The sequence below is a fragment of the Phyllobates terribilis genome, unplaced genomic scaffold, assembly GCF_046119375.1.
Source record: "Phyllobates terribilis strain yellow unplaced genomic scaffold, ASM4611937v1 Scaffold_3__8_contigs__length_932513732, whole genome shotgun sequence".
Classification (NCBI taxonomy): domain Eukaryota; kingdom Metazoa; phylum Chordata; class Amphibia; order Anura; family Dendrobatidae; genus Phyllobates; species Phyllobates terribilis.
In genome coordinates, this window is record NW_027362763.1 from 190,319,697 (window position 1) to 190,441,592 (window position 121,896).

Genomic DNA, 121,896 nt, shown 5'->3' on the forward strand with positions numbered 1-121,896 from the left:
CCACACACTCTAAATAAAGTACTGACACACACACTCTCAATAAAGTATTGACACACACGCACCACATACATAACAAACAATGTCCTGCTCATCCCAAACTCAGTATTCAGCGGAGGAGGCATACGCTATTCTTGCCTCCGACACTGACAGTGAGGGTGAGGATCCCACATTTCTTTATTTTTCCGACTCCTCGTCGTCTTCCTCCTTCTCTTCTTCCTCCTCTTCCTCAGGTTCTGCTGGCCCGCCCCGCCGTCGTCGCAGGAGAGATGTTCCAGCGCCCCCCACTACTGAGCCTATATGGACTTCGCCCCCCGAAAATTATGAGCCGCTGATTCCTGATTTCGTAGCGGAATCAGGAATCAAGTTTGACACCACCGGCCTCACAGAAATAGACTTTTTCAAAGTCTTTTTCTCTGAGGATTTTCTAAACCTCCTGGTGGGCCAAACTAATTTGTATGCTCATCAATTTTTAGAACAAAACCCCTCTTCATCATTTTCTAACTGGTCTCCTGTAGACGCAGTAGAAATGATGAAGTTTTGGGGCCTGGTCCTTCTTATGGGGATCTTGAAGAAGCCCGAGCTTCGGCAATACTGGAGTGTTGACGTTTTGTATAACACTCCAGTGTTCCGAATGGTCATGCCCCGGACACGCTTTCAGGCCATCTACAAGTTCTTGCATTACCAAGATAATGCAAGGTGTCCTGCACGCGATGACCCGAACTTTGATCGTCTTTTCAAAGTTCGGCCTGTCATCGAACACTTCAACAACAAGTTTGGTGAAGTGTACGTGCCCCAAAGGGACATCTGTGTGGATGAGTCCTTAATTTCTTTTAAGGGGCGGCTTGGATTCCGGCAGTACCTGCCCAGTAACAGGGCAAGGTACGGGATCAAGCTGTATAAACTTTGTGAGAGTACCTCAGGTTACACTCACAAGTTTAGAGTTTATGAAGGGAAGGACTCCTGGATTGAACCCCCTGAATGCCCCCCTGTTCTGGGAGTGAGTGGGAAAATTGTGTGGGACTTGGTGCACCCACTGCTTGATAAAGGTTATCACCTCTACGTGGATAACTTTTATACAAGTATCGCGCTCTTCCAGTCCATCTCTGCGTGACGTACCGCAGCCTGCGGTACTGTCCGCAAAATTCAGAAAGGCCTCCCAAAGACGCTAATTGGGCAGCTGCTCAGAAGGGGTGAGAGCAGAGCCCAATGTAGCGACCACCTGTTGATGGTCAAGTACAAGGACAAAAGGGATGTCCTTTTCTTGACCACCATACATGGTGATGGCAGCACACTCAGCACTGTACGAGGTTCCACTACACAGGTCGTCAAACCAGACTGTGTAGTGGGGTACAACAAGTACATGGGGGGAGTTGATCTCTCTGATCAAGTCCTCCAGCCATACAGTGCTTTGAGAAAGTCCAGAGTGTGGTACAAGAAGCTGGCCGTGCACATTGTACAGATGGCAATGCACATCATGGTGTCCGCTAACAATTTGAGCCGATTTTCCATTCAATATGTTAGCGGACACCTTGTTGCCTTTGGAGAGTCCCTGTGTGCCCAAACATTGGAGCTCCCCCACAAGTGACCCCATTTTGGAAACTAGACCCCCCAAGGCACCTATCTAGATGCATAGTGAGCACTTGGAACCCCCAGGTGCTTCACAAATTGATTCATAAAAATGAAAAAGTGTTTTTTTTTTCACTTTTTCATTGTTACGAATCAATTTGTGAAGCACCTGGGGGTTCCAAGTGCTCACTATGCATCTAGATAGGTGCCTTGGGGGGTCTAGTTTCCAAAATGGGGTCACTTGTGGGGGAGCTCCAATGTTTGGGCACACAGGGACTCTCCAAAGGCAACAAGGTGTCCGCTAACATATTGAATGGAAAATCGGCTCAAATTGTTAGCGGACACCATGTTGCATTTGGAGAGCCCCTGTGTGCCCAAACCTTGGAGCTCCCCCACAAGTGACCCCATTTTGGAAACTAGACCCCCCATGGTACCTATCTAGATGCATAGTGAGCACTTGGAACCCCCAGGTGCTTCACAAATTGATTCATAAAAATGAAAAAGTGTTTTTTTTTTCACTTTTTCATTGTTACGAATCAATTTGTGAAGCTCCTGGGGGATCCAAGTGCTCACTATACATCTAGATAGGTGCCTTGGGAGGTCTAGTTTCCAAAATGGGGTCACTTGTGGGGGAGCTCCAATGTTTGGGCACACAGAGGCTCTCCAAAGGCAACATGGTGTCCGCTAACAATTTGAGCCGATTTTCCATTCAATTTGCTAGCGGACACCATGTTGCATTTGGAGAGTCCCTGTGTGCCCAAACATTGGAGCTCCCCCACAAGTGACCCCATTTTGGAAACTAGACCTCCCAAGGCACCTATCTAGATGCATAGTGAGCACTTGGAACCCCCAAGTGCTTCACAAATTGATTCGTAAAAATGAAAAAGTGTTTTTTTTTTCACTTTTTCATTTTTACGAATCAATTTGTGAAGCACCTGGGGGTTCCAAGTGCTCACTATGCATCTAGATGGGTGCCTTGGGAGGTCTAGTTTCCAAAATGGGGTCACTTGGGGAGTTCCAATGTTTGGGCACACAGAGGCTCTCCAAACGCAACATGGTGTCCGCTAACAATTTGAGCCGATTTTCCATTCAATTTGTTAGCGGACACCATGTTGCAAGTGGTTTTTTTTTTCACTTTTTCATTTTTACGAATCAATTTGTGAAGCACCTGGGGGTTCCAAGTGCTCACTATGCATCTAGATAGGTACCATGGGGGGTCTAGTTTCCAAAATGGGGTCACTTGTGGAGGAGCTCCAAGGTTTGGGCACACAGGGGCTCTCCAAACGCAACATGGTGTCCGCTAACAATTTGAGCCGATTTTCCATTCAATATGTTAGCGGACACCTTGTTGCCTTTGGAGAGTCCCTGTGTGCCCAAACATTGGAGCTCCCCCACAAGTGACCCCATTTTGGAAACTAGACCCCCCAAGGCACCTATCTAGATGCATAGTGAGCACTTGGAACCCCCAGGTGCTTCACAAATTGATTCGTAACAATGAAAAAGTGAAAAAAAAAACACTTTTTCATTTTTATGAATCAATTTGTGAAGCACCTGGGGGTTCCAAGTGCTCACTATGCAGCTAGATAGGTGCCTTGGGGGGTCTAGTTTCCAAAATGGGGTCACTTGTGGGGGAGCTCCAATGTTTGGGCACACAGGGACTCTCCAAATGCAACATGGTGTCCGCTAACAAATTGAATGGAAAATCGGCTCAAATTGTTAGCGGACACCATGTTGCGTTTGGAGAGCCCCTGGGTGCCCAAACCTTGGAGCTCCCCCACAAGTGACCCAATTTTGGAAACTAAGCCCCAAAAGCAACAAATCTAGATGCATAGTGAGCACTTGGAACCCCCAGGTGCTTCACAAATTGATTCGTAAAAATGAAAAAGTGTTTTTTTTTTCACTTTTTCATTTTTACGAATCAATTTGTGAAGCACTTGGGGGTTCCAAGTGCTCACTATGCATCTAGATAGGTGCCTTGGGAGGTCTAGTTTCCAAAATGGGGTCACTTGTGGGGGAGCTCCAATGTTTGGGCACACAGGGGCTCTCCAAACGCAACATGGTGTCCGCTAACAATTTGAGACGATTTTCCATTCAATTTGTTAGCGGACACCATGTTGCATTTGGAGAGTCCCTGTGAGCCCAAACATTGGAGCTCCCCCACAAGTGACCCCATTTTGGAAATTAGACCCCCCAAGGCACCTATCTAGATTCATAGTGAGCACTTGGAACCCCCAGGTGCTTCACAAATTGATTCGTAAAAATGAAAAAGTTTTTTTTTCTTCACTTTTTCATTGTTACGAATCAATTTGTGAAGCACCTGGGGGTTCCACGTGCTCACTATGCATCTAGATAGGTGCCTTGGGGGGTCTAGTTTCCAAAATGGGGTCACTTGTGGGGGAGCTCCAGTGTTTGGGCACACAGGGACTCTCCAAATGCAACATGGTGTCCGCTAACAAATTGAATGGAAAATCGGCTCAAATTGTTAGCGGACACCATGTTGCGTTTGGAGAGCCTATGTGTGCCCAAACATTGGAGCTCCCCCACAAGTGACTCCATTTTGGAAACTAGACCCCCCAAGGCACCTATCTAGATGCATAGTGAGCACTTGGAACCCCCAGGTGCTTCACAAATTGATTCAGAAAAATGAAAAAGTGTTTTTTTTTCACTTTTTCATTGTTACGAATCAATTTGTGAAGCACCTGGGGGTTCCAAGTGCTCACTATGCATCTAGATAGGTGCCTTGGGGGGGTCTAGTTTCCAAAATGGGGTCACTTGTGGGGGAGCTCCAATGTTTGGGCACACAGGGGCTCTCCAAACTCAACATGGTGTCCGCTAATTATTCAAGCAAATTTTACAATCAAAAAGTCAAACGGCGCTCCTTCCCTTCCGAGCCCTGCCGTGCGCCCAAACAGTGTTTTTTCCCCACATATGGGGTATCTGCGTGCCCAGGGGAAATTGCACAACAAATTTTGGGGTCCATTTTTTCTTGTTACCCCTGTGAAAATAAAAAAAATTGGGTCTAAAGAAACATTTTTGTGAAAAAAGTTAAATGTTCATTTTTTTCTTCCACATTCCAAAAATTCCTGTGAAGCACCTGAAGGGTTAATAAAGTTCTTGAATGTGGTTTTGAGCACCTTGAGGGGTGCAGTTTTTAGAATGGTGTCACTTTTGGGTATTTTCTGTCATAAACACCTCTCAAAGTGACTTCAAATGTGATGTGGTCCCTAAAAAAATGGTTTTGTAAATTTTGTTGGAAAAATGAGAAATCGCTGGTCAACTTTTAACCCTTATAGCTCCCTAACAAAAAAAAATTTTGGTTCCAAAATTGTGCTGATGTAAAGTAGACATGTGGGAAATGTTATCTATTAACTATTTTGTGTGACATATCTCTCTGATTTAAGGGCATAAAAATTCAAAGTTTGAAAATTGCAAAATTTTCAAAATTTTCACCAAATTTCCATTTTTTTCACAAATAAACGCAAGTGATATCGAAGAAATTTTACCACAATCATGAAGTACAATATGTCACGAAAAAACAATCTCAGAATCAGGGGTATCCGTTGAAGCGTTCCAGAGTAATTACCTCATAAAGTGACAGTGGTCAGAATTGTAAAAATTGGCCTGGTCATTAACGTGCAAACCACCCTCGGGGCTTAAGGGGTTAAAGATTAAAAATAATGGTCTATCTATGACGTTACTTAATTCCTGCAGTACTCGCGGGTGTATCCCATCCGGGCCCGGGGATTTGTCAACTTTAGTGATTTTTAGACACCGTCGTACTTCCTGCTGGGTTAACCAAGTGATATTTATTGGAGAATTTTTGTTATCACTAATCATGTTTTCTGTCATGAGATTTTCTTGTGTAAATACGGTTGAAAAAAAAATCATTTAGCATATTGGCTTTTTCCTCATCCTCATCCACCATTTCACCCAGACTATTTTTAAGGGGGCCAACACTATCATTTTTCAGTTTTTTACTATTTATGTAGTTAAAGAATATTTTGGGATTATTTTTACTTTCTCTGGCAATGATTCTCTCTGTCTCAATCTTTGCTGCCTTGATTTGGTTTTTACAGAATTTATTTAATTTTCTATATTTATTTAATGCCTCATCACTACCTACTAGCTTTAGTTCTCTAAATGCTGTCTTTTTGTCACTTATTGCGCCCCTTACAGCTCTATTTAGCTATAGTGGTTTCCTCCTATTTCTAGCATGTTTATTCCCATAGGGTATATATTGTGCACAGGTCCTATTCAGGATGCTAATAAATGTCTCCCATTTGATTTGTGTAGCTTTATGTCTCAGGATATCGTCCGAGTTTATTGCACTAAGATCATCTCTCAACCGTTGGAAATTAGCCTTCCTGAAGTTTAGTGTCCTTGTAACCCCTCTACTACACATCTTATTAAAGGTTGCATGAAAACTTATTTTGTGATCACTATTACCCAAGTGACCCCCAACTCGTTTATTTGATATGCGGTCTGGCCTATGGGTTAATATTAGGTCTAGCAGTACCCCCCTTCTTGTTGGGTCCTGAACCAGTTGTGAAAGGTAATGCTCTCTCATAGTTGTCAAAAACCTATTACCTTTGCTTGAACTACAGGTTTCTGTCCCCCAATGTATTTCAGGGTAGTTGAAGTCCCCCATAATAATGACTTCTCCTTGAGTCGCTGCTTCATCTATTTGCTTTACGAGGATATTCTCCGCTGCTTCCATTATTTTTGGAGACTTATAACAAACCCTTATCAGTAATTTATTATTTTTTCCCCCTCCCCTTATCTCCACCCACAGGGACTCTACATTTTCATTAGTTTCACATATATTCTCACACAGTGTGGGTTTTAAGAATGATTTTACATAAAAACACCCCCCCCCCCTCGCTTGTTTGTACGGTCATTTCTGAACAGACTATAGCCCTGTAAATTAACTGCCCAGTCATGGCTCTCGTCCAGCCATGTCTCAGATATCCCCACCATGTTATAGTTATTTTCCAACAAAATTAATTCTGATTCCTCCATTTTGTTGTTGAGGCTTCTGACATTAGTGTACATGCATTTTATGTATCTCTCTGTACCTCTATTCCTTCTTACTTTATTGACTGTTCTAACCCCACCCCCAATTTCTTTATTTGTGCCCAGGTCACTATCTGCACTATCTTCCCCACCTATAAAATGAATACCCCCCCCCCCAATCCCTAGTTTAAATACTCCTCCAACCTTCTAGCCATTTTCTCCCCCAGCACAGCTGCACCCTTCCCATTGAGGTGCAGCTGGTCCCTAGCGTAGAGTCTGTAGCCAACTGAGAAGTCGTCGGCCCAGTTCTCCAGGAACCCAAATCCCTCCTTCCTACACCAGTTCTTGAGCCACTTATTTATCTCTCTAATCTCCCATTGCATCTCTGGCGTGGCACGTGGTACAGGTAGTATTTCAGAGAATACCACCTTGGAGGTCCTTGCAGCCTAATTCCCTGAAATCATCTTTAAGGACCTTCCACCTACCTCTAACTTTGCACCATGACCACTGAGTCCTCACCAGCCCCTCCCAGTAATCTGTCAACCCGATCAGCGATGTGCTAGACTCGAGCGCCAGGTAGGCAGCACACTGTTCGACGATCCCTGTCTTTGTGACAGATTGCCCTATCTGTTCCCCTAATAATTGAGTCCCCCACTACCAGCACCTGCCTGGCCTGCCCTGCTCTCCTATTTCCCTCCTTACTGGAGCTGACACTCCTCCGGCTTTCAGGGGACATGCCTTGCTGCAGCAGTGCTACCCCTGTACCGTCACCCCCCTCATCTGCCAACTTTGCAAACTTAGTGGGGTGTGCCAGAGCAGGACTAGCCTCCCTGGCACTCTTCCCTCTACCCCCCCTTCTAACTGTCACCCAGCTAGCAGCCTCACTGTCCTGCAGCTCCCTACTACCACCCTCCCCCACATCTACCCCAGTGAGCAGCTGCTCAGTGAGCAGCAGACTTCTTTCCATATTGTCAATGGATCTCAGTGTTGCCAGCTGCACATTTAGATCCAGTACCTGGGCTTCCAAACGCACAACGTGCATACATCTCGTGCAGCAGTATGCAACCCCGACCTGCTGTTCAAGGATTGCATACATGTGGCAAGATGTACACTGGATAGCATTGCCAATAATGGAGCTCATTTCCTAATGGGGATTGCACTAGACAGAAATGTTAGGTAAAAAGAAATGTAAAGAATTAATAAAATACAGACAGCAATTCAGTCCAAATTCCTCCCTTCCAAACTCCCTGAATCCAAGTCACTGAAAAACAAGTCACACACTTACTTTGCAGTTATGCTCCGGTCACACTCAGCTCGTTCACACTCGCTAAGGAAGAAGATTTAAAGAGTTTTTTTTTCTTTTTCCCTCTTGCAGCATTGCACCCTACAGCTCAATGCACTTCCAAAGGGTGGGGGAAGATATGGCAAGGCAATGGGGGAGGTGGGGGGAGATATGACAGGATGAGGGATATATGGCATGGTGATGGAGGAGGTAGGGGGAGATATGCATGGCAAGGTGATGGAGGAGGTGGGAGGAGATATGGCAATGGTGACGGAGCAGGTGGGGGGAGATATGGCAATGATGACGGAGCAGGTGGGGGGAGATATGTCAATGATGGAGGTGGTGGGGAGAGATATGGCAATGATGATGGAAGTGGTGGGGGGAGATATGGCAATGATAGAGGAGATATGGCAATGATGGTGGTGGGGAGAGATATGGCAATGATGATGGAGGAGGTGGGGGAGATATGACAATGATGGAGAAGGTGGGGGAGATATGACAATGTTGGAGAAGGTGGGGGAGAGCAATGATGGGGATGGGAGGGAACAATGATGGAGGAGGTGGGGGGAGAGCAATGATGGGGATGGGGGAGAGCAATTGCAATTATGGAGGTGGGGGAGAGAAATGATGGGGAATTATTTGGATGCTATATGCTGTTAATATCTGGTCTGGTCATGGTGTGGTGGTATTTCTCCCTTCTATGTGGTATCATTCAGTCACTATGTGATGGTAATATGTGGTCTGGTCATGGCGTGATGGTATTTCTCCCTTGTATGTGGTCTTATTCGGTCACTATGCGGTGGCAATATGTGGTCTGGTCATACTGTGGTGGTATTTCTTCCTTGTATGTAGTATTATTCGGTCACTATGGGGTGGTAATATCTGGTCTGGTCAAGGTGTAGTGGTATTTCTCCCTTGCATGTAGTATTATTCGGTCACTATGTGGTGGTAATATGTGGTCTGGTCATGGTGTGGTGGTATTTCTCCCTTGTATGTGGTCTTATTCGGTCACTATGTGGTGGCAATATGTGGTCTGGTCATGGTGTGGTGGTATTTCTCCCTTGTATGTAGTATTATTCGGTCACTATGTGGTGGTAATATGTAGTCCAGTCATGGTGTGGCAGTATTTCTCCCTTGTATATGGTATTATTTGTGTTGGTACAGTGGATTGTGTTGTGTATGACGGTCATTTGTTCTCTCTGATATTAATTAGGAGAAGATTTTTTATTTACATTAGTGATTAAATACTTGCAACAAGATGCACTTACAGGGGTTCTCCGGGGAAAACAAGTAATCACCTCTCCACAGGATAAGTGATATATTATTGGTAGATTGGTAGAATGTGGAGCTTTTATCCCCATTAGACTGGAGCTCATGTGCAACTTGGCCACTGATCCATTCATTCTCTCAGTGGCTGCCCTTGTTTTTTTTCTGGAAGCTCAAAAGAAAATGAATGGGGATGTGATCAGACGTCCCACCTGCTGCTGCATTTTAAAATGGGGATAAGTGTCCTGTCAGTGATAAAACTTCCCCATTCTTCTGATCGGTGTGGTTTCCAATGTTGAGACCCAAACGATCAGTAAGTTATCACCTATCCTGTGGAGCCCTTGGATCGGTGATAACTTGTTTTAACCAAAGAACCCCTTACTGCAAACTACCGTAATTGTACATCCCAGTTATAGCATGTGCATAGTTGATGTGCCGGAGCCGCCTGTGATTTACAGAAGACGCTCCACTATGACGGGGATATCGGCTATCAGGTATTTGCATATAGCTGTAGGGTGGGCCCCGAGGATCAATTCCTCCTGTGGGCCCCAGACACCCCAGTCCGACACTGCCCCCTTATAATGCCCCATGCAGGATGTCACACCCCCCTCCCTTATAATGCACCATGCAGGATGTCCCTTCCCCCCCATATAATGCCGAATGCAGGATGTCACTTCCCCCCCTTTTTATTCCACATGCAGGATGTCACTTCCCCCCCTTTTTATTCCACATGCAGGATGTCACTTCCCCCCCCTTTTAATGCCTCATGCAGTATGTCACTTCCTCCCCCTTATAATGCCCCATGCAGGATGTCACTTCCCCCCCTTATAATGCCCCATGCAGGATGGCACTCCCTCCCTTTTAATGCCCCATGCAGGATGTCACCCCCCCATGTAATGCCCCATTCAGGATGTCACACCCTCTTCCCCCTCCCTTATAATGCCCCATGCCTCCATACATAAAAAAAAAAATCAAATACTTCACTCCTCACCTGCTGCCACTGCTCCGGACTCCAGCGTCACCGGCGTCTTCCCGCTCTGCGCCATGACGGCTCAGGAGAGAGCATGGTGGAAAGATGTCACCGCACCCTCTGACCTGAGATGTTACAGTCAGAGGACGCGGAAGAGAGCGCAGCTGCTGCGGAGGCACGGAGAGAGGTAAGTATTGTGCCGCCGGCTGCCAGGGCCCTGAGCAAGTGGGGGGGAGCGGGCACTGACACCGCTCTCCTCCGCTCTCCCCCCGCCTGCTCAGGGCCCCGCCACTTGCTTGAGTGTGCTGAGTGCTGACGCAGTCCCTGTTCCTTATCCCCTGGAATGCTGTGGGATGGAGAAATAAGGAGAAAAACAGAGACAAGGATCAATGCTGTAATTAAAATGCTGCTCTATACAACCTTAAAGATGTTTTCCCACGAACTAAATGTAATTTTAATCAATAGATCTTGGAATAATAATAACTTCTTCAATTGGATGTGTTCAAATAAAATGTTCTTGTGCTGAGATAATCTTGATAATCTTATAAATGTGCCGCTGCTGTGTACTGTGTAATGGCTGTGTCTCACCGTACAGGAACATGGTCTGATCATACCACAGCTCTTGGGCAGGGGAGGAAGCAAAAGAGTATACAGACATTACAGCATGGGATTGTAGCTTATTTTTTTTTGTGAGATAAAACATTTCCCTGCCTGTCTTTAAACAATGTTTTACTTCAAAGAAAGAATCAGCTTGCTTCTGCTCACCGTGCTCCAAAAACCAATAAGGGCAGTAATGCCCTGATGGCGGCCCTGGCGATTGAAGTTCTTGCAAGTTTGGGGCTGCTTTTCGGCAATTGGAGTTGCAGATTTGGTCAGATTAATGGCTTCCACAATGCAGAGAAATATAGGCAAATTCTTATCTACTGTATCATGTTATACAATTTGGGAGGTGTCTGATTAGCTTCAAATGTATTCTGGAGGACAACAACCCCAAATATACAGAAAATGTCATTAGAACTATTTTCAGAGTAAAGAAGAACAAGTCCTGGAAGTGAGTATATATCCACCACAGAGCCCTGATCTCAACATCATTAAGTCTGAGTATGATTACATAAAGAGAGAAAAGGATTTCAGCAATCCTACATCCACATAAGATTTGTGATTAGTTCTCCAAGCTGTTTGGAAAAACCTCTCTGACTGGTTCCTTCATCAACTTTGTGCAGTTGTATCTAGGAGAACTGATGCAATTTTGAAGGGAAAGGGTGGTCACACCAGATATTGATTTCATTTACATTTCTCTTTTGTTCTTTTGTTTATTCACTTGTAATGCAGCGCCTTGCTGCATTGCTAAAATGTCCAGGGGGTGTGTTCTGGCTGACCATGTACCTCCCCTCAGGTGACTGATCACATGACTGTGACATCATCACAGGTCCTGTGTGCACTGAAAGATATATAAATCCGGGTGGTTTGGAAACAGTTAGAGAGAGGCCTGGTGAGGCAAGAGGCTAGATCCCTGTGTTTGGGAGGGCAGTAGTCCTGGAAGGCACGTGGCTTGGAGACCACGGCTGGGGAGCCTTAAAGCCACAGCTGCGGCAGAACAGAGCTGAGAGAAGCAGCTAAGACCCAGCAAAGGTAAAAATGGTTCTTTATATGGACATTGATGCTGTAACTGTTATGATAGGCTACAAGCACTAAGGAAAGACAAGAGATCTGTCCCTACAATAGAACTAAGCTAGATCCCTACGATGTAACGGGGAACCTGATCCTGCGATCAGACCCGCTAAAGTCCTCAGCTAGTCTGAACGAAGACCTATAGATGTGAGGGAGGGATCCGTACAAGAACTAGGGACTGGGAGAAAGATGGACACCTCCTAGCAGAAATTGTAGCAGTAAAAAGACAAACACACAACATAAAGGTCAAAAGACCTAGCTAAACTGACTGAGAAAGGTTACAAAGCACCTGGCTAGCTTAAGAGTAGAAATTACAATGAAGTCCAGGATGGCCAGAAGGGCGAAGCAGGATTAAATAGGCAAAAAGGTCATGTGACCAGCAAAATAGAAAAAACCTAACAGGAGAGTTCTAACAGTGCCCCCTCTTCTAAGAGGATCCTCCGGATCCCCTAGGCCCAGGCTTATCAGGAAACCTCTTGTGAAACGCTCTGACAAGTCTGGAAGCAGAAACATCATCCGCCCTCACCCATGAGTTATCCTCGGGACCGAAACCCTTCCAAGCGACGAGATACTGCAAAGTCCCCCTATACCGTCTAGAATTAAGGATGTGGGAAATTTCATATTCCCCGTCCTCCACCACCGGAGGAACAGTGGCAGTGGCGTCTCTATCTGATACCTCAGCTTTTTTCAATAGAGAAACATGAAACACCAGATTAATCTTCCAGGAGGTAGGAACCTCCAACCTAACCGCAGATTGGTTAACTACCTGAAGCACCTTAAAGGGCCCTACAAACTTGGGACCCAATTTTTTAGAAGGAATCCTCAACCGCAGATTCTTAGAGGACAACCAAACCATGTCACCAACCATAAACAAAACCTCTTGACGTTTCCTGTCAAAGTACCTCTTAGATTTTTTGTTAGCCTCCTGAAGATTACCACGCACATCCGTCCAAACTCTCTCCAAATCACCGGAAAAACTCTCCTCCTCAGACACAGCCGATACCAATTTGGAGAATGACCCAAAAGACGGATGTCTCCCAGAACAACAAAAAAAAGGCGAACACCCAGCAGAAGAGGAAGTATGGTTGTTAAGAGCAAATTCAGCAAGCGGCAGAAACTCAGACCACTCCTCTTGATTGTCTGCCACAAAACAAAGCAAGAACTGCTCAACATCCTGATTCTTCCTTTCTGTCTGGCCATTAGACTCAGGATGATATCCAGATGAAAACGACAAATGAACTCCCAACCTGTCACAAAAGGCACGCCAAAAACGAGCCACGAACTGAGGTCCCCTATCAGAAACAATGTCAGTAGGAACACCATGGAGTCTGACAATTTCCTTGACAAAGGCCTTAGCGAGTGTCTTAGCGCAGGGTAGTTTGATGAAGGGAACCAAGTGACACATCTTGCTAAAACGGTCCACGACCACCCAGATGACCGTGAAACCCTCAGAGGAGGGAAGGTCAGTAATAAAGTCCATAGCCAGATGTGTCCAAGGTGCACTAGGAACCTCCAGAGGGCAAAGCAACCCCGCAGCAGGAGTATGAGAAGACTTAGATCTAGCACACACAGTACATTGACGCACCCACTTAATGACTTCCTTCTGCCATCCAGGCCACCAAAAACTGCGACCCACAAGTCTCTTGGTCTCAGAAATTCCTGGATGACCTGCCAACTGAGACTCGTGACACTCAACAAACAAATCTCTCCTAAAGGTCCTAGGCACAAACAACCTCCCATGGGGAGTGTTAGATGGGGCATTCTCCTGTGCTTTAAGAATCTCATCTTCCAAAACGGAGGCCAATGCAGCAATCACAACACCTTCTTGTAAAATGCTCTCCTTCTCCTCAGCACCGACCATGGGAGAAAAGCTGCGAGACAACGCATCAGCTTTAACATTCTTGGTACCCGGGATGTAAGTAACGGAAAAATTAAACCGCGAAAAAAAAAGTGCCCACCTAGCCTGACGGGCATTCAAGCGCTTGGCAGCATCAAGATAGATCAGATTTTTATGATCAGTGAAAACTTGAATGGGAAATTCAGCACCTTCCAAGAGATGACGCCAGTGTTCAAATGCGAGTTTAATAGCCAGCAATTCCCGATTACCAATATCGTAATTAAGTTCAGTCTCAGAAAAAATGGCACAGGGATGTACTCCATCCTTGTTTTCCTGAGACAACACCGAATCGACCCCCACAGAAGAAGCATCAACCTCAACCAAAAACGGCTTAGTCACATCAGGCTGCATAAGGATGGGGGCAGAGCTGAACCTCTCCTTTAGAAACACAAACGCTTCAATGGCCTCAGTAGTCCACTGCACCGTATTAGCACCTTTCCTGGTGAGATCGGTCAGTGGTTTAACAATAATAGAAATTTTTTATGAATTTTCTGTAATAATTGGCGAAACCCAAAAACCTCTGTATCGATTTCAAACCAATAGGCCTAGGCCATTCCTGCACAGCTTGAACTTTCACCGAGTCCATCTCAAAGCCCTCGCTGGAGATAATGTAGCCCAAGAAACTAATTCTCTGTACAGCGAACTCACATTTCTCTAGCTTAGCAAAAAGCGAATTGTCAATTAATAACTGTAATACCTCACGTACGCTCCGCCAATGAGACTCCAGATCAGGCGAATAAATCAAAATGTCATCCAAATACACAACCACATTTTTGCCGATTAAAGGTCTAAGGATGTCATTAATAAGATTCTGAAAAAATGCTGGTGCATTGGTAAGACCAAAAGGCATAACCAGATTCTCAAAATGACCCACAGGAGTGTTAAAAGCAGTCTTCCATTCATCACCCTCCTTCATGCGCAACAAATTGTATGCCCCCCGGAGATCAATCTTAGAGAACCACCTGGCCCCCACTAACTGGTTAAACAAATCAGGAATCAACGCAGTGGGTAGGGATTACGTACAGTAATTTTATTAATCTCGCGAAAGTCCAGACAAGGACGTAAACCGCCGTCCTTTTTTTTAACAAAAAAAAATCCAACAGCCACAGGTGACTTAGAGGGTCTGATATGACCGGCGGCCAAACTCGTCTGTATGTATTCCTCCAAAGCCTTTCTCTCAGGAATAGTAAGATTAAATAAACGACTTTTAGGAAGAGTCGCTCCAGGGACAAATTCAATGGTACAATCATAGTCTCTATGGGGAGGCAAAATTTGCGACTCCTCCTCAGAAAAAAACTTTCCAAAAATCCTGAATAGGTACAGGTAATTCCCCTTTATCCACAGCAGCAATGCGCCCGTTACAACACTTGTCATAACACTTAGGGCTCCAGGACTTAATTTCATTAGTAGACCAATCCAGTACAGGATTGTGCAATTTTAACCAGGGTAACCCCAAAATTAGTGGAGAAGGCAAATTATTTAATACTACCAAATCCAAATTTTCTTGGTGAATACCATTAATAGTGAGGGGAAATTCATAAACCTTGTGAGTAACACATTTCAAGGGAGAGCCATCGACAGAAACCACGGCAATAGGGGATGACAAAGGTTTGGGTTTTAATTTAAGTTTTTCCAAGAATACCCCATTAATCACATTCAGAGTAGAACTACAATCCACAAATACCCGAAATTCAATTAATTCTTCCTGAGCTGCAGTGTTTAAACAGGATATACGGGCGTAACTGACCTTTTTTTTTTCTTTGTTCATACGAAGCAAACAGTTCTTAATGAAATGGTCTGATTTTCCGCAATAAAAGCACAAACCTTCAGAAAACCTGCGGTCTTTTTCCTGAGAGCGGGGTGACATCGCCCCAATCTCCATCGGCTCTCCAATGTCAGTACAGTCCCTCTCAAGACTAGGAGCTGACATGGCAAAGGATTTACTCTCATTAACCCTTGCACGCAGTCTCCTGTCCACCCGTATAGCTAATTGCATTGCCTCCTGCAAGTTTCCAGGTGTAGGATAAGCAATAAGCAGATCCTTAACCCTTTCACCTAGCCCAGCAAGAAACAAACTTTTCAGAGCTGAATCGTTCCACCCCACCTGAGCAGACCACCGACAGAAGTGAGTACAATAATTTTCCACATTACCTGATCCCTGTCTCAAAAGTCTCAATTCCGTCTCAGCTGATGAGACACGATCAGGATCATCATACAACAACCCCAAAGCAGAAAAAAACTATCCACTGATCTAAAGCACGGATCACTAGGTTGGAGAGAAAAGGCCCATCCCTGAGGTTCTTTGCGCAAAAGTGACATTATGATTCATCACCAGAGGATCTGGGTCTCAAACGAAAATACAATAAACAAGCATTTTTAAAGGAAAAAAAATCTTGTTGTTCACCAAAAAATAAATCAGGCAATCGTACCTTTGGCTCCACAAAATGCGCTCCAGAACAGCTACTCACGTGTTGTTGGAGCTCGGCCACCTCCAGAGAGAGTCCCTGCAGGCGTTGAGCCAAATCCCGAACCGACACCATGATGGAAACTGGAGGTCTTTCCTTAGAGATATTTTTTGGCTGGACTTACTGTTATGATAGGCTACAAGCACTAAGGAAAGACAGGAGATCTGTCCCTATAATAGAACTAAGCTAGATCCCTACGATGTAACGGGGAACCTGATCCTGCGATCAGACCCGCTAAAGTCCTCAGCTAGTCTGAACGAAGACCTATAGATGTGAGGGAGGGATCCATACAAGAACTAGGGACTGGGAGAAAGATGGACACCTCCTAGCAGAAATTGTAGCAGTAAAAAGACAAACACACAACATAGAACATAAAGGTCAAAAGACCTAGCTAAACTGACTGAGAAAGGTTACAAAGCACCTGGCTAGCTTAAGAGTAGAAATTACAATGAAGTCCAGCATGGCCAGAAGGGCGGAGCAGTATTAAATAGGCAAAAAGGTCATGTGACCAGCAAAATAGAAAAAACCTAACAGGAGAGTTCTAACAGTACCTTGCTGAAGTCTGTATCTGAAGCCAAGCGGGCATACAGTGGTGGCCAAAAGTATTGGCACCCCTGCAATTCTGTCAGATAATACTCAGTTTCTTCCTGAAAATGATTGCAATCACAAATTCTTTGGTATTATTATCTTCATTTAATTTGCTTGCAAGGAAAAAACACAAAAGAGAATGAAGCAAAAATCAAATCATTGACCATTTCACACAAAACTCCAAAAATGGGCCAGACAAAAGTATTGGCACCCTCAGCCTAATACTTGGTTGCACAACCTTTAGCCAAAATAACTGCGAACAACCGCTTCCGGTAATCATCAATGAGTTTCTTACAATGCTCTGCTGGAGTTGTAGACCATTCTTCTTTGGCAAACTGCTCCAGGTCCCTGATATTTGAAGGGTGCCTTCTCCAAATTGCCATTTTGAGATCTTTCCACAGGTGTTCTATGGGATTCAGGTCTGGACTCATTGCTGGCCACCTTAGAAGTCTCCATTGCTTTCTCTCAAACCATTTTATAGTGCTTTTGGAAGTGTGTTTTGGGTCATTGTCCTGCTGGAAGACCCATGACCTCTGAGGGAGACCCAGCTTTCTCACACTGGGCCCTACATTCTGCTGCAAAATTTGTTGGTAGTCTTCAGACTTCATAATGCCATGCACACGGTCAAGCAGTCCAGTGCCAGAGGCAGCAAAGCAACCCCAAAACATCAGGGAACCTCCGCCATGTTTGACTGTAGGGACCGTGTTCTTTTCTTTGAATGCCTCTTTTTTACAGTACACTCTATGTTGATGCTTTTTCCCAAAAAGCTCTACTTTTGTCTCATCTGACCAGAGAACATTCTTCCAAAACGTTTTAGGCTTTCTCAGGTAAGCTTTGGCAAATTCCAGCCTGGCTTTTTTATGTCTCGGGGTAAGAAGTGGGGTCTTCCTGGGTATCCTACCATACAGACCCTTTTCATTCAGACGCCGACGGATAGTACGGGTTGACACTGTTGTACCCTCGGACTGCAGGGCAGCTTGAACTTGTTTGGATGTTAGTCGAGGTTCTTTATCCACCATCCGCACAATCTTGCGTTGAAATCTCTCGTCAATTTTTCTTTTCCGTCTTCATCTAGGGAGGTTAGCCACAGTGCCATGGGCTTTAAACTTCTTGATGACACTGCGCACGGAAGACACAGGAACATTCAGGTCTTTGGAGATGGACTTGTAGCCTTGAGATTACTCATGCTTCCTCACAATTTGGTTTCTCAAGTCCTCAGACAGTTCTTTGGTCTTCTTTCTTTTCTCCATGCTCAATGTGGTACACACAAGGACACAGGACAGAGGTTGAGTCAACTTTAATCCATGTTAACTGGCTGCAAGTGTGATTTAGTTATTGCCAACACCTGTTAGGTGCCACAGGTAAGTTACAGGTGCTGTTAATTACACGAATTAGAGAAGCATCACATGATTTTTCAAACAGTGCCAATACTTTTGTCCACCCCCTTTTTTAGGTTTGGTGTGGAATTATATCCAATTTGGCTTTAGGACAATTCTTTTTGTGTTTTATCATTGAAGACAAATTAAATGAAGATAATAATACCAAAGAATACTTTTGGCCACCACTGTAGCTGCCACTGCAAGGCTCTAGGACATTACAAGTGTAACATTCCTGTGAGCCACTGAGATGGACTATGTTATAAGCAGTTTATGATGTGTAATAAACTGCTGGACTTTAGTTTACTGAAAAACGTGGCTTGTGTGCTTTAATTGATCCGGTGAAGTGAGTGCCCCCCAACATGATCAATACCGCTACCTTACACACTTTACATTCTGTTAATTAATAAAAAATAAACTTTTAACACTTCTATTTTTGAAAGAATTCTTACTTTGTAGTATTTTCCACATCTGCAAAAAACTTTTGCTCAGTACTGTACTTACACTCATCAACTATGAAACTGCAATTTCATTGAAACTATATTGAAAGTCGTGCAATTGCAGCAATCATCCAATCAATCAATACAGCAATCAATCCGTAGGATAGGGCATCAATATATGATCGGCCGGGGTCCCGCACGCGGCGCCCCTGCCGATCAGCTGTTATCGGTGCCAGCGGCCGCCCGCCGGGAGTGCTTACCCGCGGTGCTTGGCTGTCCATCTGTAGTGGCCGCAGCGGTGTACTACACATCCACCTCCCATTCAATTGAATAGGAGGCGGAAGTGCAGTAACAAGCACCGGCCACTACAACTTGACGGCCAAGCACCTCGGGTAAGTACTTGCGGCCAGCGGCCGCCACGGCCAGAACTGATAACAGCTGATCAGCGGGGGTGCCAGGTGCTGGACCCCCGCCGATCATACATTGATCCACAGTGTGACAGTAGAGAACAACCCCTTTAATGATATGCAAATGATGAAAAAAATAGAAACAAAATTTTCAAAACATCTCGAATTATTCAGTATTGAGTATGAGGATGACGCACAGAAATACCCTCACTTACATGCCTTGTCTGCTATCCAGGGGGTTATTAATGATTGTCTAAGGAATATTCTGCCACGCTGAATGCACTTGGTGACGCAAATCATCAAGACCTGCTGTTGGCAGCTCCCTTTTGCAATTTCTGATCAATGACAACCCTGATGTGCTTGGAGATAAGTCCGAAGATGCTGCAGGGAATGGTAGCACATTCAGGCTGCTCACAGTAGTACGAGCAACATGAGGCCCGGCATTGTTGTGCTTAAAAATGGCTACTGGATCACTTTGAAAAATAGGTACCACCACCAATTCAATGTAATGCTAAGCTGTTAATCTACCTGGAATGAAAGCTAGAATGGTCCGGCTGCCATACATTATGCTACCCTACACCATAATCCCAATAGTAGGATTCATGTTTTATTCCCTAGTGAAGGCCTCTTCATTACGTTTCCTATGTGGTCTTCAGATGTAGGCCATAATGGAGGTCTATCTTCTTCAGCAATGAGTCAGCTTTTGTGTTGGTTGCAAACATAGCTAAAGATTGGTCTGGAGACCACATGGGCAATGCCATTAAGAAGACGTCAATATCTCAGCCATACTGAAAAATAGACTAATCATTTCCACAAATTGTGGACGTTACTGGCTCTATGTGCTCTGTGTGCTTGTATGCACTGCAGACAAGTGTTAGAGCTCCCTTTACCTTACATGCACTATTCTGGTCCATAAAACGGACCAGAATAGTGCATGCTGCATCAATCCATATGGAAAATCAGCCATATGTAAATGGGCACACTGGCTATAATAGGTCTTTGTGGTCTCTGTGTTTTGTCCATGGGGCACATGGACAGTACATAGATTGAATATAGGCTCATCTGAAACAGCCCCTAAGGAGTGGATTTTAGGATGCTCAGTTGTGAGGTGTATACACATGTTTTTACTGATTTAGGAAATGTCCAATCTCATATTTATAGCAATGTTATAATTTGTTAGATTGTTCATATAAATAGGCAACTTCTCATGCATTGGGCAAATAAATTCCAGATACCGTTGCCAGGGCAAGATAGGCACCATATTTTTAATTGACTGGTCCATAGTTCTTAATGGTGCCTGGCTGGACACATGTAGAGATGAGTCATAGAGTTAAGGACCATCCATATTGAGGTCATCTTGATGTGGTTAGATGGCTTTTTTGCTTTTTGATCAAAAAGATTGAACTAAGCTGCTCATGTTTTTAATGTGTAGCAACACTGTAATTCATGTATTCATTTATTGCAGTGTACTGACACATAGAGACAGTGACACAGTGACAATGTACTGACATAGTGGCAATCCATGTATTCATTTATTGCAGTGTACTGAAACATAGTGTGCTGAAGGAAAGCCAGGTAGGAAAGGGTTAAATCCTAACACTGCAGGTCTTAATTAGATGCACTTGGCTAGCTTTAACTAAGAACTGGTAAATGGGTTAACCCTGTGTCAGTCAGCTGGATTTTGAGAGTTGAGTGTGTTGAGTGGCCAGCCAAAATGTGATCTGTAGCTGGGAGAGAGACAAGCCAGGGTCTCTCTCTTAATGGAGACTGCATGGGTGAGCTAGGAAAGCTAAACAGTCTGTGTGTTAGAGCTGCAGAGTAACGTGTGGAAGCTGTAGCCTGTTCACAATGTATGTGAACTGTGCATGAAGTTGAACACTTCTGTTTGGCTCAGGAAGCTGCTGGAGCTCGGGCTGAGAAGGGATACAGAGAATCATAGAATGTTAGAGTTGGAAGGGACCTCCAGGGTCCTCGTGTCCAACCCCCTGCTCAATGCAGGATTCGCTAAACCATCTCAGACAGACGTCTGTCCAGCCTCTGTTTGAAGACTTCCATTGAAGGTGAACTCACCACCTCTCGTGGCAGCCTCTTCCACTTATTGATCACCCTCACTGTCAAAAAGTTTTTTCTAATATCTAATCTGTATCTTCTCCCATTGAGTTTTATTCCATTGCTTCTAGTCTTTCTTTGTGCAAATGAGGATAAGGATGATCCCTCTATACTGTAACAGCCCTTGAGATATTTGTAGACAGCTATTAAGTCTCCTCCTAGTCTTCATTTTTGCAAGCTAAACATTCCCAGATCCTCTAACCGTTCCTCATAGGACATTGTTTGCAGACCGGTCACAATCCTGGTAGTTCTTCTCTGAACTTGCTCCAGTTTCTTCATGTCTTTTTTAAAATGTGGTGCCCAGAACTGGACACAGTAATCCAGATGAGGCCTGACCAAAGAAGAGTAGAGGGGGATAATTTCTTCAATGCTTCTGTTAAAGCATTGTATTTGCCTTCTTTGCTGCTGCATCACACTGTTGACTAATGTTAAGTCTGTGATCTATTAGTATACCCAAGACTTTTTCACATGTGCTATTGCTTAGCTCTATTCCTCCTATTCTGTATATTCTTTTTTCATTTTTCTTGCCCAGATGTAGGACTTTGCATTTCTCCCTGTTAAAAACCATTCTGTTAGTTGCTGCCCACAGTTCCAGTTTGTATGGCAGGACCGTATCTCTTATTTGTGCAAAGTTTGCTCCAGGAGAGCAGACTGTACATATCACCTTATTGTATCTGGAAGGAAGAAAAGACCTTTGGAATTGGCAGTCTCAACCAGAAACTGAGAGGGAGAGGACTGTAACCTGTTCGGGTGAGCCAGTCAGGGCCGGCGTCAGCACCCGGCGCACCCGGGCAAATGCCGGGGCCCTGAGCAGGCAGAGGGGCCCACTGGCGGTCGCGCACCCCGCTGGGCTATGGGCGGAGGAGAGCGGTGTCAGCGCCTGCCCTTCTCCGCCGCTTGCTCAGGGCCCCGGCAGCCCGATACTTACCTCTCCCCGTGCCTCCGCAGATCAGCTGTCTTCCTGCTCTGCGCTCCCTGTGACGTCTCAGGTCAGAGGGCGCGGTGACGTCTTTACACCGCGCCCTCCCCTGAGCCGTCACAGGGAGCGCTGAGCGGGAAGATGCCGACAACGCTGGAGTTCGGAGCCGAGCAGCGAGCGGCGGGCAGCAGGCAGCGGGCAGCAGGTAGCAGGTGAGGAGAAGGGAGGTGAGTATTTGATTTTTTTTTTTTTTTTAATGTATGGAGGCATGGGGCATTATAAAGAGGGGAGGGATTCCTGCTTGGGGCATTATAAAGAGGGGGGATTCCTGCTTGGGGCATTATAATGAGGAGGGGTGACAGCCTGCATGGGGCATTATAAGGTGGGGACAAGCCTGCATGGGGCATTATAAGGTGGGGAACAGCCTGCACGGGGCATTATAAAGAGAGGGGGGGACATCCTGCATGGGGCATTATAAAGAGGAGGGGTGACAGCCTGCATGGGGCAGTATAAAGAGGAGGGGTGACAGCCTGCATGGGGCATTATAAAGAGGAGGGGTGACAGCCTGCATGGGGCAGTATAAAGAGGAGGGGTGACAGCCTGCATGGGGCATTATAAGGTGGGGAACAGCCTGCATGGGGCATTATAAAGAGGGGGGGATTTCTGCTTGGGGCATTATAATGAGGAGGGGTGACAGCCTGCATGGGGCATTATAAGGTGGGGACCAGCCTGCATGGGGCATTATAAGGTGGGGAACAGCCTGCACGGGGCATTATAAAGAGAGGGGGGGACATCCTGCATGGGGCATTATAAAGAGGAGGGGTGACAGCCTGCATGAGGCAGTATAAAGAGGAGGGGTGACAGCCTGCATGGAGCATTATAAAGAGGAGGGGTGACAGCCTGCATGGGGCATTATAAAGAGGGGGGGCAGCCTGTATGGGGCATTTTGTGGGGGGTAACAGCCTGCATGGAGCATTAAAAGGGGGGGGCCTGTATGGGGCATTATGTGGGGGGAACAGCCTGCATGGAGCATTATAAGGGGGGGGGCAGCCTGTATGGGGCATTATGTGGGGGGTAACAGCCTGCATGGAGCATTATAAGGGGGGGGGGGCAGCCTGTATGGGGCATTATGTGGGGGGTAACAGCCTGCATGGAGCGTTAAAAGGGGGGGCCTGTATGGGGCATTATGTGGGGGGGAACAGCCTGCATGGAGCATTATAAGGGGGGGGCAGCCTGTATGGGGCATTATGTGGGGGGTAACAGCCTGCATGGAGCATTAAAAGGGAGGGGCCTGTATGGGGCATTATGTGGGGGGGAACAGCCTGCATGGAGCATTATAAGGGGGGGACAGCCTCTATGGGGCATTATGTGGGGGGTAACAGCCTGCATGCAGCATTATATGGGGACCGGTATCCTGTATGGAGCGTTATATGGGGGCCAGTATCCTGTATGGAGCGTTATATGGGGGCCAGTATTCTGTATGGAGCCTTATATGGGGGCCAGTATTCCGTATGGAGCCTTATATGGGGGCCAGTATTCCGCATGGAGCCTTATATGGGGGTCAGTATTCCGCATGGAGCCTTATATGGGGGTCAGTATTCCGCATGGAGCCTTATATGGGGGTCAGTATTCCGCATGGAGCCTTATATGGGGGTCAGTATTCCGCATGGAGCCTTATATGGGGGTCAGTATTCCGCATGGAGCCTTATATGGGGGTCAGTATTCCGTATGGAGCCTTATATGGGGGTCAGTATTCCGTATGGGGCCTTATATGGGGGCCAGTATTCCGTATGGGGCCTTATATGGGGGCCAGTATTCCGTATGGGGTCTTATATGGGGGCCAGTATTCCGTATGGAGTCTTATATGGGGGCCAGTATTCCGTATGGGGCCTTATATGGGGGCCAGTATTCCGTATGGGGCCTTATATGGGGGCCAGTATTCCGTATGGGGTCTTATATGGGGGCCAGTATTCCGTATGGGGTCTTATATGGGGGCCAGTATTCCGTATGGGGTCTTATATGGGGGCCAGTATTCCGTATGGGGCCTTATATGGGGGCAAGTATTCCGTATGGAGCCTTATATGGGGGCCAGTATTCCGTATGAAGCGTTATATGGGGGCCAGTATTCCGTATGGGCGTTATATGGGGACCAGTATTCCGTATGGAGCCTTATATGGGGGCCACTATTCTGTGTGGAGCGATTCACCGGTTTCTGAGCTATTGTGGAATTTACAATAGATATCACTCATGAAGTGAAATCTTTGCATTGTACTATATATATATATTTCTCCGCTGTATCTGTGCATCATGAATCGTGGTATGTGTTAAAGGGGCCCACTGAGACTCTTTCGCCCGGGGCCCAGAAAAACCTGGAGCCGGCCCTGGAGCCAGTACTGACATATATGTGCCTGCTGAATGAACTGTTTTTTTGCTTTGATACCTCTGTGAGCAGAAAAGGCTGTTTTTGCTTTTGAAACACCCTTGGTGTTCTATTAAAGCAATAAAACTTCACATGTTTGGACCAAACCGCATTGCCTGTGAGGACACTACCTAATGCTACCTGAGAGCGTGAATCCCTACAATGTATACACATACACATATATTTATTTGACCACAGCGAATTTTAGCAACTGCATATTAATTTAATACTAAAGTTGTTCTGGCATCCTTTTTTTATTTTCACGGTCATAAAGAAGTCTCTGATATCACGTGAGCGCCTGCATGAGTGGAAACGTCTGTTGGAATCAGTAACCCATGGGGGTCCTGCATTGCCCTCAGATTAGTGAGTGATTCACACTGCCACCTACTGTATGCCTTTATAGTGCAGCACTGAACTGCCTAAACTACACAAGAACTTTACATCCAATAATTTCTGGTACCTGCTCTCTGTTCAAGATTGTGCTCGATCTTGGTGGAGAACTCAGTTTTTGCTTTGAGTTATATTTTCCAGAGATTTGCATCATTTGTTCAGTAAAAAGTTAAAAGCAGTCAGATGTTGCTCTCTTGAAATCCCACGTGACAGATTGAGGGCTTACCATACAACCCATTACTTTTACAAGTTGACAAATTTATCACAAATGGAAATTTGAATGCTATTTAAAAAATGAAAAGAAGGAGTCATTTGGTTGATACAAAAGTCACATAGAGGTGGTTCACATCTTGAAGATTGTTATCCATGTCTTTTTGTTTTTATGATACAATGATCCATCCCTTTTTTTAAACCCAGGAATGGAGTAATATAAGGCTATGTGCCTACGATGTAGAATTGAAGCAGAAAATTTCTGCAGCGTTTCTGCATGTTCTTGGCAGTAAAAACGCCTGTGGATTTTACACACGTTTTTACATGCGGATTTGACTTGCGTTTCTCAAGTGCATTGGGACCTCAAATCCACATGCAGAAATGCACAAATAATGGACATGCTGCAGATTTTTCCGCAAGGAAAATCCGCTGCAGAAAATTCCGCAGCATGGGCACAGAACATGCAGATTTTCATTGGGGATCATGGGGCACGGATTACCAAGCGTTTTGCAAGCGTTTACGCTGCGGAAATTCTGCAGCAAAAATGCTTGAAAAACGCATAGTGGGCACGCAGCCTAAAACATTGGCCTCTTTTTTTTTTTCACATTCGTGTGCTATTTTTCACCAACTGGTTGATAAGAGAAGCTAGAGAAACATTTTTTTTCTCATCTTAGAAAAACTAATGAAACTTGGTCTAAACTATGATGACACACTGATGAAATGCGGCCTGTTTTTTTCATATGTGAAGAAAACAGACATCTGATTGAGCGCTTACAGTTTTTTGGCATATGCAGCTGCGTTTTTTTTTTTTTAAATGGAAAAAAGTGAGAAAAGCAGTCCCGGTGTGAATTGGCAACCACATAGGACAAAGTCCAAGTAAGTATTGCTCATCTTCCCTTGTTGTGCTGAACAGGCACAACACTGCTATAGGACACAAAATAGAGGATTCTTCTGATCAGCTGCCGCATCGACCATCAGCTCCCCACTCTCACTGGGCAGGAGCTGCACTGCTGTACCGATTAAGCATACTCTTGGAGGAGGAGTATGATGGATGGCTTCCCTGATGAGCTGCTGCACCGACCATCAGCTACCGACTCTCACCGGGTAGGAGCTGCACTGCTGTACTGATTAAGCATACTCTTGGAGGAGGTGTATGATGGATGGCTTCCCTGATCAGCTGCCACATCGACCGTTAGCTTCCCATTCTCACCGGGTAGGAGCTACACCGCTGTATTGATTAAGCACACTCTTGGATGAGGTGTATGCGGGGTGGCTTCCCCGATCAGCTGCCATATCGACCATCAGCTCCCCACTCTCACTGGGCAGGAGCTGCACCACTGTACTGATTAAACACACTTTTGGAGGAGGAGTATGATGGATGGCTTCCCCCGATGAGCTGCTGCACCGACCATCAGCTACAGCAGTGGAGTACTGATTAAGCATACTCTTGGAGAAGGTGTATGATGGATGGCTTCCCCGATCAGCTGCTGCACCAACCATCAACTCCCCACTCTCACTGGGCAGGAGCTGCACTGCTGTACTGATTAAGCACACTCTTGGAGGAGGTGTATGATGGATGGCTTCCCTGATCAGCTTCCGCATCGACCATCAGCTCCCCACTCTCACTGGGCAGGAGCTGCACCACTGTACTGATTAAACACTCTCTTGGAGGAGATGTATGATGGATGGCTTCCCCGATCAGCTGCCGCACCGACCGCGGGCTCTACATCCTCCTGGGCAGGAGCTGGAGATACAATTCAGGAGTAAAAAGGAAAAAGATTGGGGCGGATATGTTCCGGGCACTGCGATGGACGAAACCAACCTATTCACAAGATAAGACATTTAATGTCACTGCGTGTTTCTGGGATGGTCCACCAGATGCATCTGATGAAGAGGACGAACCATCCCTGAAATGCGTAGTGCCATTAAACATCTCATCTTGTGAATATGCTTGTCTCCTCCATCACAGCGTCCGGAACATAGCCACCCCCATCTTTTTTCTCTTTCTTCCTGAATAGCATTTTTAAAAGAATTTTAGTTTTGCCAAAAACACTGTGTCCTGATGTTAGTTTAAACCCTTTCCACAAAATGAAGTCCAGACTGCAGGTGATTTACTGCAATATGCAGTACAGTTACATCCTGTTAATGGCATGGGCTCAACTCCTGAGTCCACATCATCAACAAAACATAATGTACAGCTGATGCCAGACTGCAATTGCTAGAGTTACAGATTACGACGATCCCAGTGTGACATGCAGAAGTAGTGCTGTTGCTTCAAAAGCATCCAGCAACTGTTACAAATAACACAAGCACATGAGACAGGAAGTGTTGTGCTTCAGAAGCATCCAGCAACTAGAGGGGTTAACACAGTCACAGGAGACAGGGAGTGTTTTAGCAGAGCCCCAGGGGGATTGTGGGGAACTTGTTATTGTAGTCTGGCTGAAGCCAAAGAAAAAGGTGGTGTGTTATCTGGATCTGACAGAAGGCAACTGAACAGGATTCAGATCAGGAGAGAAACTAATCACAGGTCAGATAAACTCCATGAACTAACAGTGCAGAGTATTATCGGGTGGGAAGATAAGGACTGGAAGGAATTGTGTCACAGGGATCATCTCCCTCATCAAACCCTCCCCCCTCCATCTCCATGCAGGATAAAGAATGCTGTGTACTATTATGTCCTTGTGAAGGAAAAGTCTGTGGTTGTATATGCATAGAAGTGTGCTGCTAAAAGATCTAATCTATGATGAAGTATGCTACTGAAGAGACTGTAATATTGTGCCTTGTGAAGAAGCTACTGTATTGTTACTGGAGCTGGTTGCTCAAGAAACTCAGACTGTACTGTAATGAAGATTGTTGCTGTAATATCCCTGAATTGCATCGGCCATGCTTCAGATTAAATTCCACTGTTAAACTGTTGAAAAGGACTCTTGTAAGATGCGTCTGGTCAGCAACTGAATCTATTGTGTGCCTGAGAGAAGCTGTAGCCTATGGTCACCCTGAGTAACGGCTCCCCCAGGATTCCAAAGAATTCATGAAACCCGTCTCACCCTATCTGAGCCTAGTTGTGTGCGTGTAACACCAGTCATTAACACCACTTACATGAAATGCTCAATAGTGGCATTTAAGTAGTTAGAAGAGGGCTTGCCCTAAAGTGTGGGCTTGCTCTGATCTCTGGTTCTTCTCTTAAGGTCTTCTAGGTACAGCGAGGGGCAGCTACTGCCTGAAAGAAGCAGACATCAGAGCAGGTAGGGGCACATTTGTATCACTTTTGGCTCTCTGAAGCAGCTCGCTCACTACATTTCTAGGTGGGGAATAGAGCTGGATTGACAGAGGCTTCAGAGCTACAAATAGTTCTTCAGCCTCATTTGCATATAAATTCAAACTCTGATTTCTCAGGAACAGGGGAATAGACTGGTCATGTAAAGGTATTGCTGGATACCATGTTGTTTGGTAGGGATTGATGTGGCTAAAGAGATGTACAACCAGTCCCTTCGTAAAATAAAATTGCTATTATGGCCCTATTGGTGTTCTTATATCTTAAGAACAAACTCAGGTTTACTACATAGATACATTTTCTTCCATATTTTAGACAGTATGGAAGTTTATTATTCCTGCTATAATCTATACAAATGAGGGACAACTATTTTATTAGCAAGACAAAGTTGTACATACAGCAATTGCATTTTTAAGGATGTGCCTCCGTTTTTTAACATAAATTCCTGTAAGGATATTATTGTCCAGGTATCTCTGTAAGGTTTGAGTGGGCAGGGAATTAAATCAATTCTACCCTGAAAAGAAAATGGTGCTCCTTCTATTTTAGACACAGCCGGGTGTCGAATAATTGTATTGGGGCCACATTGGATGTATTTCTGAATATAGAAAACCAGTGCAATCAAATTTGGGATGTGATACTCAGATTGTACAAAAAAAATATCTTAAATGTAACCTACTTGTGAAAAAAAGTGTAAACTTTAATTTTTCAAACTTTTGTTGCAATAACTTCATAAAAAATGTTGTTATCAAAGTGCTCACCAGACCATTAGACAGATACATAAGAGGGTATAATTTATAAAATAGAGTAATTTCTGGGGAGTTGCTGATCTTATGGCACCTCAGGGGCTCTATAAATGCCAAAATCTATCCCAGCCAAATTTACTCTCCAAAAGTCCTTCCATTCCAAGCATTGATGTTTGTCTGAATTGTAGTTTCTGACCACTTGTGGGGTATCACCATTTTTTGGGAGAAAATGGGTAATACATTTTGGGGTCCACTTTCTCCCGGTACCCCTTGTGCAAATGAAAAATTTGGGGCTAAATCAACATTTAGTAGAAAAAATATAATTATTCAATCTGCTTTGTGTTAATTCCTGTATAGCACCTGAAGGGTTAACAAACTACCTGACTGCAGTTTTGAATACTTTGAAGAATGCAGTTTTTAAAATTTTGGAGGGGTTTCCAATATATAGACACCTCAAAGACATTTCAAAACTGAATAGATCCCTAAAGAAAAACAAGATTTGTAAATTTTCTTTAAAAAAAACTTTTAAGCCTTTAAACATCCTAACAAAAAAAGGATCTTTAAAGAATGAAGTGACATAAAAGAGACGTATGATAAATGTTGTTTGTTGACCTTTTGTGTGGTTTCTTTTATAAGAGTATAACAATTCATAGTTTGAACATAATATTCTAAATTATCATCAAGTTTCAAAGTTTCAGATATTTATTTCCAATAAATGAAACATATCAACCTAATTTTACCCCTTTCAGAAAGTACAATGTGTCACTAAAAAGTAATCTCCAAATCATTGGGATATATAGAAACATTCTAAAGTTATTACCAAAAAAAGTGACATGTCAGATTTGAAAAATAGGTCTCAAAGGCTAAAATTTCCACAGTCACTAATGGGTTAATGAGTGTGTGTGTGTGTGTGTGTGTATACAGTACAGACCAAAAGTTTGGACACACCTTCTCATTTAAAGATATTTCTGTATTTTCAGGACTATGAAAATTGTACATTCACACTGAAGGCATCAAAACTATGAATTAACACATGTGGAATTATATACTTAACAAAAAAGTGTGAAAAAACTGAAAATATGTCTTATATTCTAGGTTCTTCAAAGTAGCCACCTTTTGCTTTGATGACTGCTTTGCACACTCTTGGCATTCTCTTGATGAGCTTCAAGAGGTAGTCACCGCAAATGGTTTTCACTTCACAGGTGTGCCCTGTCAGGTTAAATAAGTGGGATTTCTTGCCTTATAAAATGGGGTTGGGACCATCAGTTGTGTTGTGCAGAAGTCAGGTGGAGACACAGCTGAAAGTCCTACCGAATAGACTGTTAGAATTTGTATTATGGCAAGAAAAAAGCAGCTAAGTAAAGAAAAACAAGTGGCCATCATTACTTTAAGAAATGAAGGTCTGTCAGTCTGAAAAATTGGGCAAACTTTGAAAGTGTCCCCAAGTGCAGTTGCAAAAACCATCAAGCGCTACAAAGAAACTGGCTCACATGAGGACCGCCCCAGGAAAGGAAGACCAAGAGTCACCTCTGCTTCTGAGGATGTTTATCCGAGTCACCAGCCTCAGAAATCGCAGGTTAAAAGCAGCACAGATTAGAGACCAGGTCAATGCCACACAGAGTTCTAGCAGCAGACACATCTCTACAACAACTGTTAAGAGGAGACTTTGTGCAGCAGGCCTTCATGGTAAAATAGCTGCTAGGAAACCACTGCTAAGGACAGGCAACAAGCAGAAGAGACTTGTTTGGGCTCAAGAACACAAGAAATGGTAATTAGACCAGTGGAAATCTGTGCTTTGGTCTGATGAGTCCAAATTTGAGATCTTTGGTTCCAACCACCATGTCTTTGTGCGACGCAGAAAAGGTGAACGGATGGACTCTACATGCCTGGTTCCCACCGTGAAGCATGGAGGAGAAGGTGTTATGATGTGGGGGTACTTTGCTGGTGAGACTGTTGGGCATTTATTCAAAATTGAATGCATATTGAACCAGCATGGCTACCACAGCATCTTGCAGCGGCATGCTATTCCATCCGGTTTGCGTTTAGTTGGACCATCATTTATTTTTCAACAGGACAATGACCCCAAACACACCTCCAGGCTGTCTAAGGGCTATTTGACCAAGAAGGAGAGTGATGGGGTGCTACGCCAGATGACCTGGCCTCCACAGTCACCAGACCTGAACTCAATCGAGATGGTTTGGGGTGAGCTGGACCGCAGAGTGAAGGCAAAAGGGCCAGCAAGTGCTAAGCATCTCTTGGAACTCCTTAAAGATTGTTGGAAGACCATTTCCGGTGACTACCTCTTGAAGCTCATGAAGAGAATGCCAAGAGTGTGCAAAGCAGTCATCAAAGCAAAAGGTGGCTACTTTGAAGAACCTAAAATATAAGACATATTTTCAGTTGTTTCACACTTTTTTGTTAAGTATATAATTCCACATGTGTTAATTCATAGTTTTGATGCCTTCAGTGTGAATGTACAATTTTCATAGTCATGAAAATACAGAAAAATCTTTAAATGAGAAGATGTGTCCAAACTTTTGGTCTGTACTGTGTGTGTATATATATATATATATATATATATATATATATATATATATATATATATATATACAGTTGTGCTCAAAAGTTTACATGCACCGGCAGAATTTTTGCTTTCTTGGCCTTGTATCAGTTTTTTCAATTCTTTTGCTTTCCCCATGACTCATAATCCAGAAACGTCAGTGGCTGGATGAAAAACGCAAGAGTGATCCCAGAAAGTCACTCATCTTTTATTCACACACACTGATTACAAGCAAACATGTCACAGGTGAGGATGCTACCTTTAGTAGCCATTCAATCCCATTTGTGTCAAATTCTGTGCATGTTATCAGGCCAAAATCACCAGGGTATGTGAACTTTTGATCAGAGTCATTTGGATGTCTTTGGTTGTCATTAAGATTTAAAAAGTGAAAACACAGTAGTTTGACAATAAATGGCTTCACTCAACCAATAACCATGAGTGGAGAAAAAGTTTTTTTGTTATCATTCATATTCTCTGAAACAAGGCCAAGAAAGGAAAAATTCTGCCGGGGTATGTAAACTTTTGAGCACAACTGTATATATACATACTAAAACTGGCTCAAATTTATTGAAAAAGCATAGTTGCCTTTGAATATGCACAACTCCAACATTTTCTCTCTTCTTTAACCTGACACGCTGCCCCCACCCAACATTATCCAGATATGAACAAATGTCCTCTTCCGCAACTTCTTGCATTCTGCAAGGAATGGGAAACTGAACGTAACACACAATTTACAATAGAGCAGAGGGCTAAGTGTTTCCATGTAGCTCATAAAGCAATAATCGTTATGAAGATGCTGGAGACAAGTTATAAAATCTTATGAAGGTGGTATCTTGCTCTTGGTATTATACACAAACTGTACCCTGAGGTGCCAGGCAAATGTGGGGGGCGCAATGGACAATGTCACACATTTGGTGGTATTGACTGGCTATATGTACCTACTTGGAGATAGTCCATCAGATTATTTGGAGTGTCGGGCTCACTTTGTGAAGTGGACCCACTAAGCTTAGGTCCGGGTGGGTACAAAGTGCCTGGGCATCGGTGCAGCTGGAAGAATGGCACATGGGGATCTTGGATGAGGTTCACTCAGGAATCTAGGTGTGATGCTAGTCACTACCCACAGACAAGCCGTGAGATAGGATATTCAAGAGATACAGGGTCAGATACCAAGAGGGCTCGTCATAAACAAAGGGGTAAGGCAAAGGTGTAGTCAGGTCACAGTTTGAGGTAATTCCGGGAAGGTAGCAGATCAAGACAAAAAGGCAAGGCAAACTGATGGTCAAAGGCAAGCAAGGTCCAAGGACGGGCAACAAAGATGAAATACAGGAATAGGTAGAAAGCATGGACCACTTGAGTTAAGCTACAACTGGCACTAATTGAAGGCAGAGAGGCAGCTAAATAGCCAGGTAATCACACGAATAGCAGATACATGGAGGAAGCCCCGGCACACCCCAGCCCTAATTGGACGGCTGAACTGGCACTCAACACACTGACAGCTCAGCACGCCCTAGGCCTACAATTGGATGGCTGAGCTGTCCATCACCATCCTGACAGCTCAGCCCCAACTCTGCAGGAATGGTTTTCTGAAGTCACGCAGATTTAGAGTTTTTGAGGATCGGATAGCCCAAACTTGAGAGGAAAACCATAGACATAGTATCACATGGTTCCACTGTGAAACCTTAAAAATCTTCACCAATTTACCCTTGCATACTGGGATAATATAATTTTTCACTATACGCGGTATCTTCCATTTTCATGGGATCACAATTGTTCGTCATGGTTGCGCCCCAAATTTTTCCTTTTCCTTCTCTTTTTTTTCCTTTTGGTCTTGTGTCTCTTTTATGTGACTGTCTTTCCTGAATACTTTTGGTCCACTAAGTTCGTATTATGAACCAGCTTCTTTCTTCAATAGCTTCTCAAGCAAGGACATTATACATTCCCTGTTTCCCATCCTAATTATGTACTACTGTGTTCCATTATGTGATTGCTCCTTTTCTTGTTATTTTTTGCATTTCTTGGTAAAAATAATAAAACATTGAATTTGGAAAATCACAGTTGACTGCACTATTCAATACAATTGTATACCGGAAAAATATATAACACACAGAACAGGGTTTTATTTGAAGGTCAATGGCAAGTGTGTGCAGCAGTATACAGTGCTGGCCAAAAGTATTGGCACCCCTGCAATTCTGTCAGATAATACTCAGTTTCTTCCTGAAAATGATTGCAATCACAAATTCTTTGGTATTACTCTCTTCATTTAATTTGTCTTCAATGAAAAAAACACAAAAAGAATTGTCCTAAAGTCAAATTGGATATAATTCCACACCAAACCTAAAAAAGGGGGTGGACAAAAGTATTGGCACCCTTTGAAAAATCATGTGATGCTTCTCTAATTCGTGTAATTAACAGCACCTGTAACTTACCTGTGGCACCTAACAGGTGTTGGCAATAACTAAATCACACTTGCAGCCAGTTAACATGGATTAAAGTTGACTCAACCTCTGTGCTGTGTCCTTGTGTGTACCACATTGAGCATGGAGAAAAGAAAGAAGACCAAAGAACTGTCTGAGGACTTGAGAAACCAAATTGTGAGGAAGCATGAGTAATCTCAAGGCTACAAGTCCATCTCCAAAGACCTGAATGTTCCTGTGTCTTCCGTGCGCAGTGTCATCAAGAAGTTTAAAGCCCATGGCACTGTGGCTAACCTCCCTAGATGAAGACGGAAAAGAAAAATTGACGAGAGATTTCAACGCAAGATTGTGCGGATGGTGGATAAAGAACCTCGACTAACATCCAAACAAGGTCAAGCTGCCCTGCAGTCCGAGGGTACAACAGTGTCAACCCGTACTATCCATCGGCGTCTGAATGAAAAGGGACTGTATGGTAGGATACCCAGGAAGACCCCACTTCTTACCCCAAGACATAAAAAAGCCAGGCTGGAGTTTGCCAAAACTTACCTGAGAAAGCCTAAAACGTTTTGGAAGAATGTTCTCTGGTCAGATGAGACAAAAGTAGAGCTTTTTGGGAAAAAGCATCAACATAGAGTGTACAGGAAAAAAAAAGAGGCATTCAAAGAAAAGAACACGGTCCCTACAGTCAAACATGGCGGAGGTTCCCTGATGTTTTGGGGTTGTTTTGCTGCCTCTGGCACTGTACTGCTTGACCGTGTGCATGGCATTATGAAGTCTGAAGACTACCAACAAATTTTGCAGCATAATGTAGGGCCCAGTGTGAGAAAGCTGGGTCTCCCTCAGAGGTCATGGGTCTTCCAGCAGGACAATGACCCAAAACACACTTCCAAAAGCACTATAAAATGGTTTGAGAGAAAGCACTGGAGACTTCTAAGGTGGCCAGCAATGAGTCCAGACCTGAATCCCATAGAACACCTGTGGAAAGATCTCAAAATGGCAGTTTGGAGAAGGCACCCTTCAAATATCAGGGACCTGGAGCAGTTTGCCAAAGAAGAATGGTCTACAATTCCAGCAGAGCATTGTAAGAAACTCATTGATGGTTACCGGAAGCGGTTGTTCGCAGTTATTTTGGCTAAAGGTTGTGCAACCAAGTATTAGGCTGAGGGTGCCAATACTTTTGTCTGGCCGCCCTTTTTTGGAGTTTTGTGTGAAATGATCAATGATTTGATTTTTGCTTCATTCTCTTTTGTGTTTTTTCCTTGCAAGCAAATTAAATGAAGAGAATAATACCAAAGAATGTGTGATTGCAATCATTTTCAGGAAGAAACTGAGTGTTATCTGACAGAATTGCAGGGGTGCCAATACTTTTGGCCAGCACTGTATGTATATAGTTGAATATATCTAGAACATATATTAATCACACCATGCAAAATACTAGATTATAATAGTGTCTAAAGTCTGAGAGAACGCATTTCTTCCAATATCTTTAAACTTTATTGAATCCCATTCCTCTGATTATTTCATTTTCAGAAAATTTCAGAACTGATCAAGACATGCAGTTTTTACATTACACTCCTGAATTCCCCTGCAGTGTCCATGTGATCTTCGGCAATCGTTTTTAATAAATCTGAAGGGAAATTCTCTGAATGTGGGAAAAGTCTAGTTATGTTTTGATGGCTATTGCCTCAAGGCACGCATTGTTTCTGTTTTTGGTCATACCCAAATTAAAGGTAATGCAAGTTTTTTTTATGGCTCAATCACTTTGCTGTAACGACAGAATTTCTCATTTATGTTGTCGCTCCAGCATTTTATCACAATGGCTAATTTATCACGAAACAAGAATCTAAGAGTGTCTTTATTAAATAGAATTTGACAGCAGATTTTTGCTATGTAATCTGACAGCAGCATGATGTAGGGACAGAGACCCCGATTCCAGCTATGTGTTACTTATTATACTGGTGGCAGCAGTTCTGATAGAATCACAGCTTTCTCTGCTGCAGATTTAGGGTCACACACATGATTGGCAGCTTTCTGTGTACATTGTATAGTGACAGAGAGCTGCTATTCAGTGCTGGAGCTCGGTTGGACTATGAGGCACAAGGTCAGTTGTCCTGTAGTGATAATCTCCTGCTGATAAAATACTGATTGTATTGAAACAGCAAAAGACAGACCAGCAAGTGACACATCACTGAAATGAAGGTCTCTGCTACATTATACTGCTCTCAGTACAAAAACTTGGTGACAAATTCCCTTTAAAGGGGTACTCTGAAGAGAGGAGGAGCATGTTACATTGGGCTTGATGTGTCTAGCTTAGTCTGTACACTCCCCTAGAAGCTCCATGCTGCATCCCTCATGCTGAGCCACTTGTGCTGGACCCGGAGTGCTGCTAGGAGTTCCTCTGTCCTCTGCAATGACTCCTATCTTCCACAAATCTGCAATGATGCTGACAATTAAAGGACTACATATAGTTGATACTCATATAAGGTGCGCAGGGCTTTAGCCATGGACAAGGGGCTGTTGTTCTCCCACACTCTGGCAACCCACAAGTAAATAATGTCCCATCTGTCATCTGGTCTGTGTAATGTGGATAACACTCACTTTTGGTCGCGAGGACTCCGGTTGCTTCACAATTCCGGATCCATATGCAGCCGCACAGTCACCAGCAGACTCTTTGTCCTTTTTAAACAGTTCAACTTTATTCAGCAGATCAAGTTCAGTTTTAGTCATGGATACAGCACAATACGTCAAATTGGTAACGGTTTCCTCAGCCTACGCTGTCCCTCTCTTTGCTGGCACCTCTGGCCCCTGGGATGTTCTGCCTGGCTCTGCAGCTCTCCAGATTCCTGACCCAATTTCCTTTTGTGGTTTTCCGTCCAGCTTCCCCATAGGGGAAGGGAGTAAGGCAGGCTCCTCCATACCTAATTTGGGCTATAGGCCCCAGACGTCCTGGGGTGGACCACAGAAATTTGTCGCGGCCATTCTCATGCTGCTATCTTTGTCCGTATCGCCCGTGCTCTTCAGGCCCTCAGCCCTGAACTTCTGCTCCAAACAATATTATCCGAACTAATCAACACTGTCACTATCTCTGTATCTATGTACCTTAACCAGGAAATGCTTCCGCTTATATCTACTCCTATCCCTCCCAAACTGGGGCAATTCCCTAAAGGTTAACTGTTTCTGTACCAACCCTGTTTAGCTTCCTGAACTATTGTGCCCCACTGTACGTCCCAATCTTATCTATTGTAACTGTTTCCTGATCCCATTCCTATGCTCAAACCCTAACTTCCTATCTTTATGCTGTCCCTATCTTAATGCAACACCACCTTATAACATTGTCATAATACATTCAAATCATACACATATAAAATAGTCATAAAACTATACATACTATGGTATATACATTATTATTCATAAACCATTCAATACACTTAAAATACCCAAAAAGCTCCCCCGATTTAGTAAGATGGAAAGAAGAGCACACTTGTTCCAGACATAATCTTTAAGGCTACGGCCCCACTATCAGTATTTGGTCAGTATTTTTCCTCAGTATTTGTAAGCTAAAACCAGCCAAAGAGCTGCAAGTGTCTCTGTTTCTCTGATTCAGAGTATGTGCACACTTGGTGTTTTTCCTGTATTTTTTTTTTTGCTCGTTTTTGACACAGAAAAAACGCAGCATCTTAGGGCATATGCACACGTTAAGTATTTGCTACAGACATTACAGCATCATAAACGTATCTCATGCCAGAAAAAAAATGCTGCATAAAAAAATTTTTTGCGTAGATTTTTTATGCTTTTTTCCCGTTCATTAGAAAAACGTTGCAAAATGCTGAAAGAACTTACACGAAACTGCTTCAAATCTGCATGGAAAAAATAAGCCGCACATGCATGAGATTTCAGAAATCTTATTTACTTTGCTGCTAGGACAGTAAAATGCTCCATTTTTTTCACTGCAAAAACACTTGGGAAAAAAGCCGGCAAAAACACAATGTGAGAACATACCCTTACAATGAAGCAGTTTCATGTCAATTCTTTTTTCATATATTCAAATTAATAGGCGGAAAAAATGCAACAAAAACGTATGTAAAACACGCAGCACAACTGTGCCTATTTTACACAGCGTTTTTCCTGACAACACTTCAGTATTTGCAGCAGACTTTTTTTACTGCAAATTCTGAAGGTGTGCACATACCCTGACAAAGTAGAAGAGACAAAGCAAGAAATCAGGACTTCAGACAATTGGGAAAACACAGCAATGAGATGAACACAAGAAAGAAGTGAAACTATTTGATGTGTGTCTGGTTTCTGCCTTGAATGTGTTTCCCACCATCTTTAATCCCATTACTGTCCTGGAAGAGAGTGGTTGTTAAATACTTGGGTTGGTTTTACAGTAAGGCCTCATGCACACGTTTAGCATTTGGTGAGTTTTTTACCTCAGTATCTGTAAGCCAAAATCAGGAGTGGACCAATCAGAGGAAAAGTATCATAGAAACATGTCACCACATGTGCATTTTTCACCCACTCCTGTGTCACTGGTGTGTCAGATGTGACAGACAGTCGCCCTGCAGTTGGTTGCAGGAGATCTCTTTGTTTGGCATTGCAGACATCTTCCTAGATCTGTCTCTTGCTAGGACCCAGTGGCTACCTTCCTCCTGCTAATTGACTACCAGGCTTGGGTGTTTAAATACCTGCTGTTTGCTAGAGGGAGATGCTAGCGATATTCACATGATCCCTTGTGAAGGCTTGAGCAAGAGCAGTATTTCTTCCTCTGTGGTGCTAAAAGGACGTGTGCGCATCTCTCTGAAGTCGACTAAAGCTAAGCTGTTATCCCTTGTTTGTTCCCCCTTGTTGTCTTTAGTTGCTAGCGTAGATCGACTAGCGCTCATCCCCCCCTTCCCTAAGCTAGGTTCAAACGCCAAGGAAAGACAGGGCTAGGTTCCTGTGCAGCGATTGGTGCTGAACCAATATAGGGACGAGTCAGAGAGATATCAGGTCAGCCTAAGAGGTCTCCACTCCTCCCTTTCCTTAGAGTCTGGGCCCCCTTCTCTCCTTCCCTTTGTGTCACTTAGTCTTTCCTACATCTTGCGTGACATTATCCCCGGCCATGCACATTTTGTAAAGAAAAAAAAAAAACACTTTGTGTTTTTTTTTTTTTTTTGTGTGTGTTTTTTGGGCGTGGACTTTTTTTTTCTTTTCTCCCTTGGTATGGGTTCAGTTGCAGAGCTCGCAGAGCGGCTGCACAGTCTGTCTCTGGAGGTGAATGACCTCCGTTGTGAGGTTCAGCAACAGCATCAGAGGCTACAGCTTCGCTAATGTGAGGGTCTCTGCAGGTAGGCCTGTCCAGCCTGAACTCAAGGTTTTCAGGAGGTAGAGACAAGTTTTTTGTATTCAAGGAGGCCTGAAAACTGTATTTTAAACTGCATCCTTACTCCTCCGGTAATGAGGAGCAATGGGTTGGAATTGTGATCTCTCTACTGCAGGGAGATCCTCAATCGTGGGCGTTTTCTTTACCGCAGGATTCAGTTTGTCTCCAATCTGTAGAGGGTTTTTTCGGGGCTCTGGCCCTCATCTAAGAAAACCCTGATCGAGTCGCCTTGGCTGAGTCTAAGCTACGTCGCCTTCAGCGGGGGAAACGGTCAGTGGAGACGTACATTTCTGAATTCCGTAGATGGGCAACGGATTCTAAGTGGAATGACTCAACCCTTAGAAGCCAATATTGTGAGGGGCTTACTGAAAGGTTGAAAGATGCCTTGGCAGTATATGAGACCCCTCAGTCCTTGGAGGCTGCCATGTCGTTGGCCATACGGGATAGACGGGTGAGACCAACTTCTCCGGGGCCTTCTTGTCGGGGTTATGTACCTCTGCCGGGGGAGCGGTCTGGTGGTGAACCAGTGCTGGGGGAGGTGGAGGAACCCATGCAATTAGGGGATGCCTTTACATTTTACATTTCCCCGGAGATTCGCAAGAAAAAAGGTCTATGTTTTTTTTTGTGGGAAAAAGGGACATTTTATTGGGACCTGTCCTTCAATTCCTAAACAAAAGGAGACTCGATTAACTCTTGGTAGTCTGGAGTTGGATAAGCAAGGGGTGCATTTGTTGCTAACCTGCAGTTCCCGGTTTATCCTGACAGCAGAGGTGGTGCTAGAGAGCAAAACCGAGAAAATTTCTGTGTTTGTTGACAGTGGTGCTGGAGTCAGCATGATTGATGCTAAGTTTGCGAAAGCTCATGGCCTTGCTTGCTGTCCTTTAGATAACTCTATTTTCATCTTCGCCATTGACTTGGCGCCACTTGCACAGAAAGCATTTACTCAGATTGTACATAAAACTGAGGGTGAGGTCGGTTCATTGTAAAATAATCCCTTGCTATGTCCTGGACAGTCTCCCCACCCCAATTGTTTTGGGTCTCCCTTGGTTGGTAAAACATAACCCGTTGGTGGATTGGCAAGCCATGGAGATCATTGAATGGGGAGATTATTGCCATTAGAACTGTTTAGATATTTCCCTTGCTACTGTCTCACGGAAATATTACCTGCTTTTCTGGCTGGTTTTGTGGATGATTTTTCTGTGAGGGGGTGTCAGGAATTGCATCCTCATTGTGCATATGACTGTCCTATTAACCTGACCCCCAGAGCTAAACTACCGAAGTCCAGACTGTATAATCTTTCTGGCCCTGAGAGACAAGCCATGAAGGATTTCATTGCGGAAAGTCTGGAGAAGGGAAACATTAGGCCCTCATCTTCGCCTGTGGCAGCTGGGTTCTTCTTTGTGAAGAAAAAAGATGGCGGTCTACGTCCCTGTTTAGATTTCCGGGAATTAAATCAAATTACCATCCGAGACCCATACCTTCTTCCTCTGATTCCTGATTTGTTCAGCCAGGTTGTAGGAGCTAAGGTATTCTCCAAGTTGGATTTAAGGGGAGCCTACAATCTGGTTAGAATCAGAGAAGGGGACGAATGGAAAAAAGCGTTCAATACCCCTGAAGGGCATTTCGAGAGTCTGGTTATGCCTTTCAGTTTGATCAATGCACCTGTGGTATTCCAGCATTTCATTAATGACATTTTACATCATTTGATGGGGAGGAATGTGGTGGCCTATCTGTACGATATTTTGATTTACTCACCTGATTTTGAGACACATAGGGGGCATGTTAAACAAGTGCTCCCGATATTAAGGGATAACAAACTCTATGCCAAACTGGAAGAATGTGTTTTCGTCATTCAAGAGGTGCAGTTTTTGGGGTACTTGTTATCATCTTCAGGTTTTTGGATGGATCCGGAAAAGATCCGTGCAGTCCTTGATTGGGACCGTCCAGAGAACCTGAAGGTTCTACAACGTTTTTTGGGCTTTACTAATTTTTACTGAAAATCCATCCAAAATTACTCAGTAATTGTGAAACCCCTTACTAAGGGGTCTGATTTTTCTAAATGGTCGGAGGCCTCCCTCCAGGCTTTTTCTTCCTTAAATAATTATTTTGCCACTGCACCTATACTCAGTCAACCCGATGTTTCCCAACCCTTTATTGTGGAAGTTGATGCGTCAAAGGTGGGGGTTGGGGCTGTGTTGTCTCAGGGTCCGTCCCCTGGTAAATGGCGTCCATGCGCTTTCTTTTCTAAAAAATTGTCTTCAGCTGAGAGGAATTATGACATGGGTAATAGGGAACTTTTGGCGATCAAATTGGCGTTCGAGGAATGGAGACATTGGTTGGAGGAGGCTGTCCATCTTATTACTGTTATTACTGACCATAAGAATCTGTCATATCTCCAGTCAGATAAACGTCTCAACCCTAGGCAAGCTAGATGGTCTCTGTTTTTTACTAGGTTCAATTTTGTTGTCACTTTTCGTCCAGGAATCAAAAGTGTTAAGGCTTATGCTTTGTCCCGGAGCTTCGCTGGTGGAGGTGACCATGAGAACCCTGCCCCGATATAACAAGAGGGGGTAGTCATTTCGGCATTATATCCTGATCTGGAGGGTGATGTGATGGAGGCTCAGGGGGATGCCCCTGCCTCCTGCCTTCCAAGAAGGTTATTTGTACCATCCAATCTGCGCCGTCAGGTTATTAAAGAACATCATAACTCTGTGCTTGCTGGTCATCCAGGTGGTAAGGCAACCACGGACCTCCTCTCTCGTCGTTTTTGGTCGCCGGGGTTGCATCGGGATGTGATTGAACACATAGCTGCTTGTAGTATTTGCACGCGTTCTAAGGTTTTGCATACCAGTCCGTCTGGTACTCTTCTTCCACTGCCTATCCCTAGTAGGCCATGGACACACTTGTCCATGGATTTTATTACTGACCTACCGGTTTCTGCAGGCAAAATGATGGTTTTGGTGGTTATAGATAAGTTCAATAAAATGGTTCACTTCGTCACATTACCTGCACTTCCAAATGCCAAGACACTTGCTCAGGTGTTCATAAGTGAGATTGTGAAGCTTCACGGGGTTCCCTCCGATGTGGTGTCAGATCGGGGGACGCAATTTGTTTCCACATTCTGGAAGGCATTGTGTTCTTGACTGGGGGTGCAGCTGTCCTTTTCCTCTGCCTTCCACCCTCAGTCGAATGGACAGACCGAGCATGTCAATCAGAATTTGGAGACCTACTTCAGGTGTTTTGTCTCCGAAAATCAGGAGGATTGGGCATCCTACTTACCGCTGGCAGAATTTGCCATTAATAATCGACAGGAGTCGACCGGCAGGTCACCACTCTTCGGTGCATATGGTTACCACCCTCAGTTTGATACCTTTAGTGGTGAAGGAGCTTCGAGAGTTCCTGAGAAGGCTCTCCTCAGTATGGTGGGGTGTTCTGAGTAATTTAAAAATAATGGGAGACAGGTAAAAACGTATGGCTGACAGAAAACTCTTTCCAGGTCTGGACCTGAATGTGAATGACTTTGTGTGGTTGTCTACCAGGAATATAAGATTGAAAGTTCCTTCTTGGAAGCTGGGACCTAGGTTTATTGGTCCCTATAAAATAACTGCCGTCATTAACCCAGCAGCGTTTCGTTTTGAACTTCTTCAGGCCCTTAAGGTTCACAACGTTTTCCACAGGTCCTTACTCAAGAATTATGTGGAACCTCTTGAGCCCTCACCTATACCGCTGCCCCCAGTAATAGTTGATGGTAATCTGGAGCTTCAGATTTCGAGGATTTAGATTCTCGTCTCCAACGTCGTTCTCTACAATACTTGGTGCACTGGAAGGATTATGGTCCAGAGGAGAGGATGTGGTTTTCAGCATGAGATGTGAATGCTCCCAGGTTGGTTCATTCATACCACACCTCTTATCCTGAGAAACCTGGTCCTGAGTGTCTGGAGGCCAATCGTAGAGGTGGGGGGGGGGGGTACTGTCACGGGTGTGTCAGATGTGACAGTCGCCCTGCAGTTGGTTTCAGGAGATCTCTTCATTTGGCATTGCAGACATCTTCCTAGATCTGTCTCTTGATAGTACCCAGCGGCTACCTTCCTCCTGCTAATTGACTACCAGGCTTGGGTGTTTAAATACTTGCGTTTCCTAGAGGGACGTTTTCACATGACCCCTTGGGATCAGGTTAGCATATATTGATACCATCCTTGATGTTTTCTCCTCAGCTGTTTATATCTAGCATAGAAGTAACTCAACATTTCAGAAAATGAACATCATACCAACAGTAAAATATGGTGGTAATAGTGTGATGGTCCAGGGCTTTTTTGCTGCTCCAGGACCTGGAAGACTTACTGTGGTAAATGGAACCATGAATTCTGCTATCAAAAAATCCTGAAGGAGAACGTCCTGCCATTTGTTTGTGACCTCAAGCTGACGCGCACTTGGGTTATGCAGCAGAACAATGATCCAAAACACACCAGCAAGTTCATCTCTAAATGGCTTAAAAAAACAAAATTAAGACTTTGGAGTGGCGTAGTCAAAGTCCTGACCTTTTGAGATTCAGATACTGTGGCATGACCTTAAAAAGGCGGTTCATGCTCAGAAACCCTCCAATGTGTCAGAATTACAACAATTTTGCAAAAGTGAGTAGCCAAAATTCCTCTAGAGCGTTGCAAAAGACTCATTGCCAGTTATCGCAAACACTCAATTACAGTTGTTGCTGCTAAGGGTGGCTCAACCAGTTATTAGGTTTAGGGGGTATTCACTTTTTCAAACAGGGTCCTATAAGTTTGGATTTCTTTTTTCCTTAATAATACAGACCTTCATTTAAAAACTGCATTTTTTATTACTTGTGTCATCTTTGTCTAATATTTATATTTCTTTTGTGATCTGAAACATTTAAGTGTGACAAACATGCAAAAGAATAAGAAATCAGGAAGGGGGCAAACACTTTTTAACACCACTGTAAATATATCCTCTATCCTGATATATATATGTCTCCAATCATGGGCCCAACCAGGTATATATGTCCCCCATCGTAGTATATGTGCCCTCCATCCTGGTATATATGTCCCTCATTCTAGTAAATATGTCTTCTATCCTGGGCCCATCCTGGTATATACTGTATGTCCCACGTTCTGCTCTCTTCTTTAACGCATAAAAAAATAAACAATTCTACTCACCTCTTCCGCTCACATGCTTCCTCTTCTTTCTGTAGACAGCGCACAAGCCTTTAGCTGACTTCAGCATGCAAGCGGCGGGCAGCGCCTGACGTCATTGCCATGTGCAGCCAATGACTTGCAAACCGACATCAGCTGCTGGGCTCTGATTGTTCGGCAGCTTGTATTGCAGTTCTCCCGCAGGGTGTGGGAAAGACTAAGTGCAACACAAAAGGAATAGTGGGAGGAAGCCTAAACACTAGGAAAAGGGGGAGTGGAGACCCCTAGGCAGATCTAATATCACCCTGCCTATTCTACCATCCCTATATAGGTTCCAGACCTATCGCCGAGCAGGACCCTAAACCCTGTATGTCCCTAGAGCTTGGCCCTAGATAGGGAGGGGTTAGCACTGGTCAGGCCCCACTACAAGACCACAAGGTAGACAAACAAAGGTGATAAACTTAGATTGAGCAGACACCAGAGGGGAAACGCCAACTGTCCTCCAAGAGCACCAGAGAAGAAGTCAGCCAACAGCTAGTGCTCCAAGCATGCACAAAGGTACATAGAAGTATCACTGGCAGTTGCCTGGAGCAAACTGAGAGTTTTTAACTCCCATGCAAGGATGTGTCAAACAGCAGCAGGAGGGAGGCCACAGCTGGGTCTTAAAGGAAGAAGGATTAAGAAGGTGTCTGCAATGTCAAGCGCAGTGACCTTCTACAGCCAGATACAGAGCGACTGTCTATTACACCTGACACACCCGTGACAGCGGTGCAGGGATCCTGCGGGTTTCTATGCCGCAATGCTACTCAGCTGAATGTGCGTCCTCGGACACACATCCAGCTGAAATATGCGCTGGAGACGGCGGGCCTCCCCTTCCCGCCCCTGAGTCTGACCTGTGGTCTAAAACTATTTTGGGGTCTGATCTAAGTTCTGAATTACTTTGGGGGCATGCAGTATGAATTTAGGAATCTGGAGAAGATGAGAGGAGAGTCACCCCCAAATGTACACTGCAATAAGACAAAATTGATGAGCACCTCTCAGAAAAATGGATTATGCATTGTACTAACATACAATCAAACAAATAGAAGTGCACTCTGAGCCTGCAAAGGTACATGGGATCACTGAATGTAAAAATGTTAAAATGCATTACTGCTATTTAGACTATATTTAGAAAATTAAACCGTTATTCCCTTCTTTATTTATGGGTATTGTTGGATAGTGCTTGTAAATACAAGGAATTGTGCTATTTACTGCTTATTAAAAATTTCAGCTGTTCTTGGTTAACGCTTTCCTTTACCGCTTGTGGCCTTGAAAGCTGACCAACGCTACTAGACAGCAGAAGATGTGCAGTGCTAACAAGCTCTTTTCTATCTATTGTAAGCACTGTTTGGAACGTGGCCAAGATCGCTGGAGTGCGCTGTTATTTCATAATCCTGGAAAGGTTCAATATGTTGCTTACAGATTAGGGGTGGTCGATCTCCTAGGCAATGTGCTGTAAAGAAAAGAAAGATGGAACGGCTGCAAATTTCAATAAGCAGTATATTGCAAAAGTGCTTGTTTTTACAAGCCCTATCTGATTGTATCCATCTATGAAGATGGAAAAATCCTTTAAGTTACTTAGCGCACAGATCAAATTGTGTGAGCCCATATGTCAGCAACAAGACGATCTCTAGATGGGAACCAGCACAATGTTTGGACACATCTGCAATGCTTTCTTGTTCTTGTTGGAATTTGCACATTGTAAATTCAGACTAGAGGCAGCAAAACCAAGAAGGCACATATATGGAAACATGGAGTTAAGAAACGAGTGTGAAAAACAGAATATGTGTTAAACATTAGATTGATCAAAGTACCCCTTTTTTACTCTGATGATAACTTTACACACCCTTGACATTTTCCCATGCTGCTTCATCATGCTGCTACATCAGGTGGTCACCTGGAATGGCTTCACGTGACCAGGTATGCTTCATTAAGAGTTCAGTTGTGGACACACCAGACTTCAGAAAGTGTTTGTGACCATCTGGTGTGTTGGTACACAGTTCCATACAGTTCTGAGCCTCATTTCCACAACTTTTTTAGGCTAGAATATGGCAAGAACCCCTAAACTAAGTAAAGAGAAACGACAGTCCACTTACTTTAAAGGGAATCTGTCACCAGGTTTTGCCACCTAGTCTGAGAGCAGCATTATGTAGGTACAGAGACCTTGATCCCGGCGATGTATCACTTACTTGGCAGCTTAGTGTAGTTTTGAAAAAAAAAATCACTGTTTTATCAGCAGCAGATTTTCACTAGAGGACTAGTAAACCAGCTGCCAGGTAGTCAAGCATATTCATGACCCCTTTATAACCCCGCCACATCACTGATTGGCAGCTTTCTTTGTACTTTGTACATGGGCAGAAAGCTGTCACTCAGTGGTGTGGGTGGAATTACACAGAGCTTAACATTCAGAGAACTACTAGATCTGCAGCAAATAAAACTTGTGATTATATCAAAATGACAGGAAACAGCTCAGTAAGTGATACATCACTAGAATCAAGGTCTCTGTCCCTATAGTATGCTGCTTGCAGATAGGGTAACAAAGCCCAGTGACAGATTCCCTTTAAGACATGACGCTAAAATTGATAGAAACCTGATGGTATGCTTAAATGCAGTCATGAAAACCATTAATCGCTATGATGAAACTGTCTCTCATGGTGACTAGGAAAAACAAAACAAAAATTACCTCTGCTGCAGAGGATAAGTTCAGCAGAGTTACAAGCATCAGAAAATGCAAATTGACAGCACTTAAGTTAACAGCCCTCATAAATGATACACAGCCATCGAGTAGCAGATGCATCACAACTGTCCAAAGGAGACTGCGAGAAGCAAACTTTTATGGTCGAACTGCTGCAGAAAAGCCATTACTGAGGTTCACAAACAAGAAAAGACTTGTTTTGACCAATGAACGCTAGGACTGGACATTAGATCAGTGGAAATCTGTACTGCGGTTTGAGTCAAGATTTGAGATTTTTAGTTCATACAACCATTTCTGTGAGAGACGCAGTAAAAGTGAGCTGATGGCTTCTACATGTGATGGTTATTCCAAATTCAAGGCTATTCTTCAACAACGTCATCCCATCTAGTTTGCACTTAATGGGACCATCATTTGTTATGCAACAGGACAATGACCCAAAACACAACTTCAGGCTATATCAAGGCTATAGAGGTGTGAAAAAGTGTTTGCCCCCTACCTGATTTCTTATTCGTTTGCATTTTTTCACAATTAAATGTTTCAGATCACAAAACAAATTTAAATGTTAGACAAAGAAAGTACAAGTAAACACAAAATGCAGGTTTTAAATGAAGATCTTTATTATTAAGGGAAAAAGAAATCCAAACCTATAGGACCCTATGTGAAAAAGTGATAGCCACCCCCCTTAAACATAAATTAACTGTGGTTTATCACATTTTGAAGCTAAGTTCAATTTCCCTAGCCACACACAGGTCTGATTACTGCCACACCTGTTCTCAATCAAGAAATCACCTAAATAGGACTTGCCTGACAAAGTGAAGTAGACCAAAAGATCCTCAAAAGCTAGACATCATGCTGCGATCCAAAGAAATTCAGGAACAAATGAGAAACATAGTAATTGAGATCTATCAGTCTGGAAAAGGTTATAAAGCCATTTCTAAAGCTTTGGGACTCCAGCGAACCACAGTGAGAGCCATTATCCTCAAATGGCAAAATCATGGAACACTGGTCAACCTTCCCAAGAGTGGCTGGCCAACCAAAATTACACCAAGAGTACGGCGACGGCTCATCCAAGAGGTCACGAAAGACCCCACAAATGCAGGCCTCACTTGACTCAGTTAAGATTAGTGTCCATGACTCCACCATAAGAAAGAGACTGGGCAAAAATGGAATACATGGCAGAGTTCTAAGACGAAACCACTGCTGAGCAAAAAGAACATAAAGGCTTGTCTCAGTTTTGCCACAAAACATCTTGATGATTGCCAATACTTTTGGGAGAATACTCTGTGGACTGACGAGACAAAAGTTGAACTTTTTGGAAGGTGTATTTTCCATTACATCTGGCATAGAAGTAACACAGCATGTCAGAAGAGGAACATCATACCAACAGTAAAATAGGGTGGTGGTAGTGTGATGGTCTGGGGCTGTTTTGCTGCTTCAGGACCTGGAAGACTTGCTGTGGTAAATGGAACCATGAATTCTGCTGTCTACCAAAAAATCCTGAAGGAGAACGTACGGCCATCTGTTTGTGACCTCAAACTGGAGCACACTTGGGTTATGCAGCAGGATAATGACCCAAAACACATCAGCAAGTCCACCTCTGAATGGCTTTAGAAAAATAAAATTAAGACTATGGAGTGGTCAAGTCAAAGCCCCGAACTTAATCCGATTGAGATGCTGTGGCATGACCTTAGAAAGGCAGTTTATGCTCGGAAACCCTCTAATGTGGCTGAATTGCAGCAATTTTGCAAAGATGAGTGGGCCAAAATTCCTCCAGAGCGTTGTAAAAGACTCCATGCCAGTTATCGCAAACGCTGGATTGCAGTTGTTGAGGCTAAGGGGGGCCCAACCAGTTATTAGGTTTAGGGGGCAATCACTTTTTCACACAGGGCCCTGTAGGTTTGAATTTCTTTTTTCCTTAATAATAAAGACCTTCGTTTAAAAACTGCATTTTATGTTTACTTGTGTTATCTTTGCCTAATATTTAAATTTGTTTTGTGATCTGAAGCATTTAAGTGTGACAAGCATGCAAAAGAATAAGACATCACAAAGGGGGCAAACACTTTTTCACACCACTGTATGTGACTAAGAAGAAGAGGGATAGACTGCGTCTGATGACATGGCCGTCACAATCACCTCAGCTCAACCCAATTTAGATGGTTTCGGATAAGTTGGAAGCAGAGTGACGTTAAAGCAACCAAGTGATCAGTGGCTCTGGGAACAAATTCAAGATTGTTGGAAATCATTACAAGTGACTGCCTGATGAAGCAGCTTGAGAGACTGCCAAGGGTGTGAAAGGCTGTCATCAGAGTAAAAGTGGTGTACTTTCAGAAATCTAAGGTTTAACACATATTCTGGTTTGTTTCACAAGTCTTTATTTACCGTATTTTTCGGATTATAAGACACACTTTCCCCCCCAAATTTGGGGGGAAAATGGTGGTGCGTCTTATAATGCGAACTGTATAATCCAAACTACTTACCGGCGTTGATTGAGCGGGGTCCCAGGATCGCTGCTGCCGGAAGCCTCTGCCTTCTGGCAGAAGCAGGAGTCGGAAGATGGCTGCGGTCCTCATGTGGCGGGCCTCTTGCTTGCAGTAGGTGTCCGGTGGTGCGAGGGCTCCGTCGACATTTTGTAAAAGCCGGAGCACCGCACCTTCTATACTGTTCTATGAGGCGGTCTTCGGGAAAATGTACGCCGGAGGCGGCGCATGCGCAATTGAGCTCTCGAGAGCCGAAATCTCAATCTGAGCATGTGCCGCCTCAGGCAGCCATTTTCCTGTAGACCGCCGCATGTGACAGTATGGAAGATGCGGGGCTCCGGCTTTTACAAAATGTCGACGGAGCCCCCGCACCACCAGACACCTACTGCAAGCAAGGGGCCCACAGCAAGGGGAAAGCAGACATCTCCCGACTCCTGCCTCTGCCGAAAGGCAGAACCTTCCGGCAGCAGCGATCTCCCAAATCCTGCCTCGACCCAGCCACCTGGGACCCCACTCCACCAACGCCTCAGCCCCCCAGGTAAGCTGATTATAACACGCACCGGTGTATAAAAAAACCCTTTTTTTTTCCTATTCTCCTCCCCAAAATTTGGGGTGCGTCTTATAAACTGGTACATTTTATAATCCATAAAATACAGTATTTCTTGTTTCCATATTTGTTGCCTTGTGATTTTGCTGCCTTCAGTCTAAATGTACAAGGTGCACATTTTAGTGAGAGCAAGAAAAACAACTGTATTTAACAGTAATGTCCAAACTTTTGACTGGTACTATGTATATAAAAGGACGTATATTAAGAGTTTTACAGTTTGGTTTGTAGTCTTATTAGATTTTTTACTGTACAGCAAGGTGCTTTTATTGTGCTGTTCTACACTAAAATATGAAGGTTAGTCCTCTATATTTTAATGATGGTAATTTTATTAAAATTAAGTGGAAATGTGTTAAAATCAATCTGAAGGTGGAGGTCTAGTTAAACATAAAATTTTAACAAATGGATTCAGATATTACAGTTACTGGAGAAAATAAAGCGCTAAAAAATTACACTACTGATTAATCATTTTATGAGAAATGAAGACATAATAAAACAGAAGAAAATGCAGAAAACAAATGAAAAAATACAGACCAATTAAAACAGCATGTTATATTATAACTGTAATCGTCAAGACATTTTGCTATTGCCACTAAAATCCTTTGCAGTTCTCAATAGAGTACTGTCTAGTTCTGTATTTTCATAGTGGTTGTGAAGTTTTGAGAATCTTCCAGTCCCATAGTTAATAATTTTTTTGCTGTGTTGTACTCGTTGGATATGCAAATATAAAGAGGACATCCTAATTTTAGGACACCAGGTTGAGACTTGGTCACCTGCAAGTTTGTGTAAAATAAAACAGTAACAATGACTTTATAATCACCATAATGAATAAAGAGTTGCTGACTGTGAAGATCACAAGGATTCCATGATGGAATTCTTGTGTTTACCGTGTGACCTCCCGCTCATGAGGAACATTGAGGTTGTGTGCGAATCTTGGTAAAGATGAGATTTCTAGGTGACCAAATAAGAATAATAGTGCTTAGCTTCTGAAATAATCATAAGACAATGATATAAACAAAGGTAATGGTCATTGGGGCTTGATTAAATAATTTTCTAAAAAGTATCCCTTTCATTCTCAAATACAAAAATAGGTCCCCTGAATGCCCTAAGGTGCAAGTCAAATAAACTGAAAATGTTGTCAGCAATGAAACATATTTTGTGGGTATGTAAAATGTTCTGTAATCCATAAAATAGGCAATTGTACCTATACTGGAAACTTAGGGTGGTTGTAGACTGAAAAAAATTATTACCTATCCATAGGATAAGTGATAACTCGCTGATTGCTGGGACCTGCACTGATCGGCAGAATCGGGAATTTTTATACCCCACGGGGAACTTTTATCTCAGTTAAAGAATGAAGCGGCACGAGGTCAGACACTTGAATGCAGCTCCATTCATTCTCTGTGAGGCCGCTGAAAAAAGGCAAGCGCAGCGCTCACCAGCCCCATAGAGCATGAATGGAGTTGTGATTGTCCATGCAAACTCCGTTCTAACACCGTTTCCCATACTGCTGATCGATGCAGGTCGCAACGGTCAGACCCAACCAATCCACAAGGTGATAACTTGTTTTAAGACTTAAGACGTTGAAATATAAATTCTTTTACCCTTAAAGAATACTTATCATGCCAAACAAGCTGTGTGATCTGCAGGCGATATCTTATAGCGCTGGAAATGTTGAGCAGGATAATATATAGTTTTTTAGGAAAGGATTTGGTACAGGCGTGTGCAGGAGTCTTTAATGTGGCACTCTGAGTCTTGAGCCGTACGCACCTTGTGTGCTACTATATGGCCATATTTGGATATCCCTTATGAGGAATACTTTTAGGGATAGATACCTGTGTAATTCAATGTCCTACGGAATATAAAATACTTTTTTTTTTTTAGGATACATGCAGAATCTACATAAAAATACTCCCCACATGAGTTATGTGGAAGGTTATACAGAGCCGTAATATGGCAACATGGGCAGCATGATGGCTCAATGGTTAGCACTGTGGCCTCGCAGGTCCTGGATTTATATCCCACCAAGGAAAGCATCTACAGCAAGTTTATATGCTTTCCCGATGTTTGCGTGGGTTTCCTCCCACACTCCAAAGACATACTGACAGGGAATGTAGTTTGTGAACCTCAAAGGGGACAGTCTGTAAAGTGCTGTGTTGTATCAATGGCGCTATAAAAGAGAGTAAAATAAATGATAAAATACATGCATAATGTCCAACGTATGCACATGGCTATACTATGATAAGGATAAGACTTACAAGTCCAACTCAACAATTAGTGTATATACAGAGAAGGCTGTCAATCATTGAGTTGGACAACCAATAGGCTCATAAGTCTTGAGTAGCAGGGATGTCAATGAATAAAACAAGATGCATATACACATCCTCAGCAGAGCTTTGACTATTACATGGTGTACTGCTATAATTGTACTTGTAACTAATAACAAGTACATGTGCAGTGTGGAAATTAGCAGCAATCCATGTCTGCCACCAGCGGCTCAGCCATACGTGTAATTGCACCCTTACGCTAATTTTTTTCCAAAACTATATATCAATCTGCTCAGCTAATCTTGCTCTATTATATACTCCCCACAGATTGCACAGCGAGTTCAAGGCAGGTTGCCATTTAGGCAGATGAATAGTCAAGTATGGAAAACTTTGCGTGAACAGTTGACCTTTTAAAGGGAATCTGTCACCAGGTTTTTGCTACCCCATGCTGAGAGCAGCATAATGGAAGGGCAGAGACCCTGATTCCAGCGATGTGTCACTTACTGAGCTGCTCAATATTATGCTGATAAAATCATTGTTTTATCTGCTCTGTATAAGCCCACCCACACCACTGATTGGCAGCTTTATGCCTATGCACAGTGTGCACAGAAAGCTGCCAATCAATGTTTGGGGCAAGGTTACAGAGCACAGGAATATGCTTGACTACCTGGCAGCAGGTTTACTAGTCCTCTAATGATAATCTCCTGCTGATATTTTATCAAAACTACACTAAGCAGCCCAATAAGTGACCCACACCGGAATCAGCTCTTCGCCACTACGCTATGCTGCTCTCAAATTAGGTGGCAAAAACCTTGTGACAGATTTCCTTTAACATCCTCCAAGTTATTTTCTCCAAAATTGGATACGGAGTAAGACTATTTTTTCATCATCTCATATTTAGAAATAGGGAATGCCATAGATTGGGGTGGGAGAGAGAATTTGAAAGGCTAATACAAACTAACTGGAGAATCCAGTTTTACAAGTGTCACCGCAATAGCCTGAATGGCAATACTAATATACAACAGCCCGTTACATTTTAGGATTTACTAAAATGGGCAAAAGAACCCCTAGGTACATACTAAAATTAAATCTAACACAATGCAATAAAAAAAAAGAAATATCCTTTGGTTGCATAGATAAAATTATCTCCCATTCTTTCTGGTTCTTTCAGGCACAATCTTGAAAAAAAAAACTGTTGAAACATTATTAAAGAGGTGGTCCACTGTATAAAATTATCTTTACATTGGTTTCTAATATAAAGAGATACAAATGTATTTCTAAAGGCGCCTGATCTCCAGCCAGTCAGTCTGACCGATACACACACAGCACTATGGCGGGCCAGCACAGGAAACGCTCAAGCACAACCTGGAAGTATCGGGACTGCTGATAGCGGAGGACTAGGACAACTTTCGACATACCCATACATTAGTGAGCTTTATAGCTTTATATTAGGATCACAGCTAAAGAACTGTTTTTTTACAAGTGGACGACCCCTTACTGATCAATACAACACGGTAGAATGTCATAATCTAAACAACGCATCTTTTAAAGAAATGATGACAAATAGTTACTTTGTGTTAACAGTATAATTCACTATAACATATTGTGTGCGATTCCGATTTTGAAGATACACATAGTTTTTTTTTTTTTTTCTTTAGTCCTGGCTGCAGTGAGTTCTTTCCCTAAATAATACACTAAATACAATATAAAATATACTGTACAGTTTATACTAAATGTAGCATAATATATGGTATTAAAAGAAGCAGTCCACACAGAGGTACCCCATATATAACAGCACTACGAATGAGCTGAACGCTAAGGAGGAGCTGTGATATCATTGCAGGAACGTGCTGTCATTTTGTATTGGTCGTTTCTGTCCCACTAAATATCTCATAATCGTAACATATACAGGGGGAATGGAAACCCCTAATTTGGATTACAATGTAAAGGAGTAAAAGAGAATTTTTGTGGTCTTTTATGGACCCGCCACATATATACAGAAAAATCGACTGACTGCTGCTTTAATAAACGTATATTATACTGTAATCTGCACAGAAGGTGTTACATGGCAAACTGCGCTCAAAAACACACTATAAGCTGTTGTTTTCTTTTACATAGGACTGGTGCATGGATGTACAGCTCAGGAAAAATAACACATATTAACACTAAAAGTTTTGATAACTTTTGACTATTTTAACCATTTCTGCTGCAATGGGGTCTGCGGTTGTCCCGTTGCAGCAAGGGAGTTAACAAAATAGTTTGCACTGCTTCTGTTTTCCCATTTGAATCTTTTACGGGATAAATGGGGTCTCGAAACTAGTCATTGTCTTCAATTCAGTGAAAGTCTTAGTACTTTCTTTTAAAGATGAATGATCAGAGTTCATGCTTTCCTCTAAGTTGTATTGTCTTGTTTTCCAGTGCTTCCAGCCTCTGGGGGCCTCCAACAGCATGGTGCTGTTTAATCCTGTTGGTGGTGGCGCTGGAGTCATAAAATTGCTATCACTTTCTCCAATATCATTTACATTCTCCACGAGACTCGCAGCATTAACATTCTGGGGGGATACTTCGGTAACGCTGTTGTTAAAAGACAACAATGGAGCCTCGCAGTCATCGAAGGAAGGAGGAAAACTTTCAGGCACATTCAGGGAACTTCTTTCTTCAATGATATTGGACTCTTTGCTAGAACTACTGGCAATATTACTCCAGCCACCTATTTCGGCTGTAGACGGTGAAAAGTCTTTATGTTCTTTATACTTTAGACCCTTGAGATAGTGCTTCTTTTGGTGCATCCCGAGAGCTGCTGCAGTTTTGCAGACTTTAGAACAATGGAAACAAACAAACCCTTTAACACTCTGTTCTGCTAAATGTTTTTGCTCGTGGTTCTTTTTTGTACAAAGGTATAGGAATTGCTGGGAGCAAAACTGACAGTCATACGTTTTTTCTCTAGTGTGAATCCTCTCGTGCTTTTTCAGAGTTTCATGTAACATAAATGACTTGCTGCAGTACTGACACGTGAAGCTCTTTACAGTCTGATGGATGCGTTCGTGTTTGTTTAAATTCCCTGGGAAGGAGAAGCACTTTCCGCATGTCTTGCAGGGATAGGGTTTCTCCCCGGTGTGACAACGCATATGCACTTTTAAAGTTGAAGGATTCCGAAAAGATTTCTGACAAAGTTCACAAAAAAAGGGTTTGCTGTCCATTTGCCACTGTGCGGTAACCATTTCTACCTTATCTGTTTTCTCGTGGTCTAGAAAATCTTCAGTTTCCAGAGGTTTCTCCTGTTCATCTTCCTGATCTCCAGCATGCACAGTAGAACTTTTTGCGTCCGTTACGTTAACCTCATCTACGTTTTCTACATCAATAAAATCATCCTCAAGATCTCTACTTCTACTGTGTTTTTTCTTTTTCTTGAGTTTTCTAAATTTTTTAAAGTGCTTAGATTTCTTTTTAGGTTTGTAGTTATAATAGGGTCGCCAAGGTTTGTCAGACACATCCTGGTCGCTGGCGTCATCACACATTTCTTCCATTTGAATACATTCTGATTTACGAAGTCGATTGGAGCTCCTTTCTTTCTTGTCTTCATCAGATGTTTGCCGTGCTTTCTTTAGTTTAGACTCAGAATGCCTTGGTTTTCCATTTCTCCTGAAAAATAGCGATGAACCAGAGATCTGTCTTTTTACCAGAGCTTCGCTTCCAATTTTGACTGTGATCTGGCAAAGCGGAGCAATGCCACTATTTACGAGAGTTCCGGGTAATGCTGGTTTTGCTATGTATGTTTCTGTTTTATTTCCTTCCCGAATAACACTTTTGCTCTTTTTATATGAAGTGGCAGGTTGTGTAACTTCTCGTCTTTCCGAATATGACTCTCCTGCCCTGTACTTATCTGTCTGCTCTTCCTCACTGTTAGGTTTTGACTGTGTAGCTTCAACATTATTTTCCTGATAAGTATCTTCTCTTTCTGGTGATACAATGGTTCTACTGTGATTCCAACCTATTCCGTTTGTTGCTGTTCCTCCGGTCACAGCATTTCCATGCATGATCACAGAGGATACCCTACTGCTGTGCATAATCACTGAAGGTGCTGACTTGGTAGTGTTAATAACAGTGGGAAGATTTTGATTCTCAGTATAGGAAGGACAGGCTTCACTATCACATACTGTTGGAGTGGAATCCAAAACTTCATTGGGAGTGCTTGAGTTGGGAGCAGGTAAAACATTTGCATTTTTATCACACTGTATTATATTAAATGGCCAAGACTCCTTGTTTGTGGTTGTAGCATTTTGTGATGCTGGGTCTTGTGTACAAGAATAGCTTTCCTGGTTTTCCAAAGCAAACGGCTGAGAGATTATTGGATTTTGTACAACAGTAGCCATGTTAAATGAATTCTGTCCTTGGAAGTGGATTCCGGAGTGCTCTGCAGAGTCATTCCCAGATCTGTTCAAGGCCGCTCTTTTACTCTTCATCGGTAAAAGTCGATATAATTTGTAGGGATAGATACTAGATTTGAGACCTCTATTGTTTGCTTTACTCCCTACACCTAATCTTGGATCAATTCCATGAGAAGATTTTTGATGATTTTTAAGAATGTAATAAGTCATAAATGTTTCTAGGCAGAATATGCACTGATATCGCCGATCCCCTGTATGCCAAATTTCATGTTTAGTTCGATATTCTGCTAAGGCAAACACTTTGCTGCAATAATGGCAAGGATAGGATTTTCTCCAGGAGTGGACATTAGAATGACGTCGAAGACTTGAAAGGGTAACATAATTTCTCTTGCATACAATGCAAACATAAAATATTTTACCATCTACTATCTTCACAAAGTGGTCTGTTGCAGCTGAGGAACCATTGGGAAGGCCATTCTGGTCAGATGTTCCATCGGCTGAGGTAACCTGTGAAAGGCTGTTGGGTAACCTCATATCTTTTTCAGTGTGGACCACTTTAAAACAGATTTGTTCATGTCTCTGTAGGCGTTTGAAATGTGCAAACTCTTTGCTGCAATTCTTACAGCTCAATGTCTCATGATGCCTTTTAGGTAGCGGATAAAGTGCATTTTCACAGAGAGGCTGAGGGACGGGTGGGTTACTTGGAGGAAGTGGCAGTAGGAGACTTTCATTTTCCCTTTGGCTATAGAAATCCGAAGGGTTGGCCGTTTGGTCAGTTGAGCAGGTAACATTTGTCGAAGCACTACTCTGGACTACAGCTTGGGGCATAAAACACTGAGGCTCTAGCACAGGCATGTTGCCAGTTGATGACGGTTCTTGGATACTGGGAACTTTATGTGGTGTGGTATCATCACCATCCCCTAAATGACTAAGCTTATTGCTATGATCAAACACTGTGTCTCTTTTGTATGGAGCATCCCCAGGAGACACTGCATAAGAATGCTCAGCCAAGGTGTTAACTGGCTCACCATCACTACAGACACCAATATCAGAGTTACTTTTATCGTTCTCTTCTTCAGAAGGGCCGTTAGACTTCTTAAAATTTGCTCTCAAATCAAGAGGAGAAAATCCATTGACTTCCGTTTCCAAAATGGAAAATGCATTGGTTATTCTTGGTCCACTAGCAACCGCTGGGTCATCTCCCTTTTTATCTACAATTTCTGATTTCAAACCATTCTCTCCTCGATAAAATGCAGGTGGTAAAGTTCCTTCAGTTTCTGTTGAGCATGTGACAGCTGAACATTTCTTGGAAGTTTTTATATTTTCTAAAAATGTTATTCCTAGTTTTTTACCAGCATCTGCAAGATCAGTAAGGGTCTCCTTTTTCTTCACTGCAATCTTAGAGCTGTAAATAAAATTCAGTATCTCCGTAAACGTGTCAGCTTTGAAATCTGTGAGTTCCAAAACATGTCCTTGTATTAAAATACTCTGGCTCCGGAACTGATTCCTAAAATATAGACTTGAGGCTGCCAGTATATTCCTATGAGCCTTAAATTTGGTATCTTCAACCACGATGGTGACATCACACAAGAATCCTTGCATGCGCTGCTCATTCAGATTACAGAGAAGACTCTCTCCATGAAGGCAATCTGCTAGGTCTTCTGAAGTGCACATTCTGATTCAGGCATAGAAGTCTGTGAAGACAGAAACAAAATAGATTAGTTTATAGTCCACCAAACTGACTAAAGACATCTCAACCTATTTCATCTGTACCTAAGTGATATGTGAAATATTAATATGCAAAAAATTCTAAAATCACCAATCCAATTTCTTTAAATGTACAGCAGCAAAAAAAAAAGTGCTGCATATGTGTAAAAGATGTCTGTAGATAAATCTCTCATTATTATAGTTGATTTGCATCTTGATTCAAAGGGCAAAATGTTTGCAATATTGTATCATGATTTTTTTTTCCATTTCTTAGGAAAATATTGTCTATTTTCTTTTTTTTTCTTAGATACATTGAACTTTTATTGCTCCAAACTGATTATTATTTTGTTTTTCTTAGTTTTGGGGCACACTATGTTACCCATAAAACAGGATCTCTAAAGCTAGGTTCACACCTTGCATATTTGATGTGGATTTTACGCATGCAAAATCCACAGCTGTTTACTGTACCAGCAAATGGATGAGTTTTACTGTCATACAACCCATATGCTGTGTGGTTTTGTCGTGCGAAATCCATGCAGTAATTGGTTCTTGGTGTGTTTTTTAAAAACTGCAGCATGTTCATTTCTGTTGCGGAAAAAAGCTCCCTTTGGGCCATTTATTTTAATGGGGACCATGAAATCCACAGTTTAAGCTGCTGTTCTGTGCTTCTTGGTGTGGTTTGCTCAACAAAATACACATACTGAGTATTTGCAGCAGATTTTTCTGCACTAAAAACCTGAGTGTGGGTAGGAAAAATGCTGCATATTACTGCGCGTTTTTGATGTGTTTTTATGTTGATTTTTCCCCATTCTGTTGACTAGGAGAAAAATGCTACAAAAACACTGAAAGAATTGACATGCTGCAGATCTGAACAAAAAACAAACAAACAAAAAAACTATTTAATGGTTCAAATCTGCAAGGAAACAAATAAGCAGTGTGTGCACGAGAATTCAGAAATCTAATTCACTTTGCTGGTATTGTAAATTGCAGCGTCTAGAATAAAACGAGGAAAAAATGTGAAGAAGTGTGTGAAGAAGTCCTAAGTGTGGGAAACGTGCAGATTTTTGTTGCAGAAATACTGTGGATTTCTAATTAGACAGTCACACCAAATGTTCATGAAGTGAATCCAGCCTTAAGATGTAAAGTTTAATGCTGATATTTTTGGGATAAAGATAAACTATTATTTTTATTACTTTTTTTTTTAGGTATTCATTATTATTTTATACCATTGAAGGGTTGCAACTACAGATGAGCGAACCCAAACTTAAAAGTTCGGGGGTTTGTACCATACAGTTAGTGTCCGGTGCTAAACGCTGAACACGGAGTTCTCCCAGTAGTTTGTTGAACTCTTCGGAGTTCCGAGAGAGAGAGACAGTTCCAAAGTTCGGGTCCCCATTGTTTTCACAGGGATTCAGGTTCTGGTTCAAGTTCGGTTACAGTTCTGATACCTGAACCAAACTTTATACGAAAGCTCAGGTCAGCTACCAGAATCCGAACTTCCACGGGTCCGCTCATCCCTAGTTGCAACCAAATGCATAATTGCGCAGACTGAAAAATTTAATTGACATGTGAAATTAATTCTAAGCATGACAAAAGAAGATTTTTACCTAAAGAAAAGGAAAACCCACTGCACAAGTGGGAAATTCTCTGCAGTTATTGACCGGTTCAGAGTATGAAAAATGGTAGTAATTGATAAGTGTGCATTGTAATAGCAGGTATCATCAAAATAATCCAATGCATGGGGGTAGCAGCTCATAGCTGACAAATCAGTGCAATGCAATAAATGTGCAATGGCTATGGGGCTTTTGATACAAGGTACTTCCCACAGGAATAGCACTGATAGCTGTCCCATCACTGCTATAGCATTGGCTGCTATCAGAAGCTTGTGTAGTCGTCCTAGGTGTTCACTTACGAGAACTGCTTACATGTTTCTATTATCCTACAGAGAGGTGTCACTGATGTAGTAGAGCTTCGGCATGCTTTGTGAGAAGCTAGATGAAATATGACAGACAATAATAATACAAACTTCCTTCCAAGTTAGCATCAAAAACATTCTCATAACAAAACCACAAAAAAGCCCTAAAATGTATTATCATTTATTTAACTTAAAACAGCAGGAATTGCAGAATAATCTGAAATGCATAAGAACAACTTATTTTCATATGCCACGTTAGGACACATGGAGTCCTCATGTAGCACAGGGATTTTTTTGGTTGTCCAATGGAAATAGATGTTTTGTTTTACAAAATTAGCCCTTCAGTGAACGTTCGATGTAGACCCCAAAGTGTGCGGGTGGTGCCCCTAAAGATCAGCTAAGATATGTTAGGGAAATTACTATCAAGCGTTTGCATACATGATTGCAATTTGCACACATTCGGTGAAGTGCCAACTAGACATGCTAGGACTCACTCAACACAAGTAAGTTGAGCGAGGCTGAGCATGACTGGTCTGAATGTGGCTGGAAGTAAGCAAATCACATACTTGCGGTCACATGCCCGCCCGCTCTCGACAGTGACATCAGATAGTCCTGACAGCATGTGGTGCGTGAGCTGTTAGGATTCAGAAGTGTGCAGTTACAGAGTGACTGCAAACTTTCGCCATAAGACTGGACAACCCCTTTATAAAAAAGACCTGTTACCAGGTCAAAAATAGTCAGTTTTTGCTCCTATTTTATTCCTGCTGCTCTCCTTAGTATTCTTTTTTTTTTTTTGGAAGGGGGTGGTTTATGGATCATCCATATGGTTCCAGAGATATGGCCATTTTTAATTAAGGGGATATTTTAATGATCTTTAGCAAAGGAGTGTGACTCGCAGAATTCTCTTGGGTTGTGTCTTCAGGCTACGCTACATTATTACCCTGTGATCAATGCCCCTTGGGGAAAAAGTATGAACATTAGAAGTAAGTCAAAAAAGGCTCATATCTCAGAAACCGTATGGAGGATTTTAAAAAAACATATTGGGGTGCACCGGGAATCAAATGCGAGAAAAAAACTGTCCACTTTTGACCTGGGGACAGGTCTTTTAAAAAAACATTTTAAATCCCAAATGAATGACAATTAAGCCCCACCTTCAAGACCGCCTTGGAGTGGAATCATCATAGAATGGTAGAGTTGGAAGGGACCTCCTGGGTCATCTGGTCCAACCCCCTGCTCAAAGCAGGATTCACTAGATCATCTCAGACAGATGTCTGTCCAGCCTCTGTTTGAAGACGTCCATTGAAGGGGAACTCACCACCTCTCGTGGCAGCCTGTTCCACTCATTAATCACCCTAACTGTCAAAAAGTTTTTTCTAATATCTAATCTGTGTCTCCTCCCATTTAGTTTCATCCCATTGCTTCTAGTCTTTCCTTGTGCAAATGAGACTAAAGATGATCCTTCTACAATGTGACAGCCCTTGACATATTTGTAGACAGCTATTAAGTCTCCTCTCAGTCTTCTTTTTTGCAAGCTAAACATTCCCAAATCCTGCAACCGTTCCTCATAGGACATGGTTTGCAGACCAGTCACCATTCTGGTCGCTCTTCTCTGAACTTGCTCCAGTTTGTCTATGTCTTTTTTAAAATGTGGTGCCCAAAACTGTACACAGTATTCCAGATGAGGTCTGACCAAAGAGGAGTAAAGACCGATAATGACTTCACGTGATCTAGACTGTATGCTTCTGTTAATACATCCCAGAATTGTATTTGCCTTTTTTGCTGCTGCATCACACTGTTGACTCATGTTCAGTCTATGATCTATTAGTATACCTAAGTCTTTTTCACATGTACTGTTGCTTAGCTCTATTCCTCCCATTCTGTATATGCTTTTTTCATTTTTATTGCCCAGATGTAGTACTTTGCATTTTTCCCTGTTAAAAACCATTCTGTTGGTTGCTGCCCACTGCTCCAGTTTATTTAGGTCTTTTTGAATCCTCTCTCTCTCTTCTCTAGTATTAGCTATCCCTCCTAGCTTTGTGTCATCAGCAAATTTAATCAGTTTACCCTCAATTCCTTCATCTAAATCATTGATAAAGATGTTGAACAATACAGGTCCCAGGACGGAGCCCTGTGGTACCCCACTTGAGACATTCATCCAGCTGGATGTGAAGCCATTTACAACCACCCTTTGAGTCCGATCACTAAGCCAGTTATGAATCCACCTAACAGTTCCCTGGTCCATTGCATACTTGGTCATTTTTTCAATAAGGATGATGTGAGATACTTTGTCAAATGCTTTGCTGAAGTCAAGATATACTATATCTACAGCATTTCCCTGATCCACCCAGTCAGTGATTCTGTCATAGAAGGAAATTAAGTTAGTCTGACATGACTTGTTAGTTACAAACCCATGCTGACTCTGGTTAATCACTTCATTCTTATCCAGGTACTTACATACATGTTGTTTAATAATTTGTTCAAATATCTTTCCTGGTATAGAAGTCAGACTCACCGGCCTATAGTTCCCTGGGTCCACCTTCTTCCCCTTTTTGAAGATAGGAACAACATTTGCTCTTCTCCAGTCTTCTGGGACTTCTCCTGTTCTCCAAGAATTTTCAAAGATTATGGAGAGTGGTTCTAAAATTTCTTCTACAATCTCCTTCAGTACTCTGGGGTGTAATTCATCTGGACCTGGAGACTTGAACTCATTTATGTTAGCTAAATATTCCCTCACAATCTTTCTGTTTACTGATAACTTGGATTCCTCTATTCCTTTAAAAGGACAGTGAAGATCAGTTGATGTTACATTTTCTTTCTGAGAGAAAACAGATGCAAAATAGGAATTAAAAAGTTCGGCCTTCTCAACATCCTCTCTTACCATTTCTCCATTTTCATCCTGTAAAAATCCTATAGCATCTTTGACTTTTCTTTTACTTTTGACATACCCCCAAAATCCTTTTTTATTGCTTTTGACATCTCTTGCAAGCCTTAATTCATTGTCAGCTTTAGCTAACCTGATACGTGCCCTGCAGGATCTGCAGACTGCATTATAATCTTCTTTAGATATGCCTCCCTCTTTCCATTTAATAAACATTTCTTTCTTTCTTTTTAGCATGTGTTTAAGTTCTGTGTTCATCCATCCTGGTTTCCTTAAATGCTTCCCATTCTTCCTACTTTTCGGGATTGTTAACGATTGTGCTTTGAGAATCTCATTTTTAAAAATTTCCCATCCTTCCTGGACATTTTTGTCCTTAAGGACATCCAGCCATTGGATCCCTCCTATTCTCTTTCTGAGTCTCTTAAAATCTGCCTTTCTAAAATCTAACCTTGAAGTTTGAGTCTTCACATGTCTTCCTCCTCTAGTTATCCAAAATTCTATAATAGCATGATCGCTGCCTCCTAGGGTCCCAGCCACCTTTACCTCCTCAACCATTTCCTCCCTGTTTATAAGAATTAGATCCAAAGTAGCAGATCCCCTTGTTTTCTCCCCTACCTTTTGGAAGATAAAGTTGTCAGCAAGAGAGGATAAGAATTTGCTTGACCTGTTAGTTTTACTTGAGAGAGATTCCCAACAAATGTCTGGATAGTTGAAATCTCCCATGACCACTACGTCATATTTTTTGGAGAACTTGGTCATTTGATACATAAAGAGTTCATCCATATCTTCAGCTTGCCCAGGTGGCCTGTAGTAAATGCCTACAATGGTGTCCTTTCCGTTGTTCTCTCCTTGTATTCTTACCCAAACAGTTTCCACAGAACTCCCAGTCTCTGAAGCTTCAATCTCTGTGCAGATATACGCTTTTCTAACATACAATGCAACACCTCCTCCTCGTTTATCAAGTCTGTTTCTTGCAAATAAGTTGTATCCTTTTAGCCTTTTATTCCAATCATGTGTATCGTCCCACCAAGTTTCAGTGATTCCAATGACATCATATTCTTTTTCCTGCATTAGTAGTTCCAATTCTCCTTGTTTGTTGCCCATGCTTTGTGCATTTGTATAAAAACATTTTAGTTTGTGATTGGTTTCTCTTCCTCCCATATTTTTATTATTTAGATTTTTTTGTCTTTGTTCTTCTTTTCCACTTCCAGTAGCAGAGATCTCAATAGTATTTGTCAGCTGTATGGCTTTTTCTGGCCTTTTGCTTCCTTTCCCACATTGTTCTAGTTTAAAGCTCTTCTGATGAGTGTAGCAAGGCGACTTCCAAATACATGTTTTCCAGTCTTCGTAAGGTGCACCCCATCTCTAGCAAGTAGTCCATCGTATAGGTAATTCATTCCGTGATCCAGAAATCCAAATCCTTGTTGACGGCACCATCGACGTAGCCAGTTGTTCACCTGTAGAATCTTATTCCACCTCATTGTTCCATGGCCATCCACTGGGAGGATGGATGAGAAGACCACCTGCGCTCCCAATTCTTTCACTTTCTTGCCTAAGTCTTCAAAGTCACTGCAGATGGTTTCCAGGTCCTTTCTTGCGGTGTCATTTGTCCCCACATGTATTAGCAGGAATGGGTAGTGATCTGTAGGTCTGAAGAGTCTTGATATCCTGTCAGACACATCTTTAATTTTTGCTCCTGGAAGACAGCACATTTCTCTTGAGGTTATGTCTGGTCTGCAGATAGCGGCCTCTGTTCCTCTTAACAGGGAATCCCCCATGACCACCACTCTCCGTTTTTTCTTCACAACATTCTTCTTTCTCCATCCAGGAGGATTCTGAGGGCTTACAAGGTTATTCATTGCTGGCAAAGTCTTATCTTGCTGTATTTCTTCATGGTTCTCCTGTGTGAGAGCCTGGTACTGGTTCCTGAGCAGTATGGGTGCTGACTGCCTCTCGATCCTCCTGCTTCTGTGGGTCACATGCTTCCATTCCTCTGTTTCGTCAGGTGCAGTTCGAATTTCTTCTCTTTCTGAATCATGAAGAGATAATTCTGCTCTGTCTAAGAACTCTTCACCTTCCTTAATGATTTTCAAGGTAGTTAACCTCTCTTCTAGATTTCGCAACTTTTCCTCCAACAGGGACACAAGCTTGCATTTCTGGCATGTGAAGTCTGGCTTTTCCACTGGCAAGTCTGTGAACATGTAGCAGGATATGCAGCTCACCAAATGGCTCCTGGACTCTTCCATGTTCTTATTGTTAATGTTCTGAAAACAGTGAAAAAAGCTTAAAAAAAAAGCTTCAAAATGCGCGCGCCGGTAGGCGCGCGGTTTACCGATGTCCTCTTTTAAGCTCCAACAGCCAAAATCCAGTGTTCTTTGAGCTCGCGGAGACTCTTCACTTACCCCAAAATGCAGTGGGAATATGCAAATTATCTCCTCAGGACTCCTCCCCTGGTTTACCGATGTCCTCTTTTCAGCTCCAACAGCCAAAATCCAGTGTTCTTTGAGCTCGCGGAGACTCTTCACTTACCCCAAAATGCAGTGGGAATATGCAAATTATCTCCTCAGGACTCCTCCCCTGGTTTACCGATGTCCTCTTTTCAGCTCCAACAGCCAAAATCCAGTGTTCTTTGAGCTCGCGGAGACTCTTCACTTACCCCAAAATGCAGTGGGAATATGCAAATTATCTCCTCAGGACTCCTCCCCTGGTTTACCGATGTCCTCTTTTCAGCTCCAACAGCCAAAATCCAGTGTTCTTTGAGCTCGCGGAGACTCTTCACTTACCCCAAAATGCAGTGGGAATATGAAAATTATCTCCTCAGGACTCCTCCCCTGGTTTACCGATGTCCTCTTTTCAGCTCCAACAGCCAAAATCCAGTGTTCTTTGAGCTCGCGGAGACTCTTCACTTACCCCAAAATGCAGTGGGAATATGCAAATTATCTCCTCAGGACTCCTCCCCTGGTTTACCGATGTCCTCTTTTCAGCTCCAACAGCCAAAATCCAGTGTTCTTTGAGCTCGCGGAGACTCTTCACTTACCCCAAAATGCAGTGGGAATATGCAAATTATCTCCTCAGGACTCCTCCCCTGGTTTACCGATGTCCTCTTTTCAGCTCCAACAGCCAAAATCCAGTGTTCTTTGAGCTCGCGGAGACTCTTCACTTACCCCAAAATGCAGTGGGAATATGCAAATTATCTCCTCAGGACTCCTCCCCTGGTTTACCGATGTCCTCTTTTCAGCTCCAACAGCCAAAATCCAGTGTTCTTTGAGCTCGCGGAGACTCTTCACTTACCCCAAAATGCAGTGGGAATATGCAAATTATCTCCTCAGGACTCCTCCCCTGGTTTACCGATGTCCTCTTTTCAGCTCCAACAGCCAAAATCCAGTGTTCTTTGAGCTCGCGGAGACTCTTCACTTACCCCAAAATGCAGTGGGAATATGAAAATTATCTCCTCAGGACTCCTCCCCTGGTTTACCGATGTCCTCTTTTCAGCTCCAACAGCCAAAATCCAGTGTTCTTTGAGCTCGCGGAGACTCTTCACTTACCCCAAAATGCAGTGGGAATATGCAAATTATCTCCTCAGGACTCCTCCCCTGGTTTACCGATGTCCTCTTTTCAGCTCCAACAGCCAAAATCCAGTGTTCTTTGAGCTCGCGGAGACTCTTCACTTACCCCAAAATGCAGTGGGAATATGCAAATTATCTCCTCAGGACTCCTCCCCTGGTTTACCGATGTCCTCTTTTCAGCTCCAACAGCCAAAATCCAGTGTTCTTTGAGCTCGCGGGGACTCTTCACTTACCCCAAAATGCAGTGGGAATATGCAAATTATCTCCTCAGGACTCCTCCCCTGGTTTACCGATGTCCTCTTTTCAGCTCCAACAGCCAAAATCCAGTGTTCTTTGAGCTCGCGGAGACTCTTCACTTACCCCAAAATGCAGTGGGAATATGCAAATTATCTCCTCAGGACTCCTCCCCTGGTTTACCGATGTCCTCTTTTCAGCTCCAACAGCCAAAATCCAGTGTTCTTTGAGCTCGCGGAGACTCTTCACTTACCCCAAAATGCAGTGGGAATATACAAATTATCTCCGCAGGACTCCTCCCCTGGTTTACCGATGTCCTCTTTTCAGCTCCAACAGCCAAAATCCAGTGTTCTTTGAGCTCGCGGAGACTCTTCACTTACCCCAAAATGCAGTGGGAATATGAAAATTATCTCCTCAGGACTCCTCCCCTGGTTTACCGATGTCCTCTTTTCAGCTCCAACAGCCAAAATCCAGTGTTCTTTGAGCTCACGGAGACTCTTCACTTACCCCAAAATGCAGTGGGAATATGCAAATTATCTCCTCAGGACTCCTCCCCTGGTTTACCGATGTCCTCTTTTCAGCTCCAACAGCCAAAATCCAGTGTTCTTTGAGCTCACGGAGACTCTTCACTTACCCCAAAATGCAGTGGGAATATGCAAATTATCTCATCAGGACTCCTCCCCTGGTTTACCGATGTCCTCTTTTCAGCTCCAACAGCCAAAATCCAGTGTTCTTTGAGCTGGCGGAGACTCTTCACTTACCCCAAAATGCAGTGGGAATATGAAAATTATCTCCTCAGGACTCCTCCCCTGGTTTGCCCACAAAGGCTCCTTTTTTGTACAAGGTTCGCATAAACCCTATTTTTAGCGTGGGTCGCAGGCTTGTTCTGGCAAAATCGTGACTGTAGGCAATTCTGAAGTGCATATAAGTTACATTTACCGATATTATAAAACCCCCTATTTGATCTATTAGATCTAGGTTTTCTCATAGTTTTCCCCTAATGAAAAACAGTTTAAAATCCATGATTATAGTTTTTAAAAGCAGAACGATAACATGATTTAATGTACTTTCTTTATGCTATATTTTTTCTGCAATGTAATGTTAAATATCACCGTTTTCTATAAATTTAATAATACAATTTTCTGCTTTTTTGCTACTGGGACCCTAAGGAAACAGCTATGATCTTCAAGGGCACTTACTGTACATGGCAGCAAGTATTCAGTTTTTCCTGTGTCATATGTGGATGTGCTGAGAGAGGCGCTGTCTGTAACTGATCTCTGTTATGACTAATTGATGGGCTCCTGAACAAAAGTCTACCCCTCACAATTGGGTATTGTGGATTCAAGGGTTTCTAAAGCAAATAATTCTTAACATTTTCTTGGTTACCTGAGGGACAGGACAATTTGTTTTTTGTCTTCTGGGTCTATATTTAGTCTCTTTTCACACTGTATTTCTTCCTTTTGCTAAATGCACATGCCGCACAGTGTACGTTCTTTTATTGGATGCCACCGTATGGGATGGCGCAGCCTTGCATGTGCTGATAATATTGTTAGTGAGACAATTGCTGCTAGGAATGGCGCCATCTGCCACAGCAATTTATGGAAACCTTGTAGCTTGAACAATATTCCATGTTGAAGGTGACTAAATAGCTGTTAGTATTTAATGGAAAAATGGTGCAATATGTTAATAATTACGGCACCTAGATCTCAGGTACATGGACTTCCCAAATCGATAGTCACCCTTCAAAGGTTTCTTAAGACCTGGCGCTACTAGACTGAGTTCCAAGAATCTGCCAAATTCAAAGCCATCTTGGCTTAATGAGCTGGATCTTTTGTACTTTGGCTAGGCCCTTGGGGTGGGAAGCAAGAAATCTACCTTGTTTTTAACTCTCTCATCCTTTATTGTACGTCTTTTCTTCCCCTATCTCTTTCTATTCTCTCATTTCTTTCTCCCATTTCCCTGCCTTGGTCTTTGTGATTCTTTGGTTACTATATTTTTATTGTATTATTATTGTTTAGTCGAGTCCATGTGCCCACTTTCCCTTTTTATTTTGAATTATATTGTGTGGGCCTCCTCCTTAGGAATCTTTGTTGTAAATGCTTTAAAAAGTATTAAAGAAGTTGTTCACTACTTGAACAACCCCTATTCATACCCCTCGCTTGGCTTCCATAAAATAATAAAGCCTATACTCACCTCCCGTCCGGTGCCATTCCCGTAGTGTCGCACTCGCTCTCCTGGGGCTCTCGTGCTGGTGTTGTGACATGTGAGCCCTGCGTCCAATCAGCGCTGCCGTCACTTTCCCCAACTCCTGACGAATTGAACATGAAGAGGAAGTCAGAAATCAGCTGCAACCCGGACTTCCTCTTCATGTTCGATTTGTCTGAAGTCTGAGACAATGACGCCAGCGCTGATTGGGCGGCAGGGTCACGTGTCACAACAACAGCATGAGAACCCCAGTACTGCGAGTGCCAATACCGGCACAGGAGGTGAGTACAAGCGTTTTTATTTTATCGGGGCCAAACATTTTGATCAAGGAGTGGTTGTCCAAGGAGTGGACAACCCAAGGGGTTAGCAAGTCAACTATTGATGACTTGTCCTTAACCTATTCTGAGCATAGGTCATCAATATCAGATCGGATACCGCGTTACTCTCTCGGCGCTGTACATGCGGTCATTCTGAAATCAATCTGTAGACTGATGAAGGTCGAATTACAGACTGAAACGTTTCTTGTTTTCTGGATCGTTTTCATAAATAAACTATCAATCTTTCGATTCACACATCAGTGCCAAGTTTCTAAATACTGATTGACGGGATAGGATCCTACTTGAGCACCGACCTACCGGAAGTGCTGTGCTTTGCCTTTCTAATTATGGATCTGTTCAATGTCTAAATTGGATAACTGATCGGTGTAGGTGCAGCGTATCTGATCTGATACTGATGACCTATCTTCTGAATAGGATATTAGTACTGGATGACAGGACTGCCCCCTTAAAAAAATTCTAAAGATAAATATAGCACCTGATATACTGGTATCTTTCACAATTTTTGATGCAATATTTCAGCTTTCATTAGTATCTTTAATAAATGAATCAGACTGTGAGAAACATTGTGGGAAATTTATATATATATACAGTACAGACCAAAAGTTTGGACACACCTCATTTAAAGATTTTTCTGTATTTTCATGACTATAAAACAACAAAACAACCAGACACAAGCTTTAATTTTTCCAGGATCCCTTTAAAAATAAAAGTCCATTCCACAAACTTTTATACATTTAGGAGCTAAGAAAGTATTATCATTAACAGATTTACCTTTAATATACACTTTAAGAGCACGGGTGGCGACCTATTGATACTGGGGGAGTCATATGAGCAATATAACATTCTTTTCCCCAGGTTATCACGGGACAATGTAACAGGATGCAAGCCTTTGTTGATTAACCTGCTGTGGTTCAGGTATGGCCTTACATTAATTTTCAAGTACAGTAGAAAAGTGTTGGAAAATTGTCATTATTATGTTGAAAATTCTACCCCACACGATGCCAAAAGAAATTAAAATGTTTGTTTAGGGAATCACATTTTTATTTGTAAAAGGACTCAGATTTACCGTACATAAAATAGTAGAAATTAAAATAATTACCAGTATGTAAAAATTATAAGAAGTGATATTCATTCTCCCAGATCATATTCTGATACTCACCTGGTCCTTGCTGGTATCTACTTCTAAGTCTCATCTATTTCTGGTCAGCCAATCACTGGCTGAGGCGGGTCATCACTGCGGGCACTGATTGGCCAAGCAAGCATTTCTGGGGTATTAATACCGGACCAGGAACTACAGACCAGCAAGGATCGGGTAAGAGCTGGAACTGAACCTAGTTGTGGTTTAGAAAGGAACAAATTGATTCACAGGACACTGGTCCAGCAGCTACGTCAGTAGTCCATGGCTGCCAGAGGGGGGCCCACAAAGTATCAGTGTTTGGTCAGTATTCGGTCAGTATTTTTTCTTAGGAGTATAAGCCAAAAACCAGCTGAGGAACAATCAGAGAAAAGGTATAATGGAAGCAAGTCACCAATTCTGCATTTATCACCCACTCCTGGTTTTGGCTCCCACTCCTGAGAAAAAATACTGACCGAATACTGACCAAATACTGATAGTGGGGCTGTGACCTTTCTTCCAGCATGCCAGGTGTCTCTTCTGATTAATAGGCCCGGTGCCACATAATGCATGCGCTATGCCGCAATGACAATGACAAACAGGGTCTACAACCCAGAAGACGGGATTCCAGAAGGTAGAAGGTCACAGGGATCATTTCCGGCAGCCAAAGACTGCTGACGTGGCTGCTGCTAATCCACTCACTCATCTCTCACAGGGATACATTTTGCTAAGTTTAGGATGGGGGTTACATGTTGACTTTGGCCACCACACAAGTCAAGAGACTAAAGTTCGCTAGGTGTCGCAGCCCAATACAGGTAAATGGAGTTGTGTAGCCCCAGCTTTGAACTGATCTACATTTTGGAACTCTACATGGTTGCGCTATATTCACATGTGTAGTTTCTGATGCAGTTTTTATTTATTTTTTGACTAAGCCAAGACTGGATCTAAGCGAGAGAAAATGTTAAAAAAGAAGGATCTTTCATTTCTCCCGTCTTTTATATCCAAAGATGCACATATGATGACGGCTCTACAAGTACTAATCAACACCGAATAAATCAGAAGCTTCTACTAGGAACACGTGAAGGTTAAATCGGTGGATGTAGGCGCCACCGGACAAACTCGTCTCGTACGGGAATGAATAGGGTTAATGCCTGAGAATAAAAAAATAAATAAAACAAAGGCCCAAAGATGGGCAGCGCCTGCTGAAGATGGAGCCGTAGGCCTGCGGTGCTGCCATGTCATGCCACACTGCCTCACTGCATACAATACTGAAGGATGTGCGCCCGAGCACTCGGTATAACATCTGCCCAGCATGCGTCTGCCTGACAACATATAGAATACAGTTCACACACAAAACAGATCATAAAGCACCAGGGCCAAACACAGCAGTGCCATACACAAGCCCAAGAGCAGCCCTGCAGCAGGGGCAGCTGCAGTAATACCCCCACTGTCACAGCCCTGAATCTGCCATGCACCAGGGCATGTGGGCACATAGGAAATATGACAACTTCTAAGATGCTAATATGTTACACTCACCAAACACAATACAAGTGTGATGTAACCAGTGCAGAAGTCACTGGCCCAGCTGCTAGCACAGATCTGGCTGGAGCCAGAGCTTTCCCCACCAGTAAAGCTTCCTGCAGCCCTGAGTTTGCATTAATTCTGATCCATATGTAAAGTGTGAGGCCATGGCAGCCCTTACCTCCGTGCAGCCGGGATGTTTACAAGCAGTGCTGAGTATGGGGCGCTGCGCGCTGTTCTGCCACCAGGTGGCGCCCGGCACTCACAGGACAAACTGCTGAGCATGGCCGGCTCCTCCTCGCTCCACAATGACCTAATGGCGGTGACATGCACACTGCGGGGAGAGTGATGTGGCCGGTGACGCTCCGGAGTCAGGACATCCACATCTATCCAAATACAATAACAATCCTATGGGAAGTGTCACTGGGAACTGGCACCTCTATATAGCTGGGAGTAGACTGTAATGACTTCTGCTACTTGTAGTTCCACAGCAGCTGCAAAAATGTGGGAAAAGTATGATAACGAATGTATAAGTAATAGATAACTGCTGCCCATAGCAACTAATTGGGTTACAGCTGACACTTTGCCAAGGTCTAATGAATAGCGACAGCTGGAGTGCGCTGGTTGCTATCGACAACCAATGCACCATTGCCATCTACCTACAGCTGTGCCGTGGACTTGAGAATTAACCCCTACACGTAGGCTGCCAAGCTCTAGGGCTCGTCAGGTGAAAGCACGTTGTCACCTGTTCACAGAAAAGGTGATAACCTATTGATCACAAGGGTCCGACCACCGGGACCCGCACTGATCGTCAGGACCTGCACCGATCGTCAGGACCTGCTCCGATCGTCAGGACCTGTACAAATCGTCAGGACCTGTACCGACCGTCAGGACCAGCACCAATCGTCAGGACCTGTACCGATCGTCAGGACCTGCACCGATCGTCAGGACCTGCGCCTATCGTCAGGACCTGCACCTATCGTCAGGACCTGCTCCGATCGTCAGAACCTGTACCGATCGTCAGGACCTGTACCGATCGTCAAGACCTGTACCGATCGTCAGGACCAGTACCGATCGTCAGGACCTGCACCGATCGTCAGGATCTGCACTGATCGTCAGGACCTACATCGATCGTCAGGACCAGTACCGATCGTCAGGACCTGCACCGATCGTCAAGAACAGCACCGATCGTGAGGACCTGCACCGATCGTCAGTACATGCACCGATCGTCAGTACCTGCACCGATCGTCAGTACCTGCACCGATCGTCAGTACCTGCACCGATCGTCAGGACCTGCTCCGATCGTCAGAACCTGTACCGATCGTCAGGACCTGTACCGATCGTCAAGACCTGTACCGATCGTCAGGACCAGTACCGATCGTCAGGACCTGCACCGATCGTCAGGATCTGCACCGATCGTCAGTACCTGCACCGATCGTCAGGACCTGCACCGATCGTCAGGACCTGCTCCGATCGTCAGGACCGGCTCCGATCATCAGGACCTGCACCAATCGTCAGTACCTGCACCGATCGTCAGTACCTGCACCGATCGTCAGGACCTGCTCCGATCGTCAGGACCTGCTCCGATCATCAGGACCTGCACCAATCGTCAGGACCTGCAGTGATCGTTAGGACTTGCACCGATCGACAGGACGGGGCATTTTTATCACTGCTCGACATCCACTCATTGTATTCATTATGGCTCAGCTTTTTCTGGCAATGAATGTAGTGGTGGTGGTCTGACATCTGACCTGCTCTATTCTAAGAGGATGAAAGTGCCCCTTCAGGGATAAAATATTCCCCGTTCTGCCGATCTGTCCAGGTCCCAGCGGTCGGACCCCACCAATCAATAACGATAATATATCACCGTTCCTGAAGATATGTAATAGCTTGTTTTCACAGGACATTCTCTTTAAAGCTCATGGACGTAAAGTGTTGCTCCACTTTCTGCATTGGAAGGTGAGCGGCACCAATGGCGTCCCATCGACTGGTGCTAATGCAGGTGCACAATGCCTGACAAACATGGCCCCCTTACCTCTTGGGCCCCTGTGCGACTGCACAGGTTGCACCAATGATATGTCCACCCCTGCATTATAGCATTATCCTCTTATATGGTCCCCATGCATTATAGCTCAGGTATGACAGTGGCGTAATTTGAAACTGGGCACCACTGCAAAATCTCCAAAAGGGCCCCTAATTAATATAGGTCTTTAATAGTACTGGTCCCCTCATGTGGGCCAATGGGATGCTTTAGCTCAGGTGCAGCTGCAACACTTGGCGTTATTCCCTATACAGTGCGTTGTGAAAGTATTTGGCCCCCTTGAACTTTTCTACCTTTTGCCACACTTCTGGCTTCAAACATAAAGATATAAAATTCTAATTTTTTGGGGAAGAATTAACAACAAGTGGGGCACAATCGTGAAGTGGAACGAAATTTATTGGATATTTTAAACTTTTTTAACAAATTAAAAACGGAAAAGTGGGGCGTGCAATATTATTTGGCCCCTTTACTTTCAGTGCAGCAAACTCACTCCAGAAGCTCAGTGCGGATCTCTGAATGATCCAATGTTGTCCTAAATGACTGGTGATGATAAATAGAATCCACTTGTGTGTAATCAAGTCTCCGTATAAATGCACCTGCTCTGTGATAGTCTCAGGGTTCTGTTTCAAGTGCAGAGAGCATCATGAAGACCAAGGAAAACACCAAGCAGGTCCGAGATACTGTTGTAAAAGCCGGATTTGGATACAAAAAGATTTCTCAAGTTTTAAACATCTCAAGGAACACTATGCAAGCGATCATATTGAAATGGAAGGAGTACCAGACCACTGCAAATCTACCAAGACCCGGCCGTCCCTCTAAACTTTCATCTTTAACAAGGAGAAGACTGATCAGAGATGCAGCCAAAAGTCCCATGATCACTCTGGATGAACTTTAGAGATCAACAGCTGAGGTGGGAGAGTCTGTCCATAGGACAACAATCAGTCGTACACTGCACAAATCTGGCCTTTATGGAAGAGTGGCAAGAAGAAAGCCATTTCTCAAAGATATCCATAAAAAGTCTTGTTTGAAGTTTGCCACAAGCCACCTGGGAGACACACCAAACATGTGGTATAAGGTGCTCTGGTCAGATGAAACCAAAATCAAACTTTTTGGCCACAATGCAAAATGATATGTTTGGTGTTAAAGCAACACAGCTCATCACCCTCAAAACACCATCCCCACTGTCAAACATGGTGGTGGCAGCATCATGGTTTGGGCCTGCTTTTCTTCAGCAGGGACAGGGAAGATGGTTAAAATTGATGGGAAGATGGACAGAGCCAAGTACTGGACCATTCTGGAAGAAAACCTGTTGGAGTCTGCAAAAGACCTGAGACTGGGATGGAGATTTATCTTCCAACAAGACAGTGATCCCAAACATAAAGCGAAATCTACAATGGAATGGTTCAAAAATAAACGTATCCAAGTGTTTGAATGGCCAAGTCAAAGTCCAGACCTGAATCCAATCGAGAATCTGTGGAAAGAGCTGAAAACTGCTGTTCACAAACGCCCTCCATCCAACCTCAATGAGCTCGAGATGTTTTGCAAGGAAGAATGGGCAAGAATTTCAGCCTCTCGATGTGCAAAATTGATAGAGACATACCCCAAGCGACTTGCAGCTTTAATCGCAGCAAAAGATGGCGCTACAAAGTATTAACTCAAGGGGGCCGAATAATATTGCACTCCCCACTTTTCAGTTTTTAATTTGTTAAAAAAGTTTAAAATATCCAATAAATTTCGTTCCACTTCATGATTGTGTCCCACTTGTTGTTGATTCTTCCCAAAAAAATTAGAATTTTATATCTTTATCTTTGAAGCCAGAAATGTGGCAAAAGGTAGAAAAGTTCAAAGGGGCCAAATGCTTTCACAATGCACTGTAGCTAGGCTCCTGGGATTCATGATGAATTGTATGATTAGGAATTATTAATTCTTAAAAAAATACTGTAAAAATTAGAGAAAAGTGCTTCATATGGCAACATCTGATGGCACAAAATGAATGTAGGTACATTAGTTTCCCCCATCTCCACAATAGCGGCCGTCACCTGTTGTGTTTCTGCGACAGCCGGATTACAGGTAATGGGAGTTTGCTTCTGGCGACCTTTAGACTAATTCCTACTGGGGTCCATTGATGAAATCAGTAGTTTTTCATTGTGAAGTGAATGCTACGCTCCTCCCAGTCCACAATGATGTAAATGAAATGCTATATTCTTCTTTATGGGATATAAAAGTCTTATAAAGAAGAATATAGCATTTCATTTCCATCACAGAGTCTCTGTCATTGGGGATCGGGAGGAGCGAGACATTCACAGACTGATTTTTGACAATAAATAGCCTAGGAATTACTAATGTCACTTATCATTATATTGTGATTATATTTTCATTATATCCACTGTCCAGTAATAAGCTCACAATTTATTGTACACCGATTAACTATAATATTTAATCCACCCGCCTTGTATTGTATAATTTCTCTTTATGCCGCCAAAACTTATCTGACCCATCGAAGCATGGACTTCGGAATACATCTGAAGGTGTCATGGTATCTGGTGCCAAGATGTCAGCACTAGAGCTCTGTACTTGGCAATCTACGCCAATCTCATAGGCAACAAATGGTGCAGTTGACTCACATGCACGTTACGACATTCAAAGAGGAGGGCTGCGGTCCAATTCTAGTGTCAGCTAAGAGTTCCAGCGATCAGGCACTCAGATCATACAATTATCACCTATCCTATGGAACGTTGTAAGGTGTGCCCTCCATGGTTTGGACTTATTTTCCCAGAACATCCCATAGTTGCTCAATCAGATTGTGATCTAGGGGAATATGGAAGTCAAGTCAACACCTAGAACTCTTTGCCATATTCTGTGAATCATTTATGACCAATGTTTGCAATGTGGTGAGAAGTACAGTAATATCCTACTGAAAGAGGGCACTGTCATGAGGGAATACTGTTGGCATGAAGGGCTGTGCAGGGTCTACAGAAGTGTTTTGATAGGTGTTGGTTGCCAAACCTGCAAGGGCCCAATTTTTCCAGGTAACTTTGCCTAGAGCACCACACACTATATCACTATATCCACCAATATCTTCCCGCAGTGCATCCTGGTGCCATCTCTTACCCATGTATGCTATGACATTACTCCTAACCGTCCATATTATGTAAGGATATTGGATTCATCAAATGAGGCCACCTTCTTCTACTGCTCCATGGTCTAGTTCTAATGATCACATGCCATTGTAGGCACTATCGGAACCGGACAGGGATCAAGCCGTGATGCATTGTGTGTTCTGGCCCTTTCCTATTATATATACACCAAAACACCATCAGCTTAAATATAACCATATAACTATGTGCCTAGGGGAAAATCCCATTCTATCTTAGTCAACATCAACTTTTACAGCAATTTATGCTATAGTAGGCTCGTACATAGTCTGGTCTTTTCTGTAGTGACATACGGATGCGAAACCTGGACGATAAAGAAGCAAGACAAAAGAAGAATCAACGCCTTCGAAATGTGGTGCTGTAGAAGGATGTTATTAATACCATGGATGGCAAGAAGAACAGACAAATCAATTTTGGAACAAATCAAGCCAGACATGTCAGTAGAAGCAAGGATCACCAAGCTAAGACTTGCTTACTTTGGACACATCATACGAAGAGAGCTATCCCTGGAGATCATCATGGTCGGAAGAATAAAAGGAATGAGGCGAAGAGGAAGATCACAACCCGATGGCTTGATACAATCAAGATATCGGCGGAGAAGACCCTGGTGGACCTATCTATGCTTGCACAAGATCAATCGAGATCAAGCTGAAGGCCGTTAAATAATAATAAATAGCTGTTATGTGGGATCGAACCAGACAGGCTAGCTCATCAAGGAACCTTAGATGCCTTTGACTCTCCTGCTGGTTTAACTGTTGCCCTTTCTTGGACCAACTTTGGTAATGAATAACCACTACACACTGGGAACATCCCACAAGACCTGCCTTTTTGAAGATACACTGACCCACTTATACGGAGGTCACAATTTAGCTTTTTTGCTTTCTGTTGCCGCATTACCTAATGGTGTGCAGGAACACTAACCGTTTTCCCAGAATTATATAGGAAGGGGTAATGCACAAGAATGATATTTGTAACAGTGGCAATGTTTTTCTCTATTTAAAATGCTATTTGTAATATCTGTGGACTTAGACTATCTGCAGCTAGATAAGCTTCCAAATCACCAAATACAGCAATATCTTATTCCTACGAAGCTTAAATATTGGTAGCTAGGACCCACATTTATTATTGTATTTATGCCTATTTTTACTGCATTTTATTTCAAAATAATGTCAAATCTGCTATGGTAAATATTTATAAACCATTTTGCACATGAATATCAAACCACGTGTGACATTCTGATAAATTTGTTGGAAATAACAGCAACATTGTTATGTTACTCAAACAGCTTGATGAATTTTGTACAAAGCCAAAAACAAAAAAGGGGATATGTTAATAAAATTGGAAAAAATGGCTGCTACAGGAAGGGGTTAAAAGGTTTTTTAGTATTTGTAATGTTTTTATGGATCCCTATAAAAGATCTCCTTTAAGACAGACATCACTTTGGTTTGTAGGAACTGAACAAAAAAATATCTGCTGCCGGCCGACAAATGAAGCAATTATTATGTTATATTGATTTCCAAAGTTTAAGACATCAAACCTTAAGATGCTGAATTACCTTTTAACCAGTGGCCCTGTGTAATGCCACCATATTCCAGCTCTACACAGAAAAAGCAATGCCTTAAAGTGAGAATATAGAATCACAGGCCTGCAACCAATTGATACAGGCCGCAGTAAGTGAATCTGCAAATTTGGCATACACCCAGATTGCTGAGATCAGCCTTGCAAAATATGACTGTCCCACTTCCTGTCTTCTCGGAACAAGCTGTCTCGAGCGTATATAATTTATTTAATTTACTGACTGTTTTCTTCCATGGCAGTTATCGAAAAGCCAGATACAATCATTTGCCTAATGATACCCACTTTTGTGTAAAATCAGTAAATTTGCCATATGTGCATATCTGCTCACTAGCTGTGTATCTCTTTGGACTTGAAATATGTAAAGAAACTTTTTTCCCTGCACCCATTGTTCCCAAGATCTGATCTAAGGTGCAGCATTACTGAATAATATATATTTTACAAAGCTATAAATAGAATTTATCAGTGAGATCACCCCCTCCCCACAAAAGAAACTACGCATATATGACCATGCAGGTCTTTGAACGTTAAATCCATCAACACCACATTTTGTATCTGTTGCTGCATTCCCTTGAAATCAGTGTTTTAGTTCATTTGCAAACGAGGCGTTAAGTGCTCTGGGTGTGATAGAGCACTTCCCGAGGCTCTGCCTCCCCAGGTTGTTTTCTGGCCCAACACCAGCCTCTAAAGCTTGATTGATATGATTTCCTTGTCTGGTGCCTGACAGTGAGCTATCAATCAAGCTAAATAGTCTGGTGGTAGGTGAGGATACAGTCTGGGCAGGCAGTGGCTCAGGAAGTGTTCTGTCAACCCAGAGCACTTAACACTTAATTTGCATGTGAATTAAAACACTGTTTTTAGGGGATGAAGCAACAGAGAGGATATAAAGGTGTCAATGGATTTAGCTTTCAAAGACCTAAATACCCATAATATGCGGTTTAGGGACGGGAGTGGGTGGTTGATGTTACTGACAGATGCCCTTTAAATACATCTTGTGCTCATATCACTTAAAGTGTTTTTTTCCTGACCACAAGCTCTGACCATATGCCTTACTAGGGTGAACTTGTATTTCATGCACAGCCCTTATCTATAAGGCTGCCATATAATACCAGATGGTTGGCTGCGACTTCCCATGGTCTAAATGAGCGTTCTGCCAGGTATGCCCAGGAGTAGGACCCAGTGCAATCAGATGATTGCTCCAGCAGCCACATTCATGTCTCAGATTTATCATATTTTTCTGACTATAAGATGCACTTTTTAGTAATAAAGAATCTTTCTAAAAAGTGTGTATTATAGTCCCGGAGCCTTTAGAAAAACATAACAGGAGCTGCCTGTTAACCTGGTTAAGTATTACCTCCAAATAGATCTCCTTGGAGCAGCTTATTGAACCCCGGTGTAACGGGTCCGGGAGGCGGAACCTCTGAGCTACTATACAAGGGGGCGGCCCTTGTAAGGGAGCGGGTGGCAGTCTCTGGGTGAACGGACAGGGAGTTACGGCAAGTGATCAGGGCAGTCTCTGGGTAAGGGGTAGGTACGACCTGTGATGGCGGAGCCTCCGGGTAGGCTAGCAGGCAGATGGTAGATGTGTGCTCCCAGGTGAGCAAGCGAGAGTCTCTGGAATAGCAGGTGGTCACGGCACGTGACGGCGGAACCTCCGGGCTGGCAGGCAGGTAGGTAACGGAGAAGCGCTCCCAGGTGAGCGGGCAAGAGTCTCTGGAATAGCTGGTGGTCACCGCACGTGACAACGGGACCTCCGGGCTGGCAAGCAGGCAGGTAACGGAGATGCGCTCCCAGGTGAGCGGGCAAGAGTCTCTGAGATAGCTGGTGGTCACAGCACGTGACAACGGAGCCTCCGGGCTGGCAAGCAGGCAGATAACGGAGAAGCGCTCCCAGGTGAGCGGGCAAGCTGGTCCATAGACAGACTGACCGGAGTAGTAAGGCAGACCGTCGGACCTCAGGCAAGCAGGCAGGTAGCTGATATGCGCTCCCAGGTGAGCGGGCAGGCTGGTCCTTTAGACAGACTGACAGGAGTAGTAAGGCAGACCGTCGGACCTCAGACTGGCAGACAGGTAACAAGTATTCAGGCAGGAATCAGGCAGGTAACTAGCAGGAAACTGGCAGGAAACTGGCAGGTAACTGGCAACGGGACCTGAGGGCTGAAGCACAGGTGAGACACAGGTGCAAACAACATTGCTCGGGCACCTCCACTTTGGAGGAGGTGCCTTATATATGATGAAGTCCTCCGGCCATTGGCCGGGGATTCCTTAGGACGGCGCGCGCGGCCCCTTTAAGAGGAGGGGAGCGCGCGCGCGCGCGCCCTAAGCACAGGGGCCGGGAAGGAGCGCGCGCTGAGAGCAGAGCGGGAGGAGGACGCCGGGAAGGAGCGCGCGCTGACAGCAGAGCGGAGAGAGGACGCCGGGCACGGAGCAGAGCGGTGAGGGGAGCAGCGTCCCTGCCTAGCAGAGGGCAGGGACGCCAGCGCTACAGTACCCCCCCCTTTAGGCCCCCCCTTTTTTAGGCCAGACAGAAATTTAGCTAGGATGAGAGGGGCATGGATGTTCTCCCGGGGCTCCCACGTTCTCTCCTCAGGACCAAACCCCTTCCAATCTACCAGAAAAAAGGTCTTTCCTCTTACCCTTTTGGTGGCAAGAATGTTCTCTACCTCAAACTCGTCCTCAGCAGAAACCGGAGCAGGAGGCGTACCTGTAGACTTGGAAAAAGAGTTAAGCACCACAGGTTTGAGGAGAGACACATGGAAGGAGTTAGGGATCCGTAAGTTGGCCGGGAGTTTCAATTTATAGGCCACCGGGTTGATCTGACTGATGACCTCCAGTGGGCCGATGAACCGAGGCCCTAACTTATAGGAAGGGATCTTGAGCCGGACATATTTGGACGAGAGCCAGACTTTATCCCCAGGGCGGAATTGAGGAGGGTCCAGACGTTTTTTGTCAGCGTGTCTTTTCATACGCTCGGATGACAGAAGGAGTGCGGACCGGGTACTCTCCCATATGGAGGAAAATTTGTTAACAAGAGATTCCGCAGCCGGATTGTCCGCCGAGGTGGAGACGGGAAACGGGATCCGAGGATGCTGACCGTAGACTACAAAAAACGGGGATTTGGAGGAAGACTCGCTCTCGTGATTGTTGTACGAGAATTCGGCCCATGGCAGGAGATCCACCCAGTCAGAATGGTGGGCATTAACGAAGTGCCGAAGGTAACTGGTCAGGTTCTGATTGATCCGCTCCACTTGACCATTAGACTGTGGGTGGTAAGCGGAGGAGAAGTCCAGGGTGACGTCCAGCAATTTACAAGTGGCTCTCCAGAAACGGGAAGTGAACTGTACCCCACGATCCGACACGATGTGACGGGGCAGGCCATGAAGACGGAAGATGTGGCGGATAAAGTCTTTAGCCAGCTCGGGTGCAGACGGAAGACCTGGCAGTGGAATGAAGTGAGCCATCTTGGAGAAGCGGTCAGCGACCACCCAAATGACCGTACAACCGGCAGAGACGGGTAGATCAGTAATGAAGTCCATCGCTATATGCTGCCAGGGGGCAGCAGGTACTGGCAGAGGTAGGAGGCGGCCGGCCGGCAGGTGTCTCGGAACTTTGTTGCGGGCGCAGGACACACAGGCAGAAACAAAGTCTATTACATCCTTGTGCAGGTTAGGCCACCAGTAGTGCCGGGTAATAAGCTGGAGGGTCTTTTTCTGACCGGCGTGGCCAGCTAGTTTAGACGAATGACCCCAGTGTAGGATCTTCTCCCGATCAGGTACTGGTACGAACGTCTTACCAGGAGGAAGACGATTTAGACTCACGGGAGCCACCTGCATTACTCTGGCGGGATCGATGATATGTTTCGGATCCTCCTCGAGATCAGACACCAGAAAGGACCGAGACAAGGCGTCCGCCTTGACGTTTTTGTCAGCCGGGCGAAAATGAAGGACAAAATCAAAACGAGCAAAAAACAAGGACCACCGGGCTTGGCGCGGGTTAAGTCTCTGGGCATGCTGGAGGTAAGCCAAGTTCTTGTGGTCAGTGTAAATTATTACCGGGTGAAGAGCCCCCTCGAGCAGGTAACGCCACTCCTCCAATGCCAGTTTGATGGCCAATAACTCTCGGTCTCCTATGGAATAGTTGCGCTCAGAGGAGGAGAAGAGTTTAGAGAAGAAGCCACAAGTTACCATCCTCCCGGAAGATGATTTTTGAGTAAGTACCGCTCCGGCTCCAGAGGAGGAGGCGTCAACTTCCAGGAAGAACTGTTTGTTGCCATCTGGGCGATGCAGCACCGGGGCGGAAGAGAAGGCCTGTTTAAGGGAAAGAAAGGCCTCCTCTGCTTCGGGTGGCCACTCTTTGGGATTAGTACCTTTACGGGTGAGCGCAGAAATTGGGGCCGTCCGGGAAGAGAAGTGTGGTATGAAGAGGCGGTAGTAGTTGGCGAAGCCCAGGAATCGCTGAATGGCCTTCAACCCCTCCGGTCGGGGCCATTTCTCGATGGCAGACAGTTTCTCAGGATCCATTTGTAGGCTGGTCTGAGAGATAATGTAGCCCAGAAACGGAAGCGAGGTCTGCTCAAAGAGGCACTTCTCAAATTTAGCGTAGAGATGGTTCTGCCTTAGCCTGAGCAGGACCTGACGAACGTCCCTCCGGTGAGTCTGGAGATCCGGAGAGAAGACCAAGATGTCGTCCAGGTACACCACTACGCAGGAGTAGAGAAGGTCCCGGAAGATGTCATTGACCAACTCTTGAAAGATGGCAGGAGCGTTACAGAGACCAAAGGGCATTACCAGGTATTCATAGTGGCCGTCCCGGGTGTTGAATGCCGTCTTCCATTCATCCCCCTGACGAATACGAACCAGGTTGTACGCCCCACGAAGGTCCAGTTTGGTGAAGATCCTAGCCCCCCTCAGGCGATCAAATAATTCTGGAATGAGCGGAAGGGGGTACTTATTCTTCACCGTGATCAGGTTTAGGCCTCTATAGTCTATACAGGGACGGAGAGAGCCGTCCTTCTTTTTGACGAAAAAGAAGCCTGCTCCCGCCGGGGAGGTAGATTTCCGGATGAATCCTCTGGCCAGATTCTCCTCAATATATTCGGACATTGACCGGGTCTCAGCAGCGGATAAAGGATAGATACGCCCACGGGGAGGAGTAGTACCGGGTAGCAGATCGATGGGACAGTCGTATGGTCTATGTGGTGGTAATGTCTCTGCCTCCTTTTTATTAAAGACATCTGCATAAGACCAATAAGGAATCGGAAGTCCAGGTAGATTAGCTGGGGTAGGAGAGGGACGGACGGGATGGACGGGAACCAGGCAGGTTTTATGACAGTCTTGTCCCCAGCGAAGGACCTCTCCGGTTTGCCAGTCTAGCACGGGTGCATGTCTCTGGAGCCAGGGCAGACCTAGCAAGAGGGCGTGAGAGAGTCCAGGCAGAACATGAAAGGAGATACTTTCAGAATGCAGCATTCCCACCTGCAGGGTAATGGATTCGGTGATGAGTTGAATGGGGCGAGGTAAGAGGCCCCCATCCACGGCAGCGACAGACAAGGGTACAGCCAGAGGTTTGGTGGGGATGCGGTATTTCTCAACCAGGGACTGTGAAATAAGGTTCCCGGCTGCTCCAGAGTCAAGTTGGGCTAGTTCGAAATAACGGTTCTCCCCGTAGATGATCGAAACTGACAACAGCAGGGATGGAGAGGATTTATTCTTGTCTAGGTGGACCTCTCTGAGCGAACCTAGACACAGGCATTTCCCGACCTCTCCGGGCAGGCACGGATCCGGTGCTCCTTACTGCCACAGTAGAAGCAGCTCCCCTCGGCACGGCGTGAGTCCTGACGGGTTTTGACCATCTTGGTCTGGTCGACCTGCATAGGCTCAGGAGAGTGTACCTGGGGAGAGATGGAGGGAATGACGGGTTTCTGGAAAGTAGGAGCTAAACGTGGAATCCTTCTCTCACGGGTGACCTCTTTGGCACGCTCCTGGAACCGTAGGTCAATCCGGGTGGCAAGGGTTATTAGATCATCGAGAGAGGTAGGAATGTCCCGACCAGCAAGTTCATCTTTAATACGACCGGACAGACCCTCCCAGAAGACGGAAACCAGAGCGTCGTTATCCCAGGCCAGCTCCGAGGCAAGGGTGCGGAACCGTATGGCATATTGGCCCACAGTGAGACCCTCCTGACGGAGGCGTAGCAGAGAGGATGCGGATGAGGTCTTCCGTCCGGGTTCGTCGAAGACTTTCCGGAAAGCCGAGAGAAAAGCAGGCAAGTTGGACACCAGGGGGTCTCCTCTCTCCCATAGAGGATTTAGCCAGGCCAGGGCCTCCCCGGTGAGATGGGACATGATAAAGGCAATTTTGGCCCGGTCGGAATTAAACTGATGGGACAAAAGTTCAAAGTGCAGGGTGCACTGATTTATGAAGCCCCGAGCCTGGACGGGGTCACCTCCGAAGCGAGGAGGTGCAGAAAGCCGGGGTCCGGGGTAGGATACCATAGTATTAGTGGGCAGCGGAGCTGCCGGATTGCAAGATATGGCACTGGCGGAGGTTGTTGGTGGATCAGACAGAGTGTTCAGGCGAGTATTAACATTCCGCAGGTGACCCAGGATGGCCTCCTGTTGGGACCTCTGACGGGACAGTTCAAGACAGAGGTCCGAGAGCGAGGGAGCTTGGGTGCCACCGGGTTCCATGGCCCGAGCAAACTGTAACGGGTCCGGGAGGCGGAACCTCTGAGCTACTATACAAGGGGGCGGCCCTTGTAAGGGAGCGGGTGGCAGTCTCTGGGTGAACGGACAGGGAGTTACGGCAAGTGATCAGGGCAGTCTCTGGGTAAGGGGTAGGTACGACCTGTGATGGCGGAGCCTCCGGGTAGGCTAGCAGGCAGATGGTAGATGTGTGCTCCCAGGTGAGCAAGCGAGAGTCTCTGGAATAGCAGGTGGTCACGGCACGTGACGGCGGAACCTCCGGGCTGGCAGGCAGGTAGGTAACGGAGAAGCGCTCCCAGGTGAGCGGGCAAGAGTCTCTGGAATAGCTGGTGGTCACCGCACGTGACAACGGGACCTCCGGGCTGGCAAGCAGGCAGGTAACGGAGATGCGCTCCCAGGTGAGCGGGCAAGAGTCTCTGAGATAGCTGGTGGTCACAGCACGTGACAACGGAGCCTCCGGGCTGGCAAGCAGGCAGATAACGGAGAAGCGCTCCCAGGTGAGCGGGCAAGCTGGTCCATAGACAGACTGACCGGAGTAGTAAGGCAGACCGTCGGACCTCAGGCAAGCAGGCAGGTAGCTGATATGCGCTCCCAGGTGAGCGGGCAGGCTGGTCCTTTAGACAGACTGACAGGAGTAGTAAGGCAGACCGTCGGACCTCAGACTGGCAGACAGGTAACAAGTATTCAGGCAGGAATCAGGCAGGTAACTAGCAGGAAACTGGCAGGAAACTGGCAGGTAACTGGCAACGGGACCTGAGGGCTGAAGCACAGGTGAGACACAGGTGCAAACAACATTGCTCGGGCACCTCCACTTTGGAGGAGGTGCCTTATATATGATGAAGTCCTCCGGCCATTGGCCGGGGATTCCTTAGGACGGCGCGCGCGGCCCCTTTAAGAGGAGGGGAGCGCGCGCGCGCGCGCCCTAAGCACAGGGGCCGGGAAGGAGCGCGCGCTGAGAGCAGAGCGGGAGGAGGACGCCGGGAAGGAGCGCGCGCTGACAGCAGAGCGGAGAGAGGACGCCGGGCACGGAGCAGAGCGGTGAGGGGAGCAGCGTCCCTGCCTAGCAGAGGGCAGGGACGCCAGCGCTACACCCGGCGATATTGACCCATCTGCTTATTGCCTTCTTTGCTTAATTACACCACCAGGCAAAGTTTAATTAGTAGAAAATGTTTTTTTCTGATGTTTAAATCTGGGGTAAATCTTATAGTAAGGTGTCCCCTATTGGATGAAAAATGTGATAACTTTATGTATCACTGGCGCTCTAATCCAGAGGTCCCCAACCGCCGGTCCGCGGACCAGGACCGGGCCGTTGGGGTTTTTCAGCCGGTCCGCGGCACCGCCACAGACAATCACTAAACATTGACAGTGTGCTCTGGTCTGCGGTGGCTCAGAGCACACTGTGTGGGGTGGATGCTGCCCGCTGTTCTAGACTCCCGCAGGGTAGACCTGTAGAGGACCTGTGATGACATCAAGGTACATAACTGTGATGTCACCACAGGTCCTGAAGCAGGATGAAGCAGGGGCGGAACTACCGCCCTTGCAGCCGGTTCATTGAACGGGGGCCCCGAGGGAGAGGGGGCCCCTCCAGCCTCCAGCAGGGCCGCCATCAGGGCATGACTGCCCTGACTCCAGTATGGGGCCCGGCCGGTAGGAGCCCCCTCGGAGCCCCCCTCTTGTGCGTCTCTCTCCTCATGGGGCCCCCGGCCCCATGAAAAGCGCCGGGTCCAGGACATCTCATAATTCCTCTGACTTCCGGTCATGTGACGGCGCCGTCACATGACCGGAAGGCAGGAGAACCTGGTGTCAGCGATTTGGACGAGCGCCAGGATTCTGCAGGGATCGCATGGGGGTAAGTATAACAAGTTTTATTTTTTTTTAAATACAATTAACTAGGAGTGGGGGGAATGGGAGATGCACATGGGGGGAGGGGAGAGATGAGAGATGCACATGGGGGAGGGGAGAGATGAGAGATCCACATGGGGGGGAGGGGAGAGATGAGAGATCCACATGGGGGGGAGGGGAGAGATGAGAGATGCACATGGGGGGAGGGGAGAGATGAGAGATGCACATGGGGGGAGGGGAGAGATGAGAGATGCACGGGGGGGTGAGAGATGCACGGGGGGATGAGAGATGCACGGGGGGGATGAGAGATGCACGGGGGGGATGAGAGATGCACGGGGGGATGAGAGATGCATGGAGGGGGATGAGAGATGCACGGAGGGGGATGAGAGATGCACGGGGGGTGAGCTGCACATGGGGGGGTGAGAGATGCACATGGGGGGGGCCCCAAAAATTTCTTGCACAGGGGCCCACTACAGTCTGTGTCCGCCCCTGGGATGAAGTAAATGCAGCTGAACAGCAGCTGTCAGGACAGCTGCCCTGTCCTGCTGCAGGGCGTGATGGGGCCTCAGTGATGCGGCTCCTGGCACAGCACATTATGTGGGGCTCCTGGCATAGCTCCTGGCGGGGAGCTGGTCTACACTATATGATAAGTATGCACTAAACTCCAAATCCCTCCATTACGCCCGCCCCCATATGACCAAAGCCCCGCCCACCCCACCCCCTCCTTGCTGGGCCATGGAAAAATGATCTTGCTTCAAGCCGGTCCCTGGTGCAAAAAAGGTTGGGGACCACTGCTCTAATCTATATAGCATCTTAAAAATCATAATTGGAAACTGATTGATTGTGGTGGACAACTGCTCCACTTTAAGCTACTATGGTATATCATTTGTGACAGTATTGTTACTTGTTCATTCACATAGAAGGACTATATCTATGAGACAAATTAGTCCCTACTACTGTATATCCATACTTCTTTTGTACCTTTCTTGAGGCCTCAAATCCCAACACATGAGTATGGAACAAAAACTTTCACCGGTCACTATACCATTACAGTATGGGTAAATGAGGTCAGCGATTTGCTATGCATAGAAGACATCATGGTAAATGATCACGTTAGGGTTAGCATACCCTTTTTTCACACATGCTCTTGCTGGATGAATTTCAAAGACAGACCGAAATTAGCTCAATGGCTTGGCTGAAATAATGAGTGGATTACTGGTGGAGCCATGGGCTATAGTGCTACGTCTTAGAACTGGTTCTGGTATTGGAACTCTTTCTCATACCCCCTTTACTCTATCTTGTTAAATATCTCGAGCTTGTCGGTTAACATTTTGTAAGTATATTTTGACATTACTTTGTTATCTTCAAAAAAGATATCATGTTTCTTTGACACTTATCTTCATTCTTTAACTCCTTGGCAACATTCCCGTACAGCTATGGTAGATGTGCACACTTACTTAAAAAAAAATAAAATAAATAAATATGTATATATATATATATATATATATATATATATATATATATATATATATATATACAGTAGAGACCAAAAGTTTGGACACACCTTCTCATTTAAAGATTTTTCTGGATTTTCATGACTATGGAAATGGTACATTCACACTGAAGGCATCAAAACTATGAATTAACACATGTGGAATTATATACTTAACAAAAAAGTGTGAAACAACTGAAAAAATGGTCTTCCAACAATCTTGAAGGAGTTCCCAGAGATGCTTAGCACTTGTTGGCCCTTTTGCCTTCACTCTGCGGTCCAGCTCACCCCAAACCATCTCGATTGGGTTCTGGTCTGGTGACTGTGGAGGCCAGGTCATCTGGTGTAGCACCCCATCACTCTCCTTCTTGGTCAAATAGCCCTTACACAGCCTGTTTGGGGTCATTGTCCTGTTGAAAAATAAATGATGGTCCAACTAAACGCAAACCGGATGGAATAGCATGCCGCTGCAAGATGCTGTGGTAGCCATGCTGGTTCAGTATGCCTTCAAATTTTCCAACAGTGTCACCAGCAAAGCACCCCCACACCATCACACCTCTTCCTCCATGCTTCACGGTGGGAACCAGGCATGTAGAGTCCATCCGTTCACCTTTTCTGCGTCGCACAAAGACACGGTGGTTGGAACCAAAGATCTCAAATTTGGACTCATCAGACCAAAGCACAGATTTCCACTGGTCTAATGTCCATTCCTTGTGTTCTTTAGCCCAAACAAGTCTCTTCTGCTTGTTGCCTGTCCTTAGCAGTGGTTTCCTAGCAGCTATTTTACCATGAAGGCCTGCTGCACAAAGTCTCCTCTTAACAGTTGTTGTAGAGATGTGTCTGCTGCTAGAACTCTGTGTGGCATTGACCTGGTCTCTAATCTGAGCTGCTGTTAACCTGCGATTTCTGAGGCTGGTGACTCGGATAAACTTATCCTCAGAAGCAGAGGTGACTCTTGGTCTTCCTTTCCTGGGGCAGTCCTCTTGTGAGCCAGTTTCTTTGTAGCGCTTGATGGTTTTTGCAACTGCACTTGGGGACACTTTCAAAGTTTTCCCAATTTTTCGGACTGACTGACCTTCATTTCTTAAAGTAATGATGGCCACTCATTTTTCTTTACTTAGCTGCTTTTTTCTTGCCATAATACAAATTCTAACAGTCTATTCAGTAGGACTATCAGCTGTGTATCCACCAGACTTCTGCACAACACAACTGATGGTCCCAACCCCATTTATAAGGCAAGAAATCCCACTTATTAAACCTGACAGACCTTCACACCTGTGAAGTGAAAACCATTTCCGGTGACTACCTCTTGAAGCTCATTAAGAGAATGCCAAGAGTGTGCAAAGCAGTCATCAAAGCAAAAGGTGGCTACTTTGAAGAACCTAGAATATAAGACATATTTTCAGTTGTTTCACACTTTTTTGTTAAGTATATAATTCCACATGTGTTAATTCAAAGTTTTGATGCCTTCAGTGTGAATGTACAATTTTCATAGTCATGACAATACAAAAAAATCTTTAAATGAGAAGGTGTGTCCAAACTTTTGGTCTGTACTGTATGTATATATATATATATATATATATATATATATATATATATATATATATACACTGTACATATTAGGTATTGCTACATGTGCAAATCTGCCCGAACTAATAAAATATCCAAATATTTATTGCATACAGTGAATGTCAAAACATAAAAAAATTGCAAAATTGCTGTTGTTTGGTCACATCGCCTTTTCCCAAACAAATTAATTAATAAAAAGAAATTAAAAATGGTACCAACAAAAACTGCAGCTCACCCTGCAAGAAAACCAAGCCCTCGTCTAACAAAACCGTAATAATAATAATAATTGCTCTCATAATATGTTGATTGAAGTAAAAAAAATGTCTTTGTTTTTTTTTGGGGTAGGGCTAAATTCTTACAATATAATCAGTTTTTATGTTGCAGATTTTCTGCAGCATTTCTGTAGCTATTAGTTAAATTAGTTTTTTTTTCACTGCTTTTTTAGTCCATTTTATTGCTTCTTTGACGCTGCGGTTTTTGCCTCTGATTGGTAGGTGATCTTTTAATTAAAACTGCTTTGTTTTGATACTTCCTGGTATTTGGCTTTAACAAAACTTTATTGATACAGTCAAGTGTGGTTCACATGCGTTTTAGTACGTCTTCTGCAGGTTTTTCTGCATCTAATTCTATGGGGAAAATCCTATTGAAAAAAATATGAAGCAAGGAGAAAAAAAGAATAGTGAAAAAATGAAAATTGAGATGTCACCAACTGGTTAAAAAGTTTTGCCTTTTAAAAATGATCCAAATCAATGTCAGTCGCTATAGTCGCTACACCACGATACAAGAGTAGGAAGACCAGCGAGGACTCAGACGGGAAGAATTTAGTGGACTCAGAAAGAGGGTAGGAAAGGTCCAATGGCTGGATGTTCTACAGGACAGAAATGTCCAAGAAGGATGGGAGATTTTGCTAAATGAAATTCTCACTGCAATATCAGTAACAATCCCAAAAAGAAGAAAGAATTGGAAGCATTTAAAGAGATCAGGATGGATAAACACAGAACTTAAACACTTGTTAAAAAGGAAGAAAGAAATGTATATTAAATGGAAAGAGGGGGCATATCTAAAGAAGAATAGAATGCTGCCTGCAGGGAATGCAGGGCAAGCCTTAGAAGAGCTAAAGCCAGAACTGAAGAGAGGCTTTCAAGGGAGACCAAAAGCAATTCAAAAGGATTTTGGAAGTATGTCAAAAGCAAAAGAAAAGTCAAAGATGTTATAGGATTTTTACAGGATGAAAAGGGTAAAGTGGTCAAAAATGATGCTGAGAAGACCGAACTTTTAAATTCCAATTTTGCATCTGTGTTCTCCAAGAAAGCAATTGTAACATCAACTGATCTTTACGGTGCTATTGAAGGAATTAAATAATCCACACTATCTATAAACAGAGAGATGGTGAGGAAACACTTAGCTAATTTAAATGAATTTAAATCTCCTGGTCCAGATGAATTACATCCTAGGATACTGAAAGAGATAGCAGAGGAAGTTGCAGAACCACTGTTCAGAATCTTTGAAAACTCCTGGAAAACAGGAGAAGTCCCAGAAGATTGGAGAAGGGCAAATGTTGTCCATATCTTCAAAAAAGGAAAGAAGATGGAGCCAGGAAATTACAATTCAGTGAGCCTTACTTGTATACTAGGAAAGATCTTTGAACAAATTACTAAACAGCATGTATGTAAGTATTTGGATAAGAATACAGTAATTGACCAGAGCCAGCATAGGTTTGTAGCAAGCAAATTATACCAGACTAATTTAATTTGTTTCTATGATGGAATCACTGACTGGGTGTATCACGGAAATGGGGTAGATATAGTATATCTCGACTTCAGCAAAGGATTTGATAAAGTATCTCATACTATCCTTATTAAAAAAATGACCTAGTATCGGATTGAAAAGGCTACGGTTAGGTGGATTCATAACTGGCTAAGTGATTGTACTCAAAGAGTGGTAATAAATGGTTGCATATCCAATTGGAAGAGTGTTTCAAGTGTGGTACCACAAGGCTCTGTCTTGGCCCCAGTGTTGTTCAACATTTTTATAAATGATCAAGATAAGGGAACTGAAGGTAAACTAATCAAATTTGCAGACGATGGAAGCTAGGATGGATAGCTAACACTAGAGAAGACAGAGAAAGGATTCAGAAGGATCTAGATAAGCTTGAACAATGGGCAGCGACAGGGAGAAATGCAAGATTCTATTTCTGGGCAAGAAAAACGAAAATTACATCTACAGAACGGGAGGAATAGAACTAAGCAACACATGTGAAAAAGACTTGGGTATACTAATAGATCACAGACTGCACATGAGTCAACCGTGTGATGCAGCAGTAAAAAAGGCAAACACAGTTCTGGGATGTATTAAGAGAAGCATAGAGTCTAGATACGTGAAGTAATTATCCCCCTCTACTCCCCCTTGGTCAGGCCTCTTCTGGAATACTGTGTCCAGTTCTGGGCACCACATTTTAAAAAAGACATTGAAAAACTGGAGCAAGTTCAGAGAAGAGCTACCAGGATGGTGAGCGGACTGCAAAGTATGTCCTATGAGGAACAGTTAAAGGATCTGGAAATGTTGACCTTGCAAAAAATGAAGGCTAAGAGGAGACTTAATAGCTATCTACAAATATCTGAAGGGATGTCACAGTGTAGAGGGATCATCCTTATTCTCATTTTCACTTGGAAACACGAGAGGCAATGGAACAAAACTGAAAGGGAGAAGATACAGATTAGATATTAGAAAAAACTTTTTGACAGTGAGGGTGATCAATGAGTGGAACAGGCTGCCCAGAGAGGTGGTGAATTCTCCTTTAATGGAAGTCTTCAAACAGAGGCTGGACAGACATCTGTCTGAAATGGTTTAGTGAATCCTGCATTTAGCAGGGGGTTGGACACGATGTCCCTGGAGATCCCTTCCAACTCTAACAGTTTATGATTTTATGATACACCGTGGCACAATTTTAAAGTGCTTCATAACCACTGTGCTTTTTTTTAAAAAAAAAAAAAAATTAGACAAGAAGGACTGACCACTGAGCATCATGGCAGAAGAACACAAGAAGCACCACAGACTGGACTTCAAACTAGTTGACAACAAGGGCTGAACGTTTTTTTTTTATAGTCATCACAATGTCCCATCTAACTTTGGCTTAAAAGAAATGTATGATCAGAAAATGATCTATTGTTGAAATCAGGCTTTTGTGTTACATGTATTTTTGAAAAAAATTAGGCAATTTTTCTTTTCGTATCACAATCTTTATTTAAAAGGATTGTCCAGTAGTAGGATAACCCCTTTTCACTCTGAATATTTGCCCCTGATAAAATAAAAACAACTATTCTCTCCTCCGGTGCCGGCGCTGTTCCAGTGGTATCAGCACTCGGGGCTCAAGTGAGGTTGTTATGTTACGTGAAGCCTGCGCCCAATTAGCGCTGTCGTTACTGTCCCCGCCTTCAGACGTATAAATAATCAACAGGAATCCAGGTCTGCGACTACTCTTACCTCCTCTTAAGTACTTATACGTCCAAAGGAGGGGAGAGTGATGACAGTGCTGATTGGGTGCAGGACTCACATGTCATATCAACTGCACGTGAGTCCCGGGAATGTGAGTCCTGACACCACTGGAGCGTCATCGGCACGGGAGGTGAGTATAGGTGATTTTATTTTAACGAGGGCAAACATTCAGAGTGAGAAGGGGTTGTCCTAGTAGTGGACAACCCCTTTAAAAAAATTTAATAATAATAATCTTGCCATCTTCACACTGGCCACAGGGGCTTTTTTTAGACCCATACTTCCTGTCTTTTCAGATTCCATATTATCATCTATGAATCACATTAGGTGCTGTCACAGCTGCCCTTGCTCCCCTCCCTTTACAATGACCTTTGTTCATGCTCGTTCGTTAAAGATGAGCGAATAAATTTGAGTCAAACTGAATTCTATTCAATAGTTCCGAAAATCCACATTTGCTAAAATGCTTTTTTTTGTAATTTTCTTCCGCATGGATTCAGTAAAACAGCATCCGCTGGCCACCATTTTTCTGAACTGTAATGGGCCACCATTTTTCTGAACTATAATGGGCCATCAAAAGAAATATAAAAAAAAAATACTTGTAATCACCTTACCTTTCACCTCTGTTCATCACCATCACCTTTGTTGTCCTCCTTGCATCTTTGTATCCTCACCACTCATCCTGACATCCCCGGGCCTCTCACACTGACCTGGGACTTCTAGCTTTAATGAGACCCGGGACAAATCTGCACGTGCGCGTCTAAGATCACGGCGCACCGCGTGACATGACATGTTGACCTTTTGTGTGCTTGTGCAGAATCCTCCCGGGTACAAGCGGGCGTCAGAACTTGCGATGAGAACTGGATGATGGAGTAGAGAGGTGAGCCGTGAGGTGATTATAAGGTTATTTTTTTAATTCTTTACATATATTACATTTTTTATGCTCCGGGGTCTGAGAGCATAATAAAGGACATTACATTTGCAGAGAATAACTTCTCCATGAATTGAATTTCCCAGAAAAAAACATGCAAACAGGTGAATTCGAATTTTGCCTGATCCACTCACCTTTAGCTTCAATTAAAAGATAGGGTCAGGGTCTGACCATTGTGGCTATGTTCATATGTTGCAAATATCAAAAGACTGACCTTCGCTTCCAAACAGAATGAGTGTGAACAGGTGCATACTAAGAGTAGCCATCTCCATATATAACCTACAAAGTTGCACTGCGTAGTGCTATAGCATTTAAACATGAAATATATGAAATTGGAATTGCATTACTGCTCTAGAAAATATAAAAGAACAAAGAAACTTAGCGCATAAATTGGCCAATTCATGTATACCCAGAAGTTGTGTCATGTATGCCTTGTGGCTGCTCGACATACACGAATTGGTAAATTTATGCCCTAAGTATCATTGTTTTTTCCTATTTTCTAGAGCAGCAATGCAATTCCAATTTCATATATTTCATGTTTACATGCTATAGTGTTACAAAGTGCAACTTTCTATTTGTTAGTTATATATGGAGATGGCTACTCTTACTATGCACCTGTTCACACCTGTTCTGTTTGGAAGTGACGTTCACTCTTTTGATATTTGTATACATAGGCTCTCTGTCAGAGCACTGCACCCATCAGCCTATGCCGGTTTTAATCAGCGCAGGATCTTACCTACCCATATAAATATAGGCTATCAGCCCAAGAGGGGAGACACATTAGGTAGGTTCCCAGCAAAGAAGATCGCCTTGTTGCTGCTGCAGGGCATACATGAATTGGCCGATTTATGCACTAAGTCTCTTAGTTTTTTCCTATTTTCTAGAGCAGTAATGCAATTCCAATTTCATATATTTCATGTTTACATGCTATAGCGTTACAAAGTGCAACTTTATTTCTTAGTTATGTTCATATGTTGTTTCCTAAAGTAAAAGGAAGTGTGAGTCTAAAAAAGTCCAGTGGCCAGTATGAAAAGTACAAGATTTCTATTTTTTTTTAATACAGATTGTGATATGTAAAAAAAAACATATTGTCAAACATATTTAAAAAAATACATTTAACAGAAAAACTTGATTTAAATAGTAGGTCAATTTTTGATGATAGCTTCGCTTTATGCATCAAAGCAATTCAGTTTCAGTGATGACATCCACAGCATTGATTGTGAAAAATAAAAGTAAGTCATCTAATAATTTTATATGTTTTTTAGTGTTTCTTTGCAACGAGTAAAGCCTCTTTTTTACAGCACCTATACATAATACATAGTCCGTCCTTTTACCAAGTTGTTCTGTCTAGCTGCAGAATGATTGTGCATGACATGTAATAGATTTGATGGAATTAATAAGTACTGTGCTGATAGTGGTGGCAAAAAGAAGATCATAATCAAGGGGTAAACGTTACAGGAGAGATGAGTAGATATCAATGTTGGCCACCAAGCTGCGGTTCTGCAGAAATTGATCATCTGCCTTCTCACAGCATTGTGTTTGCGGGTGCTTGTCAATAGCCTTTCTTTGCTAAATGCTCATTGACACATTCTAAAGGAATATGTGAGCCTTGTCCAGTGCCATTAGCTGATGTGGGTCTTACGCATTCTCTGATGACTAATATATCTCTGATGTAGGTCTTACGCACGCCCTGATGACTAAGACACCTTAGGACAGAGCATGGCACAGGGGCCGACTCGCAAGATTTATAAAAAGGCATGGCTGACGCTAAACTGCAAAATGGAACTAATCGTGTCTTCTAACTTTATTATGAAGATATGGAGGCATACAAAATGTTGAGGCAACCAATTATGGCTCCTCAAAAAGTACATCTTATGCTTTTACTTAGCTCTTTAAAAAAAAGAAGAAGAAACTATTACTTATCTCAGATGGTGAATGCCGAAATAATAAAAAAAAAGAATTGAAATGGCATAATAGCTGTTTTTGGTCACTTTGTCTCTAAAAAATGGGATAAAAAAAAGATCAGAAAGTCATATGGACCCCACTATGGTAATGATGAAAACTACAGCTCATACCACAAAAAACAACCCTCTTGTGACTTTGTCGAAATTAAAAAAAAAAGTTATAACCCTTGGAAGACAAAGTGGATAAATCAAAAGCAACGATAGGCCCACTATGACTCTATTACTCAAAGGCCCACATGAACCTGGAGCCAGCCCTGCTGTGATCATTACACAAGAATACTTTTATGTATTTTGAAGAAAGATAATAAATGCGATTAAAATTTTGCTCTAGAGCTGACACTGACAAAATATGATAGGACTAAAGCAACCATCTTAAAATTTATTGAGACTGAGAAACAAAAAGACAATATTTTGATTAGTTTCCTAACTTCAAGATGCACGCACACCTTACATGGCCATGTAAAATAGGCAGTAAACAGTGAAAGAGGATGTGTCCCGACCTAGTTCCTCTACTTTAGGAACAAGCTCTGAATAAGTGATAAATAGGGCATGTAGGCAGCTCCAAAGTACAACGATCTTTGACAAATTGTGCATTAATTAGGTGTATGTGCGATTCACCGCTAAGTTGATGGGATTAGCAGTGCTTAATATTTGCATTGTTCTTAATCAGCGATTCCCTTTTGAATAATTGTAATTACAACCTGTGTTTTAATATTTTCTAAAACTCATTTTGAGATTGCCAGAAGATATGTAGGAGACTACCCAAATGTATGAAGGAAGGTGCTGTGGTCAGATGAGACCAAAATTGAATTTTTTGGATTTGGTCGCTATGTTTGGCGCGTAATAGTGATGAGCGAGTATGTTCTGTTAACTCTTTCGGCGAGCATGCTCGTGTGCTCGTCGAGTATCTTCAGCGTGCTCGGGTGTTATGTTTGAGTTGGAGTTGCGGTGTATGCATGATTTGCCACTTTTTGACAGCTTTAATACAAGTGAGGAATGCTTAATAAACAGGCATTCCTCACATGTATTAAAGCTATCAAACAGTCGCAAATCATGCATACGGTGCGACTCAAACATAACACCCAAGCACGCTGAAGATACTAGGGAAACACCCGAGCATGCTCGGAAATCTCGAGTAACGAGCATACTCGCTCATCACTAGTGCCTAACCAACACAGATCATCACCCCAAGAACACCATCCCACAGTGAAACATGGTGGTGGCAGCATCATGCTGTGGAGATGCTTTTTCGGCAGCAGGGACAGGGAAAATGGTCTGAGTCGAGGGGAAGATGGATGGTGCGAAATACAAGGATAGCAAAACCTGTTTCAGTCTGTCAGTGATTTGAGACTGGGACGGAGGTTCACCTTCCACCAAGAAAATGACCCAAAGCATACTGCTAAAGCAACACTTGAGTGGTTTAAGGGGAAATGTCTAAATGTTTTGGAGTGACCTAGTCAAAGCACAGACCAGGGTCCAATTGAGAATCTGTGGTCAGACTTGAAGATTGCTGTTCACCAGATGAAACGATCTAACTTGAAAGAGTTGGAGCAGTTTTGCCTTGAGGAATTGGGCAAAAATCCCAGTGGACAGATGTTGAAAGCTCATAGAGACTTATCCAAAGCGACTTGCAGTTGTAGTTGCCACAAAAGGAGGTTCTACAAAGTACTGACTTTAGGGGGGTGAATAGTTATGCACGCTGAAGTTTTCAATTATTTTGTCCTATTTGTTGTTTGTTTCACAATATAAAGAAAACCAAATGTTCACAGTTGTAAGCATGTTCTTTACATGAACTGATGTAAACCTTAAAAAAAACTAGTGAAATTATAGATTGTGAGGTAGCAAACCACGAAAAATGCCACGGGTGTGTGTGTGTGTGTGTGTGGGGGGGGGTGAGTACTTTCGCAAGCCACTGTATATATATATATATATATGCATATATGTATCCCCCATTTTCCAAAAAGTTAGGATGCTGTGTGAAAAGTAAAATACAAAACAAAAATGCAATGATTGGTAAATCATTTTATTCACAACAACACATAAACCTCATCAGAAGGTGAAATTACATATTTTTCATTTGCAAAAAAATAGCTTATTTAGAAATTGATGGCAAAAACACACCTCAAAAAAGTTGGGAGAAGGCTTACAAAAGGCTGGAAAAGTAAGTGGTACTAATGTAAAACAGCTGGTTCAATTTTCAACCCCGTCGCATCACTGTATAAAAAAGAGCATGTTAGAGAGGCAGAGTCTCTCAAAAGCAAAGATGGTCAGAGGTTCACCAATCTGGACAACTGTGTCTAATAATTGATGAATAATTTCAGAAAAATGATCCTCAACATAAAATTGCAAATACTTTGAATATCTTACCATCTACAGTACATAATATGAAAAGATTCAGAGATTCCAGAGAAATCCATGTACACAAAGGACAAGGCCGACGGTCAATATTGGATTCTCATGATCTATGGATTCTCAAGTGGCGCTGCATGAAAAAGAGGCATGAATTGGTCTTGCAAATCACTGCCTGTGCTCAGGAATATTTCCAGAAATCATTGTCTGTGAACACAGTTCAACATCTTCTCCACAAATGCAAGTTAAAGCTCTATCATGCAAAGAAGAAGCCATATATCATCCAGAAATGCTGCCATCTTCTCTGGGCCAGAGCCTGCATCTCTAATGGTATAGAGCATTAGTGCCCATGGCACTAACAATGCTGAGCGTTATATAGAGGTTTTAGAGCAACATTATGCTCCCATCTAGACAATATCTATTTCAGGGAAGGCTTTGTATATTTCAGAAATACAATGCTAAATTACATACTGCATCCATCACAACACCATGGAAGAAAGCTGAACTGGCCGCCTGCAGTCTAGACCTTTCACCAGTAGAAAACATTTGGCGCATTATGAAATTAAAAATTAGGCAAATAAGACCCAGGACTACATCAGACTAAAGTTGGACTATTTCCCCTCCCAAAACTCCAGCAATTGGTCTCCTCAATTGCTCCCAGGATGTTCACAGATTGTTGTAAAAAGAAGAGGTGACACTAAACAATGGCAGACATGGAGCTGTCACAACTTTTTTTGAGATGTGTTTCAGCCATCAGACTTAATTTTTCAAATAAAACGTCTTTCTCCTTCTGATCTGTGTTCTATGTTCTGTTGTGAATAAAATAAGAAAATTCCAAATCTTTGCATTCTTGTTTTCTTTACATGTCACACAGCTTCTCAACTTTATTGCAATATCTAAACATTGTGTGTGCCTGTATAGGCTGACATGATGTCATGTAGAGTCTGTATATATCGCAATATGTGCCGTATTATAGTGATAGCTATCCTGACACTGAAGCACAAATCAATGGAAATGATATGATGTCTCAGCATTTTATTATGCCATTACTCATGTATGGTGCAGGGGAATCTTTGGGCCATTCCCAGTATTGGGAACATATTGCAATTCTGCAGTTATCCTTTCTCTGCAAACCTTAATGCTATGGTGCAAAGATGCTGTCTATCTATCTATCTATCTATCTATCTATCTATCTATCTATCTATCTATCTATCTATCTATTATCTATCTATCCCATATATCTTTCTTTGTATCTATCAACCTATCCATATATCTATCTATTATCTATCCATATATCTATTATTTATCTATCCATATATCTAATATTTATTTATCTATCTATCCATATATGTATGTATGTATGTATGTATCTATCTATCCCATACCCATCTATATACATACAGTATAGATATACACACAGATGCTACATAACATCACGTCAGCACATACAGACACGCAGGCTGTTCAGATATCGTGCCGGGCTATCCTCACTTCCTCGCAAGAAAGAGCACAGTAATATTAATTGACAGATTCTAGTAATGTATTAAGGCAATGGTAATGGCAAACCATATACTGCTCCATTCTGATACATGAATTATTTATTATGATGCTATTCACCATTTTAATATGTGCTACAAAAATAAACTATAGCTCCTAAGCGACTAATATCTCCCGAGAGTCAAAGAGTTAACGTGATGGTACTTCGCGACCTTGGTTTATTTGCACATTGATCATAGCAGCGACAGAACGATAGATTGCTGCATAACATTAAATGTGTCAGCAGGTTGTGGTTTTTTGCTCTATTTCAGCCATTTTGCAGCAGGTTATAACGTGGCTTAAAATGGCTGCTGTATTTCTCATAGGGAGAGACATTAAATAAAAGCTGGTGGTGGGTCATAGATTCTTACGAATATTTCATCGTTCATCATAGGTTAAGGAAATTAATATTAACACAGGTTTACGGTCAAATTACTCTGTTTGAGCTGAGGCGGCCATTTCCCTGCATATAGCCACTGTAAATAACACAGATGCATGATCATTTCTAATGTACATGCGCTATACAATAGTTAAAACATATTATACGAGACACTACAAAGTTTAAAATATGTCATCGTTAACCAGCAAAGGCCGCCATTTTCTTTTTTTTTTTACATCCTAGCAGCCATTTTGAGGTATGCAAGCTGACTCAAAATGGCCGTTGCTGCAAACCAGTTATCTTTTGTCTACGCAACACAACATAAACAAGAAGAGAATAAAAGACACAGCGCACAGAAGACAGACTTCATAGAAAAGCAGCCGATAAATTAGATTCAGATGTTGTTTCGTACACTAGAATAGTGACATTTAGTCAGAATAAAAGCCTCGTCCGACCTCTCCGCCTCACTAAGTTCTACGCAGCCTTTTACATTCATACGCTGTTTGGTCCTAGCAACACAAGAAAACATCTGGCAGAAAAAGTGTTAAATTCTGCGGACAATATAGCGCTTTTTTTTGTTATTGTTGTTGCCATTGTTGATTCGGATGCACGTGTGTGAGGACATATCGTGCACGTATTAGGAATCAACGGTGACGATGGGGCTGAGAATACACAGCAGCACGCAGCTGGAAAGCAATACATCACGAGAGAAAACAACAAGCAAAAATAAAAAATAATAAAAAAAGGAATATGCCTTCTGAGGAAAGCATTCATTACTTGCCTGGTGGAAATTTTTCTAGAAATAACATTATCTTCCCCCCAGTGTTAAAATCATTTAGCGAAAAATGTTCGGTTGCCACAGTAACAAGGCACGGGCCCAGTCTAGAGAGATCATCACGAATGCAGAATCTCAGTCTTAAAGGAGCTTTGCAGCAAACACGCACACGCACAGCAAGACAAGGAATGTGGGGGGAAAGAAAAAAAGAAGAAAAACACCCTGTTCTGTCCGGATTTGGATTCACGACGACATCGAATCATCCTGCGTCAGTCTTGCTATTAACCCTGCAACCACCACAGCGGCCTTTACAGGCCTCAAATGTTCATTAGTCTGCATAGAACAACAAAGGCAGAAACAGCTACGATGGTTAAGTTTACTGAAAAAAATGCAGTTTTTTGGGAGAAAAATCTAACTTTTTTTTCCATGAGAAAAAAAGGCGGAAACGTCCTTGAATTTTCTAAATGTCACGACATTACGCTTTTATGTGGAGAGCAGGCAAGGGGTTACTGTCACATAAAGGCCTGACTGATGATACGGGACAGCTAAGAGCTGCAGATTAAAATATACTATTTTATTAAATTTTTACATAAGGATACAGTTTTCTGTAGCCGGAGAGCAGTGAACAGTTAACATGTGTAATAAGCCGTCCGCCATACTGTGGCAGACACCTTTCACGCAGAAATTCATTTTATGCAAGAGATGAGGAGCCGAGAGGTCGTTTACATAAAATCTATTTCTTAAAGGCATCTTGTTACAGTCATCACCCGGTGACTGATACAGACAGTCGCCTCTTCTGTGATGGCTTCACTCATCGTCATGTCTGGTTAATAATATCTAACAATCTATCTGCGTTCAGCGACATGGTCCGAGTCGGCGCGGTGTGCGGACCATAACGACAACAACATGCACTTGCGACCTACCTCTGCGAACCATTTAAGGATACCGTTAACACATAAAATACTTTCGGTCTTCCTGCGTGTGGCGCAAGTTACGGTAGAATAAAAATAAAGCTTTTTTTTTTTTTAATTCGGTCCACGCTTCATGGGTATGAAGAGCCGTCGTCGGTAAGATCAGCTCGGACGGCTGACATTCACGAGGAGTGGATTTTCCATTGGGGGAACGGATTTTGGTGAGCAGTGATAATCCACCTCCGGGTTTTCTTCATGCTGTGTCCCATTGATCCGCAGCTTTGTATTAATAACGGCAGGAGTGACCACTGCACAGGGCCACTTCTCTGTTCCCCCGGAGAACCGACCATTTACCCATGACTTCCGCATACGAGAGGCGAGCTACGGTGCTATGCAGGAGTTAAAAATAGATTTTTTTTCCATTCCTCCTACCTGCATTGCAAGCATATTAGTTTCCAAGCGCTTTAATTTGATATTCACATTAATTAACAATACAGCGTACATTATTTAGCCGGGTAAATGCAGGACGGGATTAAAAGCAAGATTAATACGACTACGCAACCCGTCACTGTCAATTTTTTTTTTTTTTTTTAAGCTTGTATTTTGCATGAGATGACGATGAAAAATCCCGGGCTGTAAAATGGTGATGCAATGTAGCGAGAGGCAGGAGGTGCAGTATGTTATCTCAGGCAGGGTATTTACATACTGACAGCAGCGTATAATGGATTCGGAGCATGCAGAATAGAAGGCATTAATCCTTGCTGCCATTTCAGCCTTTGCAAGAAATGCATTCTGCAGCATCGCTTATGAAGGAGGAAGGAAAGAGCCAGCTCACCTTAAACGCAGTATGTAACTAATGATGTGGATGACCGACAAGACATCAGCAGCTTCGGATTGAGGAACAGTAAGCAAGAAATGCAAAAAAAAATAAAAATAATAATAAAAAAAGATGAACAACAACCTTTACTCAGCTGGCAGTTCCCCAGATGTTACGTGACAGGCTCCTGAAAGATACCATCTTCGTCGCCTTGTCCAGCCGTGCGTATGACCATTCCGGGGCTGATGCAGGATGCAAACATATTAAGTATGACATCTTTCTTCTAGCTGCAAAATAAACCCTACTGCTTGAGCATGATCTTCGGGAAGCTGTGATGTCCTCTTCAGGCAGGATTCACAACACCGCCCTGCATTCGCAATCATTTGCTCCCTTTTTTTTGTTGTTGTTGTTGTTTCGAAAGCTGCAGTTTAAGTTTTATTAAAAGCAATATCCTTTCCACAGTTTGTAAGCCACCGAGATACCAGTCATCTGACCGGCTAATTGTATTTAGGCAACACCCTACTTACCACAGGCTCGGCAAGTGCTAAATATATCAGCATTACAGCTGCTCAGTCGCACAGGAAAATACGTACTAAAGAATTGTTATTTCCTCTTGCGATAAAAAAACATGATTCCTTCAGAGCTGGATTCTGCTCAAACATTGAGTAATCCATTGCAGTTTTTTCGCTTGCATAATCCGAGTACTCTGACCCACATAATGCAAACAAGTCATAGCCGAACACATACTAAACTGTACGCACCTACTGACTGCTGGCTGGATTAACTGTCTGGCTGCCTGCTCTGCATATTTTACTGCACTGTGACCATGGGCTGTGACGACAGAGCAAGAACACATTCTTTCAGGGCATTGTACAGGGGATAATACTATAATATTTCAGTTTTAATAGACATTGTGGCAGTAATATGTTTTATGCTACTGTGTTTTTTTTTCTTAATTAAACAGGGAATTTACAATAAGATCCTCAAGATTTAAACTAGCAAAATATCAATGTAAAAAGAAATACTGTAGGTCATATTTATCAAGCTATATGTTTCAGAATACTGGCATAATTTGTGCCAAAATACTGTATTTTTCCATCATTATAATGTGTTTTAGGCTATGTTCACACATGTTGGGTTTTTTCAGCTTCACAAATCTGCAGCAAAACCCAACTGTGGCAGGAAATCAGCTGTGTGAAAAACGCAGGTTTTGCTACTTTTTTATGCGTTTTTTTCACTGTCCTTCTGTCTCTTTGTGCATGTACATAAAGTGCTGTGCAAAAAAAAAATCTCATTCTGGTTTTGGCATAGTGGGGGAGGTGAATTGTTCAGGAATAGTTTAAATAGACACTGGCAAGGCACTGAGTTTGTATGAAACTATTTACTTTCACACTATGGGGTCTGCCATTCAGTTGCACAGGCATTGTTTAATTTCACACCTCACTGGCCCACAGGTATTGTTCAATCTCACATGTAGCTTAGCTAATATTTATACCTTACACATCACTAATTTAATTAAACTCTCCTAATACAAACAACCATCTCAGTGACCAAAACAAGATGGTAAAATCACAAAAATAAATGTATTTGACATACTGTTGTACTTGCTTATTTTCACTAAAAGCTCAGCAAAACCTGATAGCTATGTTCACACATCATGTTTTTTTCAGCGTTTTTTCACTACCCATAACTTCCAATGGGTGAAAAACACTGAAAAAACACTGAAAGAAGTGACATACTCTATTTTCCAAAAAACCAACCAAGGCACAAAATACGCAACAAAAAAACAAGATGTGTGAACAGAGAATTCTGGTTTCTGATAGACTTTGCTGGTACTGCAAAACACAGCTGAAAATTTGCATACAAATCTGCAGCAAAAAATGCTGAAAAACCCAACATGTGCAAACCTAGCCTTAGACACTTTTTGTGACTTGTTCGAATAGGGGGGCATGGCCTTGCTGAAAAGGAGCGTGGCATAATGTGCAACACAATGCACCAAAATTGTGGCAAAAAAAAAAATTCAGGTGGTGTAAACTTAGAGTAGACAATCTTAAAATAAGACTGATTTATCACACAACATGAACCACTGTTATAAATTTGGATATATTTTAAGTATTTTTATTGTAAGTCTGCATTGTCTAAGAATTAGATAGTTTTGATAAGTATGCCCCATTATTTTTAATCAAAGAAGATCTGTCACTTATACAGACTGCAGAAACCCTGATAACACTAACTTAGACGTATTAGTATCCTCTGATTGATCCCTTAAAGTGTTGAATGGGTGGGGGTAAGGCAGAAAAGTGAAGCACTCATAGTAGTCTGACCATGCCTTTGACTCACCCCTCTCTACTAGGAGCCCTCCTGGTATCAGACCTCGGACCTCCTGACTACCCTGTCTCACGATTTGTCCATGAGTAGTGACTTAGCGTCACAAAATCTTCATTCTTTGCGAGATGTGAAACCAAGATGGTGTAAACTATGGTCTGTAGGCAAAATACTGGAGTTAGTTGACATCATAAACCGTCAGTCTGAAAATGCAATATTATGTATGTGCTCTTATTTGGAATACAAGTCTTTTCTGTGAGCGAGCAGCATAATCTTCATTTCTTTGTTGACGCTCTGTTATTCTTTTAGTGCTTATTTGGAAACAGTGTTTATAGCAGGGGGCATTAAGCGTTTGAGCAGAGCCAGGTAGAGCTATACCACCCTGACTAGGGATGCATGATAGTACTGTGACTTACTCCCCAATCTCATATTCAGTTATACAGATGAGACATGTGTGACGCTGAGTCACTACTCACGGGCAAGCCGGGAGACAGGGTAGTCAGGAGGTCCAAGGTCAGATACCAGGATAGGTTGTAGTACAGAGGGGTAAGACAAAGGCATGGTCAGGTAACAGTCCAGGGTCAAATGCTAGGAGGGTACTTCAAGACCAGGGAGTACAACAAACAGATAGTCATAGGTCATGTCCAGGGGCAGATATCGGAAGTCAGAGCACTTCAAAAGCAGAAGGGATAATCCACACAAATAATTACAACAAATGCTAGGTCAGCAACAAGATCAAGAAGTGAGATACAGAGCAAGCACACACAGCTAACTTAAGCAAAGCTACAACTGTCACTGAACTCAACCCAGCTAAATAGCCTGCAAATAATTAAAGGGGGAAACGCCCGCAGGTTAGAACAGATTGTGCTGCAGGGCTGTCAATCAAAATGCTGACAACACAGCACACCCCAGGATCAGGTTGAATGACTAGACTTTCACTCACAAAACCGACACACATACTTCAAATACCATAGGGCGGCTGAGCTGTTACTCAAGGCGTCCCTAGGCCACAGTCAGATATTATACCCTGAAACATGACTGGGCCTCCTCCTGAGATATTATGTTCCCTGTTGTAAGTGTTATGATCTGCTACAAGCACTAAGGAAAGACAGGAGATCTGTCCCTACAATAGAACTAAACTGGATCCCTACGATGTAACGGGGAACCTGATCCTGCGATCAGACCCGCTAAAGTCCTCGGCTAGTCTGTACGAAGACCTATAGATGCAAGGGAGGGATCCCTACAAGAACTAGGGACTGGGATAATGTTGGACACCTCCTAGCAGAAATTGTAGCAGTAAAAGACAAACACACAACAAAGAACATAGAGGTCCGAAGACCTAGCACAACTAACAGAGAACGGTAACAGAGCACCAAGCTAGCTCAAGAGTAGTAAATACAATGAAGTCCAGCAAGGCCAGGAGGGCGGAGCCGGATTAAATAGGCAAAAATGGTCATGTGACCAGAAAACTAGAAAAAACCTAACAGGAGAGTTCTAACAGTACCCCCTCTTCTAAGAGGATCCTCCGGATCCCCTAGGACCGGGCTTATCAGGAAACCTCCTGTGAAACGCTCTGACAAGTCTGGAAGCAGAAACATCATCCGCCCTCACCCATGAGTTATCCTCGGGTCCGAAACCCTTCCAAGCGACGAGATACTGCAAACTCCCTCTATACCGTCTAGAATTTAGGATGCGGGAAATTTCATATTCCCCGTCCTCCACCACCGGAGGAACAGTGGCAGAGCCGTCACCAACCGACACATCAGCTTTTTTCAACAGAGAAACATGAAACACCGGATTAATCTTCCAGGAGGTAGGAACCTCCAACCTAACAGCAGATTGGTTAACTATCTGAAGCACCTTAAAGGGCCCTACAAACTTGGGACCCAATTTTTTCGAAGGAATCCTCAATCGCAGATTCTTAGAGGACAACCAAACCATGTCACCAATAGCAAACGAAACCTCTTGCCGTTTCCTATCAAAGTACTTCTTAGATTTTTTGTTAGCCTCCTGAAGATTATCACGCACATCCGTCCAAACTCTCTCCAAATCACCGGAAAAACTCTCCTCCTCAGGCACAGCCGATACCAATTTGGAGAATGACCCAAAAGACGGATGTCTCCCAGTACAGCAAAAAAAAGGCGAACACCCAGCAGAAGAGGATGTATGGTTGTTAAGAGCAAATTCAGCAAGTGGCAGAAACTCAGACCACCCCTCTTGATTGTCTGCCACAAAGCAACGCAAGAACTGCTCAACATCCTGGTTTTTTCTTTCTTTCTGGCCATTAGACTCAGGATGATATCCGGATGAAAACGACAAATGAACTCCCAACCTGTCACAAAAGGCATGCCAAAAACGAGCCACGAACTGAGGTCCCCTATCAGAAACAATGTCAGTAGGAAAGCCATGTAGTCTGACAATTTCCTTGACAAAGGCCTTAGCGAGTGTCTTAGCGCAAGGCAGTTTGATGAAGGGAACCAAGTGATACATCTTGCTAAAACGGTCCACTACCACCCAGATGACCGTGAAACCTTCAGAGGGGGGAAGGTCAGTAATAAAGTCCATAGCCAGATGTGTCCAAGGTGCACTAGGAACCTCCAGAGGGCAAAGCAACCCCGCAGCAGGAGCATGCGAAGACTTAGATCTAGTACACACAGTACATTGACGCACCCACTTAATGACTTCCTTCTGCCATCCAGGCCACCAAAAACTGCGACCCACAAGTCTCTTGGTCTCAGAAATTCCTGGATGACCCGCCAACCGAGACTCATGACACTCAACAAACAAATCTCTCCTAAAGGTCCTAGGCACAAACAAGCTCCCATGGGGGGTGTTAGAAGGGGCATTCTCCTGAGCTTTAAGAATCTCATCCTCCAAAACGGAGTCCAATGCAGCAATCACAACACCTTCTTGTAAAATGCTCTCCTCCTCCTCCTCAGCACTGACCATGGGAGAAAAGCTGCGAGACAAAGCATCCTCTTTAACATTCTTGGTACCCGGGATGTAAGTAACGGAAAAATTAAACCGCGAGAAAAAAAGTGCCCACCTAGCCTGACGGGCATTCAAGCGCTTGGCAGCATCAAGATAGATCAGATTTTTATGATCAGTGAAAACCTGAATGGGAAATTCAGCACCTTCCAAGAGATGACGCCAGTGTTCAAATGCGAGTTTAATAGCCAGCAATTCCCGATTACCAATATCGTAATTAAGTTCAGTCTCAGAAAATTTTTTTGAAAAAAAGGCACAGGGATGTACTCCATCCTTGCTTTCCTGAGACAACACCGCACCAACCCCCACAGAAGAAGCATCAACCTCAACCAAAAACGGCTTAGTCACATCAGGCTGCATAAGGATGGGAGCAGAGGTGAACCTCTCCTTTAGAAACACAAAAGCTTCAATGGCCTCAGAAGTCCACTGAACCGCATTAGCACCTTTCCTAGTGAGATCGGTCAGCAGTTTGACAATAATAGAAATTTTTTTTATGAATTTTCTGTAATAATTGGCGAAACCCAAAAACCTCTGTATCTATTTCAAACCAATAGGCCTAGGCCATTCCTGCACAGCTTGAACTTTAACCGGGTCAATCTCAAAACCTTCACTGGAGATAATGTAGCCCAAAAAACTAATTCTCTGTACAGCGAACTCACATTTCTCCAGCTTAGCAAAAAGCGAATTGTCCATTAATAACTGTAAAACCTCACGTACGCTCCGCCAATGAGGCTCCAGATCAGGCGAATAAATCAGAATGTCATCCAAATACACAACCACATTTTTGCCGATCAAAGGTCTAAGGATGTCATTAATAAGATTCTGAAAAAATGCTGGAGCATTGGTAAGACCAAAAGGCATAACCAGATTCTCAAAATGACCCACAGGAGTGTTAAAAGCAGTCTTCCATTCATCACCCTCCTTCATGCGCAACAAATTGTATGCCCCCCGGAGATCAATTTTAGAGAACCACTTGGCCCCCACTAACTGGTTAAACAAATCAGGAATCAATGGCAGTGGGTAAGGATTGCGTACAGTAATTTTATTAATCTCACGAAAGTCCAGACAAGGACGTAAGCCGCCATCTTTGTTTTTACAAAAAAAAATCCAACAGCCACAGGAGACTTGGAAGGCCTAATGTGACCGGCGGCCAAGCTTGTCTGTATGTATTCCTCCAAAGCCTTTCTCTCAGGAATAGTAAGATTAAATAAACGACTTTTAGGAAGAGTCGCTCCAGGGACAAATTCAATGGTACAATCATAGTCTCTATGGGGAGGCAAAATTTGTGACTCCTCCTCAGAAAAAACTCTCCAAAAATCCTGAATAGGTGCACGTAATTCCCCTTTTTCCACCGCAGCAATACGTCCGTTACAACACTTGTCATAACATTTAGGGCTCCAGGACTTAATTTCATTGGTAGACCAATCCAGTACAGGATTATGCAATTTTAACCAGGGCAACCCCAATATTACTGGAGAAGGCAAATTATTTAATACTACCAAATCCAAATTCTCTTGATGAACACCATTAATAGTGAGGGGAAACTCACAGACCTTGTGAGTAACACTCTTCAAGGGAGAGCCATCAACAGAAACCACAGCAATAGGGGATGACAAAGGTTTAGGTTTTAATGTAAGTTTTTCCAAGAATCCCCCATCAATCACATTCAGAGTAGAACCACAATCCACAAATACCCGAAATTCAATTAATTCTTCCTGAGCAGCTCCCGCTCCTGAGAAAAAATACTGACCGAATACTGACCAAATACTGATAATGTGGCCATGGCCTTAAAAAACTCCTCACTAGCTGTGTGTCCATGTTTGGGACCCGGTCCTGCTCAGCCCTTATTAACACAGGACGTCACTATGATGCAGGGTAAGGTTTTAATAAGAGGTTAGGACCATCCCGAACTTGGGTACACCTTGTCGTTGGTGGGATGGCTTTTAAGTTTTTTTTTAATCAAAAATGGTATTTACTAAGTAACCAATTTTATTAATATGCACTATTGCTTTTTCTTTACTCACAGCAGGGTATTTATTTACTTCATTTATTTTGTTTCTGTCTTGAGTTTTGTCTCTTTTTCGACCAGTGTGAACATGCTTCTATTTTTCATGTATACCAACTTGACTCCAGTTAATTTCTTTCGGTTTAGTGTTAGTAGATATTGTAACAATTGATTGCCTTTATTTTTTCTCAATTATCCATTTATTTCTATAGAATAACAACATTCCGTTTAATAGTTTGTTTCATAGCTTTAAGAATGAAAGAAGACACAAAACCATTGATTGCAACCTATAACCTAACATGTTGATTCAGAGAAAGGCAAAAGTCCCATGAGCAGCTCCACTCCAGCGCTGAAATAACCCCAACCCCCTCCCCTCCCGCTGGAATGGTGTTATAAAAATCATATTTCTATTAAGGACATCATTCTGTGCATGTGGGAGTGCAGTCACCTGTCCAAACAGGTTATTAAACGATCATCAGTTGGCCTGTATGTAGATAATTGACAGACGTTTAAAGTCCTTGAGTCGGCTATTGTAAATTCTCCCTTAGTTGTGATAGCCTATAAATTATATATAGGTTTTGATTAGTTTGATTATAGGTTTTGACTAGTGGCTTCAGCTCAGTGTGAAAATGGTGGCAGATTTTTTTCTTTCTTCCTTTTGGCTGTGGCTCTGTTTCTCCAGTGTAGTTATTTGTACTGTTGCTGATCTGCTGCTACTGCCGCTTTGTCTCAGTTCTCCCACTATTATTATTTAGCCACGTTGACACGTTCAGTATTTAGTCAGTATTTTACATCAGGAGATGAAAAGGGGATCAGGATCCCGATAATGAAATTACTTATCGAAAGTGAGTTCTTATACAGAAATTATGTAATTGCATTCAGGCCATTTTCACATGTTCAGTATTTGGTCAGTATTTTATATCAGTATTTGTAAGGAAAACTGGTAGTGGGTGATAAATACAGAAGTGGTGACGTGTTTCTATTATACTTTTCCTTTGATTGTTCCAGTCCTGGTTTTGGCTTACAAATACTGACCAAATACTGAACGTGTGAATGAGGCCTAGAGGTATACTAGTTACTACTACTTTGCCTCTGCCTTTCTTCTAACTTCTTTATCACCGCTCTGTCTCTTTGCCCCTGTTCGGCTTTAGCTGTTCCAGCATCATCTTGTTTTGCGTTCTTCGCAGTTTATAATTGGGTTTCCAGTTCAAGATGTGGTAAACTGTATAGCCAGCGAGGAGTGCCTGACATCTTTGTGGACACTGGTGGAGAATTATTGAGTCTGCTTCACTAGTCAGTGATTGAGCAATGTGGTTTTGGTTTTGTAAGATCTGGGATACTTGGATGCAAGTAGTAATGGGTGATGATGGGTGGTGGCGGTGAGGCACTGTCATTTCAAAGGGGTTACAGAAGTCATTTGTTGCATGATGACATGTATTTAAATTATAGTGGCATAAACTTATTCCTTCTTGGCTGCACATCTCCCCTGGTTCCTGTGAGCGTCTCTTGTTTTTCACGCTTTGCTGCAGGAAAGCAAAACAAATCTTAGATTCCTTTCCTGATGATAGAGGTATTTTCCTAACAGGTTCATAAAAGTGCTGACTACTGTCCTTGTAGCTGACCTTGGCTTTCATACTGACGTTGTTCTCTTCTTACTTCTTCGGATTTGTATTTGCAGTACTACTATGCTCTGACCCCAGCTTTTTGACCACACTCAGTCTCTACGTTACCTTGATGTTTGCTGGCCACCTATTTTTTATCTTTTAGCGTTTTCTATGCTATTTTCATACTTCTGCACTTCCACCACCAATCTAAGACTACTGTGATGAACACCAACAGGGCAATTTCCCACAAGAAGGATCAGATCCTTGTATAGGGCTTAAAAAATGAAAACTAAGGAATTCCTCAAACTCAACACCTCAATTTAGTCATTAATCTGATGTCAGCTAAGAGGTGCAGCACTACTATTAGTGTAACATTTCTGATCTACTAGAATGGCTTAAGAGGGCTTGTTTTTGCTTGTTGGTGTTGGAGTTTGTTGTAGATTTTGTCTACCCCTATCTCTCTAGAGTTGTTTGGAATGGTGTTGTCGTCGCCACGTATTGTGGGACGTTATGAGACGTTGTGTCTGCTCCAAATTAAAATGTAAAATCTAAGTACATGTACAAAGAGAGAGAACCACACTGACACTTTCAGTATCAGAACAAAACTACTTTATTGCATGCCCTGGTCCAGGTTTATATAGGTTATTACTTATTAGTATTCATACTTTAAAACAATATAATTGGCTCAGTTTATCTCTAAATATGTGCTGGCATTAGCATACATACATGTAATGTTATACTAACCCCCCCCCCAAGTTTCATTTCTCCGTTATCTCTAGTCTCTAGACAAAGATATTCCTAAATTCCCCCCCTTGCACAGACTCCATTATGTGAGCAAGGAAATCCACGTACAAAAATCAAAATGGAGTCAGGATAGATAAAATAACTCCTGCTCTCACAATTCCCTTCTCTTGTGGCAGTGGGTGGCTGTTCCAGCTGCAGTGCCCATTTACAGACTCCCCCAGATACATTCTCCTCCCCTAATAGAAGAAGCCAGTCTTCCTACACCACTTCACCAGATTCTCCAGATTGTTCTGTCTGTCACACCATCGGATGGACACACACTGAGCCACAACAAGCAAGGAAACTATACGGGTGCCACATTCATGCACTTATCAGAGTTAGCATTCAACAGTTCGCCATCTTTCACTATCACAGGGTGCAGTCCAGCAGCAGGTCTAGTCTCTGTGGCCTTGTCTATAGCTTTCGAAACAGTGCCTCGAACACAGGGTACGAGACAACAACCAAGTACCGCAATGGCCACCAAAACTATCACCAAAGTACACGCTATGTTACTAAGAAAGGATCCCCATTTACCAAACGTGTTTTCTAACCATTTACTGAAGGGGATGTTAATACCTGAGTTTTCAGCTAATTCGTTAGACAGGGCAATAATTCCTCTCAGGTCTTTACTTATGCTACCATCCGGAGCAGTGTTGTTGGGAATAATGGTACAGCATGATGCCCCAACCATCTTACAGACCCCTCCCCTCTCTGCTAGAATCATGTCAAGGGCGAGTCTATTCTAAAATGTCATGGTCGAGGTGGCACCCAACTGTTCAGCTATCCCTCGGAATGCATCCCTACTAAAATTAACAAATCTCTGTTGGTTATAGTAGCTATAGTTTATCCAGTCCACATTTTTATTTGCTGTAATGATGGGAAATAACGAATCAAGTGCTGCTACTACTTGATCTCTGACTTTGAACTTCTCCGAGTACTCCTCTTGGAATCTCAATAGAGTCAATGTACATGTGAGGGTCGAAAGAAGTAGGAATGCTGGTGTCACGCTTGTGTTTCCGATTTTCTGTTGCATATTCGTGGAGCTTGCCTATATTTAGAATCACAATCTGGAGTGGTATCAGGAATTTAACAATAGCACAAGAGTTCTTCCATCCTACTGGCAGTACTGGATAAAAGTCACCATTTTCCCAAGTCAGCCCTAGCTACTGTCTGATTTTAGAGGGCCTCGTACCAAGTTAGTGGTGGTGGAGCTACAGAAGGAGGATCCTAAATGCTTTAGGTCAATGGTACATGTTAAATTCTGGAAACAAGTGTAAATCCCTGGCCCATTGGTCTTTACATTTTTAGAGTTGATAAGGGGATGCAACTGCTGGAGCAGATTACACTCTGAAGTCTTTTCTCCTTCTGTAGCAGAAAATAGCAAAATTAGGCAGGAGAAAGCAATGAGGTTTGTCTAGTCGCTTATAGGGAAGGGCACCAGGAATAAGACTTTGGAAGTCTTAAGTTGCAGGGTCTCAGTCTTATTTAGAATAGGTCGGTCCCTGATATCTTTAAGGTAAAAGTGTCCTAATCGGTCAGTGCCCCCTCAAGATATTTATGCCCATCACATATTTAGTCCTGCGTAACAGAGGGGTTCTCCATTGTCAAGTATAGGGGAAGACAGTTGTCAGATTTACAGTACAAGTAAGACAGGACCCTACTGTACAACTTTTGGACACATATTGTAGTTATAACAGAGTCATTCTAGTAAGGAGGCTTCTACCCTTGCTGTCTGTCTTTTCTTGGGCTACGAAAGGTTTATAGGCCCAGTCTTCCCCAGTGTTCCACCCGACTATACTCCAGAACTTACAATCAGACCCATAGCCAGTATTGGTGGTGGTGACACATATATACTTTTGGGTGAGTCTATAGGCGTGCCCACACTGCCACTCCTCCCTAGGGCAGGAGACCGTGTTTCACAATTCAAATTTATAATGGACTACAGGGTCTGAGGTATCAAACCAGAAAGTGGTAACTAGCTCCTCATTCTTTCTCTCTTGGGACATAGTCCTCGATGAGCCCCCATTTATCTGGATAAGACACAGGGTGTGCATCCACATCACTCAGGGGCTTTCTTGGGCTCAGCTGTCCTCCTGCAGTGTGAGGCGAGGATCCAGTTGGGATTTCTCTCGAACTTTACAGCTGTACGTGCAGCTTTCTCAGAGATAATCACCAATCAGACCTCTGGAATATAAAAATAAGAAGGATTCAAATAAGCTAGAATACCAATAGATAAATAAATATATCTGAGCAAAAATGGAAAATTAGAAGGATGAGAAATTTAAATCCACAAAGTGGATAAGGTATAAATAAATATACCACTAGGACAAAATGTCGATAAAAAAAATGACAAAAAATTACACAGCGGACCCCCCAAAAAGAAACCAGAAGAATAGGAAAATGGGGTCCCTAACAAGAATCACCTATAACAAATCTACCCAAATCGCCCTACCTATGTGGAGGTTGGCACCCTAGAAAACCTGCGCAAATGGCGCCCCCACTCAACGGTGGCTATCCCTAACTATCTATCCCTATTCTGTCCCTAACTAGGAAGGAACGGGGCAAAGGATAGAATTTCATTCAAACCGTTAGGAGTGGTGGTGCCAAGGGTAAAAATCCATCTAGTCTCTTTTTGAAGTATATGTAAATCCCAATTGCCTCCTCTTATACCTGGTGAAACTTTCTCAATGCCCATGAATGTAATAACATTGGGATGACCTTGGTGTATCATATTGATGTGGTTGGCAATGGGAGTATCTCTCTTGTTTCTAATATCTCGTAGATGTTCTAGAACCCTCTTCTTGAATTCTCTTCGAGTCTTCCCCATTTATTCGAGGTTACAAATACAAGTAGCTTTATATATCACTCCCTTCGAGCGACAATTAATCAGTTGTCTAATGAAAAAATCCTTCCTTTTGACATGACTTCTGAATTTATCCCCTTGAGTAATGGTCTTACATGCCTTACAGTTATTACAACGGAAACATCCAGATACTCCTCGATCCAACCATGTGGGAGCTGTCTCAATCTGAAAATGACTATGAACCAAGCGCTCCCTAAGGGACCTACCTTTGCGATAGATAATTTGTGGTTGTGGAGCTAACAAATCTCCAATATCCTCATCCATAAGAAGAATCTCCCAATGTTTCTGAAAAATTTGATTAACCTGATGGGATTTATTCCAATACCGTGTTATGTACCTAGTCGTAGCCTCTTCCTGTTGTTTAGGTTTAGGTACCAATAGGTCACTCCTATCTTTTACTAAAGAATCTCTGTAGGCACGATTAAGGACTTTCTTGGGGTAGCCTCTCACAAGGAATCTGTCTCTCAAGTCAAAAGCCTGTTTTTTTGTAGGTATCTGTATTGGAGCAATTCCTTCTAAGTCTAAGGAATTGACCCTTAGGGATACCCCTCTTAAGGGGGACAGGGTGATTACTTTCCCACCTCAAGAGGGAATTGGTAGCAGTAGGTTTTCTATAGGTTTCAGTACTCAAATTGCCGTTGGCTTCTTTACGAATCAGTACATCCAAAAATGCCAATTCCGTTCTACTGACCTCAAAAGTAAAAGTTAGACCCATGGAATTGACATTAAGTACTGTTACAAAATCACGAAAACTCTCTGATGTACCATTCCAAATGACAAAAATGTCATCAATATATCTTAACCACATGACAATCTTATCAGTTGACTCCAAATCATTAAATACCACGTTTTCTTCCCACCAACCCAGGAGCAAATTAGCATACGAGGGGGCACACGGGTTCCCCATTGCTGTACCCCTGAGCTGGTGAAAGTACTCTCCGTTAAAGGTAAAGACATTATTAGTCAGGCAAAATTCTAAGAGTTTCAAAACAAACTCACTGTGAGAGGTATACTGTCTACCCCTAGACTTGAGATAATAACCAACTGCTTTTAAACCACATTCATGGGGGATCGAGGAGTATAAGGCCTCAACATCCACACTACACAAAATCATGTCTTGCTCAAGCACAACCCCCTCAAGTTTCAATAGGAGGTCCGCTGTGTCACGTACGTAGGAATTCAAAGCCACAACATATGGTCTCAAAATTTTGTCCAAATAGATACCCGCCTTATGGGTGAGACTGTTAATACCAGCCACAATAGGTCTAGCTTTCAAAGGTGCAAGGCCCTTCTGTACATCCTGAGAAGTGGAGAACACACACAAGTACATACTCATAGGTTTGCATCTTAGGAAGTTAAATGTAGTCCTTCTGAAGACGCTGGGATTGGTATAGGAGTCTCGGTGTGTGTCTCATAGCTGTCTGGGTGGTGCGTCTCACGTTATTGAGTGCACAGGTCAGACAGGCTTGAGCGTGTTTGGCTGCAATGACACTGAACCCGGGGGAATACCAATGGCGGTGGACGTGGTCTGTCATGGCAGTATTTGATTGGTGAGTATTGCCGTGGGAGGCTTAAGCCATCATGGGATACAGAACTCGGGGAAGGCAAACTTTGTCCCCCACGTCCCACAGTCCTTCTGGTAACTGCATGGCTCCCTTCTCTTGCTATCTGGCGAATTCTTCAACACCAGCCTGTTGTAGCTTCTGGAGAAGGTCGTACGTCACAGGCGGGTCCGCAGTGGAGGCCAACTGTGTAGCTCACAACCCGGCAGGGTTGTTTCTCGGTTGGCAAGCTGCTGATTTTGCAGCCTGGGCTGCCAGGTGGTTGCCTTTAGCTGTGGTTGAGTCGTCCTTTGCATGGCCTTTGACTTTCACTATGGCAACTTTCTCTGGTAAAAGCAGGGCCTCCATCGGGCGTTGGCCTGATTTGTCATTCTTGATAGGCTTACTTGCAGCTGCGAGGAAATATCAAGCTCTCCATATAGGTCCATAGTCATGAAAGCATAGCGGCTGTCTGTATAAATCGTGGCAGTCTGATCTTTAGCATGTCTGCAAGCTTCTTCAAGGGCACAGAGTTCAGCTTCCTTGATGGACATGTGTGGGGGCAGCTGCTCTGCTTTTATGGTTTCATGAAGGGAAACTGCAGCATATCCAGTGTAGAACTGGCTATCCACGCCATACCGCTATCCATCCACAAAGAGCTCATAGTCTGGGTTATCTAGTGGGACATTGGTAACATGACTGAAACCCCCCTTGGGACATTATTTGCACACAGTCATGTTCCTCTTGTGGCTTAACTAGCAGATCACCCACATTATCACTACCACCCCTCTCTCCCCTCCAGAGGCAACAAGTTGGCTGAATTCAGAGTAGTGCAACCCTGAATGGTGAAGTTGTCAGGCATGAGGAGGACACATTAAAGTCTGAGATGTCAAGCAGTACTGAGAAAGAATGGCAGTAGCATCATGAGAGACATAAACAGTGAGAAAGAAAGTTAAAGAAATTCAAGCAGACTGATACAGCAGAAATAGGATTCTAGTGAGACACTGAATTTCCCCCTCCATGCTGGAGAAGGGGGAAGGAGAAAGTTATCATTAGTCTAGCAGGGCTGCAGTTTCTGTGTCCAGCTTCTTACAATTATAACGTGAAATTACTTTGTCCTTGCCGGGATTGGACATACAGAAGAGGGGCTCTGGACCAAGTTTTTGCCTTGTTATTCAGGGCATTTGTTGTTTCCACACCCTTGGCTACTTGGAGTATCACGGCTGGGGACAGTGGCTCTTTAATCACGGGCTTTTAAAACTTTAACAGAGGCACAAGACAGTAAACAGGTGTGAACTTTAGACGTGTTTTCATATACTAAGACCTGCTATCTTTACCATAGCCGGGTATAATATTTTTATACTAACAGGAGAAAGCATTTCTATTTTTTTTCCCCTACTTTCTCTAACAAATGGCATGGGAAACATTTCAGGGTCTGGCATTCTACTCATTATGGGCAGCATTTGACTAGTATTCAGGGGACGCCACACACCCCTGGAACTCTATAGTGTCTGGTCCCCCAGACTGGAGTGTAAGGTCTGGTGATAGCAGTCTGGGCGAGAGATGCAGGCGAGCAGCAGGATGGGGGGGTTAAGGTGAGCTGCCCACCCTGACTGAGTAATTGTCCTAGTGAGTCTTTAATGGCAGCAAAAGGCTGACGTGTAACTGCTGCATCCATTTGGGTTGTGTCAGGGGAGGTGCTGGAGGGCAGGGCAGCGCAGTGTCTGAAGGGGCGTTAGTCCCATCCAGTATAGGCATAAAATATTCATTGGGGGCCTGATTCTGATTCCTACATACATAACATGTCCATCCCTCAGGGACAATGTAAGGGGGTGGAGTCAAACTGGGAGCCGCAGGGGAATAAACGCCATCTTTGTTACATACTTTAACATACAAAAACTTATCACCATGTTTTTCTTCCTCCAACTAGCCTCTAGTTACAGATTTAGAGTTTTTCCACCATATCTCAGTCTGTTCTAGTAAACCAGCATCATTTAAACAACCTTTCTGTTCCTCCAATACACTTCCAGAAACCTTCATCAAATCTGCTACCCGGTGGACAACCAGACACTGAACAATATCTATGCATTTTCTGCACAAATCTCTTTCCTTTCTTTATGTTTCTTTAAAAACAGGAATAAATGACTAGAGACACAAACCAGTGGGGACTCATACCACACAACACTATGGCTTGTATACTCTATACATCACCTCTACCATGCTCAATCTGCCCCTTATTGAACAGATTACTACCCATCTTCTGTTTCTTTAGTTTCTTGGTGTTGGTATTAACACCTTGATTGTGGTGGTGAACTCATCCAAACACCCAGAGCAGTGAATATGGAAACCAAATGATCTTAGGAGCAGTCTGGTTTTGTTCCACTTGGGTTCTGAAGCTTGTCTCGAATGGACTTTGTTGGGGTCTTCTTGGGCACTAGAGCACTAACGGACAGATTTTGACATTTTGGACTCCAAGTCTTCCAGTTTCTGGCCATTGTTAGTAATCTGAAGCAGAGGTGTGTTAATAAAGGTGCGAAGAAGATGCTGCCTTATATCCAATAGCAGCCTATCCAGCTGAGGGAGGGAGATGAGTTAAAGGAAACCTGTCAGGTACCCCATGCCCGCCAACCCAGCAGCATTCACATATATTTCACAAAATTCCCTGCCTAACCAGCCTTTTATAGTGTTATTCACTTACATCCATGTTTAAAAAAATATTTAGAACCTCCACTTTTACCATGCTAATTAGGCCTTTGACTAGTCCATGGGGCGTTAGTTCCCCAGACTAGTTGGCCCTCTTTGCATGTTATCACGCCCCTGGGGGTGTGATAACATGATTTGAAAGAGCCTTCGTCATCGCCAGCTCACTGCAAATCTCGTGCATGCGCACAGCTCTATTCGGCAGCGTTATTGAGCCTCTGAAGCCGGGTGTACACTTCCCGGCTTCAGAGGTGCATTGTGCATGACCAAAAGTGCAAAAGTTGTACGCAAGCCATCTTCTTCACTTCCGGTCATGCTCAGTGTGCCGCTGAATCCAGGAAGCGTACACCCGGCTTCAGAGGCTCAATGACTCTGCCAAATCACTATAGGTAAGGTCATGTTGCCAATGTGCTGGAAGGACCCACAATATCAGGAAAATATGATACACAGACATTATTTTCTCTACCACAGCCTGACACGGATACATGATGGTACCTTTAAAAGACAAGGAGGATGCTTGTTTGACAGGGACATCTCTTAATGTGGATATTCCAGGTATATCCAGGGAAAGGGGACAGGTTCTGCAGGACGGCTAGCCTGCAAATAGAGGTAATAGAATACGGGAGAAACCTCACACACTCTTCTTGCAATGAGGCATTGAGTGTAGGTTACACAATGTCTCTGTCAGGACTGGCGACCGCTAGAATGGAAGTAAGAGCTCTATGGGTCACGGGGTCTATTAGTACAGGCAGTCAGGGTGATCCTAGATTTCGAGACAAAAATGCATCTCTTACATATTGACAGGCACAAAAGAAGGACGTTTCCTGAAGATGTGGCACTTTGAGTGAAGCATGGTGGCAGACTGATGATTATTCTATAGTACCTGCCGTTCCCATGTGAGCTCACTCAAGGTATTTTGGCAATAGATGGGGAACTCGTAGCGTTTTCTTCTACACTTCATTTACTGGCAAGCCTTGCACAGGGCAGGTGACAATCCCAGGAATTCAGCAATTGAGATAACAAACCTGTGTGGCATTGACAATTATTCCACTGTCACATTTCTCATCTTACCTCATTTTAGTGTCAGCAGAAACTATAAACAGTTTTATCTTGAAACTGATTAA

At 43.4% G+C, this 121,896-nt stretch overlaps 1 protein-coding gene across 7 annotated transcripts; it reads right to left on the minus strand.

The window, feature by feature from the left end:
- Positions 1-54,244: 54,244 nt before the first annotated feature.
- ZBTB38 (zinc finger and BTB domain containing 38) lies at positions 54,245-104,748 on the minus strand. 7 transcript variants are annotated; one of them, XM_073674398.1, is made up of 2 exons: positions 104,725-104,748; positions 54,245-58,652 (listed from the first exon to the last, which is right to left on the minus strand). In XM_073674398.1, the coding sequence occupies exon 2, from the start codon at positions 58,630-58,632 to the stop codon at positions 54,862-54,864; it is 3,771 nt and encodes a 1,256-aa protein (XP_073530499.1). In that variant the 5' UTR covers positions 58,633-58,652; positions 104,725-104,748; the 3' UTR covers positions 54,245-54,861. The 7 variants fall into 7 exon arrangements, with proteins under 7 accessions (XP_073530499.1, XP_073530494.1, XP_073530493.1 ...); XM_073674393.1 differs by lacking the exon at positions 104,725-104,748 and adding an exon at positions 104,491-104,716; XM_073674392.1 differs by lacking the exon at positions 104,725-104,748 and adding an exon at positions 104,108-104,716.
- Between the last annotated feature and the right edge of the window lie 17,148 nt (positions 104,749-121,896).

Bases quoted from the DNA above. Each gene is read 5' to 3' on its own strand.
- ZBTB38 (XM_073674398.1), bottom strand. From the start codon at position 58,632: ATGTGCACTTCAGAAGACCTAGCAGATTGCCTTCATGGAGAGAGTCTT.